The following is a 111,556-nucleotide window of genomic DNA, read 5'->3' on the forward strand; positions in this document are numbered from 1 at the left end:
CACGCTGATTATTTATATCTACACTTTATAGGATCTCTGCCATTTCCTTTGGTTGTTGCAAAAATCGTGGCAAACTTATTATACCCTCGGGATATAAAAAATAATAATTACTACGTACATAAATTTTGCCAACTTAAAAATATAATATAAATATATTCTGCTTTCGAAAAAATGGTATTTATGTGCAAAATTCTGTATACAATTTAAAATAAAAAACAAATATACAAAAGCATGCTCGTCCTCAAGAAATAATAAAAAATCACAAGATTTTTTTTTTCAAAATAATTTTATTAACGTATATACATATATTAAAGTAAATAATTTTCGACCTAAAACTAAAACTTAAAATAAAGATTTTAGCGCAAGAAAATATAAATTTATTTAATGTCTTATTGAACTTAATGTTTATATAAACTCAATGAAGTTAATAATACATTAATTAATTATATTTTGAACTAATGACTTCTAACAGCTAAAATTATATGGTAACAAATGAACTTTAAATGTGCAGTTGAATTTACAACAAATTTTTTAAATTTTAAAATTATGCAAATTTTTAAATTTTCTTATTTTCTTATGATCTTAACATAATATAGTCTGTTGGAAATAATGTTTTTTAGTTTATTTTCATTAACAATTTTTGCTTCCAAACAGGACAGGAAAATAAAAAAAGAATAAATATTATTTGTTTATTTTTAAGGAAAACGATTTTGAACCCATTCTTTATTCAAGAAAAATCAACAAAACAAAATTCTTTTTTTATTTAAGAAACATCAAATAAAATTTTACCAAACATTCAACTAATAAATAATTTTTTTTATTAAAAAAAAAAACACGTCTTCAATTAATGTTTATATTATAAAAATTTTAAACTCAGTTTTGTGTAAACAATACTTTCTAATTTCTTATGAACATTTTTTATTTTATGTCTAAAAAATAAACTTCTGTGATTATTATAATGAGGTGTTTTATAAATCGAAATTTTAGTGTTGGTCTTGACACACAATCAATCTTAAATTTCTCTTTGACATATAGATTTTTAAAATAAATTTACATGATTTAAAATCAGTACATCTATGTATACCACTTAATTTAATAAGTGCAAGAAGCTGGGTTTTTATTATTCAACTTTTTTTTTTATTAAAATTAAATACATCTAAATATTTAATTATATTTTCTTTTTCTTTTTTTTAATTATGTTAAAACATTTTAAATACTCACATTTTGCGCTAAGCGGATAATCAAACGAAAAACTTATACAAAATTTTAATTAGTTTATAAATTAATTTTATTTAATAACTAATATACAAACTAAAATTATATTATAATGACAAATTTTATAATTTAATGCATATTTGGTAAGTTTTTAAGTATTATTTATTACAAATAATAGTTATTAGGAAAATTAAATGTTTTCACATTTAATTATTTTAATTAAACGGATCATTATTTTGGATCATTTTACAATTTGACTCAACTGAATAAGAAAAATCTAATTAAAATTTTGTATGGTATTAAATATTTCATTTTCATTTTAAACGGATAATATTTAATATCTAATTTAAATTATAATTTTATTTCATTTATTTTTAATTTTCAGGCAAATAAAAGTTGTTAATTGGAAAACTCTCTTTTTAATAATATCAAAAATTATGTGAATTATTTTTGTTTTCAAAAATGTTCAATTTAATCAAAAAATCAAAAAAAAAATTATAAATTAAGTTTTGTGTTTCTTCAAAAATCCAAGGATTTATAAACCAATAGCTATTTTTTGCAACTTAAACAATTAGTTACTATTAACTTCAAATTAAATTAATTTTCTTCATTTTCAAAACTTATTTTTAATTTGTAGCGAATTAATGTTTATACAAATAATTTTAAGAAAATTAAAATAATTTATGTAATATTATTAATAATTTCATGAAAATTAAAATTATTGGTAAAAAACTACTTTGTAAAATACATAAATAATTAATGTGTTTGTAATTATAATAAAAACGTGTAATCAAAAAATAAGTAATTTTTTAACATAATAAAAAAAACTTTTTATTACCTAATTATGAAAATTAATTAATTATTTATAAAAATTAAAAACTTAATTAAAAAACTTAGTATTCATTTTTTATTTCAAGCATTAAATTTTTATATTATAAAAAGTTTTAACTTTTTTTAACAAAACTATTTTGAATTTTTAACGTTAAAAATAATTTTAATTTTTAATTTTTTACAGAGGCAAAATAATTAAAATAAGTAAAATGTTTTTTTTTTATTTCCTGAAATCTAAAATTTTTTAGCATTTGCATATTTTTAATTTTGGCATAAGACAGTTTAAACCCACATTTTTTCAAACATTTGACTGATTTACTTTATTTTTTCATACAAATAAAATTTCTTTTATACTTTTTTATATAGATATATGTATATTTTATAAAATTTGCTGATATTAAATATAATTTTAGATTTTCCAAAAAATTGTCACTTATTTTCATTTATTTAATTTATAAACAATATTTAAATTAAAATTGTTTATTTTTACTTTTTTTTATTTTTTGGCTTATAAAATATTTAGTTTTTAGCATTTGAGCGCCTCCATAAATTTAAAATATTGTATAAAATGAAAGTATTTTAAAATAAATATTTTATTTTAAATATTTTTATTGTTAAATGTTTTTTTCGCTGATCCGACAAACATTACACATCTTACTTGCTTAGTCTATTACATATCATTTTTTACATTAAATTTTCAACGTCTCACTACCATTTACAAACTACGCTCACATTTTATTTACTACGCTCAATAAAATGTTAAACTTTTAGTTACCAATCAGTACTTTTTCCATACAGAAATTAATAATACAAATTCATTAGTTGCTACATATACAATAATCATTTAAAATACTATAGTTGCTCAGTGCTACAAATGCATTTGCATGAAAAATAACAATAACAAAAACGCAATTGAATTTGAACAAAGCTGCAAAGCCAAGCTAGACGCTACGATACTAAGCTTAGAAATATTTGGCAAATTTTTAGGAGCAGCAATGGTTTTTCGTACAAAAAGCATTAATTTAAGACGAAAATGCATAAAAATTTATATTTATATAATTTGTAAGCAAAAAAATGTACTCTCAAATTGAGCAGTGTTTGTTTTCAAAATGTTATAATTTTTTTAAGATTTTTTTTTGTAACTTAAGCGCAAAATTTTGATATTTTCACTTATTAAAAGTTTAATTTCATTGCGTAACAGAAGTAATTGCAGTAAGCGATGTGGGCAACAAATGTGTTATAGTGCTATGAATGATTGTTAGAGAAAATTTTATATATTTTTTTTTGAGATCGCTACAAAGGTAATAGTTTTGCTAAATATGTTTGTATAAATGTGGGCTGAGTGTTTTGCTACTTCCTCCCCCTTTCCCGAACCTCTTTTGCTGTATGCTCTTAGGCTATTGCGAGCGCTTGCCAGTTGTTGTGACTAGTTACATATTTTATTGCTAATAGTAAATGAGTAGTTTCACTATATTTAAATATTTTTTGTATTATTTTTGTTGTTGTTGTTGGTTTTTCTTTAACTTTTCTCTATATGCTATGTGTTATTACTACAGTTAAGAACTAATCATATGTAGGTATGTACATATGTACGAATATATTGTACATACATATGTAGCTGCCGCACATACATACAAATATAGGTATTTTATATAAATATATATAGTTATTTATATAATATATTATATATGTGTATGTCTATGCGTGTATATGATTTGATTTGATTTGATTATTTATAAATAGCGGCAATGCTGTGGTGTGCTTGCATTGTTTTTGCTGTTTTATCACATATTTTGAGATTGAATTGAGGTACGCCTGCAAGTATGCAATGCAAACAGCTTGAGTAACTGCCAACAAAAGAATAACCAAAAACAAAAACACGGCGCGCAAAAGCAAAGCACTCAAATGATGTGTGTGCGGATATCTATAATATAAATGTATAAATGTTAGTTGAATTGTGCATCGCAACATGAAAAAGTGTAGGCAATATATTGCAAAGTGCTAGCAACATGCTGCTTGCTACAATACGTTAAAACTACGCTTCGGCGTTCTCTGGCACAAGCTACATTTTAGGCCTCCGTCGCGTTTTGACTCTGCTGCAATGTTGTTGTTGTTGGCGATTGTAGCGGTGATTCTGTTGAAGGTGAAGGCATGGAAGGTGATGACGGCGTTGACGATATTGTTGTTGCCGGCGAATTCATGTTATTGCGAATGTGTCGATTCTCCGGATTCGCCATCACCGATTGTATAAACTCCGATGTCTCGAGCTGCAGCTGCGCCAAACGCCGTTGCAACAATTGATTGCGTTTCACCAGTTTGATCGTCTTCAACGCTATCGATAATAGTCCTTCAGTTTTCTTTATCTCACACATGCTGGAATATGTATCCGAATCGGTGTCCTCTTCGTCGCTGCCATAATGGCGCTTGTTGCCGCTCAAATTCGTTGTGTGTGATGTGAAAAATTGTTTGTCGCTCAGCGCTGGTGCTGGGAATACTGTTTTAACGGTGCAATGCAGCATTTGTCGTGCTTGGTCGTTATTGTGATAGCGCACGCCGCTTGTTATGGAATGTACTTCACAGTCTTCTTCATCGAGTATATCATTGTCCAGCTCCATTTGTTCGTCGATTATTGCGCGCACCAACTCCGGTCCCCTAGTCGATGAGGAGACGAAATTTTCGGATACTTCGTGTAAATCTTCCTCGTCCTGCAGCAACCGGTCGCCGCGCATCGGCTCTGTATAGGATTTGCCGGCTGCGCTATCGTCCCTGGAGCCACGTACGCGCAGTGTGGATGAGGTGCGTCCGCCTGCCACTGGAAGGAGAAGAGAGGTAAAGAGCATATTAGTTTAGGAAGATTTAAACAATTCCTATAAAATATTTATAACAAAATATTAATATATACGATGCGAACAGCAATGCAGAATCATAAGAAGATGCTCATCTAATTTGAAATACGAAGTGCCAATTCAAAGAAATACGAAAGTGACCTCGGGACCAACGACAACCTCAAATTCATGCGAGTTTCCAATACATTAATGGCAATGACGACCTGGCATAAGAGTCTTGGCATAAAAGGTATATTAGACCGTTTATCTCGAAGAAAGTTTTAAGAAAAATTCGAAATATGAAAAAATATATAAAAAATAACTTACAATAAGAAAACAAATGACTTCAATTAAGCAAATCGCAATCATCAAACGCTCATAAAATTAATGGAAGTTATTGCAAAAACAAAGAATTAAAAAAAAAATAAAAGCAATAAAAAATATTGCCTACCGAGTGGATCACGTGTAGCCAACCAACGCCCAGTATTTCATGCAGCCACATAAACAAACAATCGTCGGTTATATACACAAACTCCTATCTATATATATTATATAATATATACGTACATGCGCCAAGGCAAACGTATTAATTCCGGAAAATGGGTCACAACACAGCGTTAAATATTACAGTTACGTGCGATGCTACCCAGCGTTGCATTTAATTAGCAATATTGCTGTTGATAATCGGAAGCAGGCTGGGGCGCACTTCGGAATGCACAACAATAACAAACACAGCTCAGAATGTACCCACACCCCTTCGCAAATAACAAAAATGCCATAAGTGCGAGTAAATAAGCAATAAAATATGTCAGTCGCATGCAGTCGCCAGCAAGGCAGTGAATGCGTAAAAACGTGACCACACCCGAAGCCAAGGCAGGGAATGCAGCACGGTCAGTTGAGCCGCGTTGAATGCAAAGAGGAAGCGCGAAGCGTGGATTATGGGTTGGTCAGCCAGCAGCCGGCGTACAGTTGTACAAATAAATATGTGCATATATATATAAATATATATATATAAACCTCGTGAATAGCGGTAAAAAGGTTGACCCACTCAAATGATTCATTGTACATTGCTGGCAAGTTTATATTCGTAGCACAAATATAAATCTGAGCGCTCGCTTTTGTGGTTGGTAAATGCGGTGATTCTAACATGCGTCCATTGAATTATAAACACGTTGACCGAGATGAAGAGGTCATCAATTTTCGTTAAGTGAGCGCTACTGGATGAATGAAGTATGTGACTAACGATCATATGATTATGAGTTCGTAACCCATTTGAGGCAAATCTTGAAAGCGTTCGGCGAAATTATTGAAATAGTACAGAAGTGTTGTACTAAAAACTGTACTGAATCTTATTGCCTCATAAGATAGATAGTAGCAAAAACTGCGACCGATTAAGAACAAAATTCGAGTACAAGTAATCTATACAGTCCTCCTGAAGAACAGAAATAATCAATTGTTTGCCATATATTCATAGCGACATCTAAACTATTTGGAAATTGTCAAGTATTATTTTGAAGTATCTTGCAATAATATCACGCCAACATGATCTCATTCACTTACAAATTTTTTTGGTGCTCGTGAAATAGACTTGACTCTTGACCTTAATTTTAATACTTTAGTCAAAGATCATAAACAAATCCATTTGGATGACTTAAAGAGCCGTCGGAATAAGATTTCGCTACGTCACCCTGTCAAAGCTTTCATAAAAAACATAGACTGAACAGATCTCCATTGGTTAAAGTCATGAAGTCGACAAGGTTCTATTGATTCTTTGAGACCTTAAAAGTCGTAATGGACACTCTACAGAAACGACTCGAAGATATAGTTACCTCCTCAAAAAGTGTCAATAATCAAAGCAGAGAATCTTTTCAAGACTAAGAAATTCAAAGCGGACAAAGTTTAGGTCATTATTTAAGTTCATTCGTAACTATGAGACAGAGATATTTAGCCGCTTCAATATTGTATTACCTGCATACCTCTCTTCTAACCACTTTATTGACAGTATTCAAGTGAGTTTACCAATGAAGCATGTGTCCTCTAAAATACAAGTTAGATATAGAAAAAATAGACAGACATTTTTCATTCTGATAAAAATCAACATTGATAACAATTATTTGTTACAACAGCCAGCTGTTGGGTGTTTTACACAGCGATATGCCTGCACCATTTTTTCCTTGTTTCAGCTGGCCCGAATTCAGAGCGAAAACATTTCCATTAATTTTCGTACAAGCCAACAACGCACAATATTTGGTAATTTATATTTATATATTTATTTATACATATATATATTTGTATATACATATATATATCTTATACCTTATCATATTTATATGTATGTAATTATCTGTGCACGCTTGTTTACAGTTACTTTTGCGGTTGCGGCATTTTCGATTGCACATTGAAAAACCGCACGACAAACAAGTCAGCTCAAGTCAAGTGGCCTCGTTATGAAAGCCTACTATGAACTACACACAAACAGGGCAGGTGATTATCAAAAGACCTACGTTCGAGGCATGTGCAAGTCGTTTTTGCAAATCCAGTTAGCTCTAGTTAGAATTACATTAAACAAAATTAAAAGTAAATCACAAACTGGTTGGTTAGTATAGTATTGTGGTTAACCTTTATAAATTAATTGGATTAAACCAATTAATTTATTAGCGGAAAGCTATTGAATATTAAAAGCAGGAACTACTTAACTTGTAAAACCTTAAACTTTTTTCTGATTAATTTTTTCAAAAGCCAGCCAGCCAGCGGCTTGGAAACTTGATCCCGAAAAAATTAAAAGTTTAGAATTATTATTTTTAAGATGAAGGTTTCTATTAATTGTTTGAAAAAAAAATACTGTCGATATGTCAATGAAATAATATTAACATTTCTTCCTCTTTATAAGCTCATATTTACTCTTTAATCAGCAAAACCAAAATTTATGTGCTCGTATGTTTTAAACATCGAAAAAGGACTTTCCAAGCTTATAACCTAAAAGGAAGATGATATAATAAAGGTTTTATGGAAGTAACAAGGTAAGTATGTGTCGCAGTACTTACTTCTTCTTGTATGGTAAGAATGTGAAATACCGCGTTAGCAATAAAATAAAAATATTCAGCTACATTAGCTTCTAACAAGAGTATTGTCATGTCAAAGCTTCGACGATTAAGCTACAATCTTCCCAAAAATAAGGTGTACATACTTCCAAAATGGATATAGAAGAAAGTTCTAGTGGAGTTCATTAGCTGTCGAGTATAGTGAAAAATTTGAAGAGCTTTTCCAACAGTTAAATAGCAATTACTAAATCAACTTTCTTGAAGAGGTGAAGAACTCCAAAACTCTCAAAAATTTTCTCATTTTGCTTCCAAAAAAAATGAATACAATATCTAGTCTGACAAGCACGCTCAATTCTTATGTGAAATTTTCACTTAAATAGGGTTTGTACTTCTAAAATAGGCTCTTCGACCTAACTTTATCTAACAACATTTACATTAAATATGCTCTGAATTTCACATTTTCCCCATAGATTATAGTCTTTTTGCACACGGTGCAATATCTGCTGACTGCTGTACAACGCTCGTCGTAGTTGCAGCGTCAGCGTGCTGTTTTTGCAATTATATTATATTTGTTGATGTTGGCATGAAGCACAGCTGACCTTATGCAATTCCCCATTGCAATGCACGAAGTTGAACACAGTTGATTTCATTGTTGCTTATTGATTTTATGACTTTTCGCTTTCTACATACATACATATGTATATATATTATACTATCTATGGTATATATAGCCCTGCTTAAATTACACTTTAATGTACATGTGTGTGTTACGTTTACAGTAATGTATGTATGCACGTGTGGTGTGGAGTGATTATTGTTTTGCAATTAACGTGAATGCATGTGTGTACGAGTTATATGTGTAAATACTTATGTATGCTTACGTATTTTCTAACCATCATTTGTCATTCCTAATTATAGATAATAACGCTAAAATCGATTTTATGCGGAGAAATTTATACGATAAACAGTAATATTTTCAAGTTGAAGGTCTGAAATGGTTTATGATTCTTGATGTACAAAAAAGTTAATAAAACCAATCGTATTTAAAAATACCCATATATACATTTCGAATAATATGTATATAATATAATAATATGTTTTGAAAAATTATATATTTTTTTAATAAAGATAAGTTACAGAAAATATATTGTGATATAATAAAAATTTTAAATAATTATAACACAAAAAAAAATTTTGTTTGATGAAAATAAATATATAATATAATAAAACATTGAAATTCAGTATTTGAAAAATAAGTAAAAACAAATTATTTTTATTAAAACAGATTAAAAGTATACTAAAACTAAAATTAGCACAATTTAAATTTTTTTTCGAACATAACGGCTAACCAAAAGGGTATTTTAAATAAATTTGAATTTAAAAAAATAATAATTCCAAGATTTTTTCTGTAATAAATATTATTTTTGTACTATTGTACTTTCATAAAAAATCACACAACTAAATAAAATGGTACCACAACAATTACAAAAACAACAAAAAAATTTTAGTTCTTGTATTTTTTGAAGAATTTAGATATTTCTGATATATAAATCAACTAAATAGATTTATTTTGTTTGTATTTTTAAAGAATTTAGACACAATTTATTATTTCATAATTTTTTTTTTTACATTAAATATACCAATAATATTTTACAAATTGTTAAAAAGTTTAATTAAACACTGAAATAAAAATATTAAAAAGCTAGTTTAAAATTATTAAAGTTTATTTATTTGCTAATAAAAACATTAGTAAATTAAAATTATAAATAATTTAATAAGTAGGAGAGCATTGCAAAAAAGTCACAATAAATTATTAACCCTTTTTCGAATTCGTTATTATTATTTATTTATTACTTTTTTTTTTTAAACAATTGAAGGTTTAAATGGCTAGGGATTAGATAAAAATATATACATATATTTAAAATAATATATAATATATAAATAATGAATTATGTCAAAAAAAAATTAGAAAATATAATATCTAAAATTTATAGATATAATAAAAAATTTAAATAATTATTCAATATTTTAAAAAATACTATACTTTTTACCAAAAACAAAGTGTTTAAAATGAATTAATTAGTAAAAGTTAATTAATGCATTAATAATAAAATAAAAATCTTTTATATAACTCTAATATAGTATTACAAGTATCAAAAATATTTAATAAATTGATTAAAATTCTAAAATCACGTAACATTTTCCTTAAATAATATTTACAAAAATTCTTATCAAATTCACGCATTTTCAATCACTTTAATTCAATTATTCAGCAAATGTGACCATAACTCACACACAGCTAGCTGATTGACTGACTCATCACAATCATTCACTTAGCAATGTCACTGCTATATCTGTATGTCTGTATGTTTATGTAATACGTAATCATTTGTTGATTTTTGTAAAACCCCACTACTCAATACAAGCATTTCGCGTATTTCCATTTCTAACTGATACAAGTATAAACTTCACTTTCCACTCCTTGCGCCCTTCAAGCTGTCAAAAAGGCAGCCTATCGATTGCGCCGCTCGTGTAGCTAAATGTGCCAAGAGCAAACTCGTGTTGGCATAAATTAATCGTACAAAAGCTTTATGGCTTGATATTTATAAGTTGCTCCTATTTGCTAACAGGTGAGCAAAATGTTTGCGAAACATACACATACACGCACACACATACTCGTAGTGCATTTGAAAAACAGAAAAAGAGACTTGAGGGAAAACGCGTTAATTATGCTCACTGTGCCTTAGGATAACTAATGGAGCATGTGCATATATGTATATTTAGTGCTCACTTGTGTACATTGTCTAATAATGTGACTGTGGTACGTTTAAATACTGAGTAACATGAAAATATGGATGTATATGGTGGAGTTGCCATATCGTAGATTGTGGATAAGTTATTTTTAAAAAATTCTAAAACTCTCGAAATCAACAATTGCGATATTTTCTAGAAAAAGTGCGAGAAAGTTTCCAGGTATTAGAAAAAGTCCTACAATTATTGATGTAAACAGTTGATTTTTAAGAAATTTCAAATTTATTTGGAAGTTCAAAAAATATTTGAAAAAAAAAACAAATTGAAATATCATATTTTGATTTTATTGTAAAGATATTCTTTATTGTAAAGTTAATTTATTATTGTTGAAGTTAAACGATGTTTGCACATTGTAGCAAAAGCAAAATGTAGTTTGAGAAAGTATCACACACAGTACTTAAAAAAAAGTATACTTTTTTTGTTGGTAAAATTTATATTTGTAAGAAATTCAAACATAAATATAAATCAGAATTTTTTCTTTTACAAGAAAAAATAATTTAGGCAAATTTCTTTAGGTCTCGAAAGAGCTTTTAAATATTTAAACTTCAATCTCAAAACTGAATTATTACTTTTCAATCATTCCTTCACCACCAGAATGATTACAACGCTTCACTAAGAAAAAAATCTCCACTCACTCTACCAAAAAAAATTAAAAGCAATTAATCACAATAATGAAAGGTTACACAATCTGGCAATGCTTACGTCAAGCCATCTGCGTCGCACAACTCTTAAATGCCTAAATAGGCGGACACGTGTGATCAGTTACGCTGTATTTGTCGCAGTCGACGCAAACTTAGCTGCCAACTAACGGTAACCGCCAGCTGTCAAAGGTTTAATTAGATGATTTTTTACTGTGTTGGGAATTTTTATGACAGTAAGAAGCTTTAAAACGCTTAGTTACCTATATACCAAGCTATGCAAATGCCTGTGATTATGAATGCATTCGCGGAAATTATTATACCCTGAACAGGGTATATTAAGTTTGCCACAAAGTTTGTAACACCCAGTAGGAAACGTCGGGGACCCTATAAAATATATACATAAATGATTAGCATGATAAGCTGAGTTGATTTAGCCATGTCCGTCTGCCTGTCTGTCTGTCCGTCCGTCCGTCTGTAGATACGCGAACTAGTCTCTCAGTTTTTGAGATATCCATCTTAAATTTAGCATATCACCTTTTCTCACCAAGAAGCTGCTCATTTGTCAGAATGGCCGATATCGGACCACTATAGTATATAGCTGTCATACAAACTGAACAATTGGAATCAAGTTCTTCTTAAGAACCTTTTGTATTTGTGAAGGGTATTATTGCTTCGGTGCAACCGAAGTTAACGTTTTTTCTTGTTTTTAAAACTTTTCTAGTCATGTGTATTTACAACACCAGTGTGATGTCATTTATTCTGAAAGGTGTGGCTTAAAATAGTTAATTCTGTAAAGTAACTGGAAAATGTATTTGTTGTTTTGAGAATAAAATAGTTCTTGTGTACAATAAAATAAACGTTGCTTTATGCGCTAAGAGTTAGGAGAGCGGCAAATCGAATGAGTAATTTTATAAGAAGCATTTAGAATGATTGTAGCTGAACGATCGAAATCAAGTGCTTGCATGGAAAACTTTTTCATTTAACGGATATCTTCACGAAATTTTGCATGGAAATTTGCCCAAGACAGAGCGACAATCTACGTCCTGTATGGAAAATGTTTTATTTGTGTAGGGCATTGCAAACGAAGTAAATATTTTTTCGTGCTTAAATATAATTTAAAATGTTTTCTTTTTATTTACTTTAAATTACTAATTTTTTATTTATTTTTATTTTTTATTTAGGCTTTAGGTAAAAGCTAATTTATTATTACTATTTTATTTTTTGTATTTTAAGTTTTCTTAAAATTGTTAATCGAAATTGGTGTGTTTTTAATTTTAGGTTTATCATTTCTTCAACGTAAAAAAAAATATTTTTTAATATTTTATTCAAAACTTATTGCCTCTATTTGAATTTTTTATTATTAATTTTTAAACTTTTAAATTAATTGATTTATTTTTTCGATTTTTTATTTCCAAATATTTTCATTTATCAAATAAATGTAAACTTTTTTACGATACATAGTCAGCAACTCACATCAGGTTTGCTTGCGTAACACAAAGTTGAAAAAGGAGTACATAACCAAATGACAGTAATTGCATTTACGTAATGAAACAAAACAAAAAAAACAAAAACAACAAGTACATCGTTGCAGTAAATGTTACGAATGACAGCAAATATGCACGAACAAAGAAAGTTACGCGCCGATGGTTTGCAACCGCGTATGACAAATGAATTTCTTAACAATTTGCTGCTATTTTTCATTTTCTTGCACTTTCTCGAATGTGGGCGTACAACAAATCATGAGTCAGAAAGTTGGTACAAACGCTATGTAGGAAAATATTTTTGAAAATTCTACTTTAAACAAAGAACTGCAAAAATACTGTCGCTTCTTTCCACTTTCCGTGAAGGCACCAGCTACGAGTTAATAAAATCAAAACAAATTTCATATATATTGTATTTATAAATACAAAATTGGCAAATACACAGCGTGACTATACTAAATGTTCGCATCTATATAAATTGCCACAACACTAATAACAATCGCCTGAAAATGGTCAAATATGCAAAAGTTGAAAATGAATGCAAAAAAAGCGAGGAATCAAAAAAATAGAAACGTGAAAACGAACTGAATAGGAAGGGTAAAGAGCACAGCCACGTGTACCGTGACAGCAGCTAAATGAACATTACGCAAATGAAATTAACATTTCAGGCGAACGACAATCGCGACGTACAACGAATGCATTTCCACACCACAACGTGGCATTGTAAGCACGCCAAGTCAAACTGGCGGCTAGCTCTCAATATTATGTAGATGAGCTTGATAAGCGCGCTTATGTAAAATCAGTTTCATACGCTCACATGCCTTTAGCATATGGTGTCGTACGCGTGTACATTACGTATACGCCATGGCAAGCCGCATGCGGGTTAATTAGTTGCTTAGTAGTTTGTAACACAAACAAACGCACATCAACGTGCAACTTACCATAATTTATAATGCTAGATGTGCCACTGCCATTTGTCGCACTGCTGCCGGGTGTCGCTAGCGTTGACAATAATGCGTTCGCTGCAGCATTTGGCTGGCGGCGTATTTCCTTGAGACTAGCGCGTATTTGGCGTGGCTTCTTCTCAGAACATATTGTGGGCGCCATAGTAGTTAAGCTTCAGCTGTGTAATTTAATAATTAAAAACGTGTCTGTTGTACGTGTTGTTGTTGTGCCTACAGTGTGTCTGCAAATAGAATTGAAAAGTGAAAAAATTCATTGGTTGGCATGCGTATAGAAGTTGCTATAGAAGTTCAATTAAATTAAATGTATTTTATTTCTTTAAAGTGTATTATTACTGTAGAGGAATACGGAATCGTTTTTCGTATGAGTAGTAGGATTCTTTATCCCCTATACTTTTCACCACTCCAAAACAACTGAAAACAACTGAAAACAACTGGAGAAAAGACAATATGAAGGGAAATCCCGGCTACACAAATCGGATCTGCAAAACAAGGAGGAGGGAAGAGCAACCCAGCTGCCATCATAGAAGAATCTCAGGACCGATATGAGAGTATATCACCCAAATGAGACAGGCAGAAGCGGCGACACCATACAAAAACTCGAAATGCCATACGAATCGTACCTAATTGGCTACGCGGACCACATTGAAGCAGTAATTACAGTCCGAGACACAGAAGAAGCGCGATGAAAACTGATACAAGCATGGCTTGATACCCCTCCAACCCTCGCAACCTCCAGCTCACTACGGAAAAAACAGAGCTACGACTACGGATATTATAAGGACACAAAAAGCGGTGAACTACCTAGGCGTAAGACTGAACCCCAGATTAACTCTCTGGGTACAAATCAAGCACGCCGCAGGAAAGGCAGCGAGAATCACCTTCCAACTCAGCAGACTAATGGCCAACATAGGAGGGGCCAGCCAAAAAAAGAGAAAGCTCCTAATGTCAACGACTATCAGCTTCCTATTATATGGAGCAGAGATCTGGACAGATGCGCTGAAAAAGGATAACAGGCATAAGGTAGTGGCCAGAGTTCACCGCACTGCAGCCCTCAGAGGTGCATCAGCTTACCGAACAGTGTCAGGTGATGCAATATTAGTTATAATCAGTAATACCCAAATTGACCTCCTGGCATGCGAAACGAAAAAGCTGTGAGAGTTAAGACAATGCCTGAACATAGCAAGACCTAATTAGATCAAATAATGAAGAAATACGATATCAACATGGCAACAAATATGGGAGAGTGAGAGTCGCGGCAGATGGACGGCGAAAGTCATAAGAGATCTAAACTTATGGACAAGTCGTAAATCCGGAGAAGTCGACTTCTACATAACGCAGCTACTATCCGGTCACTAAAGACGACGCTGAACGCACATTCTTTAAATGTGTGCGATGGCAAACAGAAGCCGTAGAAGACCTATTCGGCCCAATAACCGTCGACAACTGGTGGAGAGCGAAGTTAACTGGGGGATTATTCAGAAATTAGCAACAACTTTGTTACGCAGCAAGTAGCGGGACCTGGACGCAGGTGCGTAGATGTAAATCCCTCAATGAGAAAAATGGAACGATACCCTGCAACTGTTCGCTAGAAGGGGGGTTTTTAGTGACCTGCAAGTGGTACATACCGTTGCTGTGACGACAGCACTGATGACCAGAAGTAAAGGCTTTTTTTCAAATAAATTCAGTTGTTAAGACAGTTCAGGATTATATTCGAAAAATATATCAAAGTAATCACATATTCGCTATGGACACACTTGAAAGTGATTCATAAACACAAAGCCTAAAACTCGCTGTACAAAAATCTAAACTTTGAGAAAATGTTGTTTTTCTATTACAGGCCAATAATCAGCTTGTCTTTGTCACCCAACTTGCTGACATTGATCTTTATCAGCCCATCCGGAAACAGCTGGAAATTTGTAATAAATATAATATCTAAATGCACGCGCAAACAAAATGGTTGGTATGTTAAACCTGGGTCAAACAATCAGTAAAGGTATAAGCGTTGAATTATTGTTATTTTTATTTCCTTTTCTAACTGTTTCTTTATGAGATATTCGATTATTTACACTCGTGTGCACTTAAATCGTCGACTTTTGGACAGCGAAAAAATAAACACACGCATACCATGTATGTATGTATGTATTAATGTTAAAAGCCAAACCGATGTAAACATTAAAGGGCAAAGTAAACATGCACAACAACAGCAATAACTAATGAAAACAAATCGAGGTGCACTCAATAGACAACATTGACATCAAAGTCCATGCTTGTATATTATATAATATATAGATGTATATATATACATACTATATGTTGAGCATCTTGGCCTAGAAAAGAAAAACGAAAACTCTTCAAGTGAACTCATTCAGACATATCTACATAAATGTAAATTTCTATGACGAACGGAAAACGACGGCACGTGTAACGTCTGCACATATAATATAATAGAATTTAAATATTATGTACAAGTATTCAACGCGAATCGTCTGAATCAAATGCACATTAGATAGACATATATTTCTATATGGGCATATGTCTCGAACTGCTTTAGTTCTTTAAAATGTTATGTCGATTGTTTCTATACACACTTATGCAACCCTTAAAAATCCATACATCTGTTGTTCAGAGAAGATATATGAGTGTAAATTGTAGCGCTTTTTTGTTTTTGTAGAAATCTCACACCACAGACCGAAGACCTTTTAAAGAAACTATGTTATTACTTGTAAACTTTCGGAAAATTTTGCTACGGTACGACACCTTTAATGGTGACAAAACCAGACGGGGTACGATTGACCCTCAATGAAGATAACAAACACACTAAGTCTATTTGTCTCAAGGTCTGAGAATTGTCGCTTCGACTGCAGATGGGGATAGAGGTGAAGTGATTCTCTTTTATTCTGGAATGCTTAGTAAAGAAGTGCTTAAAAGATGTGAACGATAATACAAAAGCTGAAACGGCTGGGCCATTTTATTCAAAAATCTATATGATTTCAATACGTATATCGTATATACCGTAAAGTCATTATGAAAGAAATTAAAATTACCTGAGTAATTATAGTGATGACTTATGTCTAACGTCTAAAACAAAGGTCACAGTGCTTTTTTTTTTTTTGGATTGTTAGTAAAAAAGACGAACATCTGCACCGAGAAACCGTAAGCTTTGGGGACCGATGCTGGTTTTTACAACTGAACCGCATATAATATTGTCTACAGAACCACTCTGTTTAAGAAATATTTCTAAACTAAAGTTTACCGAGGCTCCGTTGTCGTTGTGCTTAAGGTTATCACGTATGCTTCATGGGTTTGCAAACAACCGTTACTGTAGAATTATAATATGGCATGTGGCAACAGTTTTTATGATAAGGAGACTTACTGAGCTTTGCTTTGCCTGGCATGTTATGATAAGACATGCCTATGTCTGTATGTAAGTATGGACGTACAAACGAAGCGCGTACGAGGCAGCACCGGAAATATAGGCTTAAAGATGTGCGCCGATTAACTTTAATTAGTTACGGTGTGTAAACTTGTTGACTTGTTATTGCTCACAACTACGGTTACAGTGGTGCTCTGCCCTCTGCCACCTACGGTTCTTACACCCTCTCTATTGCAACTAGCGGCCTTATTGTGCCTTGAAATAACTGCAACTCGCTTGCTAGAGTAACCTTCCAATTGCTTGCGAAGGCAACTTATAAAATTAGGCGTAAAACCTCAGAAAGTCATTGGAACATGAAATTGAACATTATCGAGGGCGAACAAAAATGCTATAATAATTTCTAGTAGCTGTACCAACAAAACAACACAAATTATTTGCACACGTGTGAGCGCTCATTACACGCGCTATCAAACACCAAGCAAGCCAGCCTACCCATTGTAAGCGGCGTGTGCAGACCCGTTTAGCGGGCTATATGTATGTTTATTGTTATGCCCAAAACGCGCACTGATTTCTACAGCACTACTTTATGTGTGTGTGTGTGTGTATGGTATGTATGTTAATATGAAATATTTGTATACACATATACATATGTGTGCATGTATTTGATTGTTTGTACACAAACCCATTTGAAGTTTTATTGATCTTTTACAATGCGCTTTGTGAATGACGACAACAAATTTTTCTGTTGTTATTATTATTACTATTTCTATTATAATGTGCGATTCTTCTTTCAATTTTCTTGGTTATTGCGTTATTTGGCAATCACAAGCAGTGCATACATATATTAACGTGTGTATAGCTCGCTGGCATTGTTGGCTTTAATGCATATCTACATATGCATATGTATGTGTGTAAGCAAATATATTTATTTTATACGCGCGCGTGTTTATTTACGAGTTTCTTCTTTATTTTTATTAATTTTTTTCGTCAATCTTTTTTTTTTTTTTGCCTTTTTGTTTTGATTATTTTGAATGAAAGTAACGGGGTTATGCGCGTGTAGCTATGCCGCTGTATGACTGTAGTGACTGAAGGCTCATGGAATTTCTTTTAATTTACTCGCACACGCCCACTTAAATTTGGCCAGCAGCATATTGCTGATTAGATCTGTTTTGTTGTCAGATTATGGAATTCTGAGCAAAATAAATGCGATATATGTACATACATATGTTATGTACCATATATTATTTTAAAAAGTAGTTGGGATTTGCTGCTAAATAAAAAATATAATCCATCGAATGGAATTAAAAAATTTACCTATACCGGCTTGAAGCGTAGCAGCTCCTATTACTAGCTCACCTATGTATAGTCATATTAATAGAAGATACAATTGATAGAAGAGGCGGTATGCATCACATTCTTCACTATCGGTATATCAGATATAGTTGAAGTATCCATCAGTTTCAAAATTATTGGTGCCATCTCAATTTATCTGAAAGTTGGAACAGATTTTATCCATTTCTGTCACCGTACAATGGTAAACTCTAACTTTTTCTCTAATTTTATGTCTTGATTTCTTTTAAAATTTCTCAAATATTTATCGATATGCCCGGTATAAATCAAGGAAAGTCGATAATCCGGAAACCTCATTTTTGGGTATGTTGAGACTGTGGAAAGATCTGAACCTTTGTTTTTTTCATTTTTGGCATCAACGCACAAGGTTATCCGAAAAAGATGCTAACTTCAATCATTTTCGGTTAAGAGTTGCCGTATTGCAGGAGCACTATGTCTACAACATTTTGCTTCGATATCTTTGCCATGATTAAGTTATCGATTGTTATAATTAGTCCCTCAGTTTTAAGCTATCGATCTGAAATTGTGCACCGGTCTGCTGCTCATTTGTCCAAACGGCCGATATCGAACCACTATAGCATATAGCTGCCATACAAACTGAACAATCGGAATCAAGTGCTTATATAGGAAATATTTTTTTTTTTTGAAGTAGTATTTTCACAAAATTTGGCATGAAGTATTTTCTAAAGTAAAAGTAAAATGCTTGCATGGAAAATTTTTTCATTTCACGAGATATTTTCACGAAATTTGGCATGGATTTTTGTTAAAGGCAACAGTACAATAATAGACATTGTTCAGATCGGATCAATATAGCATATAGCTATCTTATAAGTCGACCGATTAATATTAAGTTCTTGGATGGTAACTTTTTTTTTTGTGAAGGGTATTCTAGCTTCGGTGCAACCGAATTTAACTTCTATAAATTTATGTATGTGTGTATGTTTTTGATTGTTTGAACACAAGCCCTGAAATTTTATTGGCCTTTTGTAATGCGCTTCGTAAATAACGACAAGACATTTTTTGTTTTAGTTATTATTAGTATTTCTACTTTATTTTTTCTTTAACAGTGCGCAGGTGCATATAGTCGTATACCTCGGCAGTCATATCTCTGATAACCTGGCGAAATAGCCGAAAAATATCAGGCGTCTCAACAAATTTGTGGCAGGCTTAAAGCGCTTTGTCAATTTTTAAGGGGCTTTCGATTGTATTTTCTACTCAACACACGCAATTTAAAAAAAAAACTTACAACTGTTGGAAGGTACAAGCCGAAATGTGCTTGTCAAGCCCCGCTAAACAGTTGCCAACTTTTACACGTCATTTTATCATTACTGTCAAACTAACGGAAATGATATCTGAAAGCGTTGATTATTTGTACAAATAACAGATCGTCGGCTGTTGCTCTAGTGTTGGTTTATCAAACATATGTATGTATATTTTGTTTGCTTGGTGCTAATTAAGTTTGTCGAAATGAATCTGGACGAAAATTCATGACATGGCGAAGGAGCGCTCCGAAACGCTGTTGCCAGGCACACCTAGCTATTAGAAATGCCAATGAAAGCACAAAAAGAAAATCAACGGCGCATGTCTTCGATAAGCAAGACAAATTTTGAAGCTGTAAAACAATACAACAATGGAAAAAACACACACATACACGCATATATAAAACAAACAAACAAGACGAACGGGAAGTCTGCCAGGGGGAATGAGAACAAACACAGAGACAATCGCAGGAAATGGCAAATCAGAAATTTGAAATTCACTTAATTAAAGTTTGGTGTATATCTGTGTGAGTTTGAGTGTGTTTGAATATGCTTATGGTAGACGCTGTGATCATACACCCACAACTTCACTGAACATACCTAACATACCGCGCTGCTACAATAATAATGGCACTATAGCAAAAACAAACAAGTAAGGAAGACCTAAGTTCGGATGTAACCGAACATTTTATACTCTCGCAAAGTCAAATGGTATACTCGTTTTAGATTGCTTTGTGGATCTTGCCGCCTTGTTCTATCTTGACCGATATTTTCGGTAAAAAGTTAACTATAGACACTGGGCTCCACATATTCAGTACCTAGGGGCTTGAAAAGTTTTGGTTCGATTTAGACAAATTTTTCACCCGGATATTAACTCGTCTCTTCATCCTGATCATTTATATATATACAATACCGTATATCTAACTCGATTAGTTTCAGGTGATACAAACAACCGTTAGGTGAACAAAACTATTATACTCTGTAGCAACAAGTTGCGAGAGTATAAAAAAACAACAGTGGCAGCTGTAGTGCTGTGTACATATTTAACAAATGTATTGACAACGCGTTTCCTGCGAACTTAGACAACCCAAGAGCGACGAAGTGTCCGACACTTACTTGGTCACTGGTGCAGCTCTGTATGTGTGCAAGTATGCATACATGTATGTGGTCAGTTTACGAGTATGCGTAACGCGCGTGTGCGCAATAATTTGAAACAAAAAATAAATAAAACAAACAATTGTACTTATACATAATTCACTGGAAATGCTGAGTACTAGAGTGGAGCCAGCAGATACGCAAGGCAGCGGCGAATATTTATTTGCGCTCAGAAGAAAAAAAGTGCTAATTTTATTATCTAAGCACATGCGCGTGTTAATGCCATTATTCAAACACACGAGCTTACTCATATTATACATACCTGTACCTTAAAGGGTATTTCAATTGCAGAAACTTCATGGTGTTTATCTATTGGCTGTCATGTCAGTTTTCACTCGGTGTCTCTCTAATCCGTTGCTGTTATAGGCATGTACATATATATGTTTATACGAATATTAATCGAAAATTGCCGTGAAAAGTTAAGCGTTTATGTTTACTCAATTAAATGATAACATTTTATTGCTGAAATGCGCGTCCGTTATGGCAAATGATAGTGACCAAAGTTTGGTAGAAATTAATCAGTCACTTAGGCAAAACACCTGGCCGATTAGCCAAGAACAATCAGTAGTATATAGAATACTAAGTAGTGACTACGAACTTGAGTTTTCGGTGAGTTCACGTATGGCACATTGCGCCAGCACTTAGACCTACAAATTTAATGTGAGATTCACCCAAATGACGCTGATGAAATACTAAAAGACGATTCCCTCGATCGACGGCAACGCATTTGATCAATGAGCTTGCGACAGCATCGCGAGCACGAGCTTAAGTCGGGTCTGAAAATTCACAGAAGTTCAATACTTGTTCGTTAGCTGGGCTAGAAAAATCCAATTCTTATTCAAATAAGAATACCAACCGACAAACAGTGTTTCTAAATCTGCTTGAACTAAAAGAATTCACTCACACGCTGCACTTGGAAGCATTTATTAGAAGATCCGCATTTTAACCACACATGGATATCAATCGACGATGCATGATTTTTAAAAGAAAAATGGAACTTATCAGAAAACACGCCAGTTACTTGTGTTCCAGCTTCCGTCGACTACCTAAAACTGCACGGACTCACAGCAATTCAATAAATGGCTTAATTGATCGTTCGCTGATTTACATTTTATACACCTAAGATTTTTTACCGACGGAGTGCGTTTTCTAAACGATAACTTGAACAGATAAGAAACCACTAAAGTAACTTCTTAGAAGACCTACATTTCATTGATTTAATAGACTTTATCTAAGAAGTGTGTTGCCCATAAGACGGCTTAAGTTACTCAAAGAAGTAAAAGACTTAACTGGGAGAATCGGTTCCAAAATTACCAGAATATTAGTAACGACAAGGGCTGAAAGAATGGGAATGGAATAGTAACTAGGGGATTTCATACAGTAAGACGTCAGCTACGCGAGATAAACTTGTTAAACTTTGGCGCAAGAAGGAAGCTATCGCTGGTACAGTAACTCCCACCCACTAAGCGATTAATTATATATTATATTTATACTTCTAAGCGATTGTTTATTAGAAACTATCTATCGTCTAATTGATACCAGTTAGAGAAAGGCGTGAAGCATATTTTCCATAAATATTTTATTAAAGATAAACTGCGATCGTTTTAATGATTTAGTGGTTTCTTTAGAAAGCTATTAAACTGTACGCTTCCAGGAGCGACAACTTGTCTAACACTTTATTGCCAGTAAACAGCTGGCGGCAAGACGAGGCGCACGGATCGCTTTGATCGTTATGCCTTTGATCCTCTGCCAAGAACATAGTAGCAACTGCAAAGTGTATCGAATGTTGTACACTACCGCCCGCTCTGACAGCTGTCGCTCACTGTGCTTATTTCGATTATTGTTATTTAAATTACAGGTATTTATTTAAAGTGATCTGCATAACTTTGTGCTGATGTTATTAATTCACACCAATGACGACTGAAGGCAGACACATACATATATACATGTGTACATATGTAGAACGCGGTTGGCAATTAGGTCACACTGATGACACGTGTCTGTCGTTAATATCATTCCCAACATTGTTGCCTTCGACTTATTGTATAATGCTACAACTACATGTATATTTTTATATGTAGGTGCGTGTTTGAACAATGGTGGACCAGTGGTTTACCTCTCTGTTACTAGCTGTTTCACTTTCTCGTTAGCGTTTTTGCTTGTTGTTTCAACCAAAGTCACAATATGATATTGCTATTGTTATGGTTGATGCTGTTGTAGTTGTTGTTGTTGTATCGACATTTTCACACATATCGCATTATGTTGCCGACAAATATGCGTCTCACCAACATAACACATTTAGCTAATGAACCACATGTCGACACTTTATACACTGTAAATAGCACATACACTCACACAAACACACATAGCCACACACTGAATAGATGAATGTGCTTGTCACTTACAGTCATTTAGGTTAGGTTTAAGTTGATTGTCCCACAGAGATAAACGAATACGGCTGCGTTTAGATACAAAACTGCAAACGGAAGCAAGAAGAGAATAGAAAAGTGTAAAAGTAAAACCGGATAAGTTAACTATAATGAAATTAAATGCACTAGGCAATCATGTCTGCAACACGCCATTCAGAAATTAGTGATACGAGGCATATATACCATAAGTTTTCAACATTTAGTAGTATACATGTAGGCGTGTAAGGTAGGTTACTTTGAAATTACCAACTCTAATGTGACAAAATGTCACTAGAATCGAATGTTATTTGTGTTTTATTTTGTAACCGCTTTAGAGTAGCTATGAGTACATAATATAAGAGAAATGTGATGTTTTCATGGCTAGTGGCCACTTATAATTGCTTTCGAAAAAATCTAAAACTAAATTCGCCAGCTTCCACTCGGATGTCTATACTAATGCTTTCATAATTTTCTAATATTTATGTTACATAAAAATTTGTAATAAATACTAGATGCACTACTAAGATGGCTTGGTATTTTAAAACTCGCCTCAGTTATTTCAAAGCTAAAGCTCTATCAAATGACTGACAAGTCTATGATATCACTATTATATAATAGTAATTGCCTATAATTTCGTTGAAAACAGAGTAAATGCTTCGTGATCATGACAATCGTTTTTGTAACGGACCGAAATCGTAAAAACCCGATTGTACCATAGCCGAACACGAGTTGCCAACTCGATAATATTACCCAAAACTATATCTAGAAAATTTTAAAGTTACACAGCTAACTAGTTCCATCTTTACCATTACGCACATATATTTCTATACACTGGTAAATATAATTGAGTATTTTTACTCCAAGTCCTCACGCCAAAAATCACCACATACCTCTACTATATGTATATATTAATAATGGAAAACATGTATCTATTCACCGTGTCATTCGAGACTCGCTTTTTCACTCCTATTATTATTATCAAAAAGTTGTTACGTGCCGACAATTATTATCGACAGCAATAACGTTCAACGTAATTTAATTAAATTAATTACAGGAAAAATGCAAAACAGAGACGATGATAAAGCACACATGTATGGGACGGAACGCTGGTGTTGAATTGCATTAGTGGTGGTTCACACGCGCCGCTAAAGTTAAGTATTTAAGCACTTGAGGAAACGACAGCACATACGGACAGACATACAATAGTTTTCAATATAAAAGCATTTATCACTTGCTGTTTAAATTTGAAAATTGTATTCCATGCAAATATTTTCATATTTTTGAAGAAGTTTTCGGCTTAAACTTTCAAAATTAAGTATTCGTATACAGTCCAGATATAAAATCTGGAACTTATCGATTGTCGAGATAAATATTTATAAATATATATATTTTTTCGACCTCTCAAGCGTTTGCCTAATAATGACACGAGGACTCAAAGTAGTCTTATTTTTTTCAAATTTTCTTTTGGTGTCGCTCTGTGCATTCACACGGTCAAAAAGAGTCCAGCAACTCGAGTCTGGATTTTCTGCATTCCTTTTCACTAAATTTTCGTAAATATTTGTGCGGTTCGACTGCGCAACACTGCGTGCTGCGTATTTCATTTATATTTTGCTTGAATGAAATACCATGAATATGGTAGAACAATATGCATAATACAAGTACCTACCCGCTAAATAGTTTCAAAGAAATACTAAAGACGGGAATTCCCTAATCCACAAGAATGTATTGAATATCCGCTACTAATATTTTCAAGGCCAAATTTATAATAGGAATTTCCTAATCTTTAAGTATTAAAAACTCATAATTTCTTTACTCCGTATTAAAAATTCATAATTTCTTTACTCCATAATCTATATCTTAATTTTCTCCTTATTTACAATTTTTGAAAATATTTCTATTATTCTATGCATACATATTTGCATATTACATACAAAAAATAGATAACAGAATTCAAATTTGCATTCGAATTCATTTGAAACCGAGCGCTCTTGCAACCATTCAAAGGATTTGAAAGTGAAAAGGAATGCTGAAAAGGGTAGCAGCGAGCTGTTACGAACAAGAAAACAAAGCGTGCCACCCGAACACAAGTGGCACGGTCCCTTCGTCTTTGCTCGTCGTCCCTTCGCCCACAATAAACTGGTTTGAGACTCTTTTGAGTCCCAATGTAAAAGCGCACTTATAGTGATACCAGAAGCCCTAAAATGACAATTTTCAAACATAGCATGGAAAGAATATATGCAATATAAGTTATCGCAATAACAATAATCAAATTAGAAGTATTGTAATATTTAAATGAAATATTATTTTCGATAGAGTTGCCACCAATCGTAAATTAACTCAGCAATATTCTAGCAACTATCAAAAGTAAAATATTTGCTTAAACACCGTCTCAATAGCATTTGTAAAGTCTTGAAAAAAGACATATTTGCGCATAGAGTTACCAACTTTTTTAAAATGCTTGCCGAATATAAGTACACACATTTCAGATTGGAGTTGCCATTTAACGAAAAAAGTTAAAACTAAGGAAGATATGGCAAAACGTGTGCCAAATATGTAGATGACGTTTAATGAAAGATTTTAGAAAGTTTTGCGGAAGACTTCAATATAAGTAATGCTTAATTATAATGCATCTTTGGAGCATACGTAATACAAAGAATGATTGAAAAAATTAAATAGAATTTGATATAACCATAAGTTGAAGACTTTGCTATCGATAAGAGTTTCAAACAAAACTGACAGTAAAAGGAATGCGTCTTTTATGATATTTTCGATTTGTGTTTTGGTTAAAAACAAATGTAAACAATTAATATTACGAACATACATGTGAGTTGTGTTATTCACCATGTCAAGATTATTCTTTTTTTTAATTTTTCTAATCATAAAGTTAATGCTGGTATTATGCCATTTTTACGCAAACAATAGATCCATACAAGGTATCTATTTAATACTCTGTTTATTTCACACATCTCATTTGGATTGAACTATGTGTAGATAGCAAAATATTGAAAAAGCAAGTCGGAACATTCCGAAACACTCCAAGCAATTCCAAATTGGTACACAAGCGTAACTGTGAGATTACCTGAATCGGTAATTACAGCCAACGGTGGAAAATTTTCCACACATATATGTATATATATAAGTATGTATATATGTATATATGTAAGGTCATTTCGAAACTAATAATTCACACATGTTTATTTATCTATACATACATACATACAAACATACACATTTTCCATTTGCACGTGTCAACGTTTCCGTTCAGCTCTAATTTCCCAAACTCACTACTTGTTGTTTTAGTTGTTGTTATTGTTGCTGTATTTGCTTTCTTCATGTTTTATTTTATGTCTTCGTTGGTGTCATTCAAATTTAACGCTTTCCTACATAAAATTTACACTCTAAAATATTAACAACAACAGCAACAGCAACACAATCAAAACAGCATTGTTATTTTTGTTACCGTTGAACACTGTCATTGATATCAAATGGTTGCGCGTGCAGCTTCATATTCACGATTATGACAAAATACTCCGTCACACATACGTGTAGGTATGTTTGTGTTTGCGTTTGTACGTATATATGCATCCCTACAAGAAACTGCTGATGGGTTCACCAATACATTCACATTTGTTATATCAGTACTGATAGTCAAATGAACAGTTAAATGACAATGTCAATGTTTACGATTTTTCCAAAACCAAATTCTGTATAGGTCGAAAAGAGACAGCATACATTTCCATAGAGCTTTCGCAAAGTTGTGAAATACCTATGTAGCTGTTATTCCGTGCGATAAAACAAAAGTGTTGCGTGCTCTTGTGCAATAACTTCTTTTGTGTTAAAAAAAAATAAACAAATAACGAAGGAGTTCCCAAATATAATAACGTATGTTGTTATTCAGTTTGAAATAATATTATATTTTTAGTCAATTTTCATTATTATTTAGGTATTTTTAATTATATTTAAATTATATTTTTCTTGCACTCCTTTTTTACATATATGTACTCGTATATAAATTGTAGCTATGTTAGCTTTTCAGTCATAACTGACAATTTTCAGCTTTGATGAATTTTTGATCAGCAATGACTCAGGAAAAGGCATAAGAGTGAGTAGTATAGATATATAGTGCATCAATTCTGAATATCCATGTGTTAAGGGAAGATGCAAAATCACACATATGCGTTAGTTTACATTAGTTCTTGCACAAGGCTCTTAAGAAAATGATAGAAACTTTGTTCTGCGCTCTGACAAAAATTTATATAGATGAGTGTCACTGTTCTTGTAGGGCATTTTTATATTTTCCTGCATGTGTGTGAAAGAAACATGCGCATGTGTCTTTTATACATTCTTACATACATAACGACGCTGCTTTTAATTTTTATTATGTTTTTGATTTGTTTTTTTTTTGTTTTCAATAGTCGCTCGTGTTCTATTGTTTATGTTATATGTTTAATGGTGTTTTATTATTTTGCATTTTTGTTTGGCTGCAATTCTAATCTTTATTGGCAGACATTTTCATCGAAGTTTAAACAACAAAAGAGATTAAAGATTGTTTTTCTTTTTTTATTTATTTTAAGTTTTGAGGCATTATTTTTCAATTTTTTTTTTCATTTTTAATTATTTCTTTATTTTAAATTCATTAAATTTTTTTATTTATTATTAATTTTTCACTTTTTTTCGACTTCCTCTCTCTTTGTTGTGGATTTTTGCAGTTTTCTTTTGTTTTGTTTGGATTATATATATTTGCCAGTTGCTATTGTCGTTTTTTGTCATGTTTTGTATTCTCCGAAAATATTACGGTTGTCAATTTCGCACACAAGCAATTATTTTTTAACACGAAAACAAAAAATTAAATTTGAAAGCTAATAATTTCTGGCCAATGGCATATTGCTTTTATATAAGCAACAAATTCAGCGTGAACACGTATATACACAAATTTTTAAATTTTTATCTGATCTAAATTATTAAATATTAGAACTGTGGTGAATAGCGTTAAAACATAATTTCCAGCGAAAAAATATATTTTTACTATAACTATTATATTTTTTACCTACTCATCTAAAATAACAAATCTAAAAAAAATAATAATAAAACATAATGTTATTCATATTAATTGATATTAAAAATGTTTTTCTCTTCTTCATAGCTAAAAATTTAAAGCAATTTACTTAAAGTCAGAATTCTCATTCATTCATTACTGTGTTTTGATTTTTAGCTTCTACACATTTTTTAAAATTATTAATTGTATTATTAAATAGTAAAAAAATGCTACATCTTATTTGTGCTTTAGCACAATTTAAAAAAAATAACTGCCTCTTTTATAATCTTTATTTTTACTAATTTCATTTTATTTAAAATTTTTATAGTTCATTTTAATGTATTTTATTTTTTATTTTGTTTTATATCACTTTTTATTGTATTTATTTTTAATTACTCTTTATATTTTTCTGCAATAAAACAATCTTTGTTGCTATTTTTCAACCAAACATAAAGAAATATATATTTTTTATATATAAAATTGATTGAAAAATTGATAATTTCCCAGTTTACACCAAAGCTGCTTAACGCCACCCTTTCTTCACCACATAAAACACACTATGTGCTTTCTTGCCTGATAAGTTGACAATTCTAGTAAATTAATTATATCTAAATTCTAATTAAAAATTAGCTATTTATAAATATGAACTGTAAGTCAATCACATGCTTCTTTTGAGTCATCAAAGTGAAATGTTGCTTAAGCTAAGCACATAGTGCAGCAAACAGCGATCCAACAAGACTGCCGAAGCACAACAGCAATATGAAATGTTATTTATTCTTCAACCAATAGTGCGCCACTATGTGCCTGACTTTATGCATGGTTATCAGGCAGCACTTAAAAAATATTTGAAATGAAAAAGAAAATTATTCTCAGCAAATCATCGGACATGCAAATCAACTCAAACATGGAGCCAATAAGACGTGTATGGCATTCAGAAATAAATTGAATTAACGCAAGTCCGAGTGAAGTAGAATTATAAGCGTAGACCCGTCACTCTAGCCGTGAAGTTTAGTAGGCAAAATTGTGAGTGACATTGGCATTGACATGCTTGTTCATATATGTATGTATTTTATTGACGCACCTATTAGCCGCCATGTGGTGGGAAACCGTATGTCATTTAACTTGAAATAGCTGCAAAACTCCCCGGTCGATTTTAGGTGACGCATGTGGAGCACAAAACGCTTCAAGGCGCCGCTACAAAATATTACACAGTGGGATTAATTCATTTAGCACAATTTATAGTAATGCATTGCTTCTTTTGTAAATAAATAAATTTGTTCCTATTTATAGAATCTTCATGTAGTATTTTACATTTAAACACGTTCAGAAATTTTTTAGCGTAAAACAGGTATTTAAAGTTTTTCACCATAGGAGTTGTGAATTTCTGTTGTTAGCACTGTACCAGAAAATACCAAAAATACTGTTCATAATCCCAAAAAGAAGCTTTGAGGAACCAGACTGTTATGTGGAAATTTTTATTGACGCTTCTTTACTTTTTATACACGCTAAATTAATGATTTCCCCAAGTTACCTGTTGTGGAAAAAATAATCTCCAAGCTACAAAATAAATGTTCATGTTCTTTATGTGTTTATGCATATATTTTTTTTATTTTCACCATAATTGTGGCGAGTTTTTTTACAAACACTTTCCTTGGTTATATCAAAGGTTGTCACAGAAAGAAACTTAAATTTGCATTGAAATAAATTTTTATAATCTGATATTTTATTTACACCATAGCCGTGGTGTAATATATTATATTTTCTTACTTCCATGACACTTCTATTAGTTAATACCAAACATCGTTTACAGTCACTCAAGGAATTTCTATTTTGTTACACAACTATGCATATTTTAAAATTTTAAATTCACCACAGGTATGGTGAATTTTTTTAAAACTATTTGTACTGTCTCTTATCAAATGTCTTATTTAATATCGAATGACCGATATTGAATTCGCACTAAAAGCGCCAAAATTCCGCATTAAATGGTGTGGCGGAATATCAAAAGCATTAACAGTTGTCAAACGCAAAATTATGAGTGCAAAAAAAATATATTTTGTTACAAAGATATGCATATATTAAAATTTGAATTTCACCACCGCTGTGGTGATTTGTTTATAAAAATTTTAGCGTTTTAAATTTATTTTCAAAATAGCTGTGGTGAACTTTTTTTATACAGTCTTATTTAATATCGAATATTCGGTATTGAATTTGCACTAAAATAGCAAATTTCCGCATTAACCTATGTATTTTATAGATATTCGGGAAGAAAATCTGTCAAAATGTAAAACAAAAATTTTTAATTTCCACACTTCAACTGTACATACATTTGTACAAACAGTGTGATATAATATTAAAGGTATTAGCAATTATCAGACGTCAAATTATAAATTTGGAAACCCCCAAAAGCAACAAAAACAAATAGCTAAATACAAATAAACAAACTTTGATGATAAATATTTAATTAAATATGCTTACACGTGTTGTCGTTTTTGGCCATAATCGTACGGACACAACAACAACGGATAACTATTAAAACGCGCGCACGTTAGTAATCATCGATGACTCGCTACGCACATGCTCGTATGTTTGTAAGTATTTTCGTGCATATATTTAGGAGCGCTATGTCGTTACGCGCTCGGAGACTCACAGCGAGCGAGTTCATGTTTGCGTTGCCGCCGAAATGCGCCACCTAATACTTTCGCTCAGCACTCCAAACTGGCACGTGTGTGAATCGCACAAACATTAACCAGATATCTATCTAGCATTACTAGTATTACCCAGAAGCAAACGTTGAATAACCTCTAAAATATATACATATATAAATGATCTGCATGACGAGCTGAGTTGATTAAGCCATGTCCTCCTATCTATATATACGTATAGTTTGTAAACGTCCCTTTCTCTCCAAGAATATTAGCATTTCTCGACACAAACTGAACGATCAAAATTAATTTCTTGTTGGAAAAACCTTTTTTTATTCACAATTCTTCACAAATTCGGGATGATAGCCAAACAGAATGAACGATCAAAATCAACTCTTTGTATTATTTATACTTCTTTATTTGTGAAGGGTATATTCTAGCTTCGGTACCGAAGTAAAGGTATTTTCTTGTTTTTTTTACACCAACATACCTGTGACTCTTATTATTATATTATTGCTTATTTGGTTATAAGTAGTTGTTGTTGTAGTTATTTCAACATATTTTGGCTCTTGGAAAGAGTAAAAACAAATGAAATAAATAGAGAGAAGTAAACAAAAATTGCTTAGCGCGTTCACCTCATTGGTTTTTATTAGAATATGTATATGTATGTGTATGTAAGTGTTGGCGTACTAGACTTCGGCATAACTCATGCATTTATGTACAAGTATGTACATAAATTAATAAATATTTGGCGTGTCAATGTCTCAACACGCTTACAAACACAAGCTTACGCTCCATACATATGCAGAATGTGCACAAACACACATATTTTTTATGGATGGAAGTGTGTGTGCAGAGATGACTTTGCACGCGCACTCCTCAATCATCATTGCCAGCCCTGCCGTGTCGTCGCAGTTTTGCCGCTTGACAAAGTAGGGCGTAGCTTTCTGCCGAAATTGAATAGTGTCATCAGTGCTAAGCGCATACTACCGATAACACAACGCACAACTAACATTCAAGCATACATATATATGTATGTACGAGTATATAAAAATATAAATAGGTGTGTATATATGAGATTAACCTCATAAATGTTGGCACGTTTCGATAATAAGAAGTGAAAACTGGCTGGAAGCTTAGAGTTACAAGGTTCATAAGACTTAAAAAAATATATGCTTGTGTATATACATGAATGTATACTATGTAATATGTACAAATGTATGTATGCATTGACATATTTGTTTGCTCGTGCATCCACCGACCTTCAAGCAAGAAGTTAGTACATACATATGTATATAAAAAACTTACTCAAGCACTCATAATTACAGTTTTTTTTTGTTTTTGATAACAATTAGACGAGCCCGACCTCAATTAGAAGTATCTAAATAATTTGTCGAAAGAAAAAATTTTTTGATATGATATAATATATAATTTTTTCTCTTACTTAAACCATGAAGTGAGTTTACTAATGAGTGCACTCATAACCTCACCGCAGATTTCGATATTAGGCCTTTTAACAGCCTCAAAAAAATACTTTTTTGGTATCGGTCTCTACACGGTAGGCATTCATAAACCTCCGATTGAAATTTTGCAAAAAAAAAACTTTTCCTAAAATTGATTAGCCTAAATAATATTGGGAGGCGTCTTTAAGCTTGTAGAATGCCGTACTTATTGCATGGAAATCGCGGTACACTCCTCAAAAAATATTTGTTACATAATATCGCAAGCGATGGCAACTTTCGATTTTTTTTTTATGAGAAAATCTTTCCCAAACTCCGTCAGTTGTGTTTTAAACTTGCAGAACCTTCCAATATACGAATTAAAAGCGAGATTGGGGGTATCTTGTTTTTATACTCTGAACAGGGTATATTAAGTTTGCCACGATGTTTGTAACAACCAGATGGAAACGTCGGAGGCCATATAAAATATATATCCATATGATCGGCATGACGAGCTGAGTCGATCTAGAAATGCCCGTCCATTTGTCCGTCCGTCTGTCTGTCTGTATATACTCGAACTCGTCCTTCAGTTTTTGGCATGGTTTATTATCTCAGACAACAATGCAATATCCGAAGAACTTGTTGAGATCGGACCACTATAGCATATAGCTGACATACAAACTGAAAGATCGATATCAAGTTCTTGTAGGGAATATTAAGTATTTGTGAAGGATATTATAGCTTTGGTGCAACCATAGTTAACGGTTTTTGTTCTTTTTGATATGATTGAATACAATGTAACTAAGGTTAATGATCGAGAGCAGAACTCGATGAGTCAAGTTCAGTTCAGTTGCCAGCCGAGGCAATTGACGGTTTTTATTCAATTGCATTTGTATTTTATTTATATTTCGAAAAGGTTTATAACGTCAAAACAAGAAAACTCCAGAAAAAGTTGTATGACATGTGACTCATAAAAAAATGTTAAAGCTGTATAGTGGAACCTAATCTTAAAATCTCTTAACTAATATATTATCAGTCGGGTTTTTTATTTTAATAATTTTCCGTCAAAATGCCTACTATATTTGGAGAATTCTGCATAATCTCATGCAGAAGATGTGAAGGAAAAATATAGCAAACTCCCAAGGGAGTTTTAGAAATCTCTTTATGAATTGAATGAAATATCAAATTTCAATTTAAAATTTCTAAAAAACAAAACAGAGCGATAGCCGCTGATTATTGAAATGGTCTCCAGGTAAAGCGGGTACTCATATATGAGAAGTTTCCAGACAAACTGTAAATTTCCAGGATTTGAGTTTAATTTTAATATGAATACTCTAATCATTTGGCACGACGTTTCTGTTGGTAACACTTCGTGAAATAAAAAAGTGCTTACATATGTATAATATATGCGTACATATTTACGTATGAGTACCACAACTGATAAGCAATTTTGCCAAATTATTTGAACCATTTTTGTTTTTTAATTAGTTCGGTGCCTTTGTTGGTTGCCAGCTACGTGTCGACAGTACAGCTGGTGAAAGGCGTGGAATTATTGGAGTTTTTTTGGTTCTTCTTTATAATGAATGATAGGAAAATTACTAGTGATTAAATGTGCGTAAAAATATTTTGCATTAATCTATGCAAACTATATTTAAATTTATTTCAAAAGTAAATATTGAAACTAAAATTATTTGCATATGCTTAAATATTTGCCCACAAACAAAAAACGAAATGTGTTTTATCACTTGTTTCATATTTTTTTTTAGGCATAGAGGCCTTCTGCTTTAATAGCATTTCAGTGAAAGAAAATTAAGAAGTTAAAATATTCTCAGACAATATTAAACTAATATATATAACAACATTTGATACAGATTGTTTGAGTATTATTGTGTGCATTGCATCTTATATAAATAAAGAAATAAAACCCAACATATGTATGTATGCTGTTATAATGAAAATACATATGTACATATACATATATAGGTTGAGTAAAATAATAATCAGTCTTCACTGTTTCAATGCACTCGCGTACATAACATACTGAGGCGCACACGCGCCGAGAACTTTTAGCGTCACGCTGGGCGCATTGCGCCATCGCCATTAACTGTTGGGCCTCTGGTGCATGCTTTATGTGCATACTCATGCGTACATATGTAAGTAAGTTTCGATATATGGTTCTTGTATACCTATGTATAAATACAATTTTTATATGTTTGGCAAACGAAAAATCAGTCTATAAACTGAACCACCCATTGGGTAATGGCCATGCACACAAATATGACAATTGACAGTGTTTATCTCAAGTGTATGCGAGTGTGAAAAAATTATTGAAATTAAATAAATTATGGTAAATGGCGTAGTTATGAATAAGTTACATATATATGTATCTCTTTACTGTAATTGTATTTTTGTGTTGACAGTTAAAAAAAATTCCACTAGTTGTATTTTTTAAAAGGATATTCTTACATACGTATGTACATATATACACAATGCACTAGGTAAATGAAACTCTCTTTACATACATGCACATTTATTAAGTTTAAATATTTAAAAAATGTGTTTTTAAGTGATTTAAATAATTAAAATCATGAATATGTTTTTATAAATCAAAATAAAAATATTTACCACATTAAAAAATAATAATTAGAATAACTAAAATAAAGGTTTTACTATTTTCAAAAGTTTTCTTAAAAACACAATAAAAATACGTTTTCAAGTATTATTATATTATTTGTTTTATATATAAAAATAAAACTTTTTAATACATGAAAAAAGTAAAAAAATAAATTTTCAAATAATTTAACTTAAAAAACAATTTAAATAATTAAAAATAAAATTAATTTAAATAATTCAAGAACTTTGTTTTTTTTTATATTTAAAAATAAAACAATTTTTTTTTACACAAAAATATTCATATTTTTTAAAACAATTTTTTTTATTATATCAATCAAGTACCTACTCCTGTTCCTGTTATCCTGCACTTACTGTACACTTAAAAATGTGTAAATGAACAAAGGAACTGTTTACGCGGCTTTAAGCTGTATTAGTAGTGTGAAAAAAGATGAATAGTTCACAAAAGGCATTCGCCAATATGTATGTAAGTAATACGAGTGCAAATGACTATTTTGTGTGCGAGTAACCCCTTGACTCAACGTAATCGACTATACAATATATAGTAATAATTATCAACAACTGTCTAGCATTGAATGTTGGAGTCATGCATTACACAAGTATATATACATAATGTAGTAGTAGTATACTATCTAGTAGAAAATGACAGCAAAATTTTTAAAAACTTGACTTCACTTCTGACATAACCTAAAAATATGTATGTACGTTTTTCAGTAATCGCCTGGATGGAATCGCATGACAACCAGTCGATTAATCTCAAACCGGATATTAATTGTGCACATGCATATTAATAACGGCATTTTAATATCCGTTTGTAATACTACGCATTTTCGCTTTACTTCTCATAATATTTTAAGTTTTTTTTCCAGTTATTTTTAAATTTTCAAATTGCTTTAACTCCGCTTAAAAATGTTCATTTCTGGGAATCCACTATCAGTGCGAAATTCTGAAAATTATCTAAAAGGTTTATTTGTGGAATTATTCAAATGCTAACATACTAAGCATGCAAACGTTATTCATATTTATATTTATTTTGTGTAAATATTTATTTGCCTTTACATTGTATTGTTTTATGGATTTAAGTACTATATATGCACATGTGTGTATTTGCTTTTTGATATTTACTTCTTAACAAGCAAATGAGTAATAAAAAAAATACGGTTTATTAGACATAAATATTTGCACATTTACAATAAACAGTTAACAAAGTATTAACAAGTTAATTAGCCCTTAAAATGTGTCTAATTTTGTCTTGTTTTGTGTGTGATACTTGTATTTCATTAAACTTTAAAAAGCAAAAAGAGTTGTTGTATTCTTTTGAAAAACAAAAATTTCATGTTAACCCTTTAGCGGTACCGTGGTGTATTTAATTTTCTAGATAACACTAGATCTTTTTGAAAATATTTTTGAGAAGAGAAAATTGTAATTTCGCTCATTTAAGAAAACAACTTTTCTAATGAAGTGGTAATTATCTTAAATTAAATCTGTATAATCTGGAGACCACTTGTTAGAAGCAACAATGTTTATTGGCTCACTTAATGGTTGCTTGAAAACTATTAGAACAACATTAAGCTAAAACAACTATAATTTCTTTCATTAAAACATTAAATTTTCAACACTATAATTATACCTTTGAGACCATTTCTTTATTTTAAATTTTCAAATTCTGATTGCTGAAATTGTTTAAAAAAATTTAATAAAGTAGCTATAATTTTACTGTTTAAATTCCTACAGTTTTTTCATTGAAAAAATATTTTTCTAAAGAATCACATCTAACTGTAAATATCATTTTTCAAATTATTTGGGTTTAAGTGAACTTTCACACCATTTTCTGTCATCTTCACTTTGTCACATAGCCAAGACATATACCCACTAAAGTATTGTAGAATATATCTTTCTTAGGTGTCTAATATAATTACTTTTATCTCTTTTTTTGCTTTCATACCTACTATAAATCAATAAGTAAGGTATTATATTAAAAGTAAGAATCAGCGCTATATAAGAATTATGGTATAATAATAGTAGACGTGGTGCTTTTCTTAAACGGCAATTTATGGCAATCCATGCATAGTTATCTATATGTATATATATCAAGCTAGCGTTATATGTAATGATAACATATTTGTGTAAATTTGACGTATCAGTAACGCTATTATACTCCTGATCAATTGAAAATTTAATTTTAAAATTTTGTTTTTATTAGTTCTATTAATATAAAAATATAAAATTATAATAACATACCTCAGACAAAAAAAAAAAATAACTGTAAATCCAGTTTTAAAATACTACACTCTTATCCTGTTTTGCATACGAAATTTATGCAGAGCCAGATGGAATCCATAACAAAACACGAGCACACTTTACCTTTTACATTAACACCCCGTAATTCCAGGACCGATCCACACAGCGTGCCGCTGTTAACTTTTGCGTACCTCCCTTGTCTACAGATAACATTAAAATCCCACACTAACTCACGCCATTGCTCGGATGAAGTTCGCTCCGATGCGACTGTAAAATGTCACGAAGACAAGCTTACGCTGCCGGGATAGCAGACAAGAAATACAAAAATGGAAATAAAAAGGAGGATATACCCTAGAGGTCGACCGGTCAAAGGCGCGTGTGCCTATCGGCATATTTGCGTGTGTAAAAATTTTACAATTCTCCTTCTTAAAATTCTGTGTAATATTATTCGACGTGCCAGTGCTGTTAAGGCATTCAACTGAACAGTGGTTAAGTAGTGGATAAATTACGGTCAATACGGAAACCGCCAAACCTCCAAACCAATGCTTCCATGGAACTACTTTGAAATGAAAATGAAATGGGTGGATTCATTTGGTACAAAAAACCATATTTAGATTACTATGGGTATGTGTTATAAGCATGGTAAATACTAACTATTTTCAAGTAATCTTGATGTGTGACGATCGAACAAACAACTGGTTTAAGTTCAATAGGCTGACATAAAAAAATGGAGAATGGGTATATACGTACTCTTCTGCGTTTAATACAAATAGAAAACAACGAGAGTACAGAATTGGCCAATCGATGACAACTCCTATTTTGCTTTTCCTTAAGAAAAGTGTTCACATTTATATGTATGGCTAATAGTTGCTTAAACAAATATTTGATTTCTAGCGGATTTCACTCTAACGGAATGCTTTATTGCTCTTTATCCTTCCTTTTAAAAACTTTTGTAATGAAACTGAATTTCTTTTTATCAAATTTGTTTGTAGTGAAAAAGTTTAGGATAACAGTTCCAGGCTTTTCAAAATGTATACTGTAGTTTTAGGTAAAAATATCAGCCACCTAAGAAGTTGTCGATCTCTCACTACCAGATTGTCGTGTGATTGTCGACGGTGCTGTCGAAATTATTGGAGTTATTTCTCAGAACACTTGAGTTTCTTCCCTTTCAGACGCTTCGATAATTACTATCAAGATTTAAGAGAGAAGTTTACACATTGTTATCGATGAAAGAACTCAGTAAAGTCACCGAAATTTGTTTTAGTTATGAAGTAGATGAGTGGAGTGGTGACAAGTCAAGCCAGACATATAATTAAATTTATTCGTTATTTATACATTTTTACCAACTTTATGAAAAGTGTTTTTGTAAAGGTTCATGGTAAATATGCTCTTGCTGAGTGAATGTCCAAAAATGTTTTTCACAATTTAAAAGTAGTGATTTTGTCTTGGAAGACGAAGATCATCCTGGACGGCTAACAAAGTTTGAAGATGAGGAACTGGAAGGATTACTCAATGAAGATTATTGCCAAACACAAGTAGAGCTCACAGAATCTTTGGGAGTTCTGCAAGCAGCCATTTTAAAACGTTTAAAACTAACAGCGAATATATCCAAAAGCAAGGAAGATATTGGATGCCATATGAATTGAAGCCATGGGACGGTAAGATACGCTTTTATATGTCAGAAATGCTGCTTAAACGGTACAAAAAGAAGTCGTTTTTACATCGAACTTTCTGACTGGTGATGAAAAATGGAACCATTACTACAACCCTAAAAGCGAAAAATCATAAGTGAAACCTAGCCAACCAGCGAAATCAACGCAACTAAAGCGATGGCTTGTCGAAAAGCGCCCGTAATTTGCTACTAGATACGAGGCAATAATTTATCGTAATAACAACACTCAGTCTCTTACAGCGCGAGGAACCGATAACAAACTATTTTAATAACAGCGGCTGTGAAGTTTTGTTTCATCCGCCTTAGAGCCCTGTCTGCCCAGCGTGACGAGCAGAGTCGATTTAGCCATGACGTCTGTCTGTCTGTATATCCCTCTATCAGTCCCTCTGTCTTTTTCATTTGACGAGATATCTTCAAGAAATGTGGCACGGATTATTTCCTAAAGCAATGATGCAATGCGAAGAAATTATTCAGATCGAATCACTTTAGCATATAGCTGCCATACAAACTGAACGCTCAAAGTTATTTTAAGGAATCTTTTGTATATGTGGAAAATTATAGCGTCAGTGTAACCCTGACAAAGGCAGTTATGTAAAGATTAAAAACAAAATCTATTTAAAATATATAAATATATTTAAAATGTTTTTTTTTATGTTCTAAAGCAACCCTGGTGTCACAACCTATTTTAGTTGCATAAATAACAAAATTTTCGAAATATTTTAATCAAGTTACCGTTAGATGCTGTTAATTCAACTATCAGATATCTTGATATATTTTCATTAGAAAACCCACTTTCTTGCGCCCAAAAATAGCCGCGACACAATTATCTAGTTTTAATTCCTGCCAAGGACACTGTAAGCCTGTGCTAAGCATGAGAAGAACGTGCAAATCGTTACCACACACACACATACATAGAATACATTTTGATATAGGCAGGAGCAGATACTAAGAAGTACATTTTGTCGCGCCAATTGGTGCTTGTATTCGAAATCAAAGCCAGCTGCTGACGGTAGGATATCCTTGTGTGCACACCTATATATGTATGTATATAAATGTATATGTTGGTATTATATTTAATATGTATATTTGTATGATATTATATATGCAGGTGTGTATGTGTGTGCTTATTTTGCGCATTGAACAATGCGTATTCACACGCCTGTCCTATTCGACCTAAATTCGTCCTTGGCAATGTAAAGCCAACTGCGGCGACTGCTTGCAACAATAAAGCTGGAATATACCTATTGTATATGGATATGTATATATGTAAATAGGGAAGAGAAGCGAAAATGAATGAGAGAATAAAATGTATAAACAAGAAAATGGCTGCTGCAGTAACCATATAGTATACATATATATCTAATTTATGTATATACTCGTATGTAGGTATATGGTAAATGTATAGCTGTATTTATGGGTGTATGCGTGTATGCGTGTAGCAGACAACGCAAACAAACGATGACAAGATACAAAATTCAGCAATCAAAGAAATTGTGTAGACATTGGAGGGCGATTCACGATTTTACTGTAGTTATTGTTGTTGCATGCATTCGTGAAACGGCAAGTGCAGCATTGCCGTTGCTGCTACATGTATGAGACACGCAAGCATGTACAAAATTATCTATATAAATATATAAATGTATGTAATTATGTATATGTATATATACATATATACATGTATATTCTTCATGTGTATATATGTATATGTAATTGTGTAATTGTATTTGTGCGACACGACTTTGTAGGCGTTTTTCATTCGCTTCGGCTTGCTTTTCGCAACTTGAATGCCCCGCTGAAGGCAGATTGACAAAAGCCCACGTCAAAACAGAAATGAAAACTACTACAATAACAATGACAGCAAGGGAAGTGAGTAAATTGTTTGCGACATCACTGCGCATCGTCACTGCTGCTTTGTTTGCTGCCGCGCACTCATACACACATACATACACACACACACATGCGAACAATTTTTAACTGCACACTTTGGTGACTTAAAAGTGTATGTTTTTGGGTTTGTATATATAAAATGGCCTGGCGGCAGCGGCACGTGTCGCCGGTTTCCACCCCCTCCGCCACCGTTTGTCTATCGCCAGTCATTTATTACTTTCTCAATACTATTTATGGGGTTTACATCTGTGTGTTGTTGCTGCTTAAAAGTTAAAATACTTACAGCGTTTTTTGGAAGATGTTTGCTGCATGCAACGCTTCGCCGCGAATGTTTATTTTCGCTTTTATTGCTGTATTTTGCACTTCCTGTACTTTGTTATTTTTATTTTTCAAAACTTTTTCTGTTTTTCCTTTTCTTTTGTCGTGTTTGGCCGTGGCACGCTGACACGGCAAGCGCTTTATTGCTGAATGACTATTTTTAAACACGGAATCACACCACTATTTTGCTTTTGCACTTTGCACTTTTTCGCCAAAACTTGTTTAGCGTGGACTGTGCGAGACGCTAAACGACTTATTTAACACTATTTTCGCTGCAACCGCACCAAGGTTCTTCAATTTGCATATGTGTATGCATACATGTGCATATACCTACATATATTGACATATACAATGTATATGTATTTTTATATAAATTTCAATACAGCCTCTTTTTTTCGGCTCTGATAAATTTTTATCTATGCACCTGGTCATAAATTAGTACAGCTGTCCAAATTAAACGCGTCCGCATCCAAAATACCCGTTATTTTTTTTTTCTATGTGTGTTTGTATGTGAATTAGTGTTTGGTTTCATGCGCGTGCTTTCCTTTAACGCTCTGCTTCTTGCTGAACGTTTTGTTTATGGTCGCAAAAATTGCTACGCTTTGTTGGTAGACTTTTCGTTTTATTAGAATTTGCATCGGCGATGCCGTTAATACAATAGACGCCCGTCCAAAAACGATGTGTGATGTACGATTAAGCTAACGCGAGTCGCGAGTGTGGTGTAGCTGCGAGTAGCGTACGCTTTTGTATTTGGCGTGTTGATTTCAATGGGCTGCAAAGTGGTGAAATCAGTGTTGCCCAATACATATTTTAGCCCCGAGCGCATTTAAAGTTTTTCATGCAAAATATATGAGCTTCGAATTAGAACCAGCGCAGACGTCCTATGGGTCTTGAAAGTACTATTAACCCTGGGCCTGTCCTCACTATAGTAGTGATAAACGAAAGCATTTATTATTATAAAAATCTATTCATACTAAATTTTAAAATTTTGCGACTTCAAGCGTCTTTTATTAATCTAGAGCACAAAATTTTGCAAAGCTTGAGCCAAGATTTGATCGCCATACTAAGTTATTATAATTTATTTAAAAAAAAGCGAGAAAAACGTTTACTTCAATTGTATCGAAGCTACAATACCCTTCACAAGTAAAAAGTGTTTCATACAAGAACTTGAATTTGATCGTTTAGTTTCTATGGCAGCTATACGCGCTAGTGGTTCGATCTAAACAATTCCTTCGGAGATTGTAGTATTATATTAGACAGTAATCCGTGCTAAATTTCATGAAGATATATTGTCAAATGAAAAAGTTATACATAAAAGCACTTGATTAGGATCGGTCAATTGGCTATATGCTTTAGTGATTCGATATCGACATTTCGATAAATGAGCAGCTTCTTAATATTTTGAATATGCTGTACTACAGTAATATTGCAAAAACTTTGAACTACATCAGTTTTCGGTAGGCGTCATTCCATTTAAAATATATACTTCAGATTTCTCCACTAAGTTCAGCTATAACCTGCTTCAATGTTTATCTGAAAACCGATCGCATCATATCTAGAATCATAGCAAAAATTTTGCAGCCCGTTCACAGTGCTGTCTTCAACAGGGGTGTACGCAAAGGGGCGTTTTAGCGATGCAAGTTTAGAATAGTTTGAAAATGACACTATTGAAATATACATTAATACCGTTTGTCATTCTTTAATTACCCATTACTACATAACCCATATGTATGTAAATAACTGAATAATGTATAACTCAACGAAACAAAATTTTGATTTGACCAAAATAAAACGGGAATAATATAAAATTTCCCCCAAGCTTACAAGCGTCATTCAATACCAGCAGCACTGGCATGTTGTGTATAAGAAACTCACCACGGTAGTTGAGAAGCGCCAACAAGCTAGTGAACATGGAGAGACAAACACAAGTATTTCCGCTTCGATTCTCTCACAAAGCAAAGTGTATACATATACACAAACAGTACATACACACAAATATACATACATTATTATAGGTATGAAAGACAACACCCCCCACCCTGGCGCGGGACAAAAGTGTAGTACTCTCTCGGTGCACCGTTTCCGAAACAAACCACCCCGAGTACGGTGTATGTTATAGTGTTAATGTGCCTAGCGGAACGCAAGTACGTATGTATGGATGTATGTGTGTATGTATGTGTGTGTGTACATTTGTTTAATACGCTTTTCATTTCATTCCATTTTATTCTGGCCGCTTGTGAGCCTCTTTTCGCAATGCTGACGCGCTCATACATACATACACACTTACATATTTAGATACTCCCCCAACACCATCAAACACCCTCACACTCATACTCACACACATTTAACGAATTTGGCAGAAGTGTAATGTCCGTTTAGTCGCACGTGTAAACCATTTCACCAACCGCACCTATACCTTGACCTTAAAGCGTGTTTACACATACACCCGCACACACATACATACATACATATACCCTAGTATGAATGGATGTACAATATGTATGTGTTTGCGTGCGTGACAAAGTATTTGTTGTGTGTACGAATTTTAATGTGAAACGCGAAATATTTATGCATGTTGGTGCACACGAGCGCTTACAAAAAACACAAAAACAGAAGAAGAAGAAAATATAAACACAATCACGCACATACACACACACGCACACTTTTTGGTTACAGTGTATTTTGTGAATGAATTAAATTGTTGGCGAATATCTTTTTATTGCCGTTATTTGTATGTATGTGCGAGCAATTAACTTTAGTTAAGGCTTAGCGTAATTATACGATTGTAAACGGAAGTAAAAATAAAAATAATAAAAACAGTAGCAAACACAACAAACAACAAAAGTTACATTGTAAGAGGGCGCTAAATATGTACATATATTTTCGCCAGATATTTATTCCCTTGATTTCGATATTATGTAACTTTGCGCGGCTTTGAAGTGAAGCTGAAGCAGATATCTTTCTGTTATACATAAGAGGATGTAAATTAAAGTAATTTAATATTTTTTTTTTTCAGTAGCGGTAACATTTTTTACAGTAACAATTAGATAATTATGAGAGCATAACATTAAAGTCCATAGATATGCGATTGAGTTGAGTTTTCCATCTGATGAAATCTGACCCGGACTGACAAAAAAATATACATTTTAACTTATTAAAAATAAAACTTGTTTATCGTTGAATTATCTCCACAACCTTGAATTGTGAGCACGAATTCAAGCACCAAGACCTCATTTTATAGGAAGTACTATTTATTACAGACAAGCTCCAACCTTGTAGAATGTTCTCTATATGGAAAAATTCTAAAAATCAATAGTAGACTGTTTGAAGTGCCACAGACAAACAAATAGCAAAGGTGTAAGCTTCGTTTTTACTTTTGACAGTTAGTGTAACTTTTTACCGACAAAGACAAGTTAGATTTGATGTATGACAAAAAATGGCTAGAAAGGGAGCAGCTCTTGAATTAGACGCGCTAACATAGAAACGATAAATAGAGCAGAAGAGCAAACGATGAACTCCAAAAGCTTAACGAAGTAATGATGTGGTATAGCTTTATATAATTTTTTTATACTAACTTTTAAAGTGTTCGTAGCGGATCTCTATAGATAGCCAGGTAAGCAGAACTTTACTCCATTTAATACGGTTTTTTTTTTGTTGCAACCGCTCTGAAAAACATGTACAATTATTCAAACTAATACATCTTCATTGACGTTGTCCAACCTAAGATCAAGAAAAAAGACGCTGGAACATAAGGCGAGCGCTGTTTAATGAGGTTTTATTTTATAGCGAACTAAGTTCAACTCGGTCATGGCTATATGTAAGAAAACCGGTTTCGGTCACTCTAAGTAAATCACAGAATTTAGAGTCGTTCCTGTATACGACCTGCATTTCGGGAGTTAGTATAACATAAATGCTGGAAATCCAATTTAAGCATTGATATTGCTGTCGAAAATTGATAATCTTTCGAAAAAAACGTCTTCAATAAATCTGAATTTGTGCCTCGGAAGATTCCTAAAGCAGAATCCATCGATTGATTGCATTAGCCAAAAAATAATGAAAACCCAACACCACGACTTGATATTTGTTTTTTCAGACTATTTTTAGCAGAACTGACAAAATGTCGATACAACTTTTTTGAGTGCTAATAAATAAGCATGTCGTACATTTTTTTAATCGATTATTTTATTGTTATCTTTTTTATATTACTAAAATGTCAAACTCAATGAATTTATTACACTTTTATTCAAGTAATCGCCACAACAAACTCACTGTTGCGCGATGAGACATCGCCAACAAAAGTCGAATAAACTTTTTTACTTGGCATATTGGCATATTTGAGGTCATATTTGCACCAGCATACTTTTAAAAACATACACATATGTTTGCAACACCTCAAAAGTGTTCGCATGGTCAGCACGCATCGCATTAATTGCTTTGCAGCACAGCACAGCAACCCCCTATGAATTCATTCAAAGTGAAGGCGGGTGAGGTAACCACGATGTCAAAAGCTAAATAACGAATGTCCAAAGCCAACGTGTCTAAATATAGTGCGGTAAAACGTGTGTGTGTGTGTGTGGCAATAAAGCATGTAACTTGCAACAGCGAGCACAACGTTTTACAGCAAATGGTGACTGCAACACGATGCACAACATGTGGCCGTCGTAGTAGCGAATATGCCAACATGTGCCCTAATACGAAGTATTCAGGCATTGCTGCTTTTGCTACATATCTGGCAAAATTGAAAGCTAACACATAACTAAATGTATTTTACGAAACGAATTTTTCTCCAACTTCAGTATGGTAAACGATAACACGCATAACACATACTAAGTATTAGACGGAGCTCAAACTACTGAGCTGGAGAATGAAATAGAATAATTAGTATGCAAAACAAAAAGTTTCATAAGCTTTAATTTTTCAATGTCAAGAATATTTCGTTATGTTACGACTCGCATTTAAAACATAACTCTGAGTCAGAACGTCGTTTCTACTGCCCAGTCACTCCCCTTACTCCTTCATAAATTAAGCGAGAATCTAAAACAGCAAAATTTTCTAAGAGTGGCTTTTAAAGATATACATACATATATATCACTTTTTTAAGAAAATAAATCACATGAAATATAAAACATGACATTAGAAGTGAAGCTTCCAGTATTTTCTTATATTATATTATACTTTCACTCTCTCTCTCTCTGTTTTTAACTTTAAAAACACCATGTTTAAAATTTTTCAGTCTCCACTTGACCATTTTTTACGCTTTACTCTCCCTCTATTTCTCTTTCTCTCTGTAACTTTCCAAAAAGCATGATTAGAAAAAGAGATTATTAAATCTTTCAGTTAATTATAAAAGGTTTCGCCGAGAGTTTGAGTTTTCAGTTCCAGTCAGATCCAAACGATCTATTGCTTGGTATATTAATGGAATTTTCCTATCGGATTGAACTTTAAGCAAGCGTAAGTGGAAACTTATATATAAATCATTCCTTCGAGCAAATTAGTCGAGTTTTTCACCTACTCCATAACTAATATTCCTGGATCCTGAATTTTTTTCCAACTTACACTTTTTTGTAGGAAAATAACACAGTTTTTCATTCTTTAAATTTTTTTTGTAATACTATTATTTATGGATTCCGGTTTCTATTTGCATCCTCGAGCCACAATTTCTTCACTTGTATAATTTATACCCTGAACAGGGTATTTTAAGTTTGCCACGATGTTTATAACAACCAAAAAGAAATGCCAGAGTCCATATAAAGTATATACATAGCCTGACGAGCTAAGACGATTAAGCGATGTCCGTCTGCCCCTTTATCTGCCGTTTGTCTGCATATATGCAAACTGGTCCCTCAGCTTTTGAGATATCGTTTTGATTTTGCATCCGCCTTTTTCTCTTCAAGAAGCTGCTGCCAGTACGGCCAATGTTGGACCACTTTAATATATACATATGTAACTGCCATACAAACTGAACGATCGGAATAAAATGCTTGTATGGAAAACTTCTGCATTTGACAAGACCAAACTCGGCATGGCTAGCTAGGCAACGGTGCTATCTCCGAAAAAAGTGTTTAGATCGGATCAATATAGAATATAAGTAGCTGTCATACAAACTGGCCACTCAAAGTTCTTGTAAAAGCATCTTTTGTATTTGTATACATAAGTATATTATAGCTTCGGTGCAATCGAAGTTAAACTTTTTTATTATTTTATTATAACAACAATAATGTTTCCAGACAGACGCGTTGGTATTTAATAGTTTATTAGAGAAGAAAGTCATGGCAGCGTGGAAGAAAATATTTTTATCGGGACGTAAATATCGTTTATTATGGATTGGGCCCCGAACATTTAAGTGAGTTATAATTTTGTATGATTGATCATATTTAATAGGTGCATCGTTAAAATTTTCAACGGCCGTATTCTGGATATCCACAGAATGGTACTAACTCAGCAGGAGTCAAGCCGTCGGGGATGACTTTTCAGAGAACTGACGTTTGTTGATCAATACAGTCCAACACGTGTTCTAAATATATTTAGGATGTTCTATAAATATTTGAACTTCCTACATCGAAAGTTAAGTAAAGAAATTCGCCTACTGTAAACGCTGTCGGCATTTGCGAAGACAATATTTAACACATTCTCGAATTTACCGCTGTGATCGCAAAGTTGCCGAGTATATAAAGAGTGGGACGGCGCATTATGTGCCTGACGGCATATACGCCATACCCGCTATGCTTGCTTTGAACCAAAAACAAAACTTGCAAAAATCGAAAGAAACCAAAAACACAAGCAAGCGAAATCATGGACGGTGAAAAAACCAGTCAGAAAAGGCATCTCATGTGCAAACCGAATTATGCATAGTGAAAAAAAGTCGCAATCGCAGACAGTTGGCATATTTTTTTTATTTATTTTCCAATTTTTTTCTTTCTATGCTGTCTTAGTTGTACGACTTAAACGATTTCTGTGCAGCATCGTTAGATGTGTGTATGTGTTGTTCTTGTTTGATTGGTGTCAAACCGAAGTAAGCAAACATACAAACACCATTCAGTACAGATCACTTTATTATAATATTATTATTGTTGTACTACTATGGACTAGTTGTTTAATTTCTTGTACCCACAAACACACACGCATACATGCATACTTTGCCTTTTCGCTTGGCACTACTTTAGTTATGCATATATTCATCATGTATCTATATATATAGTACATATACATATATATCGTATGTATGTAGGTATGTATGTCGCAATCGGCAGCACGTGTAGCGATCACAAAGCAACCAACAACAGTCGCATCTACAGGGTGGCTCACGAATCGTGCTATAAAAACAAACAGTAATAAATTTTATTTCATCAATGCATTACTTTTATTTTTTGTGACTAAATAGAAATTTTTATTTTAATTTATATAATTAATTATTTTTAAAAATTATTGACCGTAAATGACCTCCATGCTCAGACACGCATATGCGATACCGAATTAGAAAATTATTCATTGCGGCCTGAAGGGTTAAAGTCGTGATTGACTCAATTGTCGATTTAATGGATTGCTTCAATTCAGTCAAATTTCTGGGTTTTGTTTTGTATACCTCTTGCTTGACATAAACCCATAAAAAAAATTAGGTGCCTGGTCAGGTGACCTTGGGGACCAGCGGAAAGTGGACTTTCCTGATATTAATTTCTTTTCAAATTTTCATTGAAGCTCCACAATAACGGTCTGGTTATGTGTGCAGTTGCTCCATCTCGCTGGAACCAAACGCTATTGAAAGAAATACGTCTTCAGAGCAGTTCTGGGTATTAAAACTCATTCAAAACCTTTAAATAACGGTGCCCATTGACAATTACTTTTCCGTTTCCTTCAATAAAGTCCGACAATACACCTTGATGAAACTGCGCACCACATAGTGGCTCGTTCTGGGTGAAGTACCGTCTGGGGGATTATTTCTGGTTATGATTCACTCCATATACGGTAAAAAAAGGTATTTATCAAGTCATTGTCTTCTTCGGCCATTTCAATAATTTTTTGGCAAAAAAAAAGTCATCATGAATTATCTGTTGTAATGATTGTCTGCTAACTCCAAGTTGCGCCGATTAGTTGCGTGCACACGAACATACGGATCTCAATGGTACGGTCTTCTTGCGATACTTCCAGTTTCGGCAAACAAGTTTACCAACATCATAATGGTCTATTTACCGCCATAATCCCGCCTGACTTCCCTTTGGACAGAATTGACGGTAATAAATCATAATACCGCTGCACTATCCAAACTCTCTTATTGGTATTCCAAGAATTCATTTCTAAAAAATGTGAATAATAGCTAATCTACCAAACAAGAAAAAAAGGTGGTCGATTACTCACACAGAAAAAAAGTTATTACGGTTTATTTTTGTAACACGAGTCGTGAGCCACCCTGTACCGTATAACCAAATAAATTTGCATCAAACACCTTAAAGTATTCCAAATCCAAATTAAAAAAAAATTAAATAAGACGAACAAATAAAAGCTACATAGACGTTGTTGTTTCAGAGAACTTGTTGTTCTTCAGAGTTGTTCTAAGTTCTCTGGTTGTTTCTTGTCTACAAAGCCCCAACCTCAACTACAGACATACATATTAACAAAGTAGTAGATACGTATGTACATAGTAACATGACAGCAGACGTTGATCTTGAATACAAGCATAGATCTGAAGAGCGTGTGAAAAATGGCTGAGGTAAAACGAGTGTAAGACGGAATATTTTGTGTTTGTGGAAAGAAAAAAAATCGACGGTTGTAGAAAAACTAACACAACCAAGTAGGAAATATGGAGGATGAATTTAACAGATATTAATGTGAGCACAATCTCCGAAATTAAAATAAAATAACCTCAATTCCACCAAAAGTCAGCTTAGTGTTTCAATGCAATTTCCTAGTGGTATAGCTGTCAAATCAGCAGTAAACACATAATTTGACACATTTCCACGTAAATACTTATTTAGAACGGATTAACGCTTAAAAGTGATTGAAAGTTATTTCCAAAAGTCCCGCTCGGTTTTGCATACTTACAAAGATATTTTTACTGTCAAATCATTTCCAGCGCTGAAGCAAATCTAACTTTATAGGTTTGTAAATATGCACCAAATCGTATTTGGAGCGATTCTGCAAGCGCCCTTGGATCCAATAATGGATACTGTTCGGTGTATTTCACATGCATCATTTGTCCTTACCTTGCTAAAGCTGACGATGGAGTAATGGTGGGCACTACAGTCAAATAATTCAGGGTTTCTTGGTTGCCCACATGCATATCAGTCGTGTAATTGGCTAACTAGAGCAGGTGATTTGACTCCCTAAAACTACTTTTTGCCTTTTTACTTTTAGAGACATTTAAGAAGAAAAGTTCTATTGGCTAGTGTCTTCCTAAAATGTTGTAATGACTTAGACGATAAAAAGGCTCGATGAGTTGGCGTAATAAGCGTGGCATACCGACATATACTGATAGAAAAACAAGACACTACCGGCCGATTTCTGCTTAAGTGCCGTAGGTTCCTGGAACACTATGATCGGTTGAATTAATATCATAAAAATTAACAGATAAAGAGTATTCATTGCAAGTTTATGCCAAGTTCACCACATTTCTAACGACTACTAGAGTACGCCTTGATGCAAGATGAGCTCAGAGCCCGTTCATGGTAAAATCTAAATCCAAGTAAAAGCTACATGATACGAGAAGACTTTTAAAATAATCCTCTACCGACACGATTGCATCAATCGAAACGTAACGATGTAATTTCTATCGATCATTTCTATGATACGGGATCAAGCAATATACTTGTATGAATCGGAACAATTGAAGAAGTTAACAAATGCGCTTAGGCCAGTGAAAATTGTAGCTACCAACCTAAAATTAAAATATGTGAGTGTATTTCAAGCGAAACAAAAATATTTTGAAATACTAGACAGAGTATGATTATATACCCACAGTGTACGGTTACAAGCTGTGTAGAATAAATATGCAATAATGAGCACATAATTGAGTTCGCAAATAGCGCTCTCTTTTCATTAGATCTTCAATGTAGCACAAAAATTTGCAACTCAACTAAGAGTAGTCTGCGCTGGCTCAAAGCAAATAATCAACTTATATTCGTTAGGCATTATATAACCTGAGTTGTTGTATGTATACCAGCTATGCTTATATGAATACTCATTTATAATTGAGAACGTCGCGATCGTTATGCTCGCAAATATATGTATGTACATATGTATGTATGTAGCTCATACTGTTTGCATACAACATCATAACGCGGGATCAATAAACTCACCACTTATATGGGCACTCACGTGTACTGGCCACTGCTTCCCACTTATTTACACCGGGTGTCGTTGTCGTTACAAAATATATGCACGAAGTATATTATATATACATACATGTGCAAATGTGCATTGCACATTGTCATGAAAGTTTTAATTCAAATCAAAAGTAAGGCAAAACAATAAAAGACACTCGTGATGTGCACACCAGACGTTAGAGATTATATACATACATACAAACATGCATAAATATGTAGTGTACGTAAAATATAACAAATAAATAAATCAGATAGTGATACCGGGCGCCGAAATGCAGTAGAAATTGTTATATGTACATATGTATATTGGGAGTCACAAGTCTCAAACACGTGACAGTTGGAATTTCGCAACCGGCCAGCCCAAATCAATTGCAACGCTTCGTGCGCGGAAGCAAAAGCCAATGGCAAATTTTCACCACATAAAAACTTAAAGTATTGCTCATTATATGCGCATGTGAACATATATTTGTAAGTATGTAAGCTTGTTCATTTAAGTATAAGACTGTTTAGAAAAGAAAGAAAGCCAAGTAATGGCAATTAATGCGCGAGAAAATCTAAGAAATCCCCAAGAGAAGTAAGATAGCGCTGTTTTCGAGCGGAATGCCAAAATATGTAGAGAGCGCCCTCCTAGTACCGAGGGTACAATACCAACTATTTGGCGGAAATTGGAGATACCAAGTGCCTCCACGTCCTACTCCGCCTGATGTCTCCAACAGATTGGAGGTCTTCCTGTTCCGCTGCTTCCACTGCCGGGTAATACATCGAATACTTTCAAAACTTTAATATTCTCATCCATCCGAACAACATGAACTAGCGTGCCTATTTACAGAACGGTTTAATTGAGCTTCGCGTTATAAAATCCGGGTTCGTGGGTGAAGAGAATTGAAAGCGCCGAAGACTTTTGATATAGCTTCTCAGTTCTAAAGGGACTGAAAAGTTGAAAACAGATATGCGGCTTGATTAACTTGAAGAGCTCGCTTTCACTCTTTTTGTATTGGCTAGAAGAATAAAAAAAAGCTCTTGAACTACATATGTATGTATATCCGCTGATGTCTAGAAAGCCTGCCTGTTTAAGGAAAAATTACAAATGATCCGCTCAAGTATTTAACAACGATCGAGTTCAACTCCAAGGTACCATTCTTAGTACCCAGACTATACGCAGTTAAAACCCAAACAAAAAACTGAGAGTCGCAATATTATTAGCTTTAAGAGCTCACATGGTTGCTCTATTATAGTTGTGACTGGAAGACTTACGTAACCCTACAAACTCCCGAATAATACTAACGATAGTCTACACTGCCGCAATAGTAAACCACAAAAGATCCGTCCAAGTCCTTCTGACTCCAAGTAAGCTTATATGCACTAGAGTTTCTCAGAACATTACTATGTTTTGTAACCAAAATTACTTTAGTGAAAGTGAATCTCCAGCTTGTTTGAATTAATGATGAACTAAACTGTCACCTGTCCTAATCTAAGCTAAAAGTTTCTAACAGGGTGGTCAATTTCTCGATGCACGTGGAATTCTTGATGGTGTGAAGATTATTTGAACAGATGGACGGATGAATATTATATTAATTGTGTGATCTCCACTATTCGCAACATTGAACTTGTAGGTTTATTTGCTGAGAAAGTGTTCAGGCATTTAGATCCAGATCAGTATGGAAACTGAATTGGTAGTATGTTCGGCTATCAGGACTGTCTAGTGACTTAATTTTGGTAGCATGGAGAGCAAGATCACTTGGAGTTCGCTCAAATTTTCTCATACGGTACGGCTCTAAAGGGAGTAATCTGGTTGATTTGTACTACTCAGTGGTTAGCAGAGCATTTTTTGAGACCACGTTTGAACCATCCGTTGGATGAAAGCATCGATGATAGTATTTTCTGCTAAGTGCCACGGTCTGCGCATAACTTTCTCTTCCATAACTGCCTTTCTTTTATATTATTTACATATGTTTATTATAAGGGACGTCAAGACAAACTAGTACTGGGCACTAACTTAACCTAATTACACACCCAAATATTTTTACAGGGGTGCGTATATACCGAGTTTCTTTAAGCTTTCTTTTTGACTAAAATTGTCATAAGGTATTAACGGATAGATGGAGGGAGAGACTTGCGTAGTTCAATCCATTCCGTTTCCTTACTGGTTATTTCGTTACACCTCACCACATTTTCGTTAGGCTGTCAACAAAGAACAACCAAACTATTATACCCTTGTTAAACGTATTATGCTAGGGTATAAAATATTAATAATATATACAGATGTATTTACCCATATAATATGCGAATAGTGCAAAGTAAATAAAAGTGCAAACCGATGGGTTGAACGGTCAAATTTATGCACCAAAACAGCGTGCGCACACACAGCGATCGACATTAAATATGCACACCGTTGTTTCGCAATCGATTGTCGACCGACAGTGACTAACTGTAGACCCACATGGATCGGAGTGCACAGGAAACATCCGCTGATTAAACGTGACACAAACAGCAAAAACACTAAGCAAACTCAAAAGAGTGCTGGGCAACGTGAGCGAATGCGCGAGATTCGAAACCTTGAGCTTGAATAAGTCGATCTGGAATGAAATGAGGTTCAAATAAACAACGAAATTTCCCAACGGTCGCTCCCATGCAGAAAATACAAATATAATGCCAGACATACATACATACATATGTACAAAGGTATGTAAGTAGTTTATCTATATACACGAGCAATGTGTATATTGATCGGTGTGATAAGATAAACAGTAAGGTAAACAGTTTTATTCATGGCGAAAATTTAAAATGCGAACTCTTCCTGCAGACCAATAAAGTAAAGTGAATGATTTTTATTCTAAAAACTATTTGCACCAACGAAATAAGTAAGCTAGAAGGACAAACTCTGACTGTACTACTTTACTTAGTAGAACACAGATCTCAATCGGAACATGTACTAGAGGTACCTTTTTCATATGCGAATATATTAACTCTCAAGTTAAGGTTAATCAAGATTAAAAAGGATAAGGCAAGGAATATAAAAAGACGGGAAACCAAAACTTTAAAAAAGGGATGGACATCTAACTTAGATTTTAAAATTGATGTTGATTAAAGTCGGACGTTTCGATATTTGCTCTATTTATATAATTGTGGTATTCATGGTATTTGAAAAACGATTCACAAAAACGATTTCACAATATTTTAAATTTCTACGATCAGCTGTTGGATTTGAGAAAGCTCATAGCAGAAATATGCACGGAGAATCAGCATTACCTGCCGAAATTTGAAAATACTTTTAGAGTTTTGTAGATGTGTATGGCTTGCAATAGATATAGTGAACAGATTTGACGTCCGAACATTGCTTAAAATGGAAAGCTTCCTCTGCATTGGAAAGCACATGTTTAGAAAACTTAAGCCTCTATTTTTGTTTCACGGTAGCCATATCACTTACTGCCTTTAGACGAAGTTAATGCTTTTTAATTTAATGCCAATAAAAAACAGAACATCGCATGGTGGTACTTAGTAGTATATACGTAAGACTAAAGCAGGAAAAGAACGACTGAACCAAAACTAAAGTTCGAACGTAATCATTACATTTATGGATCACGAAATGTATATGTACATATAAGAGATCGATAATACAATTAGTAAAAGCCGTCTTCGGAGCTGTCTAGAAACTAACTAGCTTTGTAATTGTTAATTCAATCTCAGAGCGGCTAGTACAGTGGAAAATAAAGGACTTATCTGCTTCTTAAACTCGAAAGGAACTTGGGCAAACCACTGGCGAGCTACCTACTTATGTACATATGTATATTGAACCCAAACAACGAGGCGGTATGGATTGCAGCGCCAGCAAGAATAAAATACGAGTCTAAATAGTTATGGCGGTTGGGTTTCACAATCTTGGAAAATTAAATTGATGAACCAATAGTCTGGTACGACAGTACAAACTCAAAACCAAGCCACTTGAGATGTTCAAGTACTGATCTCCAAATAATATGTAAGTATGTACATATATGCATAAGCTCTTATTTATTTCCTATATGTGTTTATGACTGCAAAATAATAGTATTTCATTGTCAGCAAATTGAATAGATTTTCCTCTTGATTAAAAATATAACAAACATTTATTTTCTTTCTACTCACGTTTTATATTCGAATGTCTGCCACGTGAGTCTATACTATTATATTTTTATTACTCCATTATTTATTTGATACAACCCAGAAAGCACATAAAAATATTTTTTTGCATTCTTTCTATGAACATAGTTTTGTAGACAGTGTAGAGGACTTTTTTTTATTTTTTTCGGAAAGTTTTTTTTGTTGCCGTCTTTACGTAGTCAGCCTTCGCAAATTTTCGTATTTACCAGAAGCAGGATCTCTGCCTCCGTAGTTTTTATATTTAAGCAAAGACTAGAATACGGGTCTTCCTGCCCTTAAAATTTTATTACTTCAAGTATTACGCACTTAGAACCGAATCAAATCTTTACTGGGCAGTTCAGACGCTCATGAACAATGACAAACGAAGTAACTGTGACTTATCACTTTGAGCGATCGGTCGGCAGCATTAATGCTAGCTAATCAGCACTTGTAACTAGAACGAAATGATTGTTTGTTGTTTCTTTCTATATTATTGTGTGTTATATATATGTAGGTATATGTATGTCACACTTAACAAAAATAGCTGTCACATAAAAGTCTTATTACTAAATGATAAAATATACATAAAATACTAAGTAACAACAATTAACGGTGTACTGATAAACAATAAGATGCAATATTTTACAAAGTTGAGCAGATGATAACTGCATTTGTAAATTATCTACTTGACGTTCTTGGTCTGGTATTGACACTAGGAGTCTCCAAGAATACATATAAGTGTGTACGAGTATTTACATATGTACATTTATAGAGTATAGTCTCAATCGTGGAAATGTTGGTTGACGAATGTACCTAATTTAATATTGCACATATGTACAAGGTACAATTCATAAGTTCCAGGACTTTTTAAACAACGCGGCTTCTAGTGGCGCCATCTGTCTGAAATTGTTAACAAAACAAAGAGCCAACATTAAGTTTTGTTTTAAACTTGGTAAAACTTTTACCAACACTCGTCAAATGATGAAACAAGTTTATGGCGATGATTGTCTATCCCGTAGCCGTATTCACGAGTGGATTAAACGTTTTCAAGAGGGACGGGAGGACTTGGAAGACGACGAACGTTCGGGCCGGCCAAAAGATGTTGTGAACGAAAAAAACACGGAAATTGTGCGTGAATTCATTAAAAAATAGCCGAAATCATCGCTTAAATATATGGAATCGAAATTAAGAATATATGGAATCGGAAGAAAAAAGATGGTGCGAAACTGATGTAACCCCTATTTATCCATTCCCTAGAAGAGGATCCGAGGAAATATTAAATTCGTTGAGCACGAGCGTCATGATGCTTCAGCAAATTATTTATTGTTATTCAAGCTGGGATGACAGTTTGGGCACCTGAGGGTATTTCGCGTAACCATCGTTAAACTGTTTTTAAGTATTATTTTATTTTGTGATTCGATTTTTAATTTAAATTTTAGATAGTATAGAATTATAATTTTAATTATATGGTAGAACACTAAGTACGCAAACGCGAAAAAATGTTAATTCTGAAACAATTTTTGTTTAATTCTTAATTAAATCCTTGGGATTAAAATTTGTTTTCCAATACCAATCGCTAAAAATACTAAATGTCGTAGAAAATATTAAAATAGTTAAAATTATTTTACGTTAAATTATTTATCATAAGATTAAAATATTTGAAATTTATTTACACGTTCAATTTTTGCTTACCGCCAATGTTTCTCAAATGGGTTAACTACGTACTAGCTGTGTTTCATGCACAGTACAAGCCGAATTCATCCAAGCGTTGCCAATAATTTATACATTCGCTTTAATTAAAGCAGGTACGCACTAAAAACTGTTCATACAAATGAATTATTATATAAATTAATAAAATATTATATAAACATTATTAATCAATGTTAATTACTTGAAAAGGAATTATTAAATCTATAGAGAAAATACTGTTGTGTATGCCTTGCATTTCGTAGCATTTACAGACAGTGGCAACATCTAAACATTTCGAAAAATGGCGCAGTAACGGCTCTGTGGAGGCCAAACACAAGCTTCAGCGAATCAAATACATAATATTTTATTTCAACAAAAATTGGATTTGATAAAGAAATTTTATATTGGTTTAATGATATGTAAGTGCTCTGTAAGCTGTATAAGTTTTTAATATGAGTTAGTTTAATTTTGGCAAACGTGATGTGAATGCAAAGGAATTTACAAATTGTTTTGTAGTCGTGAATGTTTCGTGAAGAAAATATGTATGTGAATTTTGTGTTGCTCGACTTTATATTGTTTTTAATCGAATTTTAATATATATCAAATTTCTATGTTAAATTGAATGAGTATTAAATTATGTGGTCTTTCTGCAGGACTTCCGATTGCTTTAATTTAAGCGAATTCTCTGAATATCTTGACGATACTGATGGCCACCGTTTGGCACAGTTTTTGCAGAAAAAAAGTGGTACGGTGCGTAATGGTGCTAAACGAATTTTCGATGCTGAACCACAGAGGTTTAGCTTAAATGTACGTCTGAAGCGCTTAAGTTCACCACCAGTTCCAGTAACCGATGTTGAAAATGAATGCGTTATACCAGAAACCCAGGAAACCGATAATGAGAAAGATGTGCAAAATAAAGAACAGGAGGCTGTATTGCTTCCTGAACAAGAAATATTTCAGCTGAAGGTTGCACAAGTAAAAAATGATGCGCAAACACTGGCATCATCAGTAAATGAATCATTAAATAATACGCAGCAAAAAAAAGAGACTTGTCATGCTTCTGTACTAGTTATGATACCAATGGGTAACAATATAACTTGTCCTGAAAATAAAAGCATGACAATATCATCTGTGAAATCACGAACAGAGCAATGTATATTAGGATCTAAAGTAGGAAGTACATCGAAAATAGCAGAAGCTGTGCAGGCCTCAATCATAGCTGAACAAAATCGAATGGAACAACTACCATTGCCAATGTGCCCAGAATCAGTTTCCCCAAAGCGATTGGAAGAACCCAACGGTGCGCAGGAAACGCAACAACAACAACAAGCAGTTAGCCCTAGGTCGTTATGCACATTTCTACAACCAAAAATATCACGGCCTATTATACCACAAACACCGCGATCGCCAATTTCAAAGGTGTCTCGTAGTGGCGATCGACTGCGTCGTCAAGTGTTAAAACGTATCACAAATCTTGAGAACAACGGTCGACGAACTTTACTTTCGGAATTCGAAAGTACACTTTGCTCAACAAATTTTGTAAGTATTAGGTGTAGTCAGAAAAAATCACAATTTTTTAAATTTTTTTTTTGTAAATAACTTTTATAAAAGTAATTAGTATTTTAAAAATAATGTCTATTATCGAATAATTCAAAACATATTTGTCAGATTTACTTCAAATTTTACTTTAAGGAAATTTAAAAAAAAAGATTTTTTGCAAATTCTGACTACCCGTAACCCAACACCATAACGGTAAATTTTTAAACTAAACCGATTTTTTTTTTAAATTCACCTTTTTAGTCGCCAGCAATATGCAGTACTCCAATGCATCATACACCTCCTGTAAATTTATTAAAAACACCTCCACGGATAAATAATTCACTAAATGAGCCAAAAACATCACCGCGCCCAAAAACACCTGAAATAAATGCATGCATTCCGAGTAAAGAGGCATCGCAACACACAAAACATAATGCTGTACAAGAACAGCCATTACTACAAAATCTGGTTGAAGCACTAGAAGATACAATAAATAAACTGAAAAGTTTCGAAAATCCTCCACACACACGAATCATTACAGCGGAGTCGGATATAAATACCACAGAGTTGCCGCAAACACAGGAACAATTACAACAACAAGCACTTGTTCAGGCATCAACTGGTAATGTTGTAGATAAAAGTAAAGTGCTTGCTACTGAGGCTTTGTTGCAGGAAGTGCAAAAGACACTTGCTGATTTAAAGAACTCAAATTTACAAATGCCGAAAATAGTTATACCAGTTAATCAGACTTTTAACAATGCGCCCACAGCTGCAGCAGCAGCAAACAAACAGATTGGTGAAAAAGAAACAAATCATGAATGTGAGGACGCTAAAGTAACACAATCCGAGACGCAGGCCGATCATAAAACCGCATTCACGCATTCGAATTGTACAAGGCAGCATACAATAACAGCGGCAAATTTGAATGATGCCAGCAGTTGCAATAGTCCCAATAATTTTATAAATCATCCAACGTTTACGTGCAACAACACAAGAAATACTAATCTACCGACAAACTCAGTACAACATAAGAATGTAACAACACCGGTCGGTAACCGAAAAGTTGCTGCCGACAACAACAAAACAAACCTGTCAGGAGCCAATTCGATATTACTAAATGCTGACAATAAACGTTCAGCTAATCGCTCAGCTCATACAACGTTAAACAATAATAAAAACTTGGAAGCCAATTTAGTTAAAACACAGACATTCGTCAAGCATGATGTCTCCAAATGCACAACATTAAAAAACAGAGAAGAAGTTGGCACTGTAACTGCTAATAAAGAAGCCAACACTAAACGTGGACTTACAGAGATGTCAATATCGATGCTTATAACGGACGATGAAGATGAGGAGGAAGATATTAATTACAATGTGAATAAAAGGCAAACCTTACGTAAAAGTGGTCCGCTTAATCTAGCCACTGAAAAACCGCAGAAGACGAAGCGTAATAGACGGACAATAAAACGCACAATGAGAACGCGTCTTCACCATCGATCCACCAAACCTTTCGCGTCACCACCAACACTACTCACAAGTGATACGGATACCGAAACTGGACCACCACCAGCGCATCCACTGAATTTGCAACATGTCAAACCTGTCGAACATATAAAAATACAACAATTAAGGCGACGACGACCCTTAAATAAAGCACCAAGTACACCGAAAAATGGCGAACTGTTTGCCGATGAGTTGAAAGCGCATTTGGCACGTTTAACAAATCATGAAATTCTTGATTTGCGCAAACGTAATTCGATGGGTTTAATGAATGGTAAACGTTTGAAAAAATCATCAGGTAGCACGAAACAGGCTTTGGAGGAGAAATTAAAAATTGAAGAAGAAATTCAATTGGAAATTTTGCGCCGTGAATTATTGGGCAACACTCAGGGTTTACGGGAGGAGGAGCAGCAGCAGCAGCAGCAAACGTATGCCGATGAGATGAATCCAGAGCAGAGAAGTGAGAGCGAATCGCAATTGGTGAATGAAGTAGTTGAGGTAGTTAAAGAAATCATCTTTGATGAACTGCCACAAGCACCTGCAGCATTTAAGGATAATACTGCGGTTGCAGCCGCTGCTTTCATGGACAATTCAACTGCAGCACCGGCACTATTAACGGATAATACTGCTGGTGCTGCGGCTAAAGCAATTGAGAATAATGTTGATGCTGTTGTCGCGGCTTTAGAAACTGAGGATAATGGTGTGGCTACTGTTATGCCTGATGTCCCTGAGCCATTTAAGGATAACGTTGCTGCACCTGATGCATTTAATATTAATGCCTCAGCTGAAAACATAATGCAGCAAACGGTCGCACAATTGACACAACGCATGTGTTATAATTCCTCATTAATTGACGATAGAAGTAGTGAACGTGTTACGTTTGTTTCAGCCAAACGTAACAATGTTCAAAATACTAAAAATGCGAGAAAGTCGGCTCAACGAAATAAAAAGTCAGAACTGGTAAGTGAAATCACAATATAATATAATAGTAATGTGTACACTATATTCTTAGTCTGGAGAACATCCTCTATCCAATCATACCCATTTTAACCGTAAAATCGTGGTATGGTATACTAAAGTTTCCCCTATGTATGTATATGCCAAAAATGGTCAGTATGATGAACTGCGTCAATTTAGCCATGTCCGTCTGTTAGTCTATATATACGCTAGTATGGTCCCACAGTTTTTAAAATATCGATTTGAAATTTTCACACGTTTTTTTCTCCCAAAGAAGTTGCTTATTTGGCGGAACCGCCGATATTGGACCGCTATTGCATATGGAAAACTTTCTTATTTGACAAGATATCTACATTTTGGCATGGACTATTGTCCAAGGCAACGGTACAATCTCCTAAGAAATTGTTCAGTTCGGATCACTATAGCATATAGTTAGTTGCCATACAAACTGATCGATCAAAATATGGAAAGCTTTTGTATTTGACGAGATCTTTACAGAAATTGGCAATAAACAATACAAACTGATCGATCAAAATCCAGTTAAATATCTTTTTCTACCCTTTATTCCATAACAAATGCACATGTGAAATGTATTATAGCTTCGGTGCAGCCGAATTTAACATGTTATATTTGTATTCACATAAAAAAATATTTTGCATAATTTTAGCCAGAAGTAACAATAAAATATTTTCAAATAGAAGAAAGTATTAAAATGCGCCGCAAGGATAGCACCTCCAAACGTTCGCTATACAACAAAGGTGATTCTTTTGACGAAAATAGCGACGCCTCAGATAGTGAAAAAGAGAATTTTTTAAAAATTTCCACGCTAACGGAGCCAATACCACCACCACCAGTTGTTTCACCGGTAGGCGATATACAAATAACATCACCACCACCGCCAGTGACTGATTGGACGACAGCTTCCACATTTATGCTGCCAAACTTGCCAGCGGACCAATTGGTTCTACCACCAACGCCATTCTCCGATAAACAAATTAATAGCAGTGTGAATGGTGCAAAGCCTAAAACATTATCCGCGTCGCATAATAATACCGCTGCCATAGAAGCTATATGCCAACACGATGAAGAACTCTTTAAAAAGCCCACAAAGCGTGCGCCACGTGCTTCACGTAAACGAAAGACACAAGAGTCAAGAACGAACAAGTCTAGCCATGTGACACAAACTGAGCGTACAGATGACAGCGCAGGTAAGTGGCACACAGATTTTTATACACTCGAAATATATCGTATAGAATGCATAACAGTTCTCTACTTCACCTAACGATTTTGTCTGTCTGCCCATTCGTCGAGCTGTCTATCCATGAGTACTTAAGTAAAAATTCGTATACATGGTGTGCTATAACTCTTGAACAAAAAAAAAAAACACACACACTGGAACTTCTCTGTGAAGTGAAGAAGATTTAAAAAAGGGTCATTGAATATAACGGCATTTCAGTCTTCTTGTATGGGAAACTTTTTAACAAGATATCTTCACGAAATTGGGCATGTATTATGGTCCACAGTAACGCTACAACAATTTTTTTAAATCGGATCATTATAGCATATAGCTGTCATACAAACTGGCCGATAAAAATAAAGTTCTTCTATGTAAACTTTTTTTATACATAAAATTAAATTCTGTTTTGCACTACACAGGCATACGTCGATCGACTCGCGGTCAGGTGCCAACTAATCGCAACTCTAAATGGAATGGACACTCACTGTTGGAAACATTGTTTAATAAACCTACGAAGTCAAGCTCATCGAATAGAAGTATAAAGAAACAAACAAATCGAACAAGCTCCAGCTGTAGTATCGAGAGTCGAGGTGGTGATTTGACCACGCCAGTCGCCTCCAGCACTGGCTTGAATATTGCCAATGTGAAGAAGCGAGGTCGTAAACCACAGAAGCCACAATCGCCAGTGTTTAGTTATCTCGGCGATACGAATGTAACATCGGGCACTGTGTACTCACTAAGAAATACCGAAAGTGATGCGTTGAGTACACAGTTAGAAGCAATTCAAGAAACACCCATAGAAACGGATGGCCTAGACGCTGCAGCAGCGAGTCCAGCGTCAAATGACAACGAATTACCAACTACTTCCTCCTGCAAAACCGGCAAATCGAATAAAAATACAACTAAAGCCAACAATAAGCAAACTGCGGGGGTGAAAAAATTAGGCCGACCAAGGAAAACAGGGACAGTCTCTAAAATAAAACAACAACAACAACAGCAACAGCAAGAAGAAACTGACGCAGTGGAAGCGGCACAACAAGTGGCGGACGATGACACCGCAAATCGCACAGGCCAATTGGAGTGTAGTCGAGTGTATTTGCCACCACCGCCATCGTTAGAGAAGCTCAGTGAAATGTTTGACGCATTGAAAAATGCCGCCAACAATTTGAGCGATGAAGAGGGTACGCCGAATGGTGCAGAATCGAGTGTCCCGACACCGACCGAGGGTAACGTTGGCATACGACCTGTGCGTGTACGTTTGCGTCGTTTAACAGCACGTGACACCTCCACCGCAACCGCTCAAAGTTCTGCTTCGACCAGTGCAACAAACAGTGAGTCGACTCGGACGACAGAAAACGATCGCCAAGAGTTGCTTGCATGGCTGAAGAATGTATCACATTTGCAATCGGCCACAAATGAGCGACAAGTCTTTATGGATTTGCGACCTTGTAAGTGCCATACAATATATAATACCACAGCTGATAGATGCATTAATTATAATTGTTGTTGTGTTTCGTTTTTATTTTATTTCTAGCCACTGCCGGTAAATTATTTTTTACCAATTTGGAGGGTATAGATTATGCCTTCTACGATACGGAACATAAATGTACTCTGGGCTATTTGCGCTTCAAGCCACTGCAGTGCAAGCCTTCGAAGCGTGCGAAGAAATATCATTTGGTAATATTTTGAAAACATATACATACATACGTGTTTCCATTTAAAAAATTCCATTTTCCAACATTTCTTTTACAGCACTTTGTTGTGCTTGCGGGTTCATTTGAAATCAGCACGGACCGTGAAAGCGCCAATTTCGGTGTTGGTGATATGGTAGCTATTAATATAGGTAAGACGCGCATGCGCAAATACGTTTAGCACACAACATTAACTAATGTACCATACACGTTCACTTACCCCGCAGGCTGCCGTTATAAAATCACGAATTTGGAAAATGATATAGGCGTACTAATGGTGATAAAGAAGTAATAGCAGTGCGCATGCGCATTTCAGTTACATATGTTAATAGTGATGAGCAAATAATCTCATATACCCATACATATTTAAGTATTTTCATACTCATTACATTTTCTCCAGGTTAAGTATTACTTTTAGTTTTACATAAATCGAAAAAATTCTTTGTTAAGCGTTTTCTTGCGCAGGAAGTGCGTTAGTTTTAAACAAAATTGAAATAATAAAAAAAAATGGTATCATATACATACATATGTACATTTTGAAATAATATGTATTTGAATTGATTAAATAAATAAAAGCATATGTATATAGCACGAGATATATATATTTCGCATTGAAATTATTAACTTATATAATTGAAAAAAAAATTTTTTTTTGTATATTATTTTCATTTACATTTTTGTATTTTTTGGCATATTTGCGTATATTTTTATACATAACATATGTATGTATATAAAATATCTTCAAATGGAATTATCTTCTGTGTTCTATATTTTGAAAACATATTTTTATGCATACTAGTTTTTTTTAATTTTGTATGATTTTAATTGAATATATTTTTTTATTTTATATATGTTTACATATATATATTTTTTTATTTTTATTTTATATATGTTTACATATATATATTTTTTTATTTTTATTTTATATATGTTTACATATATATATTTTTTTATTTTTATTTTATATATGTTTACATATGTATATATTTTTTTTTTACTTTTATTTTATATATGTTTACATATATATTTTTTTTTAATATTTATTTTTTCTTATAATTGTTTTTATTTTAATTTTGTTTGTTTTTATTTAATTTTTTTTGTTTGTTTCTTTTTTTAATTTTGTTTGATTTTTTTCAATTTTGTTTTGTTAATTTAATTTTTATTTATTTGTTTTTATTCATGTGTTTTTTATTTGTTTTTTATTTATTCATATGTTTTTTATTTTATTTTTATTTGTTTTTTTATTTATATGTTTTTTATTTGTTTTTTTTGTTTTTTTTTTGTAAATTTTTATTTAAATCCTGTTTTAGGTATTATTTATTTTTTGTATTTTGTTTTTGTTAATTATTTTTAATTTAAAACTTATTTTATTTTTGTTTATTTTTTGTATTTCGTTTCCTTTTTTTAATTTTCTTTTGTTAGTTCATTTTTTAATTTTTTGTTTATTTTATTTTATTTTTTTGTTTATATATTGTTTATTATATTATTATTTTTGTTTATATATCGTTTATTATTATTATTTTTTGTTTATATATTGTTTATATATTGTTTATTATTATTATTTTTGTTTATATATTGTTTATTATTATTATTTTTTGTTTATATATTGTTTATTATTATTATTTTTTGTTTATATATTGTTTATTATTATTATTTTTGTTTATATATTGTTTATTATTATTATTTTTTGTTTACATATTGTTTATTATTATTATTTTTTATTTATTATTTTTGTTTCTTTATAATTTTTGTTGCTTTGTTATTTTATTTTGTTTCTTTTATATTTTTATAATTGTTTGTTTATTTTTTTTTGTGTTTTTATCTTGTACCTCGGGGTTATCTCATAACTGTGATCTATTTTTTGACTACTGAAGCTCTGGCTTTTATATAAAGAGACGGTGTTGGATTTATAAGTCACCACACCTTTTGACCTTTCAAGATTTTCATTAGCTCATCTATATTTATCGTCATTGCATGACTCTTTTAAGATCTCGCAGCAACACGGCATCTGCTAAATGAGGGCAGACGACTTCCCGTTAAGGAGCGCTGTGCCTCATTCAGGTAGCCAAAACGTCAACCAGTCTCAACTGTTCTAAGAAAAAAAGCGGAAACATTAAGCTTTTATCTCGCCTGTATTACAATACAACCACTAACACATACCCTGTGGAAGCATAGCTGTAGTACCCTGTACAGATTCAACTCAGACAGTTGATGGAGAGATCAGCTGACTCGGGAGAAATCTGTTATACTACTATTCGACCTGTCAAAATGTCATAAGCGAACAGACTTCTTGAAAACTTTTAACCTCTTCTCTGGCATGGACAAACCTTGGTTGAGCGGTGTTGATAATAAATGCAGTGGTTTTGCTACCCCACACCCAAAAGAGTATGCCAGCTATAGCTACTTATTGCCGACTTGCTGGAAATGACAGCAAGCAATACTTACATTTTCAAAAGCTTTCAATGAGCCAAGTACCATTAGTCAAGGATATTCCGCTCTCAGGAAAGCCGAGTTAACCTAAGCGCAACGAAAACGGTATTTTAACCGGCCAAGGGCCCCCACATGGCACTAAACACCACTTCCCGTTCAAACATATTTTTTGTAGCAGTGTTTTTCGCTATGATCAAACTACTGAAACGTCTATTAAATGCCATAGAAGACTTAACATTTCTTGCTAATAATCAGACTTTGAATAGCCACTATCAGAAAAATGCAAGAACTGAATGCAGAACATCACATTTATATTACTCACCTTGCACTAAATGCTTAAATAATTCTTATATGTATTATATGCACATGCTTGTATGTATTAAATGAGCAGCACACACACACGGAGTAAGTCGTTTTCTAAATTAAGTTTTATTTATTTGTCTTTATTTTTTTTTTCAGTTTTACTTTCATTTAAAGTAATACGTGTGAAATCATGAATATTTTAAACTTTGCCACATTAGTTTGAACTTACAATTTGAAGCTAATCAAAACAACATGTATTATATATGTATGTAGGTATGTATACTTTGATTTTATACTAAAATAATGTCGAAAAAACATTTGACTACTACATTATGCTTTAATTATTGTTATATAATTTCATGTTTTAAAGTATTATTTAGAAGTATTGCTTACAGTTACTGCTGCTGCGCCGCCGCTGTCAGCGGGTGAGTGTCTAAATGCATATGTGGACTGTGTGGAAATGTGTGCCTAATGCTTTCCTAGGAATATTTGTTTACTCACAATGATTACTCTTTAAATTTATTATAATATATTATTTAAACGTGTATTTAAGTGGAAATTGCATAATTGAGCAGCAGTAATGGCACAATTCGTTTTGTCGAGTTAATTATTGTTCATACTACATGAATAACGGAACATACTTGGGTGCTCGTGTTATTAACGATGTTTATAATGCCGCTTAATAGTTTTATTTTATTTTTTTTAATATTATTTTTTTTTTATTATTTTTTTTAATATTATTTTTTTTTTATTATTTTTTTTAATATACTTTTTTTTTTAATATACTTTTTTTATTTTATTTTTTAAAATTTAATTTAATTTTTTTTTTATATATTATTTAATTGTTTTATTATATTTATTTAGTTTTACTAACAACCTTTCACCTTGCTTGCACAAATTACGTATATAACTAATAAATGAATTACTGATTTTATTACTTATCTTACTTGAATTGCGAGTCTCTCTTTTTCTAAAATTCACTTTGTTGTGTGTCATACAAAATTATGCCCTTACCAACATATATATATATGTATATACAAATATGCATGTATATATGTATGTATCTATTATGTATGATGTATAACTCACTATTTGTTTACATGTTGTAATTGTTCTAATACAGTTAGTAAGTATTCAAGAAAATGTCTCTTTACATTTGTACATCTGTACATTAAAGTTTTGCTGTTCAAAAATATTACTATTTTTCGTTTTATTTTTGTTTTTTTTAATTAATTTTAGACTTTGTATTATTGGAATTGGTTTGCGTCAGCGGCGGTTGCGCTTTGGTCATTTTACAAACTGTGTCGTATAACGCTGGAAAGAATTGTATGACAAAGTACACAGAGGCGAGGTATGCGCATATGAGTATGGTTAGGAAGAGATCGAAAATGGCAGGTTTCACGTGATACACATTTAGGCGCGCTTCCTGACCATCGTAGAGCATAAAGTCCGGATCGCGTGTGTCGGGTTTATCATACATAATCTTCACATTCTTTAAGTACTTTTCGAAAGCGTTCTTCAGGTCGTTGTTATGGAGCGCAGATTTGACCTGCAGGTAAGCTTTAATGAGTTTCTTATTGATGCCCTGCAAAAAAAAAAATAATAATAATAATAATATTGGCATAAATAAATAGCTTATATAATTAACTATTACAATTTATTGTACTCACCATTGGCCCAGCAAAAATTTCAGATGGCTCCTGTAAACCATACAAGTAATTTGCTAGCGTTTCAGCTAAAATTTTAGCATGCTGTTGCGTTTGCGCAATAATTTGTTCTTCAGCGTCTTTGAATATGGTGGCGCGTACTGGCTCTTTGGGTGATTTCAATGCGGATATCGTGAAAGCTGGCAAACGGCGCATGCTGAAACGCTCATGCTCCCAGGCGAGTTGCTGATCGGCCAAATTGATTTTCTTATGTACACCATCGACTGTGACATTGCCATATTGTGCCGCTACGATTTTAAGCAATTTGAAGAAATCATTCATTGCGGTGCCCTCTTTGGGTGGTTTTGAGACGTGCATATAAAGGTTGCCAGTTTCAGCGTTCAACGATTGTGTAATCGTGTCTAAGCAGAGCACAAAATCAACGTTCTAAAGTAGAAAGTGAAGAATTGCTATTAAAAATCATTAATAAATATAAAAACAAAAGTTTCACCTATAAAAAGCGTTATTTATACCTAGCAACTAAATTATTGTATTATACATTTCTTTTACAATCTAAAATAACAGTTTTTGCAATTTTCAAGCAATGTACGCTAATTGGTTCTTTAATATAGCAATACTTTTAAAGCACATAACTTGTAGACGCTCTCAAACCTCGTCTAATATATTGGTTGGATTCTTGGCCGCAATTAAAGAACCGGTAATGGACACGATGTCTTCCTTTAGTCCATAGCGCAGCATTTTACATATTCATTTTCAATGTACATAATGTTTTTTTTCTATAAAACTAATTACAACATCCATACCTGCAGTTGTACATTTTCATCGAGCCACTTTTTGACACCTTGGAAATTTAGCAGCATTCCCGATTCCGTGAGTAAGAATAAAAGGCGATATTTTGGCACTGCGTTAGGTGTGCTGTGCAATTTGCTAAATACATCCGCAAGTGTCAGCAACACTGCAGCATCGGCGTTTAAAGGGTATTCCTAGGTGCAGAAAAACCAATAGTTTCATTATGAATATTCTCAAGTAAACACTATGTTTCCTTACATTGTACAATCCGAATGTGTTGAGATGTGAGGCTATGACGATTAATGGCAATTTGCTGTTGGACTCACCGCCACTTTCCATTTGCTTCATAATCTTGGTTGTAGCTGCCAGTTCACCTTGTATAATGGGTATTCTACTATTTTTGCTGGCTAAATGACTGCCACCAGATACAATAACCTGATAACCATTGGCTGATATTGAAGCCAAAAGTTCTGTAGCCGCTGACGTGCGTTGAGCTTTGCCCTCAATATTATTGCTGGTTGTTCTTGTGACATCCGTTATAATACGTTCCAGCTCGGGATTATATGGTGAGAAATATATAGGAATTGAATTTGGTTGTGCCAGCATAGCTTGTTCAAGCAAGTTGAGGTGCTAAAAGTTGATAAAAATAAGGTGACATTAGTTTTAACAAATATTGATAATAAATACACGCATTCGCATTACCTCCTTTTCCTCAAAAGTCATATCGCTGACATGCTGCGGTAGCAGTATAACCAAACCTCCAGCTTTTTGGCGTATTTCACGGAACTGATCTATAGTTATATCTTGTAATCTAGTAATAAAAAACATATTTAGCAATATACACATTTCCTAAAATAATATTTACTTTGCGACCACACAGTGCCTGCCAGTGCTCCAAGTATATAGAGATTTCGCCTCTAGCGATAATGCGGATGCTCGACATCCTGGTATAATGAATAAAGGATGATATAGTGTCGTAGTTATATGTTATAGAAGTATCAATAAAAATATATTTTAAAAACGCTAATAAACGTTTCTTTATTTTTACAAATTGTTAATATAAATTTTCTAACCTCAAACAGAGCGCATTTTTTTTTGTATAGAATACAAATAAATTGAATACACCACAAATGCACACGCAACAAACAACGATAAAGATAAGTTAACATAGAGAAATTAAACCTTGAGCGCGCTAACATAACCTAGTTGCAATAACCAAAACAGGAGCTAATGTCCCACTTGCACTTAGCGACACATCACTTTATTATCAGGGGCAGTCGTGCGCGACTACTCACCATAAGCCACACCATTGACATCGAATTGTGACATACGTTGCACGGAGAATTCGCTGGATGCCAACGCAGGATTAGCTGAGCAAATGAGTAAAATAGGCAGTGCAATCAGGAGATAGGGCAGTCCACCGCGGAAAATATCAGCAAAATTCTCAGCGTCCTCAAACATTGTGACCCTTTTATGTGAGTATTGTACGGAGCTAGATATACTCACTTTACTATCACACGATACAACTTCTCTGCCAAAGACAGATGTTAATTAAATTATAATAATTAAATTTAATTTGTTCTAAATAGGCAAACTAGCACCCGGCTGATTTTTCTCATATCAAATTTTCACTTCGTAGGGTTGATTTTTAAAGTATCCCCTACGAAAATTACCCTTCTAATATTATATCAAATCTCTAATAGTCTACATGAAATGTTGTAAATAATTTCGCATGATATTAATTAAACTTTGTAAAGTTAAGCTTATATGGATTGACTCGAAATATATTTAGATAAAGAAAACAGCACAAAACAAAATCAGAAAAGGTTTTCAATTGTCATGTGAGATGTTTTTTTTTGCATTAACAACCCTGTTTTCATGGCAGTTGTTGTTGTTTGTTTGGTTGACCTGTCAGAGTGTATTTAAGGATGATGCCACTTTCAATACCTTTCACACAAAATTATCGATACATATATTATGACTAGTTAGTTGGTATGAACAAATAATATATTAACTATAAATTCAAAAATATATAAGTTATTTAAGAACAATTTGTTAGAGTGTTATTAAAAAGTGAGTAAGTATTATATTTTATTGTTATAGAATAACTCTATTAAAATATATTTGTTTGCTAATATTTTAATTTGTGACATTTAACTATCACTGCATTTTATTAATTACTTTTTTTAAATATCACATAACATTAGAACTGGCATAAATTATTATATGAAACCAAAATCTTATTTTGTAAAGTATATTTTTTAACACTTGTGCACCCTGTGTGTCAACATCAGGTTTTGCCACCCAATAACCGTTAGCTGTTAGCCCTTCCAACTGTTTTATTATGTTGCAGTGGAAAATTGTGAATTTTGTTAATAAAATTCGGTTAATTGATGAATTTATGCATAAAACCTGAGCATAAACACTTAAAAATTTTAAGCAAAAATGCAAGGATGCACAAAAAAATAGCTGTTGTTCAATGAGAGCAATATTAAGTTGTCTAAAATTGAGAAATAAACTCAAAAGATGTGCCTTAAAAGTACCTACAAATACACATTCAAGTATGTGACACTAGACCAATGTGGTAGATTTTTGTTTACGAATACCCACATGAACAGTTCAATATTGACGGTTTCAAAAAATCGTTTTTTTTTTGTTTTTTTTTTTTGAATCAATCTAGAGCATTTATAGAATATGCTGTTAGGTAATTTTTTGAAATTGAATGTAGTTGAATAGTAACAGGAGTGAGAAAGTAAGGTATTTAGAGCGCGTGATCGTGTTTTTCTTGAAACCAAATTTTTTAAACTGGCGTCCACGATTTATCTAAAACGGTTCCATCTATAGCTTTAAAATTTTAATGGTAGATTCATCACACATGTGGCTATCGCCCGAACTAGGGTTTTTAAATATATAGAGCCGTTTTTTTTCATAAAAAAGTAGTCGAAGTTCATGAAATATTGGGTTTTAATGTTTAAAAATATTACACATTTGTATTTACAAGATTTGTAGAAGATCCTAGATTCAGATATCTACCTACAGATTAACCTGCAATTCTGTTAATGTTAGGTTAGTCAGTCTGCTGGATCAAGGACGCCGTTTGTCTACTTTTTTCTACATGGGTGCCATTGGATTGATAAATCTCGCAATTAAAAAAATATTTAATTTTACTTACAAAACTCAAAATTATAGCTAAAATCTTATTAAAAATATAGTAAAAATTTGGAAGCTCTGTGTTTTTTCATTTCACTATAAAAAGTCCGAAAAAACTTTCAACAAAACGCCTGTCACACGGGTCTTAAATGAGCACTGCAGTTTGTGTGAACATAACTGTATATAAATATTATACTTTTACACTATGAAATTGAAGGATTAAACGAAATCAAATTTATTTAAGAAGTTGACAGGATTCCAATGTAAATCCTGATTCATATAAATGTCACGTGTTAAAGCGGTAAATTGATTTCTTCTACAAAAAACAACAAATATAATTTTGCGTAGCAAACTTAAGGAAATGAAATATAGGTAAACAAGCACATAAATGTACATGTAAAATAAATCATTATATAAATGAGTGGAAATCGAATTTCCTTTATTACCTATGGATTTGCCTTATCGGATTTACAAATTTGTCGTATTTACAACAGAATAAAAGTTACAAAGCAAGTGTAAAAACCCGGGCGTAGCGAAAAAGAACGGAGAAAGGAAAGCATGGTTGACAGAGGCGAAATCAGCAGGAAGTCATGGTGCAAGTATAAAAAAGTATACCGACGCTAGAATGTGTGCTTATGCGCTGTTATAACCAGCAGTAAAAGCGAACTAATATGGAATGGAAATATTTTTTTTACAAAGCGTTTCGTCGAGGTGCCGGTAAACTACAAGCATGGAAAGTACTTAAGAGCTATATTCTCAGAACTAAAGTGGAAAAGAAGTGGATCCCATAACATGCAAGTAAGGATGCTAAGCATTAAATTTCACAACCAAGATGGTAGAGAAGGTCTTTATAGGATCTGGTGTGCATCACACACCTTTAGGTGAAATTCTAAATCTTAGAAATTACCCGACCGATTTCATCTAAATTTAGTCTATGCAATTACCCAAACATTCCTATTAGACACTGCAAAAATGTGCGAAATAAAATGCCAACCACGTCCAATTCCGATTTAACAAACTTTCAAATTCCGCGTGATTCTTTCACTTAACAGCATACAAATGAAATATCAATAAAGTTATCAGAGTAAAACTTTGCACTTTTAATTTCATTTTCATTTCATTTCATTTTACGTTCAAAAATTGTCGAAATCGCACTATAACTCGGGTAAAAGCAGGTCAACTCTTCTCATCCTATGATGAATATTTTCGAATCCGCCGGTTCACTTTATACCGCATCTATTGGTCAATATGTAAGAAATCTTTATAAAATTTAGAAATAATCTTTTTCTAATAAAGTTTTGCCAAAACCGGAAGGTGGTCTTCCGCAAAACCGCACTTTAAAGCCCACTATTATTCTCCCAACTCAGCTGGATTCACAATAGTTTCCAGATCATCGCTATCACAGCTTATCATTGCTCTTCTTTCGCATATGGCGTTCTGATATAACAATATATATACATATATACACATCCCTATACGTACATATATCCAGCCGTAAATATGAATATATTCCCATATGCTTCTGCTCCATTTGTTGCTGTTGTATTTGCATATTATTGTAGCATAAATTATCATCATATTCACAGCGTGCATTCAAATGGAATGTGCGCGCACCGAAGGTCGGTCGCATAAATTTTCGAAAACCCTACGACGCAACGAAATATTCACTCATTCCACCACCAGCACACACACACACACTTTGCTTATCACTAGGTCCTATAGTACGTATGCAGTAGGTTTATTTATGCCTATCAGAGTCCCTTCTAGTTTCGATTTACTGAACATGTTGTAGCGCGTCTTACTTTTGGTTGTTGTAATGTGGCGCACTTCCTGCAAATAAATATGATTTCGATTTACATAACTACATATACACATTAACACATACATATGCAGTTATATACAAATAATATGGTTTTTAGGCTTGTTCCAGTACAAGGCAGCTGTGCTATGTCAACATAGCTGTCTATTTGTTCGCATTGCATATAAAATGAAATTGGTAAATATTTTAGTGTGTGTAAAGTAAAACGGTACATATTGCCGACGACATATCTATATGGACGAGCGTCGATAGTACAACGAACTCGCCAATTTTTCTTATTTTTAGGTTATGTTCTTCAGTTTGCCACCAAAATTGACACGGATGCTGACAGCTTCTTCGGGTTACTGTTTGCCTTAATGTTATAGTAAACAGTTAATGTGCCTACTTAGATTGGCTAAATATGAAAACAAATATGATGGTTTTAGGTTTTTAAATCGAAATGACGGTTTCTATCAAATTCTGTTGTTGCGCAATTTAAGCTTTTAAGCACAGTTTTTCTTGTTGGACCCACGACTGATAAAAGCTATCGAAATTGAGATTGTTTAAATGATTTTCAGATGACAGACTTCTTATCGGTGCTTATTCAACGCAGTTCTAAAGTAATCCTGGAAATGTGAATTTTTGGTGTGCCAATTAGATTATAATCCTCACTGTTTTGTTTAGCGCTTTAACCCTTTGTACCGATTTTGGTCGAACCTACAGTAAGGTGAAAGAGATTTAGTCCTATGGAAATATCCGCGCAGAGAAGTTCATCATCTGACATTAATTACTATCCCTGGAGGGTTTCCCCATCCGTACACAAATACATTTTTTTTAATTTTCTGCCAGAAAACCTAGCTTAGTGGGTGTTTTGCGATCTAGCTTAAGGGAGTTCTCATCGCCTAAATGTGCCATTAATAAGCATGTTGATTACAGTAGGCTGGTATACAAACTGACCTCTTATACACCTTTGAAATATGCTATACGGTGTGAAAACAATGGAAAATGAATAATGAGATTATTAAACCTCTGATTTCACGAGATTGCGTGTCTTCCGATAGAGATCTCTCTGTATGTAGGTCCATCGGTTAGATAATTGAATGTATATATTACCGATCCACAAAACTATATGTAGAGGGCATAGTCGTAAGTAATTCATTAAGATATCAAGCGCCCGATTCAAAATTATTCACATTGAACTATTGAAATTTGTATGTTCGAATTCGATGTTCTAAAAAACGTGTATGAAGTATGTGAGTAAAACAGAAATGGAAATGCCTTCGCGGTTTCTGTCGCGCGCTTACTTAAATACGGTCATTTAGAAACAATCTCTTATAATCCCTGTTGGTAAAAGAGAGTAGCAAAACATTTGGCTTCAAATGTTTTTTCAAACCTCTGCCTAGCACAGAAATTACGAAACAGCTGCAAATTATGATGGACTGTTCCCACGACAGTCGGGTCTACGTAACCGGAACGGACCCGGGTTTATTCCGGCCAAGGACTGTCAACTCGGCACATTTCTGCCGCTACAACAACAACAACAACATGGACTTTTCTCTGATTAAACTTTAATGTTCCTTTTAATAAGTAATTCTCTTAAATCCTTAATCAAATTGCTTTAATCCCTTGTCATTAATTATCAAAGCATCAAAGCTATATAAGTATTTTCTAATAATTGACTTTCTACAATATTTATCGCAATCTTCAGCGATTTGCTGCAATGCTAATTGGCCACCTCACTGACTTAATCCGAGCATTCCTCGTTCTCTAAGGGAAGTGTGGGCATATACTTGTATAGCGTTTAACGGTATATATATTATTATAATTGCTTTACTTCGGTTTTGTAATCGTTCATTTTGTTGATTGTTTTTGCCAGCGACCATATTTGAGTGTAGACTTATTCAACGCCAAATACACGTGGGTGCTTGTATTGCGTACGCCTCCGGCGCTTGCTGAGCTATCCTCAACCTTGCTGCGTTTCGTATTTCTACGTGTTGTTAGAAATATCAAATTACGCAAATAAATGCAAATAATGCTTTTACACCTGCGACTGAGTGTGACCCAAATATAATATATGCCAGCAGTAAGGAGAGTGAGTTGGTGGAATTCCAAGACGGTGAAAGAAGAATTCTATTAGGGGTTCAAAAAGAAAAACTCCTTATTGAGTTTTTCAAGAACTGTTCTAGTTCAATCTATGAATCTAACCAGATGAATACAGTTCACCAGATCTGATCCAGATCAGAGTTTGGAGATAGCGTTGAAGTTCATACGAAGCTTTCTTTTGTATGATAAATAATTTCTAGAGGGATAGCTGTCAAATCAGCTGAAAAATTAAGACATAGCTTTGAGATTTATATTCAGTACACTTTAGAAAATTACAATGCAAATACTTATTGTAAATAAACTAGACAGAGACTTTGGATTTTATATATAAGATGGTACAATTAAGTTTTATAGTAGCTAAAGAAAAAATTGGACAAGGGGAAAACCCATATCTCAGGATCTGCTCGACCGATTTCAACCAACTTTAGTACGTAATGCTTTCCTGACATTCCTATATTACAGTGCAATAGGCAAAATCGGACTACAACCACGTCTACTTCCCACATAATAAAATTTTAAATTGCATCTGATTCCCTCACTTTCTAGTATGCAAATCAAGCAAAAATGAGTGTATACCACCTTATGACCAAAAATTGTGCAAATCGTACCAAAACTGTTCAAGCCCCTAGGTACCGAATGTGCGAAACCCTTCACTTTTCAGTTTCGTAGTTCACTTTTTACCGAAAATATCGGTCAATGTGTAAGATATATAATTGAAAATCATGTAATAAAATAAATAAATGAAACTCTCGATAATAATATGTTTTTGTGTCAAAAATGGGTTTAATCAGATCAATACTTCCTATAGCCCTCATATACTTAATATAAAGATTTCTGAACTTCCGGGTGACTTTATTTCGCATATATCGGCCAATATGTGAGCTATCTCAATGAAAATGAGAGAGCGTGTTTTACTCATAAAAACGTATCTTTGTGTTTAAAATGTATAAAATTGGGCGAAAAGTTGACCTAGTCTCCATATAAACAATATCAGGATTTTTGAATAAACGGCTCACTTTACTCTATATGATTAGTGATTGTATGTGAGGTACTTTATTGGAACCCAAGGAGCATTTTATTGGTCTGTGGCATGTTAGTAGTATGTGTGTGATAATTTTTCAAATCGGGTCAATACTATCCTCAATTCCCATAGACTACTTATAATGATTTTCGGTATTCTATCAAGTTTTATGACGAATATGTCGGTCAGTGAGTATTATTTACATTATATAAAAAATGGCTTCAAAATATGTTCTCGAGTAAACCTGAGCAATGCCAAAATTAACGCAATCAGCCCGTCCCTTTCATTATCCCCAATTTACCCCGTAATATGATTTCCGTCTTTGCACCTGTATTTAAACCGTTCAGGTTGGTCAAAATGTGTAAACAAGACAAACTTTCTTAAAAATTATCAGATTTAGCGCTGAATTGGAACCTCATATTCCTAATATAATTAGTTCCGATCTTTGGTCGACGTTTTCCACAACGACTCAATATATTAAATATATCCGCTTCGGTGTTTTAATATAATTTTAGCTAACGCGAACTAAAATATAGCAATAAAAGCCTAAGTTTATGGCCTTGAATATAAGTCAAGAATATACCAAATTTGATTGTAATTTATTCACGATCGATCACGAACATTTTTTAATATAAAGTTTTGCCAACACCTGAAGGAATTTCCCGGGTTTTGATTATTGCAAGTTGCAAGAGTATAAAATGTTCGGTTACATCCGAACTTAGCTCTTCCAGTTTGTATTCATTTTTTTCTAACTAACTAAGGGTCTTCCGTTCCAGAACGTTATAACACGGTAGGGCTACTACTACTACCCGGTATTGGGTAGATTCTATGTCGCATAACAGCCTAGGTTAGAAGATGGCAGCTCTTGGTCGTCGTTCTCAAGCGGTTCTTTGCATTCTCTTGCAGAATATCCATATATTAAGTTCCTGGACCGCGATAAGTTATTTGCCTTAGTTGGAGGTTGATTGCTCTTAGCATTGGTAGAAATATGATCTTCAGCTATAAGCTTAATTAAATGTGTCATCTTTAAAATATGTATCTTCACCATCAATCACTCGGAAATGTCCAGCATAGGTAGCAGCATTGCATCAGCGAACGCCGCATCACTTATGCAGCTGCTAATTAGAAAGCATATTTGAATTTGCAAGCGACGCCCACACCATGTAATCATTAGCTGACCAAACTTGTGCTTGTTTGTTGCTGTTGGTTTTCTAATGTAATTTTCACTTTAACACAAACATGCACATATTTGCTGTCCACATGACAGCACTTTTCTCTGCAAACATTTATTTATACACAGCAGTGTCTATCTCACAATAAGTACATACCGGACACATACTTGTATGTATGTACATGCAGGTATTGGTATGTTTTATTTTATTCATATCACTTAGCCACAAAAACATTTACCACTGACCATTTGACTCGAATGACATCTTTACAAAATAAATACACAATTATTGTTATTGCTTTCTTCTTAGCATATGTGGCAGCATGTGTGTATGTAAGAGAGCAGTTCGACAAATACTTATTTATTCTCATTTCAGTTGAATGGGATTCGTAGTTTTACTTTGACTGCATGTGAAAGCGAGAGAGTTCCCGGATTTTAGAAGAAGTGGAAAAAGGGTTATATTGGTCGGTGTTTGGATGCTGTATACGGTGACTTCTTTCTCTTTTATTGATAACCTTGGCTTAAGTGTGACAGCCTCTTAAATGGCGATTTTTTGGTGAATAAAAGAAAAAACTACCTTATTAATTTTTTTTGAAGGGTATATGTATTTATTCATTACTACTATACTTTAAGAACACAGTATAATTTTTGAGGTAAAAAATTAAATATTGTTCGAGTTATACGCAATATCCGACGGTCCTAAAACAATAAGAAGGCTCCAATGGATTCGTTTTTATACGACCAAAATTGAGCAGATCATAAAACCGGTAGATGATTATATGGAGCACTAAATACAGAACATGCAGAATAAATTTGATAGTGTTCGGATAATTTGTCTCCGAATAATCACACAAGTGAATTTGAAAAATGTTGTTTTAAGAAAAATGCTTGAAAGATAAACTTTTGAAACTGAATGGCTAAACTTTAGAAAGCCGTAACTCAAAAACAATTTGAGATAGCAATTTAAAATTTCAGTATATTATATTTAAAGGTTTAATCTATTGAAATATGAAAAATAAATTTCGAGTTTCTACATGCTTTTTGTAGAGCCGCTCCCGGCCGGTACTCCGGCTACTACGGAGGATAACGCAAATTCGTATTTGCTTCCATGCGGCAAAGAAGTAATTGCTTTTTCACGATGAAAACCCACCGACTCACAGGTCTGCCGTCGACACGGCCACACGAGTTGAATTCGGTTTTGAACTGCTATCCCATTCATCATTTACTACAGATTTGACATCGAGTCGCATGAGGAGGTTATCGCTGGCATGTCAACGAAGCGAACTTTGTAGACTTCCAGAAAACCAATTTTTCAGAAGGGCTAAAGAAGTCGGAGCATCGTATCATCAAGTGTATGAAGTAAAAGCTGGACAATGTTGAGCAATAAATAGCATTTTTTTCACAATTTTAATTTTTCTTTTGCAAGTTGAGTACTTATTGCAACAACCTCGTATGTGTGCATATGTGTGGGTGTGTGTATGAGTGTAGGTTGATTAAGCTATTGCATGTAATGCTTACAAACTTTATGTTGCTTTGCGAATTGTTGTTGTTGTTCATTAGTAGAATGCGCACACACAACTGCCTACATGTGCATGCGTCGCCGCTGTTATCCTGCTGTTGCGCACACGTTTCTTCCAATGCAACGCTATCAAAATGCTAATTTTGTTGCTGTACTTTGCACTTGCTAATATATACATATACTGTAGATATCGGATAGTGTGTGCAACGCAGTGTGACACTCTCTGATTATGAATAATTCATGTGTGTGAGCTCTTTTGCGGCAGGAGTCTACTGAATACACACAACAATAAAATAATGCGCGCTTGTGCGCCACGTCAGCTTTGACAGATAAGCTTCGCACATAAAGGAATATAATACAAGTAAGTTTTACCGGTAATGATATCGAGATCAATATGTATTATTTGCAGTTTGGTATATTCTAATGTAATGTTGATGTGACACAAGCACCCACGAGTGATTCCACAGCAGATATGAGGTTATAAGAAATTTTAAATAAAAAAAAATAAAAAAACTGAAAATCACAAAATTAAATTGTAATATCATTTAGGAGTACTTTATTTACGCCTTATTTATTTCTCTAAGTACTTAATAAATTTTTTAGATGATTTCATCTTAATTTAAAGAGATTATCGTTTTCCCCAAAAACTTTTCATTACGCGTCCCCTACGCTGCGACTCTAACAGAAAACGAGGCTTCCTTGGTGGAATAAGAAGCTCGGGTCTTGCAGACGCAGAGTCCGGGAACTTTTTAACTAGGCCAAGCTAGCAGAAAGCAAGCACTGTTCGAACAAGTAAAAATATCTCCCAGTCCTCGAAAAACTTTTATGGTAGCTTTGTGCTACTGCCAAGTACGACTGCTTAGCAGTAGCACAATGCTACTTGGGTTCGCAGATTATATTAACATCGTACGCCACAACAAGAGAGCCGTCAGTGCATCGGTAGGCAATTGAGAAGTAGATCTCTCTCTCGACGAACAAAAATAAGTATCTTATTATTTCCGTCCTATTATACCGACCAGAAACATGGACAGAAACGAACCGAGATGAAAGCACTTGGAGCATTCAAGTTAACTGTTCTCCGCAAGATGTTCGATGCCCGCCCGCGTGAGCGATGAATATCGAAGAAGATGGAACCGCGAACTGTATAAGCTCTACGGATATAGTTAAGAGCATAAAAATCGAACGAATGCTCCAAATGCAATTTTGCAGTCTTATTCCGAAAATTCCTTGCGTACAAGAGAAAGTGAAATAATATATTTGTATTTATACAATCGCACTCTTAATAAATCGAAACAATGCCAGAAAGGAAGAGAGCGTCATGCTGTGCACCTTTTATCATTGCAAGGAAAGGATATAATAATACCTGTGTATGTGTGTATGTAGTTGGTGACATATTATTTTATTGTATTTTTCTTTATCTACTGATTTTCTTTGCTGTTACAGAAACGTATAAAAGGATAATCGAAAGTAAATTGCCTTAGTGGAATGCTGATCAAAGGGTTATGCTGTTGGGCAGGTCAAAAGAACTAAAATGTATGTACATATGTATATAGTATATAAAATATATTTCAATTAATAAAGTGAAAATTTAGAACCCGTTTCGCCGTCTGGTAGTCTTTTTTGTGTGTTTTCGGCAATTCGGCGTCGAATCGGTTGAATAATACGACATAGTAGATTCGGACTCTCGTTTTATTTTTATACGATGTAGATTACATCTTATGTTATCTCATAAAACGGTGGTCACCAGCTTTCCAGCTAATAACACAGTTCTCGCATTTTTAGGAGCAGGTTTCCTGGGTGAAGTCCACTGTTTCGATTGTTCATTGGTCTCTTCTGTGTACCAGTGTACGCAGAGAATCTTACGGCTAGCGCCTAAACAGCGTCAAATACTACTGTTGAGGGGTCTAACGGTTGCGCTTGTTTCCCAAAGTTAGTAATCGCGGCACCCATCATGTCGACAACTTCCTCATGTTCAATATTTTATGCAGAATATGACAGAAGCGCCGACACATAGAGCATCTAAGAGCTCTTTAATTTTACTGCGAGATTTTCTTTCCAAATATGAATCGAATCACCGACTAATATTTTTATTTTCCATTTTTTCCATTTTGCTAAAATCGTCCGATAGGTATAGTGTCCACCTAAGAGAATGTAAATTTCTCTTGCGATAGTCTCGCTATCGGTCAGTAAGCCTAAGTACTCATCGTATTACCCTCTCAGTAGTCAAAAAACAGTAAGAGTTCCAAAAGTTCATAGTAGAATACATATTTCTATATAAATAATATTGGAAATTCATGATAATTGATTGTTCCAAGTTCTTCGGTGTTATTACCACCGTAAATAATTTTATAGATTTCAACTTAAGATTCGTAACTATTATATTTAGCAAGTAATAGTCGAGAGATTTTGACAACAGGATGTGGTGGAAAAATGTTTATTGCTCAATATATAAAATCATGATCAAAAATGTGTTTTCTGCACAATTAATGTAATTTGCAAAGATTTTCACCATTCAGATTAAATTAGTGATAAAAAAGCATGACTATTCCCCACATTTTCGTAACATCGAATTACTGTCTACAGATGACAGCACGGCATATATGAGTGTCCCAGGCATTTGGAAGCACCATAAATTATCAAAAATCCTTTCTATGAAAGTTATTATCGAGAAGTGCATCAATATTGCGTTAGAATGTCGGCCTATCTGTCAGTATTAATCGCATTACAATCGCAAACGCATATTCGTACATAATTTCACAACACCAACTAAAATAATAGTCTACTACGTGAGAAATAAATCGAATGTGGAAACTGAATTTATCCCACAATTTATGCCAACGCTTGCTACTCCCGCTCCGATACACTTGTAATACGCGCTCGAACGCTGTAATGATTACAACGTGTGCTAGGTTACACCGTTTAATTGTATTTATGCTTCATACCCCGCCACTGGCGAATACAGCCGCAATAGAGGCCACACCAAGCGAACCAATAACGCTGGTCTTTATCAACACTATTAACAACAGCGCAATTTAAATGCACTTCCATTAACTGAAAGTTTTAAAAGCAATTATTACCATTCCATCCATTAAAAAGTTATTGAGGCGAATTGAATTGCAGGTAATGCCTCCAATGGATTGCACCAACCAGCGAGCGACTCAACGACGTAGAGCTATGGTCAGGCAGGAAGTCAGTGCAGGAAAACAACACAGCTCCGGTCATGCATTTTGACATACAAACACATATACGCACACATATTTGTGCATGTATATGCTTGTAGTCATACAGTTTCTCACTTGAATTACCGTTAGTTACTACTGCATACAAACAGGCACACACATACACATACAGATATGCGCTGCATATTTTTAACCTTGTTTATATTTAATTTTATTTTACATTTTCCTCTCGATTCAATCTTTATAACGGTTTTTGTTTTGCTACCTTATACTGCTTTCGTTTCTGCGTTAGCGGTCATGCGGCAGCTGTCGTAGTTGTTATTATTATTGCTGAATCGTAGCTGTTGATAAATAGTTTACAGAAAACGAAGGCATTACTGTTGACGCGCATATTATGCACGTACAATGCAGTAACAACAAACAATTTAATCATATTTAGCAGCCAACGGTAGTCGCCCCTTTAAATGAAAAGCCAAGCGTAGCGCTTTTGATGCGTTTTTGTTTTCTTCTTCTTTCCGCTACCGTTCGCTTAGTTAAGTGGACATTTTACGTAACTTCCGGTTTTTCTAACAGAAATTTATTGTAGTTGGTAATTCTGTCGTAAAATGTCAAATAAAAATATTTAAACAAATTTTTAAAAGTTCTTAGGATTCGGACAAACATTGTTTTTCATACTCGTTAAATAAGAAAGTTTAGTAACTTTTAAAATACTCAAGAGCCCAATATTAATTTGAATGCTTACGAAAGATACCTATAGAATTTATGCTAACAGCTCTCATAATAATCATCGGTAAAAAAATATAGTATAACATAAGTATATCGGGATATATGAAAGTTTTATGTTGTCTCGAAACTTTTTGAAACCAGTCAGTGATACATGTACGATTCACAGAAAAATCTTCAGTAACAGTAAAATACGTAGTACACTGTAATAATTGAAAGCTTTACTTTGCCTAGCATTATATGAAAGCTTATTTACTGAAATATTTCAGAATATATTATAGGTTTAGTTTCAGTGTTGTATCTACTATCATGATCTACAATCAACAGATACATCTCCGCTAACTGTTTATTTGGGACTGAATATGTGAAAGCTTTTTTAAATGAAAGTTGTAATAATATTTTTAAGAAATATGTGCTGTCCAGAGAAAAAATGTCGCTACATAAGACTGAATAAGTGAAAGCTTTATTCGAGAATATCTTTTCAAATAAGAGAATTGAATTTAAAAATTTGTGATCTAATATGACTATCTTATTTTTTATCGTAATTTTCAAATAAGAGAATTGAATTTTAAGATTTGTGATCGTTACTATCTAATTTTTTATTGTAATTTTCCCATTTTGTTTGGTGGTATAATTTAAGTTGGTCGGTTTTCGGCGTGTAATCAGTCGAAAGGCAGTGGTAAAAAGGTGCAAGCCTTAAAGGTAAGTAGAAAAATAATGAGGAAGAGCTAAAAGTACTAAGTATTATTAATTACAATCAAAAGCAAGTAAATACCCTGTTATTAGAAATCTGAATTTCATTAAGATTTCTTACTTATTGATCGATTAAGGAAACCTTAAGTTCGAGAATATTTATATTAGTTATACGGGTGCTAGGAGAGGTATTGATTCGATTTTACTAATTTTTGACACAAGAGTAGTCTTTCACCACAAAACTATTCTCCCCGAATTTCAATACAATAACTCACAGATTGACCGATATATTCGGTTAAAAATCAGCTAAATGCACTGGAGTCTAGCTATTTGGTGTCTGCGTCCTTGAATAGTTATTGTTCGATTTCGACAATTTTTAGACATAAAATTAAATACATTAATAGCACTACTTGTGCACATTTTTATTCCGATATATTCATTGGAGTTTGATTTGTATACTGGACATAGATGAAATCAGATGGAATTTAAAGTTGTTTTATAAGGAAGTAGGCGTGGTTGTTGTCCGATTTCGCCAATTTTCACAATGTATAATGGGAATGATCAAATATCGAATCTTTTTATTAAAATTGGTCAAGTAGTTCCTAAGATATAGGATTTTAACTAAAGGTGGGCGGTGCCATGCCAGTTTCTCAGTTATAACACCCTGACCTATAAATCCTTTACCTACCATCGCGCTTTCAGTAGTTTTCAATATAGCCGTCATATGGGGAGTGGACGTGGTAATTATCTAATTTTACTCATTTTCATAGCGTATGATGAAGTGCTAAAAAGCATTTCTCAGCAAGTTTGGTTGAGTTAACTTCAGCGGTTTGGAAGTTATGTACATTAAACCATTTGGGGTTATTGTTGTTGCGTTTCCCTGTATTAAATTACAGTTTTGTATCTTAATTTACGGCTTAGTTATAGCATTTTCTAAATTTTCGTTTAATGGCGTTTTGTAAGCGTTGTCCGAGTAAGGATTTAGAATTACAGTTGGTCTCACGCCACCTATTGACATTCGATAATCAAAGATTTTTTATAATTTTTTTGTACACATCTATTAAATACGATATGATTCAAGATGTAACAGCAGTTTCAATATGAAGTGAATCAAACCAGTTTTAAGTTAACTATGTGGTTACTTGGTTTCATTTATGCAAACTTACGTTCCACGTACACTTCAATCATTAATTTTTGTGAATTAGAATATTAAAAATCTATATCTGTAACACTTAATCTAAAGCGATTTAAATAATGACTGTTAATAATTTATGATAGTTACGATTTGTTTTTTAATCCAGCTTGTGACGCATACGAAAAAACTAAGTAATGTCTTCATTTACTTTTATTTTGCCGGCAACTAATTAAGACATTTTAAACGTCAGCAAGAAAGGACTTGCAGTTGTTTGTGTCATTGAATATGCGAAGTAAACGAGACGAAAAGGAAAAAACTGTATAAAGAGTTTAGTAAGCGAATTGCGTGGTGGTGGTGGCTGTTGTTGTAATTATGTTTGTGGCTAAAGTAAAAGGTAAGAAGATCTCATGCTTCAAATATAAAGTAGTCTAAATGACTGTTCTACTTACAACTCTGCCCGCTTTGCTTGGCAGTTCATAATTTGACATCAAAACGAATTAAATTTAGATACATATTTCAAAAATTCATTAATATTCAACTTAAAAATAATAAAAATTAAAGAAATAGGTAATAAAAATGGCGACCGCAGCTTGTAAAAGACGAGAGCTGTCCAAAATTTTAACTTTTACTTTTTATGTGATCAAAGTCGTATGTACATTGTACAACGAACTTATCTGTCAAAGCAAAAGTCGGAAGCAAAGCGAAGCAAAAATTGTATGTCAATCTGCCATAACAATTGCTGTCACCACATCTTTTCCCAACTTTCCGCGACTATTAATTGAGATACACAATCTCTAAAAGATTTTACTTATATCATAAAATAGTTGAGTATGGTTTATCTATGGCATGGTATAGCCTCTTGTGTAAACTGCCGGTTTTGCGACATGTAGCCGGATACTCCCAAGCACATAATGCTAGACTGCACGGCAGTCTGTAGACGAAGGTTCAATAACCTTGGATCTATGTATCGGAAAAGGGATCACATTGCATCAATAGCACTCAGCAGAATAATGGAATTTATTAGTGAGTTCGGCCTATGTGATTCCTTGCGTAGAGGGGAGTGCGCAATAGACCTTAGGTCGCGGTCCAAAACCACATTTTATTTCTATTTATCTGACAACTTTTCTTTCGGAAAAATTGAATTGGAAAATGAATATTGATCCACAAGAATCCACAATAAAATATGGGACCACCATTGACGCGGTATTTTCCAGATATTTACAGGATATCAAATCTCAAATTTATGTCTCTTATTTCGGTTACCATAAACCTATAGTTTCAGTCACTGGAAATTAGAGCGCAATTGCTAAACGTCCACATCTCCTGAACTCAGGAAACTGTCAAAGTTCAGGTCTGACGTTTAGCAATTAAAAAGAGGCCAGATTGGCCAGATTGAAATCCTAGTTTTAATTTTCAATTAAAAGTTCTAAAAAACATTTATTAATTGAGAGCTAATACATTTATTCTTTTGCTTAAGTATTGAAATTTCTAATCACATTTAAGGGTTTAATTTTGCATATGTTTAGCGGATTCATGTATATTATAGTATTTAATCTGATTAAATGTTGGGTATTTTAATTTAAATGATCAAAAATTATTTTTATTTTGTCCAATCTGGCTAAAATGGAAAATTGTCTCACACTGGAAAAAGTTGGGCATACCTTTATCCCTGGTTTCAATGAGAAAAATTCCTGAATAAATATTTTAAACAATATTAACTATAATAAAAAATGCTATGCAATAGCATCTGATCCGCGGCAGTCAACGAGTGCCACGCGTATATTTTTTATTTGACGAGATATCTTCACGAAATTTGGCATGGATTATTGTTCAAGGCAGTGCTATAATCTCCGAACATATTATTCAGATCGGACCATTATTGTATAAAGCTGCCATACAAATTGACCGATCAAAAGCAAATGCTTGTATGGAAAACTTGATGAAACTTGGTACACGTGTTGTTACACACTTGGCAAAAAAGTAAGGACGAGTTCGAAGATGGGCGTAATTGGGCCACTGTTACGCCCACAAAAGGGCATTAATCGAAAACATAGAAAGTGCTATAACTAATTTGGTATAACGAGGGGCACCTGGGGTTTGAAAATCTTAATAAAGTGGGCATGCCCCTCTAATAAGTATAATATATACAATATATCTCTCAAACCAATAAAATTATATCACTCAAGTTTGCACACAACAAATATTCTCAACTCTTCTTACGATAGTATGAAAATAGGTGAAATCGGATGAAATCGGTTTTATTAAAAACTACTAAAAGTGTGATAGATCAATAACTAAATGCGTGGGCACAAGAGGGCTTTATAGGAGCCGGTATCAAAATTGGACGGTGGTCGTGGCACCGCTCACTTTTAGGTAAAATCACATATCTCGGGATCTGCTTGACCGATTTCGACCAAATTCATTACATAATATTCCTATGTTAACATACAGTGCGAAAATGGATGAAATCGAATCACAACCACACCTACTTCCTATATAACACAATTTTAAATTCCATCTGATTCTTTTACATTTCAATTCATATATCGGGATGGAACTTTGCACGAATAGTCCCTCTAAAGTGGGTCCCTTATGACTAAAAGTTGTTCAAATCGAACCAAAACTGTTCAAGCCCCTAGGTATCGAATATGTGGTCCCCAGTACCTATAGTTGACTTTTTCCCAAAAATATCTGTCGATGTGCGAGATATATAAATGGAATTCGGTGAAATTAGTTTCCAGATGATAGAATGTCTTAGTGTCAAAAATGGGTTGAAATGGTGCAATATTTCCCTTAGCCCCCATATACCTAATATAAAGGTTTTTGAACTTCCGGGGGACTTTATACCGCATATATCAGCCAATATGTGAGATATCTCAATAAAAATGAGAGATCGTATTTTCTGTTATTAAGATAAGTATATTTGTGCCTAAAATAAATAAAATCGGCAGAAAACTTGTCGTAGCACCCATATAACTAATTACAGAATTTCCAAACATCAACGTATAATATTGGATATATTATAGTTTAATGCCGAAAATCTGTGAATTTAGTCTACGAATTACCCCAACTCGCGAATACTACATATATTGATTTTCGTTATTTTATCAAACCTTATGCCGAATATGTTATTGTGTGAGGTATATATATTTATAAAATTGCTTGAAAATATGATCTCACCTTTACCTCAGCAATGTCAATATCAACTCAGTTAACCTATCCCTGTCCACAATATAGCCTGTATGATAATTTCGACTTTCACGATGACAAAATGTGTGATACTTTAATAAAATTAACTGTACAAGTTTTCTTCAAAGTTTTGTGGGAATATGAATGAAAGTGGTCTAGGCATTGATCCAAGCCTTATATCATATATTTATAACTTTTTTTAAATACAAAGTTTTCCTAACACCTGAAGGTATTATCCCTGCTTTGATCCTTGCAAGTTGCAAGAGTATAAAATGTTCGGTTACAACCGAACTTAGCTGGTCCTTACTTGTTTATAATTGGAATCCTTGTCCCTTCAAATGAATATTCATGTTTGTGTACTTTTAAGTGAAAAATTCACTTCTTGGAGGGAAACTGAATTTGTTAGCACACTGAAAGCCTTTAAATGAAATCCACTTATGCGCAGCAGCGTGAAATGTCAACGGTCGGCTGCTCGCTGCTCCGCAACAGGTTACCGAACATTGCAAATGACAGTTTTACCAAAGCACCCACACATAGCTACATAGCTACATACAAACATAAACAACGCACAACCATTGACGCTCCCGGGGCACTCTAACAAAGCTAAGCAATAGAGAAACGAAGAGTGTGAAACAAAAGTGGCGGGAAATTATCTGACGCGGTTGTGATTGTGCGCAACGAATCGAGGATACATGACAAAGGATAATTGTGGTGACAAAAGCGGATCGCGAGGCGTTGTGCGGTAGGCGCAGGAAAAGGGCCTCTTAATTTGCAATGCAAATCACGTGCAGTGTAAAGTGCAAACAGAAAAACGAAAACAATAGCGACAATGACGGCGGAGGGCATTCAGCTTTGTCCTTAGCCCCAGACGATTGTGTGCGTATGGAAGCCCATGTGTGTGTAGCTGACACGAACTTTGACAAACAAAATTTCGTCATTTTATGCGCACTACGCGGAATGGGTCACACGGCGGTTTGCCAAAGCCATATAAATGCATAACGTAGTCGGAAAAAAGCAAAAAATTATAAACATGTTGTTGCTTTATATTGTGCTTTTCTTTGATATAGCGGATTTCTGCTTGCTATTGGAGTGTTCAATTTTATAACTAATTTGTAATGTACTCAGTTTTAAGGGATATGCAGTGAAAAGCTTAAGAAAATCCCGTTATTCAAATCTAAAAGGGAAAATAACCGTTATTGAGATTTTTTTCGAAAGGTACAATACAATCAGTGTTTGTTGTGATTTTTGCTTAATTCTTTATTTTTAGTTTTACTCATACTCATACATATACTCATGTAACATGTTGATAGAGAGAATTTAATAGTTTTGTTCACCTAACGGCTGTTTGTATCACCTTAAACTAATCGAGTTAGATATAGGGTTATAAGTCCGTCCGTCTGTCTGTCCGTGCAAGCGAAACTTGGTAAACATATTTCTTAGCACCCAAGGCGGGTTGGTACTGCAGATAGACGTAATCGGACACATAACGGTTTTGCTAAGACAAGAGCGATAGGTATATAAATGGATGCGCCAGAGGTATAGAATTTTATACCCGAGTGGGCTTTACAAGAGCCGGTGTTAAATGGGGGGAGAATGGGCGTGGCACCGCCCAAATTTAGGTGAAAACCCATATCTCGGGACCTACTGAACCGATTTCAAGCAAATTCTGTAGGTAATATTATACTAACATATTACGGTGCGAAATTGGAGGAAATCACACAAAAACCACGGCAAGTTCAGATATAACACAATTTTAAGCACCGTCTGATTTTTTACTTCCAAGTATATAAATCAAGAAGCCATCTATGTACCCGGATAAAACTTTGCACGAATAGTGTCTCTGTCCAAAACTACTCAAGCCCCCAGATGCCGAATATGAGGATCACAGTTCCTATTGCGAACTTTTTATCGAAAATAACGGTCAATCTGTATGATATATTATAGAAACTCAGGGAAAACCTTTCCTAATAATAGTATGCCTGTATGTAAAGAATGGGCTGAGTCGGATTAATAATTCCCGTAGCTCCCATATACCTAATCGAAAGATTTAAAGTAAATCATAGTCGTCATTAACAAATATATTTGGTAGCAAACTAACGCTGTCAATTTTCATGGATATCGATGAGTAGTTGCCATTATTATCGTATTTAATTATAGTAGTATTGCCTGTTACTGTTATTATAGATTAAAATTGCGCGCCTACTCTATACTAATTTTATCGCTTTTAAACCTAATGAAAGTCGCGACAAGTACACCTTAATTTCTGATAATAACTGTAATAATGCTAGTAGAGGCCAAGGCTGCTTCATTCGCATTCTCTTAGCTACTATACATATACACAAGGACGAGCTATAAGGAAGCACACTACACAACTAATTACTATTTTCTGGCTAAAGGCAACTAGCAAACTCAATTCACGGCAACCACTCAGCCGTGTACAATTCAATACTAGATTATGCGGAATATAATTACCGGGGGTATACCGTTATTTATATGGTATACTTGTATGTATATGTCGGAACCAAAACACCTGTAGCTCATCAAATGAAAGACAAGCTGACCACCGGAAGCAGTAACATAACCAACTAGAATTGTTAAAGAGGCGAAAAATTCATAAATAATTTATGCGTTAGCTGTGTGTTAAAAGCTGTATAAATATATATTTTCTCTATATATATGTATAAGTACACTGATCCATTTTCCTGTAGAGAAAATCAATGGGAAAGGCCTTGGATTTGACGATAAACGAATTTAGTTAATGCATATAAATAGAAAAGTGGAAAAATGGTCCTATGGGTTGACCGTTACTTGTGTAACTTGTAAATATCCCAGTAAGAAATGTTTTCGAAAGAAGAGAAGGAAACATATTTTTTGATTCTTATTAGCTAATCAATGACTAGCGTTAGACATCAAAATCTGTTATATATATCATACTAAATTGACATAGATCTGAACAGAAAACAGGAAAGAGAAAGGAGAAGAGAGAGAGAGAGTTCTTTATTTATTTCGAAATTGACATTACCACCATAAATTGAGATCTTTATCAATACAACCTCATATCTAATTCACCTGAGAGGCAGCTTAATTTAAAGAGCATAAAGTTCAGTATTAATCCAGAGTGGTGAAAACAAGTCGAAACTTTCTCCTCTAATGTTTAGCTCTAATGTTCAGCTGTCGCTAGAGATTGGAACATATTAGATGTTCCACCTTCGTTGAATTGTAAGTATTCGCTATGCTATGATATTAGCCACCTCAACAAATTTATAATACACTTAAAGCGCTTTGTCCATATGTGAGAGACTTTTGATATATGTACAAGTATATCTGGAAGTTTGGGCATCGCAAAGGATCGTTCTTTCTACTGTTCAATTGCGATTACCGTCAACTCCGAGGCAGAGATTAGCTTCAAAACTTAGATTAATCCTTCCTACCTAGCGAGATATTGTAAATTATTGAACTTAACAACCCCGTCTAGGCTGTAGAACGCTTAGTGCACTAAATGTTATGAGATAACAATATTACTTAAATCGTGCAAAACTAATAATGGGAGCCTTTTGCTCTTTTCCTATCATTTCCTGTGAATTAATTTCGCTGATCGGCTGTTGGGTAATCGATTGGTCCTTCTAGAAGTTACATATATTTGTGTATGTTTAAAGGTCTACTGAGTGCCTTCTGCTCTGTAAGAAATAAACACATCTTATGGAACGGAAAACATCTGTTTTATCTTGAGTTCTTTTACCTACCTTAGTTTACTTTTACTCTCTTCTAACCTCTACTACTGATCTGTACTGGAGCTTTGAACTCCTTTAACTTTTAACCGAGAGACATACATTTATTTTTTAATTCTTCTTCAATCCAGCCGGGCTAATACCTTTCACTTTTCCACAAGGATATATACTTTGTCATGTTTACATACTTGTATATAAATGTACATGTAATGATTATGAAAATGCCTTAATTATATTGTTGAAAATGTGTTCATAAGAATATATGTATGTATATACTTACATAGCTGTTTGTGTATAACGGTATTTAATAAAAGCGTTTGGCGATTATCGCTCGAAATAACTGTGAATTGAGTAGAGAATGTAGAAATTGCAATTATATATTGTGTACGTGTATAGGTATGTGTATATCTGTGTGTACGACAGTAAGTGGCATATCAATGGTTAAGTGAATGAATGAAATATTTACGGAATTTTAGAGAAAGGTAAGCGAAATGGAGTGCAAAAGGCAGAGCACGTAAAGAGCGAGGGAGCAAGCGACGTAAAATGAATATAGAATCACGGAACAATAAACACATCAAGTAAAGACTTAGCAATTGACATCGATTGATATTCAAATGCTTAAGGAAACGTCTAGGCCTGGTGTGTAACGGCAAAATAGCAATGTCAATTATTAACGATTACATGACGTTGAACTTGTCCTTGCGGTATTTATATACCTATGTTATATATGCGTGCGGGTACGAGTATAATAAATATAATTAATCCTGCCATTAGTTCTGTTACAAGTTCAGGTCATTATAAAAATGAAACTACTTTAATACATTCTTTAATAAAGTCCATTCTATTCAATAATGCATATACTAAGTGAGCGATGCATAGAATATTATTTAAAATTATCACCTTTTTGCCTTCACACAAGCGCTCAAACGATTCGATTATTGGTAAATAGCAGCACGCACAGTTTCTATTGGTATTGATGACGCTGCTCGAACCAATGACTTTTTGAGACTCTTCAAATTTCTTGGGGGTATTCGACAGGCCATATTCTCCAACATTGACCACAAACTGTAAGCAAACGGATTCAAACTTGGGAGTTCCACATGGCCAATCATCTGCAGCTATGAAATCAGGAATATTGTTTTAAGCTATTGCTCTCCATTGCAGAGAGTATTACTTAACTGCTTTGCCACGACTTCTCGAACATCCTGCTGATACATTTTGCCTCGGTTTTAATCCCTTTTTCACAGCAGTGAAGAGGTGTATAGCCTTTACGAAGACTCCACACCAAACCATTACAACAGCTGAATGGTGATCCCGCTGAACCCTTTGAATAACATTTTCTGCATCTTTAGAAGTTTTTGCATAGATTTTGTCATTTTACTTCTTATAAAATTCCTATGTAGTGAAAATTTTTTCATCAGTAAAAAGGATAATTTCATGGCCTTTGCTTCAAGCGCATTGTCGCAAGATGACCGGTTGACCGATGGTAGGCTTTTATGTAAAGATCATCTCGAATAAGTCTTGATATTAATCTCGTCGATATCCATTTTTCTTGACAATTTTTTCAGCTTTTTAAGCGTATTTCCGCAAATGTGTTCTCGAACGGTTTTTATGACTGAATTGGTTTGAACCACGCCAGGACAAAAACTTGCTGTCATCAACTGTAGATCATTGGGAAAAACGATTAATGGTGCGATAAACAAACACTCTCAAAATGGTATTTTTTTTGAGAAGCGCACAAACTTCACTTGTGCAGTTTTCACCGCAATCGATTTTCTTTAGTTCACAACTACATTGTTAGTAAGCGAAAGCAAACACTGATAAAATATAATAAAAAATTACCGCATTTTTTTCATCGAATTTGCCTTTACTGTATAATGCATACAGTAAACCTTGTGACAGAATTAATGGTGTATAGATATTTGGTCAAGTAGTTTTGACAGTGTTCATAAGGCTAGCCACTAATTATGTATATAAATATTATATACTTGTATGTTTGTGTTTATTTGTATACCAATTTATTTGCTATTTGCTATCTGAAAACTCTGCTTTCCTGGCGTTTGCCTACAAGTCATGCACTAGCATTTGTATTATTGCCAGTGATGTTTTGTTGTTGTTATTATTATTTTATATGTTTTCACAACTCGCCAATATTTGTTGCTGCACGTTTACTGCCACCTTTGGATGTTCGCGCGAACACATCAACTCACGCGTAAATCTAAATAAATTGTTGGCTTATGCACGTGCTTCTCGCTTCGCTTTGTTTCCACTTCCGTTTCCGGTGACAGCATTGTGGCGCGGTTTTTCGTTATATAACATATATATATATGTATATAAATAATTTCATGTAAACTTAAAGCTTACCAGTTGGTAACCGAAATAATTGAAACATAATATTTGACAATATGTAAAATTCGCTTTCGCATTTAGCATTATGGTCGCACAACAATGTGGTTTGCGGTGGCAACGAATGTCATTTTATGTTAGCTTAAAATGTTGCAAATTTAATGACTATTTTACTGCAATAATTTATGTTAGAAGACCAAAAAAAATGTTTCAAGTGCATCACTTGTTTAAGCACTGCATAAGTGCAGTGAGAGTACATGGCGTATGAGTGACTTTTGTGAAAGGCAATTACGTCGACTGAAGAGTGGCTTTTATTCTTGCATAGAGTGGAATGTTAAGTTCCTTTTGTGGATATTCGCACAAAAAAGGAAATAATAATAACAAAAAAATTAATCTATAAACCATTTAAGCGTATGGAGACAGAACACAAGTAATTTAAGGATTTAAATCGATATACTTTTTCTTAATGTATTTCTTAGTAATAATGTAACTTACAGTTGCTTTCCAATTTTTATGTTCATAAATATTTGTGATAATGCACTTTTTTTGTTTCAAACCGTACGTAAATGAGTTTTATTTTGAGTGAGAACAAACCAGAAGAGACCCTGAATATTCTCTTGCGTCCTGTAAATGATATTTTCTGGTGTGGTTTGCATACCGTAGACCTTATTCGTCCATATTTTGTTTAAATTGTAGATGAAGCTTATGTTTTTTTAAAACTACAAGTATTACAGAAGACTTGTTGCTAAAAGAAATAAAAACATGTATGGTTTCATTTGTCAGACATTGAACCATTCACAATAGTAAAACTGATCTAAAATATGCAAAACAAAACTTGGTAGCATTGAAAATAGCGGCTATGTCACTTTAATGAGATATCCGAATACTTTAGGGAGAGTGTAAATAAAAACAAGAAAAAACGTTAACTTCAGTTGCACCGCAGCTACAAGGTACAATTCAAAATGACTATTTAAACAACGCGGCTTCTAGTGGCGCCATCTGTCTGAAATTGTTATCCCTCAATTGTGTATTCTTCAGTGTTGTCGTATAAAATTTATATAACAGCTGACTTGTATAACAGCTGAGATATCGCGCTACATGTGACATTACATTTGTAGTGTCGGTCGGAAAATGAGCATCGAACAAAGAGCCAACATTAAGTTTTGTTTTAAACTTGGCAAAACTTTTACCAAAACTCATCAAATGATGAAACAAGTTTATGGCGATGATTGTCTATCCCGTAGCCGTATTCACGAGTGGCTTAAACGTTTTCAAGAGGGACGGGAGGACTTGGAAGACGACGAACGTTCGGGCCGGCCAAAAGATGTTGTGAACGAAAAAAATACGGAAATTGTGCGTGAATTCATTAAAAAAGAGCCGAAATCATCGCTTAAATATATGGAATCGGAATTATCAATATCCGCAGCGTCGTTTTATCGTATTTTGACAAAAAATTTGGGCCTCAGAAAGGTTTGTGCTCGATTTGTTCCGCAAACTTTGAAACAACACGAAAAAGACCTCAGACGTTTGACACTCACGACAGATTTTTTGACCAAAAACCGCATTTATATCATCAACCATTCACCCTATTCGCCTGATATGGCACCCTGCGATTTTTATTTGTTCGGAAAACTACATTTGGCCATGAAAGGAAACCGCTATGCTGACGTTGATGTCATTCAAAAGGCAACGACCGCCATCCTCAACGCTATACCGACAAATGACCTAAAAAAGTCATTCAATAACCTTCTTGAACGTGCAAAATGTTGTATTCATTCGGAAGGAGACTATTTTGAAGGCGACCAATAAATTAAAAAAAAAAAACAAATAATACTCGTTTTTTAATAAAAGTCCTGAGCTTTTGAATTGCACCTTGTATAATACCCTTCAGAAATACAAAAGGTTCCTCAGAAGAACTTGATTCCAATCGTTTATTTGAAAAATTTCTTCGGATATTCCATTATTGCCTTAGATAATAACCCATTCCAAATTTTATGAAGATACCTCATCAAATGAAAAAGTTTTCCATGCAAGCACATGATTCCGATCGTTCAGTTTGTATGGCAGCTATATGCTTTAGTGGTACGATATCGGCTATTTTGACAAACGAGCAGCTTCTTGGTGAGAAAATGTCATGTACTAAATTTAAGATCGATATCTCAAAAACTGAAGGACGAGTTCGAGTATATACAGACAGACAGACGGAGGGACAGATAGACGGGCATTTCTAGATCGACTCAGCTCGTCATGCCGATCATATGGATATATATTTTATATGGTCTCCAACGTTTCCATCTGGTTGTTACAAACTTCGTGGCAAAGTGGCCTGTTCAAGGTTTGAAGCAAAATAGTATACCCAAAATTTGGCCATTTAATTTAGTTTGTGACTCGTTTGGAATAAAGCTAATAATAAATTAATTAATTTTACGAATAAATGGATTCGATTGTATTGTTATGTATTTAATTTATTAAAATTTTCTGAGTAATACATTTTCTTTGATTTAAATTTTCCCAGAATATTCATACATATTTTATCGCTAATGGAACTCGGTTTAAAAACATTCGAATAAGGTTCCAAGAAGCAACTAATTGAAAGGATAAAACGTATTTTGCAAGCATTTTATATACTTGTATACATGACTATATGTACTTGTATGCCAGGTACGTGTGTATTTAGAGAAATGATGCGTAATAGTTTATTATTCTTCAACATTTTATTGTTATGTGAATCAGACTTCAAGCCAGATTATGTTGCATTCATTGGAAATGTTTTTTGTTCAGAAATCATGAACATAGATCATATCAACAGCTCATACTTCCAAATACAGATAGGAATTAGCGAGAATTGCAGGAAAATAATAAATTCATTGCGGCTCTTTAAGATCAAAAATTTGAATATTCGGAACCTTGCTTATGTAGATGATATTCAATTTTATTATACTCTCGCAATATTTGCTACAATACAAAATATTTGTTCACTTAACGGTGGTATGTCTAAACTAATAATAAATAATCGAAATAGGTATAGAGTTGTGTACATTTATAAATGATTAAGACGACAAGACGAGTTGAAATCCGGTTGACTTTCGGTCTTATAAAATTGGATGAAATCAGCTGGCAACCGCGCCCACTCCCCATAAAAGTGTAATGTTAAAAACTTTCCTTTCGTATTGTGATGGTCAAGCTCTATATACAGATGTCTCCATACGGATGATGTCTATTTACACCTTTAGATTAGAGTTAGTTACGAGTATTGAAATATCGAAAAACTAAGTTACGCTTTGATACAAAAGGAAAAATAATCAGTAGAAGCAGTTCATAACATCATTAGCGGTACCTTCGTCTTGAAAACGTAGCAACGAAATCTTTCTCACAATCTCACCTAAGAGCAATTCGATACAGCTGTGCATTCGTTGCCAAAATTAATTCAAATGACTGTTACTACAGCTCTTTGGTGAAGCTCAAACTAAAGCTATGGTTAATGAATTTTGGTTTATGAATTTTATAAACGTAATAAAAAAGAGACTTTTGTTGATGATTTATAATATATATTATCGAAATGAGAGATTTTATTTTAACCGTAGATGATGATGGTGGAATAAAATTTCGAACGATGATTCTTGACCTGTACAAGCTCTGCTTAACTTATCCGGTGTAAAAAATAAACCACGTTGATATAATCACTAAACCATAAAACAAATCCGCTTAGTTCTTTGAGGTCCAAATGCTAAAACTGCAATAACGATAAAGAAGATGTAGGATTCATGCGTCTAGAACTAAAATCGCCGGCTACACTTGAATCAGTGGTATTTAGTCATTTCTAATCAGAACCCTTAACATTGCGGATCTCATGATGATAATTGATAACCCGTGATCATATTTAATTTCATCATTCTCGAATTAATTAGCGAAATTGCGCAATGTAAAGAAACATTTTTATAGCAAAATCATGTGTGACCGCCAAAGAGTGTTTGCGGCATGGCAGTCAGCAGCTGATTGACCTGTCAGAGGGCGAAAAGCAACAGTTCGTTGCATTGGAATGCCGCAAAAGAGAGACCTCAATATGCGCATGTGTCAGTTCGTGCATTAGGTGGCGTGAGTAGAAAGCAAAAAATATAGAGAAAGAGTAGTATGAGTAAATATTTGTAAATAAAGGGATTTCGAGAAAAGTTAGTAATAAACGTTGAAATTGAAAATTAGACAGCAAACCAATTGGTTTTTCTTTTGTCTCCTAGATATAAGATGGTAGCATGGTTTGGGTTTAAAGAAACGTGCTAAAGTCACTTCGGATTTTTTTTATTGTTCTCGGTTTCTTACAAAAAACGCTAGGTCTTGAGAAACGTTTGTGCAAAAAAGGATTAACTTTAATAGTTAAAAGAGATAAAGTCAGCATGTTTAACATTAAAAGGCAACAACTAGTGAGTCTGTACTTTTTAGGTTTTTAACTTTTACCTTTATAAGGGCAGAGACATTTTTAACATTTTTTTGTGATTCGAGTAGTCGATCCTCGCGTTGATTTTGTTTTTTCTTTTCACTTTACCTGATGTCATTTTTTATTATTTCATACATATGTGAATTTGAAAGCCCATGGAAGCCCCGAAGAACCAAAATTAAAGGCCTCATTTTATAAAATAATCAATTTCAGTAGTCAATTTCTCTACGATATTAGAACTCTGCGCTTTCAACAAAATTTAGCGAATTTTCTTCGATAATTGGTAGAAACACGTATTTATTCAGGAGCCCAAAAATACCCGTGCTTTAGAGGAATTTAATTTCAAGCGATCGTTTAGACCAAAGATAGAGTTAAATCGTACGTTTTATCGATTTTTTATCCCACACGCATCCGTGTAAAATGTACAATATCAGTACCTTTTCGTCGTCCTTTACTACTTTGCCGTATTGCAGCAACCCTCGCGTAGCTTTTCCATTCATAGAAACAACCATTGAAGACGCAATCAGCTGTTCGGGTGTTTTTATTCTATATTTGTTTTTGTAAGCAGCTGAATGTTTGACCAGTAACCTCAACCTCAACTACGTCGCTGCTATTCAAGTCTTATCAGCCGTTGTGGCGCCCGCTCTCACAGACAAAAACAAAATTTTGCCAAACGCTCACTGGAAGTCTGCCTTCCAAGCGGCAATATATATAAACATGCGGGACACATGGATATTAACAGTGCAAAGTGAATGTGCATATTGTTTATACCTTTAGAGCCACTGAAGACCTGAGCGCTGCTGCATTCGTTCCGTGGAGCGCAGTTTGAACGGAAGTATCCGATGGCGTAGTCAAGTACGTCGTTAAATACTTAACAATTTCCTTAAAGTCAAAGTTAGGTTTTTATTGTAAAATTTTAGTGTTGTGTAAAAATTTATAACAACATATTATATAACATATCTATACATTTATGGGTGTTAAAAAGTACAAAAGTGAAATATACTTAAAAAAAATTTGTTAGTTTATTAAATGTTGCTGAGCATTGAAAACGCTCGCACCGGAAGTCAAAATCACATCATATGTTTTCGATAGGAAGTGAAAGTGTTGACCGGAAATGAAAAGCTAAATGAAAGCGAAAATCAAATAGTGCTAGATAAAGTGTTTGAAAAAATTGATAAATTTTAAGGAAAAGTTTTATTGCTTTTTTTGGTATGAGAGGCGTTTCCGAATAAATGAAGTGAATAATAAAAAATTATAAATTTATTCCAAACAAATTTTAAAACGATTTTAAGTGTGAAATTAAACCTCAAATATATTGAAATTAAAACAAATATATTCTCAAAAAATGTAAAAACAATTTTACTGATGAATAATACATTTTAAAAGGAAACAAATTCAAAATTCTTTACTAAAAGGTAAATTTATTATTATATTTCATAGCTCTTATTAATTTTTTAAAAAATACTTTATTTTAAATTTTTCTCTTCAACAGCGTTGAAAATAATTAAGTATGTTATATATTGTATTTTAGTTGTCGTTTATTTGTCGAAAAAAAAATTTAAAGGCATAAAAAGAAAAAAAAATGACCGTTAAATAAAAAGGTAGGATTAATATTTAAGAAATTGGTTTGAAATATCTAAAAGAAAAAAAAAATGTATAGAACTTATTTCAGCAGTAAAAGTAACAGTAGCAAGTGCTAATTCAACATTATTTAGTGGGTGAAACGAAAAAATTTATTCAAAATACTAAAATTTGTTGTTGTTTGCAAACAACGAAGTGCTAAGTTCGGTTGTATATTCAAATATATTGCATAAGAATTCAACATTCATTATACAATAAAACCGTGAATAGATATGCAATTTATATCAAGGTATATTTGTAGACCAATTTTATTAATTCTCGGCGCTAAACTACAGTTCATAGTCCCCTGGAAAATCGAATATCACTATGTAGGATATATTTTGGTGTTAGAAAAAGATTTGGATCGATTGGCCTAACTTTTGGCATTAGGAAGATAACTTACACATTGACTGACATATTCAACATAAAATTTGCTAAAATAACAGAAATTATTCTATGTAGTAGGATTATACATATGAGACGTGAGGTGATTTGTGAACAGATTGCACGCATTTTTGTCATTAAAGTTTATTATATTCAATATTATACGTTTACTTAATTTGTCTAAGATATATAAGATAAACATATAAAGCCAACTGGAAGTTTGGAATTCGTATATTAGTTATATGGGGTGTAGCGATAGTATTGCTCCGAATTTAACCATTTTCGGCAACACAAAATATTATTACCAGGAAAATAACATCTCTGAGTTTCATTAAGGTATTTCATAGACATAGGGTTTAGCATGGTATAAAGGCTACCGAAAAATTGAAAATCCTTATAATCGTGAGACTTGTGATATATGAGGGCTAAGAGAAGTAGTGAGTCGATTTTAATCACATTAGGGACAGGAGCAGATTGCTTTAAAATGGGCTCTCAGAATTATATTAAAAAGTTGAAAAATTTTATATTAAGCATATGGGGGCTAAGGAAACTATTGGTTCGATTTTATCTATTTTTGATATCTGGCAGATTGACCGTTATTTTCGGTATATAGGCAGATATAGGCACGGGGTCAATACATTCGGTGTCTGGCGGGTTGAACATTTATGGTTCCGATTTCCGACGAGAGATGACAATATTGAATGCACAATTTATGCAAAGTTTCATTCCGTTGTCTTTATTGGTACTTGATTTTTATATTGAAAAGTGAATTAATCAGATAAAATTTAAATTTGTTTTATATGGAAAATAGGCCGATTTATCCCATTTAACCATGAGAATCACAAGCTAATAATAACGCATATTGGTGTACCAAGTTTCATCGGGATATCTCTAGTTTTATTCAAGCTATCGCTTACATGAACGGACGGACAGATAGTAACCCGGAATTCAAATCTTGTTGTCCTGATGTATATATATATATACATATAGATATACGTATATTACTTTGTACATAGATACATAGATATTGATTAGTAGGTATTACAAGCAACTGAACAGAATTGTTATAGTCTGTAGCAACATTTTTCGAGATTATAAAAATTATTTCCTACAAAGATTATATTTTATTCTTTATTGCGCGTTCAAAAATCATTCCGATTGTTACAGTTTTCAATAAATAAATTGAGGCATTAGTATAATAGAATGGCCCATAATAGTTATATCTCTGTGACACCTAAAAATAATGGAGCTAAATATATGGTCATATATTCAAAATCGGAAGGACCAGTTTTTAAATGAGCGCAATGTAATCGCTACTACGCCCACAAAACCGTATTAATCTAACTAAGCTCCGGAATAAGAAACAAGCCTGTTATTGAGTATAACGTATTGCGAGTATGGTGCAAATTTTTATAAAAAGTGGGCGTGGTTCAGCTCACCAATAAGTTTAATGTATATATCTCCTAAATCGTTCAAGCTACAATAAGCATATTCACTCAGGGGCTAATTTCTTTGGCCTTTCTACCAAAAGTGCGAAAATTGATGAAATCAGTTTATAACCTCGCCCACAGTTTTGTTTAAAGGTATTAAATGCGCGATACATCAATAACTAAATGCGTTAGATATTTTAAATTTTACAGCCGGTTGTTACAAGAGAGCTTAATAGGAATCGGTGTCAAATTTGGGCGATGAAAATCAATGAATATAAATGGATACAAATTTGCATAGTGCCTTTGGGGTGTGTAAACTTATAACCAAAAATTGTCAACATCAACTCAATATGGTTTTTAACTTTAAATTTTAGTAACACCCGTTCTAAGTACCTACTTACTTCTTTAATTATTGATTTCATTAGTTAATAATCGATGACAAAATTTTATTACTAAATCTACGCTTTCATATATGTGTATTAGATATATCTGTGTATATTGATCGCTATTGTGGCTTTGAAAAGCCACCGATGGTTAGATTATCTCTTATATATGCTAGATGCGAATAAATGGTCAAAAGTTGTTGGTAGCGGTATTGCGAGTATTTAGTTTGATAAATCAGTTGCGTTATTTATATTCTATATATTGTGAAAATCAAGCTGAAATTGGCGGTTCCGTCAAGCTCTATAAGAATAAATAGTTTAAAATAAAGGTTTGAAAACTATGGTCCAGTAAATCTAAGATCACCAGACTCTCTTATATAAGAGAACCAATACCGGAAAATTTCTTTATCATTACCCGACTAATGTTAATATTTGCCTATAACAAAATATCGACAATTGAAATTTTCATACAATACGAGTATATACTTTGGTTTATAATAGCTAAATAAGCATATACATATACATGTGTAGTCATGCTGGCAGCCATCATAGCAAAAGTGCTGTAAATAAACAACAATGTGATTTGCGGTTGTAGTAAATTTTGGAATTCATAAATTCGACGAACGCATTCATTAGTTGTGTGTGTTAATTTGCGATAAGTGCGCGTGGTAGTGTGACGTACAGGGCGTATAAGTGATATTTGTTGTATAAACAGCCATAAATTAGTTGAATGTTAAAATTTTATTAAAAACGAAATATTGTTTCATTAAGCTGAATTATTTGTTAACTACTAATTAGCATTATGAAAACGTTGTAGATTATCCTACTTATATACATACTTATATATAATGCAGTTGTGCATGTGCACCTGTAGCAATAATTATAGTGAGTGCTGTTGGTTAGACTTTTCATTACTTCATGGTATTTTATTTTTGGTATTAAATTAATATTTTAAAATTTTATACTAATGGTTGAAAATTATTGTAAATGAGAGCTTTTTGAAAGCACTTATAATGTGGCCCAATAGTACTAGAACTTTTATTGCGTCAGATAGGCAATTCGAATGGCTGTTAATTTTTTAATTATTCTGTTTAAGAGGGAAATAGGTTTTGCATATTTTTCATGATATGGTTTTAATCATAAAGAAGTTTAGAGAAAATAATTGAAGGTTTGGATCCCCAAACACTGAACCGAAAATTTATTAACTCTTCAGGACTTCAACTTGTTTTGAGTCTAAACATAGATATCACCAAGTCTATATATTTTCATATATGTATCTCAGAAGTGGTTCGTGTCTTTCGTTCTCTTTGATTTACTTAATTATCACTTTCTTAATTATACCCTAAACACAGTATATCAAGTTTGCCACTATGTTTGTAACACCTAGTAGGATACGTCAGAGACACTACAATATATATATATATATATATATGATCAGCGTTACGAGATGAGTCAATTTAGCTATGTCGGGACAGTAAAGTCTGTCTGTTTCTCCGTCTCTCTGTATATGTATACGCGAACTAGGCTTTAAGTTTTTGAGATATCGATCTAAAATTTCGCTCATATTCTTTTCTCCCCAAGAAACTGATCATTTGTCAGAATCGCCGATATCGGACCACTATAGCAATATAGCTGCCATAGAACCTGAACGATCGGTGCTTGTATGGAAAACCTTTTCATTTGACGAGATGTCTTTCAGAAATTTATTACGGGTTATTCTCCAAAGCAACGGTATATTCTTCGAAAAAATTTCAGATCGAAATACTGTACATAATGTACTACGAAATGTATGTGGCATATATGTAGGTGAAATACAAACTGAACGATCGGAGTCAAGTGCTTGTATGGAAAACTTTTTTGTTTGACGAGATATCTAAAACAATCGTTTAATCTCCGAAGTAATTGTTCAAATCGGATTACTATAGCATATAGCTGCTATATAAACTGATCGATCATAATCAAGTGCTTATATGGAACCTTTTGCATTTCTGAATGTTAATGTTTTTTACTTGTTTTCGTTATATTACGGCTAGTTTCGCCTCGAACCATCCTCTTTAATGCATATTTACAAGAATTTTGTGATAGTTTCATAAAATCATTCTTTGAAGGTATTTTACAGAAAACCCTCTAATATTTGCTGTCATTGTAGTGCGATTTATTTGTTTTTCAATATTTTTTTTAGTATTTTCAAATTTGAATTTCTCTCCAATTTGTCTCGCATCCTGATAATATGCTAAATTGTCCAAATCATAACTTTATAAAATACATATATACCATAATATACATATAAAGTGAGAGCTATTTAGCAAACCAAATTTGTGTTTTCCGTTTTGAGACAAAATCAAAAATACTCACATAAACACAAGTGTATACAGCTATGCGTTGCCATATTTATGCTAAAAATAAGCGCTTGCATAAATTTATTGAAATATGTATTCTTGTATGTACGAGTATGCATGTATAACAACTGAAAGCAATTTTATATAATTACGTTGCTAACTCTTTTTGCTCATTTTTCACAGATTATTGATTTATATTTGCTTCACTCTCTGTCAGCTACCTGGCAGCAACTTTGAAAATCTCTACACCGTCACTCTCGTCTAACGAATCGGTTTCAAGTGAAAGAATGTGCGGGCCACGAAGAAGAAGAAGAACTCGCCTCATAGCCAACATAAAATTATAATGCCATATATTTCATTGCAGCCGTTGTTGTGGTTGTTTTTTGTTCTTTTAATATATCTGTGTAGATAAAACATTACTTGGTGATTTATTGTAAATTGTGACTGTAAGTCAATTGCGACTTATTGCCTGCCAATTTCCAGCCAATGCGGTGTGTCAGAAAATAATATGAGTACATATAAGAAAATATGATATCTACAGTATGCCAAAGGCTTTCTGCTCGCTTAAACAGTGCAATATGTGTTTACCATACAGAGAGATTGCGTGCCACACGGCATTGAATATGCGGGGAATTTTCTAGCAGTTCTAAGGTATTTAAATATAAGTATTTTTCTTTTAATCAATCGATTTTTTATATTAAAATTATATCTTTGTCTTCTCTCCATTCTTAACTTTTCCTTCGCTATGCTCTTTATATTCACAAAAGCTCACTTTTTCCTGCCACTACCTAATGTTGCACACATTTTGGTTATTTAATCTCACAGATTAAATCCTAAAGTTAAGCGAACTCATGCGAGACACAAGTGAGTTAGAAAAAATAAGTGATTAAGTTCATTTATGAAATGAAAAAGTGAAGAAAAAAAAGAAATGAAAAAAAAAATAAATTAAATAAAAAAAAAAAAATTAAATAAAATTAAATAAAATAAAATAAAACAAAAACAAAAAATTGAATTAAATAAAAAAAAAATTAAATACAACAAAATAAAAGTAAATAAAAAACAAGAAAAAACGTTTACTTCGGTTGCACCGAAACTATAATACACAGCTATTTGCTATACTCGTCCGATCTGAACAACTTAATCGGAATTTATAATGTTATCTTAGACAATTATTTATGTCAAGTTTCGTAAAGATACCTCGTCAAATAAAAAAGTTTCTCATACATGCACGTAATTCCGATTGTTTAGTTTGCAATTTGTATGTATGGGAGCTATACGCTATAGTGGCTCGATATCGGCGGTTCCGACAACAAATAAGCAGCTACTTGGGGGGAAAAGAATACGTGCAATATATCAGAATGATAGCTTAAAAACTGAGTATATATACAGACAGACGTACGAACAGACTTACAGACAAACGGACATGGCTGAATCAACTCATCTCGTCACGCTGATTATTTATATATATACATATGTAGATATAGATTTAGAGACTCACTGACGTTTCCTTTTGGGGTAGAAAAATATTCCTTAGCTTAATTTAAAAAGATTTTGAGCATTCAAAGATTTTCATAAAAATAACATACAAAAAAATTATAAATTAATTTATTTAAAGTTCCATAATTTTTGAACCGTTTTAGTAAAACATAATTTACTTGGCTCACTATTTTAGCGCATCTCAGTGAGATGTTTTTCAATTCAAACATTCGCATATTTAAAAGTTTTAAAAAGTGATAAACGACCAACACATTACATTAATAACAACAGCCTTTCATTTGAAATGCCAATAAAATTAAAAAAATAGTTTAAAACAACAAAAGAGTCAAAACCTGCTTTACTGTAAAATTTTACCTTCGTGTTCGTTTTTTCTTCCCACCTTCGTTTTATTGAAATAGTTTTAGCACTCAACCAATTTATATTTCTTCCGTATTCATACATTTTTCTGGCTTTGCAATTTGTATGCTTCTTATTTTCGGTTGCAGTTCCCTTTGATTACTTCAATTTCGGTGAAAATTCTTGGAATTGAAAACTTGAAAAGTTGTGCTGCACTCAGTATTCGTGTTATCATTCATATTTCGTAGCAATTCATTTCTGTTGAACTGTTAACAGTTTCCCACAACCAAAAAGAAAAACAAAAAATAGAAACCAAAAAGTAAAATTGGTGTTATTTAAAGCGGGGAGGCTTATCAGTTTGTGGATATAAAATGAAAGGAAAGCATGCAAAAATGCTCCCAGTATTGTTGGTAAAAATGGAAAATAATTTAATGCAGACACAGTTTGGCTTGTAAATCTTTTGGGCACTTATCAAAGTTTCGATCTAATTCATATTGAAATATTGAAATAATCTTGCGAATGATGGTACTATTGAGAAAATTAAAAAAAAAATGTTTATAGCAGCAATATGTTATAGTGCTGCGATATGAACAATATATCCAGTTGCCCTTAAGAATAACTCATGCCAAATTTCTTGAATTTATCTCATCAAATAAAAAAGCTTTCCATACAAACACTTTATTCTTTAATTTGGGATTACACCATTGCTTTGGATAATAATTCGCGACAAATTTCAGAAATATATCTTGTCAAATAAAAGACTTTGCTATGTATCAGCACTTGATTTCGATTGTTCAGTGGCAGCTATATGCTATATGCTATAGTGGTGCGATATCGGCGGTTCCGACAACAAATGAGCAGCTTTTTGGGAAGAGAAAGACTTATATCAAATGTCAGATCGATATCTAAAAAACCTAGAGATTAGTTCGCGTATATACAGCCAGATAGACAGATGGACAGACACTCGGACATGGCTAAAGTGATTCAATTTCGTCACTATGATCGTTTAGAGTCTGCGGCGTTTCCTTCTGAATGTTACAAACTTCGGAGCAAACTTAATATACCCTATTCAGGTATAAATATAGGACCAACTCCCTTTCTATAAAAGTTTTTTCTTGCCTTTGCATGTCAATGTTTAGACAAACGTGTACCTCTCAAACATTGTAAAGACAAATGCTATTTGGCTTTGTAGTAGAAATACAAAAAAATGTAAGCGACGGTAAAAGTGTTGGAGAATTTTAACATAGGTTCGAAACTGCTATGAAACATTGTGACACGTTCATAGTTTAAAGTCCGATCTGTTAAACATTGTGATCCTAAACTTTTTTTCGATTAAGACAACCATAAATTAACAACGGTATATTTTTACAATATTTCCTAAATCAAACAAATGTTTCTGGAATCGATTAAAAAGTCGAATTTGTGAATTAAATTATTTTTCTCAGTCAAAATATGTCAAATCAAATTTGTACTGTTCTGAAATTAGTGTCAAAGAATTTGACTTAGTGAAAATCGTGCATTAGTCGACAGGTTTATCAACTCCAAGTAAGAAAATTTCCGAACAATAGGTTTTGTGAAATCTTAAGAACCCAGCGCATTCTAACGAACATATTTTGATTGATAAAAGTCTTTGCATATTTTTGCATATTTTACTCAGCAAGTAACTTTTTAAAAACCTTGAATCTATACATCTTTTCAAAAGGAAAGGTATTTTGAAAATAAAATTTAAAACCCTTTGATCCATATTTTTTACGCCTTAAACGCGAGCATCGCATATAACTGCAACGAAAACAGGAAATAAAATGCTGACAATGCACCAATTTAATTCGAATATTTGCAACGCTTTCCTCCCTTTGTTTTCGACACGCTGCTGCGCGTTTGCTCTTCTTATGTACTCACATTATAGTCGGTAATAAAAGTATTGTATTATCCGCTTGCGATCATCCACAGTTCTTTACGGCATTTTCACGTGAATACTGTCGGTCGACTTGCATTGAGCCATAATGAAATAATGAGACAGCTGCCGCTGCAGGCATTTCATTTCGCACCGTTTCCCTCCTACTGGTTTACTTTTATTTTATTTGCTATTGTTTTGGTTTCGATTCGATTTGCAACACATCGTAATCATGATTGCCATCATCATCGCTATCATCATCATTATCGTTATTAGTTTATCAGGCTGCTGGACCTATTATTTTTTCATCCCCCTCTTTCATCTTATTTCCCATTGAACGCCATTTGCAACTGAAATTATGCTGAAGTCACCCCCTTCGCCACCAACTCTGTCTTGTTTCTGCTTCGGCTACTTTTGATGCTGCAAATGTCATAAATTTCATTATGACGCCACACATGAACACTTCGCTGAGCTCCACCAAGCTAGTACCGTTGATGACGATGTTATTCCGCTCAATTTATATGATATAAGTATGCTAGTGGCAGCACCTAAAATATGTGCATGAAATTAGTTGAAAACGTTTTGCCGACTTTCTTAAACCTCTTTAATTTGTAGTGTTTTTCAAACAGTTGGCAGCCTCGACCACTTGCTTATTTCAAGACCTTCAGGTATCAATCGAAAAAAATACTCAGCTCGGTTCATCTTTCACTGGGATAACACTCAGTATTAAATACACGGAGAGGACATTACAAAAACTCGTTGTAAACCATCGAATGGAGAAACTTCACTAAAAAAATTATCAAAAAATGTTGAAAAGAAATATATTTTATGACCGCTATGACCTTAATATTTTATCGACTTATTTGTGAAAAATTCATTACCCAAATGTGCCTGCATTAAAACATTTCATTTGCTTCAATTTCTTTTTACAGCTTTAACGGATTAAGTGCGCTCAAAAGTAACAGTGCATAGATTTTTTGTTTTTTTGCAACAGAAATGGGAGAAATATTGCAGTTCATAATATGTATGTTATAAAAAATTCACAAAATTTTCGCAAGCTTTTTGTGCATTTGAGCATTAAAATATATAAAATATAAGCTAAAAGGTTTTTGTGAATAAAGAATTATCTCTGAATTTTTCTTTTGGAAAATAATACATTTAAAAGTGTTTTTTGTGATAAGCTCTATGATAGCCAGCTTATATGTGAGTATATATTCTATATATACCTCCAGGCAACAGGTTGCACAAGGTATAGTATACTAGTTAACAAAATGGTTATTTGTTTATAATTTTAGAATCTTTTCAAAATTGGCTTAAAGTATCTGCAAAACTGTTAAATCGCTGTCTATTAAACTTAACCAAAACGTTGTTGTCTAAAAAAATACCACAGAAACGTTAAGTTTAGCTACAATAACAATAAAACTAGACGTTGCTATTGACCTATTTTAGGCCAATTTTTTTATACAAATTCGGTCTACAATGTTTTCATTATGAACTCAAATGGGGAAAAATCGGACTACAATAGCATCCATTTCACATAGGAAGTCCAAATAGAATTTATTTAGCGTATTTTACGTAACTCAGACTTTAACAAAGTTATCGCGACCAATACTTCTTATATAGGTCGTAATTATATCGAAAAAATTGTTGAAATCGGTTCGTAACTTATGCAGGTTTGTGTGCTTCCGTTTCAACGTATAACTTATAACTTACGGTTTATATAGAAAAAAATTCTATAAAATTTAATTAGAATGTTTTCTCGTTAATATTTTGATTTATTACCAAAAAATAAATTTAATCGGTTCAGATCTTTGCGTCGCATGCATTTGTTTTGTATAAAGCTTTCTTTCTCTCTCTCTCTCTCTCTCTCTCTCTCTTTCTCTACTTTCGGCCAACGTATGAAATTTCTCTATGAAATTAGTCGGTAATATTTTGCAAATATGTCACGAGTGTTTTCCTGATTTCTAAAAAGACAACTGACGAACAGAATTTACTGTTCTGCGGTGTTCTACTGATATGGTTGCGACAT

The 111,556-nt window shown here is 33.4% G+C and overlaps 3 protein-coding genes and 1 long non-coding RNA gene across 10 annotated transcripts; 2 read left to right on the forward strand and 2 right to left on the reverse strand.

Moving 5' to 3' along the window:
- Window positions 1-681: 681 nt before the first annotated feature.
- Window positions 682-56,141, reverse strand: Cipc (Clock interacting protein circadian). Of its 4 annotated transcripts, XM_036373192.2 has the most exons (4): window positions 41,189-41,960; window positions 23,353-23,423; window positions 13,787-14,031; window positions 682-4,858 (listed from the first exon to the last, which is right to left on the reverse strand). In XM_036373192.2, the coding sequence occupies exons 3-4, from the start codon at window positions 13,950-13,952 to the stop codon at window positions 4,116-4,118; spliced, it is 909 nt and encodes a 302-aa protein (XP_036229085.1). In that variant the 5' UTR covers window positions 13,953-14,031; window positions 23,353-23,423; window positions 41,189-41,960; the 3' UTR covers window positions 682-4,115. The 4 variants fall into 4 exon arrangements, with proteins under 4 accessions (XP_036229085.1, XP_036229086.1, XP_014085566.1 ...); XM_036373193.2 differs by lacking the exons at window positions 23,353-23,423; window positions 41,189-41,960 and adding an exon at window positions 55,662-56,141; XM_014230091.3 differs by lacking the exon at window positions 23,353-23,423.
- Window positions 54,795-64,866, forward strand: Cenp-C (Centromeric protein-C). Of its 3 annotated transcripts, none has more exons than XM_036373191.2 (8): window positions 54,795-55,515; window positions 57,998-58,883; window positions 59,145-61,343; window positions 62,008-62,548; window positions 62,997-64,025; window positions 64,112-64,254; window positions 64,330-64,420; window positions 64,496-64,866. In XM_036373191.2, coding segments are annotated over exons 1-8 (4,956 nt in total). In that variant the 5' UTR covers window positions 54,795-55,513; the 3' UTR covers window positions 64,561-64,866. The 3 variants fall into 3 exon arrangements, with proteins under 3 accessions (XP_036229084.2, XP_014085552.2, XP_014085551.2); XM_014230077.3 differs by lacking the exon at window positions 54,795-55,515 and adding an exon at window positions 57,636-57,763; XM_014230076.3 differs by lacking the exon at window positions 54,795-55,515 and adding an exon at window positions 57,783-57,886.
- A 2,242-nt stretch (window positions 64,867-67,108) lies between these two features.
- LOC106614315 (BOS complex subunit ncln) lies at window positions 67,109-71,225 on the reverse strand. Of its 2 annotated transcripts, XM_036373190.2 has the most exons (8): window positions 70,753-71,225; window positions 70,323-70,401; window positions 70,160-70,268; window positions 69,716-70,087; window positions 69,472-69,651; window positions 69,320-69,385; window positions 68,672-69,094; window positions 67,109-68,586 (listed from the first exon to the last, which is right to left on the reverse strand). In XM_036373190.2, exons 1-8 carry the CDS (start codon window positions 70,916-70,918, stop codon window positions 68,227-68,229), a joined length of 1,755 nt encoding a protein of 584 aa, XP_036229083.1. In that variant the 5' UTR covers window positions 70,919-71,225; the 3' UTR covers window positions 67,109-68,226. The 2 variants fall into 2 exon arrangements, with proteins under 2 accessions (XP_036229083.1, XP_014085474.2); XM_014229999.3 differs by lacking the exon at window positions 69,320-69,385 and having other exon boundaries at window positions 70,753-71,221.
- Window positions 71,226-72,785: 1,560 nt separating this feature from the next.
- LOC118682947 (uncharacterized) lies at window positions 72,786-73,711 on the forward strand. The gene is made up of 2 exons (XR_004978743.2): window positions 72,786-72,979; window positions 73,102-73,711. It is a non-coding gene; the product is annotated as an uncharacterized lncRNA (long non-coding RNA).
- The last annotated feature ends 37,845 nt before the right edge of the window (window positions 73,712-111,556 follow it).

This window comes from Bactrocera oleae, chromosome 2 (assembly GCF_042242935.1).
Source record: "Bactrocera oleae isolate idBacOlea1 chromosome 2, idBacOlea1, whole genome shotgun sequence".
NCBI lineage: Eukaryota > Metazoa > Arthropoda > Insecta > Diptera > Tephritidae > Bactrocera > Bactrocera oleae.

Excerpts from the sequence above, each read along its gene's own strand:
- Cipc (XM_036373193.2), bottom strand. The coding sequence starts at position 13,952 with ATGGCGCCCACAATATGTTCTGAGAAGAAGCCACGCCAAATACGCGCT. Across the intron at positions 4,859-13,786 it reads ATCTAGCATTATAAATTATG|TGGCAGGCGGACGCACCTCA; the intron begins GTAAGTTGCACG and ends TTCTCCTTCCAG.
- Cenp-C (XM_014230076.3), top strand. The coding sequence starts at position 57,867 with ATGTTTCGTGAAGAAAATAT. Across the intron at positions 62,549-62,996 it reads GCGTACAGATGACAGCGCAG|GCATACGTCGATCGACTCGC; the intron begins GTAAGTGGCACA and ends TGCACTACACAG. Across the intron at positions 64,255-64,329 it reads GTGCGAAGAAATATCATTTG|CACTTTGTTGTGCTTGCGGG; the intron begins GTAATATTTTGA and ends TTTCTTTTACAG.
- LOC106614315 (XM_036373190.2), bottom strand. The coding sequence starts at position 70,918 with ATGTTTGAGGACGCTGAGAATTTTGCTGATATTTTCCGCGGTGGACTG. Across the intron at positions 70,402-70,752 it reads TGTCAATGGTGTGGCTTATG|GATGTCGAGCATCCGCATTA; the intron begins GTGAGTAGTCGC and ends TCATTATACCAG. Across the intron at positions 69,095-69,319 it reads CAACCAATATATTAGACGAG|AACGTTGATTTTGTGCTCTG; the intron begins GTTTGAGAGCGT and ends TTTCTACTTTAG.